The sequence below is a fragment of the Cibotium barometz genome, chromosome 62, assembly GCF_041138505.1.
Source record: "Cibotium barometz isolate CiBa-2024 chromosome 62, ASM4113850v1, whole genome shotgun sequence".
In the NCBI taxonomy this organism is placed as follows: Eukaryota; Viridiplantae; Streptophyta; class Polypodiopsida; order Cyatheales; family Cibotiaceae; genus Cibotium; species Cibotium barometz.
In genome coordinates, this window is record NC_141107.1 from 14,764,645 (window position 1) to 14,908,823 (window position 144,179).

General features: G+C 41.9%; 2 protein-coding genes across 2 annotated transcripts; both read right to left on the reverse strand.

Moving 5' to 3' along the window:
• Nucleotides 1-642: 642 nt before the first annotated feature.
• On the reverse strand, nucleotides 643-73,352 carry LOC147604171 (uncharacterized). Its single transcript, XM_086795457.1, has 3 exons — nucleotides 73,249-73,352; nucleotides 13,642-13,930; nucleotides 643-1,013 (listed from the first exon to the last, which is right to left on the reverse strand). Exons 2-3 carry the CDS (start codon nucleotides 13,849-13,851, stop codon nucleotides 912-914), a joined length of 312 nt encoding a protein of 103 aa, XP_086651583.1. The 5' UTR covers nucleotides 13,852-13,930; nucleotides 73,249-73,352; the 3' UTR covers nucleotides 643-911.
• Nucleotides 73,353-115,829: 42,477 nt separating this feature from the next.
• LOC147604172 (calcium uniporter protein 1, mitochondrial-like) lies at nucleotides 115,830-117,925 on the reverse strand. The gene is made up of 2 exons (XM_086795256.1): nucleotides 117,040-117,925; nucleotides 115,830-116,785 (listed from the first exon to the last, which is right to left on the reverse strand). The coding sequence occupies exons 1-2, from the start codon at nucleotides 117,793-117,795 to the stop codon at nucleotides 116,324-116,326; spliced, it is 1,218 nt and encodes a 405-aa protein (XP_086651382.1). The 5' UTR covers nucleotides 117,796-117,925; the 3' UTR covers nucleotides 115,830-116,323.
• Between the last annotated feature and the right edge of the window lie 26,254 nt (nucleotides 117,926-144,179).

Below are 144,179 nucleotides of genomic sequence, written 5' to 3' on the forward strand. Positions count from 1 at the left end.
ACGTGTGTGAGCATTAGCTTTAGCAAAAGGAAAAATAGAGAGCACATTTTACTTGAAGAGAGAGCACATTTTAAGTGAACTAAGGTTGAATGGGTAGAAATCTAAACTCTATGGTTGAATGGTAAAAGTGCAAAACCTTAGAAGTAATTTTTGGAAAGTAAAATCCACACCCCAGATATGTAAATCCACACCCAAATTTTTTGGAAGGAAACAATGAAAACAAGACTCATATGAAACCCATTCACTAGCAAACTTAGTACAAAACAATAATTTTCTCTCTATGAAAATGTGAAGGGAAAAGACCTATGTGTACTAGCATGCACAATTTGAATACACTTTAGTGATAGGCTAAGGTCATTAAATAGAGTGTGGAAGGTTAGAACCAAATTTGCCAAGCTTAGTACAAATCCACAATTTCCTCTTTCTAGGAAAATGTGAAGGGAAAAGACCTATGTGCATTAATAACATGACCTGTACCCTCTCTATGCTCAAACACTCTCAAGAGTCCTAAAAGTAAATTTGTGTAATTAATGTCCAACACTCATAAGATATAGATATCCAATCTAGAAAATCAGAGAATTTATATAAAGTTAAGAATCTTATGAATAATTTTTCCTCACACATGCAAGAAAGTGCCTTCCCAATCTCATCAGCTTCTAATCATTTAAAAGTTTTTCATATCATTGCAATACCTTGAATTTTTCCATGCCAAATACTCAATATCATTCTAAACTTTATTGAATATACAAGAGTATACCGCAAGGTTTCTAAATTCTGTGAGTTTGGAATCTGAATGTGAAGTACCTTAAAGCAAAACCATGCACTCTTGGATTATGAAAGGCAAGTGTACAGAATTTGAAGAGGCCACTATTTGTAGCCGTATATTGACTTCACATAGAACTGTATTTCTTTCACTCAAAGCCTTTCTTTTGTGTTGTGGCTTGAAGGGAAAGAATGCTTTCTTTTGGAGCAGATGCACTATTGAAGGTACTCCTTTTTGATATCCCAAACATCTGAGCCACAAAGTCCATGAGTTTAAATATTCCTCTGTGATGAGTTCTCTCTCTCTCTCTCTCTCTCTCTCTCTCTCTCTCTCTACACACACACACACACACACGTGCTCACATGCAAGCCCTTGCAGCTTCTTCCTTCAGTTTTTGCAGCTGTATCTCAAACCTGAGGACCACCTGTAGCATTCCCACCTCAAACTTGCCAGGCAGACACTCGTAATCCTCTTTGATGAGTCCTCTCTCTCTCTCCTCTCTCTCTCTCTCTCTCTCTCTCTCAGCATGTGTGCACTATCCATATGTCTACCCACCCAAGAACACTGCACGCCACTGAGTATCTTTATGGGAAGAACACCCCAAAGAATGGCCTGAAAAGTTTCCACTATCTAAACTCCACCCACTAACACGTCGGCTCATATAGATCACAATACTGCTTGTACAAACTCCAATACACTTCGAAGCAAGAAAGCATATCCAGAAACAATGCTCGCTAGAAAAGCTGCACCAATTCTGTATCCACCATAATTGCTCAGCACTTGTTTGTCTAGACCACCATCACCTTGTGGAACATTATACATACTCCAAGTAAAACATCCTCCATACACCAAAGCAAAGACTCGAATTGTTGTCAGTACAGTCTCCAAGAAATCTGGGCCATGTGAAGACACACCAAGTTGCATATCCTCTTGAGATAAAAGACAAATCTGGTGACATGTCCTCCTGTGGTGTCCCAATGGCATCAGCAATTATAGATACTCCACCGAAATTTGCTAAGGTGCACACATGTCACATGTGCATCTCCTTCAAACTCATCCTCTAGTTCTGAAGAAGCCGCCTCCTCAAACTGCTCCTTCAATGTCCTCTAACAAATCCTTCATGACATGCTTCATGAGATCCCACTTGAAACATTGATTGGCTATTCATTTAGCTCGGAAATCTCCTAAGAGAGACATGTCCGCAACAATCCCTCCACTAGAACTGTCATTATCTTCCATGGCCTTAATAGCTCCGCTGTCTTTAGGAATCTCCTTGTTCTTCTGCTCTTGGACTTTCTGCCGGGTCACTCTCCTACGTCTCGAGGGTTGCAACAAGACAAACCGCATCTCAAAGATCACAGGGCTGATGTGCACAAATATTTCAAACCATCCACAAAACGCTCAACCTACTCCAACCATTGAATGGTCCTTGAGAGCATGAGAAAAAGCTTCCAAAAACAGGCAAGGTAGTCGGTTACATGCTCACCCTGCATCTATGCAAAGCGCTCCCAGCATCGCTTTAACTCATAATGGTAATGCAGGGGTACAAACTGCTCCAAGACCGCCTTGCGGCACCTACATAAGGCTCACCAAATCCTGAGTATCGCTACCACATGTAAACCCTATAAACCTCAATTTAAAATCAAGAGGATAGTTTGAAGGAATGCTACCTTTACCGAGAATAGCACCGTTTCTTGAAAGAAACCATAAATCCCATACAAAGTTGCTAAAATCTCCCAAGAAACCAACCATAATATCCACCTTCACCTTTGTATGTGTGTACTAAAAGAAACCCAAGAACTATCTAGAAGATAAAATCCGCAGATAATCAAGTTCTATCCAAGAACCCCATCTTACATGAAATAAATGATAGCCTCTCATCTCGGAATTTGAGATGAGACAAAGGTGCATCAAAATGCGCCCTAAGGAAACCTGCTACTATTACAACATGCAAGAACTCCACAACAAATCCCATCCAACATTTGCTATGATCCTGGGCTAGAGACTAGAGTACATACGTGAGCCAAAGGCATTTGGAAAATCAAGTATAGCTCATACCATCGATGTTGTGTTTATCACACGTCTGCATTTCATGTCTCTATCGGGCAACGTCTTTGGTACTAAAACCTAGTACCAACTCCGTAAGATAAACCTGAATCTAGGTCTATAAAGAGATCTCTACTCTACATAACCCAAATCTGCACATTGTAAAAGTACCATATAATCGCCAGTAAACCTAGTTAACCTCAAGAAAAATGTGGCACAACGGACAATCCTCATCATGGTGACAACAATAAGTTATCCATGGTCACATAGAAACCTCATCAGTGTAATCTTCTCTCAAGACATGCTTCCCTCGGAAAATAACTAAGCTACACTAAATCCCTAGCTTAACGCCGAAAACCCTCTGTCAGAAGATGACTAAATAAAGCATCCCTTAGATCTTGTGCACCACATCCAAGAATTGTGCTCAATACATGATCTAAGGTTACTGTTGGTAACTCAAAATAGGTAAGTTCCATGTGACCTAACATGTTAGCAGATGCGTAAAAAGCACACACTTTTTCTTGAGAGGAAACTTAGGTATGGTGTAGAGATAACATACCTTCAACGAGTATGCATCAAATCAACCTTAGCACAAAAGCATAGAGGATACCTCGCTCTTGCTAATCCATGGAAAGCAAAAACAGAAAAGCTTATTGAGACCTTCCATGCATTGCAATACCTTTTGTGTTTAGGTTGCTCTGATACCAACCACTTGTTGCCACCAACGTGGCAGCCATCTCGTGGGTCTAGTTTGGTAACGACTTTTCCGACCATCTTCCCGTTGAACTTGGGAAGCTTTATAAGCTTCAATAACTGAGTTCGTTCGTCACAAGGCATGGAGGAAGAACTCGGCAAACCGGTAGTCTCTCCGCGTTGATCCACCGAAGGCAAATGGAAACTATCTTGAGAATCCGGTGGGGAGGGACTCCACAAAGGAGACCGTTGGTGACGCGGACGCCATCGCTCATGCCAATTATACCCAAGTGTAGAATGATGATGGCCAAAGTGGGAGAGAAGCTCGTCTAATACATCTTTACCTGCATCCGAAGGAGTGAAAAGCCCTCCTCCACAAAGTTTCACCACCTTGTCCTCGGAATTGTCATGCCCCTACTGAAGAGCACGAGCCTCAGTAGAATTCAAATTCGGAACACCAGGCGCTCGGGGTGCCGATTCTATCCAATCAAACCATGCTTGCTTTGGCACCCTGTAAAGCCTCCCATAGGACCACCTGATACACAAGCTAAACACACAAGGTTAGAACGTATAGAAGGATGCAGGCAAACTCATCTCCCAATTGTAGATTCCATCAGGAATCTCCCCCGAGCCAGGGGCTAGAGTTCCACTCCCCAGAGGCCAAGCCAATCAGCCCTAGCGTCCCATACCACCAGATAATAATGACTTTTTCCAAACCCAGACGCATGCCACTCCTGGTGCCTAGGGAGACTACCCTATCCAAGAAAAAAAAAAAAGTAGTTCTAGGCTTTGATACCAACTGTAGAACACTTGTGCCCATGTGTTGGGGTTTTTTGAGATAGAAAGGAGAGTGTGGTTGAATCACACATAGCGCACACAAGAGTCCTAAACTACTGTTTGTATTATGTACAAGAAAGAAGTAATACAACTAAACCTCTAGTACAATGGATATGGCTGAGTGAAAATGTCAATGCAGCTTGTCACTTGCTGGGATGATTGTGATTTCCTTATGCACCAATGAATTGCTACAAACACAGTATTACTTGAGGTAGGATTTTCATAGATGAGTGTTTTACACTTACGACAGCCTCATGATCTTATTTGGGGCAGGATTGCCATAGACCAATGTTCTACACTTATGGTAGCCCCACGATTATGGGAGGAAGCAAGAGAGAATATCATATAGGGCCAATTGATGTGGTGGGCTAACCTGAAAGTTAGCGTCCTTTAGGTGGGAGTCTGGTTGTGTCAAGACAGGATTGGGAAGGGATTGATCACTTTGACTTAACCTTATGTCTAAAGAGGATCTTGTGTGGAGTGTGTCAGAGGAGCATGGGACGCTAGGATTTGCTACATGCAAGGCTTCTGGATACATCTATATTCCTATTTGGTGGATTTCTGGACTCAGGGGTAGCGGCTATTGATTTGAGAAATCAATTACATGAAGAAAGGAAGAAAGAGACTGTGGATTGCACATGATCGGAGAGTGTAATGTAGTTGCTTGGCATTTTCAACTATGACTAGGTCTAATGTTTTTGGGTAAAGTGGTCAAATATTGGGTGATGCTTCTTTTCTTTGTAGAGACGGTTTTGAGAAATCTTGGCGTGTGCGCACATATTTTGTAGAGATCCACACTCAAAGTAGATTTTTTATTGATATTGAAATCAGTACGTTTCTCGTATAGATTTATTCTCCCGAGAAGTTCCAGTTTGTATGCCACAAGAGATTGCTAGCAACCTTTGGTGATCTTTCGGAAGACTTGCAAGCAAAGGAGTGATGGATTTGTAAGACACATATGGGGTATGTTCTGGTGGTATGGGACACAAGGATGTATCACATGTGCGGGTTTATTGGTTCTGTGGAGGCATATGTTTTTTTGACCGGATAGTTATCCAAAACTCGGGATTGTTGGATGCCTAGTTCCTGGGGTGAGTGCACTAGCCTCTGATATGCCAATGTTGGCAAATTCTGCTTGCATCTTGATTACCTTGACATAGTAGGCTGAGTTGGAACTTGAAGTTTCTTGATACTCGAGCAATCAGAGACTTACAAAGATAGGTCCCTACTCATGATGATTGTTCTCAGTCGATCGGGCAACAAAGAGGATAAATTAGTTATGGTGGAACATTGCACATGTTCAGCACCGAGAAATCATTTGATTGGTTAGGATCTGCCTAAAACCTAGCTTACCTGAACCATGTAAACCCTAACCCAAAATTCCATCAATTGGTATGAGAGCTAGGGTTTTTCTATTTTCTAGGGATTCAACCTGTGGCTCATGAGCACTCCCAAGTTGCTGTTGCCACTGACATATGTCTACAATCTGCAGTTTTGTAACGGTTGCCACCGTCCCATGCTCTTGCGCATCCTCCCTAGCCACCGCTTGTGTATTGCCTCCTTTGTAGGCGTAGTTTCTGGATGGGGGAATCATAGACGCAAGCCTAGCCCATGGTATGACCCATCGCTTGGACCTTTCTCAAATCAACAAAAACCTTTCGTAACCTCTTCTTCGGCCCCACCACCATTGATCCACGTTCCATCGATCCCCAATGCTCACTAACACCAAATCTCTCTAGCCACAAAGACCACCCAGCTCCATCACAGCTATGGATGAAGTCTGTTGCCATGCCTCAAAGAAAGCAGGACACCTCAAGAAAAGAAATGTCGAGTAAATATCGAAGAAAGTAGCAAAGAGACTCAAAGAAAGCAGTTGAGTTGGATAAATCTTCAAGTTGGAGGAGTACACGGCCATGACACTCCTTCCTCACACATTGAGGATATCCCTCGCAAACAAAGCACACTTCCATCTCGCAGCTCATGGGTAAAGGAGCGGCAAAGAGTTTCCGAAATAGAGATTGCTTGCACTTTGGTCAAGTGCAATATTTCTTTTAATGTTCTTCGCATAGAGCAATGAAAAAGAATGGTGCTGGCAATTGCATCTGTTGGTCCATGTGATGATTGGTCAGGGATGGAGTACAAGAAGATGCGCACAAAGATGCTAGATAAGGAGAAGGCCAGGATTGATGTGGCCTTGCAACCCATACGAGATAATTGGAAAAGGTTTGGATGCACTATTTTGTCAGATGGATGGGCTAACATTAGGAGACGCCACATGATTAATATATTGGTGTCATCATGCATGGGCTACGTGTTGTGGATGCAGGAAAGGCTGGGGAGAGTGTAACTAGTGAATTTATCTACCAGCACATATGCCAAGCCATTATTGATGTGGGAGCAGCAAATGTAGTACAGGTTGTGACAGATAATGCCTCAAATTGTAGGAGAATGGGAGAGTTGGTGGAGGCCGAGTTCCCTAGCATTGTGTGGACACCATGTGCTACGCATTGCCTGGACTTATTGATGGAAGATGTGGAAAAGTTATCTTGGGTACAGCTAGTGTTGGCCGATGCAAATCGTGTCACAACCTTCTTCCGTAAGTAGCACTAGGCTTTGTCCTTCTTCCGTAGCAAGAGCCCAAACCTTGACATGGTTCAACTCTCTAAGACACGCTTTGCTTATGCTTATATAGTCTTAGAGAGACTGCTTAAGCTACAAGTTCCTTTGCAAGCATGTGTTGTGGATCCCTTATGGAGAGAAGAAAGATCGTGGAACACAAAGGCAACCAAATACATTCAGCGGAAGATCTTGAATGAAAGTTTTTGGGAAGACATGGGTGGGATCGTCAAGCTCTTGAAGCCTCTCTACTTTCTTTTGTATATGATAGATATGGAGGGGTCCACCATGGGTCTTCTCTACCATAAATTTTGGAAGATGCGCCTAGAGATTCAACAATCAAAAGTTTTGGAGAAGGAGAAGTAAGGACATCTAACTTCTTGTATAAGACGTAGTACGTTTTCTTATTTGAAAGATAGTCTTGTTCATAGTCTCTTATGTTATATGTTTCATGTTTGCCATTTATGTCTAGAATCAATGAGATCTCTAATATCTTAGAGACGCGTTGGGCATGGATATACCGCCCTATTCATGGCATAGCGGCTTTGCTTCATGCTTTATAACGCAAAGATGAAGCCACTGGTAAAGAAGATACAGTAAGCAATCCCAAGCTTCTTATGGTGCAAGATCAGTACTTAGAGCAGGTATACACAGAGGAGGAGCACACTACTATTAACAAAGAAATGGTGTCATACTTGACAAATTTGGGAGCTTCATTTACTCACACCTCATCTATGAAGGAGGAGGAGATGAAGTTTCTAGTTAATTGGAGGCTTACTTATGGTTACAACACTTCGCACCTACAAAGAGTGGCAATGCGTTTTCTCTCTCAGGTGATTGCTTCAGTCTTCGTCACAAGACTTGTGCGCATGTGTAGCCAAGTTTATAGCAAGTTGTCATGTTGCATATGTTCAAACTCACATGTGCATGGTGGTGTAGGATTGTTATGTTGCGCATGTGATCAAAATTGGAGTGCTTACTCCTTGATTCATACGAAGATACATAATAGACTTAGCACAAGTCAAATGAAGCGCTTGGTCTATTGCCGAGTCAATCTTCGTCTTGTGCGAAATCTCAAGAAGTTAGGCCATCCTATGCAGGTACTTACTAACTAACTACAAATCGTCCTCCAAATGGCATTAAAAGTTTTTGTGTGCTGAAATTTGAGTATGCCTTGTTCATACGTGGATCCTCTCCCCTTGGAGTACCTTCCTATCGAAGATGAACGCCAAGCCACATTGAGAGATGAGGAGCAATAGATCTTTTGCATGCTACATAGAGAGCTGGAGAGCATAGATCGGAGGGTCACACGAGTTCATGCTAGAGCTTATGACATTCAGCCTATTGGGATTGCTTCACAGGAGGGCCATGCTTTACAGATTCATATTCAAGGTAGACATGCTACTAAGCATGGGACTCGACGTGGACGAGGGCGGCGAGTGTCTGCTAGAGATGAAGCAGAGACGTCCACACGAGCTGCAGAGCATAGAGAGCATGTGAGTATTTCACCTGAGGATGATCTACATGGCGACCTAGTATCCATTGCGGAGTCTGAGTACGATTCTGATGGGAATGTCCTCACCAATGGAGATGTGCCTTCAGATTCATCCTCGTCGTCTAGCGTGGATGCATATGATTGATTCTTTATTTGATGTTGTAGGTTGATCGGGGCACTTTTTATTCTATTACAAGAGGTTTTTTCCCCTGATATTTTTTATGTATTGTTTTTGTATAGTGCTTTGCGCAGACATCATATTATGACTCATGAGGTATCTTCTCATTTGCAAATTGCAGATTTGCTTATGTTTTGTTGTCAATTTCGAATGAAAGTATTTTGTTTCCAACTACATGACACATGTCTATATGTCTGTTTTTATTATTCAAATGTGGATGCACGTTCAAAATGTATTGTATCTCGGCCAACGTTCTGAACGCGTACCATTTCAAAAGTACCGAACGTTCGGAACTACCTTGCTCTCAATGCTTCTGAGAAGAGAGTTCTTCTATTTGGTACATAGACAGTGGTGCTACGCATCACATATCTAGGAGTGATGTTTTCAGCTCTATGCAATCTGTTTTAAGTCATCGGAGTGTCTCTTGTGTAGATCACTCAACTGTCACATGCACTCTGCACTATAGTGCATGGTGACAAACTGGCTCATCATCATCAGTGCAACATTGTACAAGTTCCATTCAGGATGATATTTGTCGTACGCCATGACCCCATTGTAATCCTCAGTCCAGGATAAGTCAGGCACGAGCTACGTAAGTCATTCTCATCCATAGCAAGTCAGTCAGTCTAAGTCCCTTAACCCACTTAAAGAGATGCATTCATGCATATACAGTCAGTAGAAACCTTAGGGTTTGCATCAGAAAGCATGCTGCACATTGCACATCATTCATGCATAGCATCTAGACCATTGCAGGAACCCAAGATATCATCCAATATTTATCAGGATATTTACTAGGATTTTTCTGGTATTTTTCAGTCGGCCAGCTCTGTAGCCAACCGACTGGCTCCTGTGGTCCATATAAATAGATCTGTAGCATACTCATTCATTCATTCATTCATTCATATTCAGCAAAGGAGCATTCAAGCGCTTGTCATCCTCAGCACTAGGAGCATAAGCGATTGCAATTTCAGCCCTATTCTCTCAGCGTTTTCCTCCTACAGCCCTAGGCACATCAATGCATGAGCATTCAGCCCCTACATTAGCAAAATGCAGCAGTTTCAGCATTCAGCCTTGCGTTTTCTACATCCATACAGTTTTTAGCATTCATCTATTTATCGTTTTGCTCCAGCCAAAACGCACCATTCATATTCATTTACAGCATTCATACTCAGTCTAGTCCCAAACAGCCCCTCTCTCAGCCCTAGCTTTGCATCCCTCCCTCATACCATTGGGAAGAGTGCATAGGCTCGAGATTGGACATCTTTGGTGCTTCTACAGCAGTGTACAGCTCAACCCAACACTTGGTCTTCAGAGGTCTTGCGTTTGGCTTATCGTCAGTCACACCATCAGTCTCTTTAAAGATAATAAAGCAAATATTATCTCAGTAACGGGATAGGGGACCCTTCAGTGGGTAATTCGGGACCCCATACGGTGTACAGTTCTCATCTCTCCCTCTCATATCTCTCTAAAGTTTGAAGTACTAAAGTGGATTGCTAAACTCACGAAACTCAGGATACAGAAGACGGTGTGAGCATTTGTGTGACAGGATCCTCCAATACGAATACTTCCGCTGCATGTTACATCAACATACCTTGTTAAAGGTATACGCAAGATACCTTTGGTATTGGCCAATGGGAAGCACAATTGCATGAATGAGGTGTTGTATGTGCCAAGCATTAGTGTCAATATCTTCTATTGCCAGGCAAGGTATGCATGTGGAGTTTATAGGTGAGAAGTGTGTCTCCTTATCAAGGACCCTAAGAAAGGGTTTCCAGATTGTATCCACGGCCGTGTTCACTTTGCAATGGTTTGTATAGGTTGGATACCTATGAATAACAAACACATCATATATGTTCAGTTGCATCATATGCAAATGCAATGAAGGTAGCTGAATTATGGCATGCCAGGTTTGCACATGTAAATTTCAGAAGTTTGATGCTTTTGCAAAAACATAGTATGGTGGAATACATGCCTCGTATAGAAATCCTAGATGGTCATGTTTGTGAAGGTTGCATTCTTGGTAAAATGCATAGAAAGTCATTCCCAAGAGATGGTTCAATGAGAGCTAATGGTAAATTCATAGTGACGTTTGTGGTCCTATGAGGACACATCTTTGGGGGGACAACTATATTTTGTCACATTCATCGATGACTACACCAGGTTCACATGGGTGTTTCCCATGAAGGAAAAATCTGAGGTATTCATGCATTTTCAGCATTATGTAGCTTTGATTGAGAATGAGACAGGGTGCAAAATTCATACTCTTCAAATAGATAGAGGAGGTGAATACATGTCAAATGTTTTCAAGGACTTCTTGCATAAAAAGGAGGATTAAGGTGTATGGCACCATACACACCTAAACAAAATGGTGTGGCCAAACGCAAGAATAGATCTTTAATGGAAACTACTAGATGCATGGTCAAAGGTCAAGGTTTGCCACATAAATTTTGGCTTGAGGTAATCTTATGTGCAATACATGTGCTTCACAAGTGCCCTACAAAAGCCTTGAATTCAATCACGTTGTATAAAGCTTGGTACAATAAGAAGCCAAGAGTGGACTATTTGCGTGTGTTGCGTTGTTTGGCATATGCACATGTACCTCAAGAGAAGAGATCAAAGCTAGATGATAAAGCTCTGAAGTGTTGTCACATGCGGAAGCTCTGGGAGTCTTCTTTCAATCTGATGCAAAATGCAAGCAAGAGAAAAGGAAAGAAGAGAGAGATATAGCTGAGTTTCACTATATTCATAGTATACAAAAGGATACATTCATGGCAGGCCCTTGGCTGCCCCTCAAAAGGTGGTAAACACACCTAATCTAAGCCTATTCTATGACTCAGCCCATGGAGGACTGAATAAATCAAACAATGAGCCAATTGTGCCTTATATAGACCTTGGAAGTCCCTATGGACTTGCCGGCTTGCTATCGGCCAGGTCATGGACAAATAAACGTCCATTTGTTGCAACCGATAGAAGTAATGTCCTTTCATGCGTTGGCTGACAGCCTCTTGGTCTCTCCACAAGCCTTCTCATACAAGCAGCACAAGCTCCTTAGTCTGGTCCAAAACGGGCTCTTTATCTATTGTCAAAAACTGGTTCTTTATCTGTTGCCCTTCAAGGAGCAACTCTGGGAATGAGCATGCACATGTCTTGCACATGACATCCCCCTTAGCTAAACTTGATGAAGGGATTCCGACTTCTGTTCTTGGATGACTATCATCATCCCTTTTATCTCTTCCTGGAGTTCCAAACTTGTCATCCTTCCCTTCTTGGTAACCTTTTCACTGAAAACCCTGCCCCAAATCTGATGAAGATCTATGCATCGGTTCCATCTTGTCTCCTAGCCCTTCATGCCCTATCCCTAAACACTTTCTGTGGTCTTCTATTCCTGAGTATTGAGTCTGGCACTCTCACTCCACCCCTTAGAGGATCATCCTCCCTTGGAACCGTTACTTGAAAGCCTTTCTTAGTATGCCCCAAGTAGCACCCGATTCATAGGACTGCCATTCCCCTTGGGTCTTGTGGAACACCACCATCCAACCTCCTGGGAACTTCTTCCATGTCTCGTGTTACTCTCCTTGGACTGTGCACCTTCATCTAGGATTGAATCAATATTTAGCCTTGCTGAGCCTGATGCTCTAATACCAACATCACATGCAGAAGCTCTAGGAGTCTTCTTTCAGCCCTAAACACCATCCTGAAATAACTTGATGCAAAATGTAAGCAAGAGAGAAGGAGAGAAGAGAGAGAGAAAGCTGAGTTTCAGTATATTCATAGTATACAAAAAGGATACATTCATGGCAAGCCCTTGGCTGCCTCTCAAAAGGTGGTTAACACACCTAGCATTCCCTGAGGATATGTACACAGAACCAGTACATCATTAAGCTCTCAGATCAGTTTCAAAGGCGTAGCAACAGGCATGATCAGTTCCGGCAGGCTGTTAGATAGCTCATATACTTATGCAACACAAGGCCAGATATTTCTTATGGTGTACCCCTATTGAGTAAGTTTATGCACAGCCCAAGGATAAAGCATTGGCCAGCTGTAAAGCGAGTGTTCTGACACCTCCGAGGCACTCATAGAGAATGCCATAAAACTCCACCAGTTCAGTTCAGCCGGTACAGCAAAATTCAATCATACAAAATTGATAAATGTGGTACAAGAGGTACACACGCCAATACAACAAGTACAAAAACCCTAAAACAACTGGTACAGACGGTACAATCAGTACAAGGGTGAAATCGGCAGCAACAGCAGCAATGAACACATGTCAACACGTACATGAGATATGGTGGCATGTATGGACACATATGGAAGCACGTACATTGTACGATTGTGTTTGAAAGTGTGCGCCAGAGTGTAGAGAGGTGGCGATCCACTTGTTTGAGACCTGGGAGCTAATCCATTAACATGGTGCCCACCATACACAATAAGTGAATGTGAAATCCATAACTCAGGGTGCCCACTTTATAACCTTTCCTTCCACACTCTAAATGAGTGTGGACAGCCTTATAAAAGCTTGTTTTCACGTTGTTGTGGGTGTCTTAACCAGGCTCCAGGTGCCTAATTCTTTGTACTCGATAATCCCCCATTTACAAAGCTTGTACACCAATGAATATTTGGGGGTCCTAGAATCCACCAGAGCCCTCTCACACTAGGAAACATCCAAGATTGTGACATAGACATCAATAGAGAACCTGAGTGCAAACTTGAGCCGTTGCCATTGGGGTGCACCTTCAGCGAATTCTTCCTTGCATTGCAACTTTGTACGTTCATCAACTTCATCTGGATTGAACTTGTGTGCATTTTTATGAAGCGCAACCAACCCTTCTCCACACTCAACTCAACAAGAGCTCTACAAGGCCTGTAGTAGCATCAATTATCCATATACTCTCTTCCACATGAAAAATTAGTTTGAAACACAACTATTAAACCAAACACAGGAAGTCTTTAACATATCTCACATATTACTTAAAAATTTGAAAAGTAAGTGGTGTAAGATAGCCAGACTGGAACCTTCTGAAGAGTATTCTTTAAACAGGACTGATGCTCATCCATAGATGCATGAAGAAACTCATCGATGTGGCTGCGAACATCTTCAAGAAAAGATGCACCGTCTGATTTTTTTTTCCTGCAAGATGTCACTTCAGTAGTGGGAACCCTAATAGCAGCAGGAGCAGCAGGATCTTGCTTTGCGGAGTCCAAAGAGGTAACCTTTGAGTCCATCTTCTACAGAACTCAGGCCAGCAGCAGGTTTCACCTTAAAAACTCTGCAAATGCTCTCTGGCTGCTGATAATTCAAAGTCTGCAACAAAATTTTCCAATCATACTATCTTCTATTTGTGAAGCAATGTGCACAAACAAGTCTGATGAATTAGAAGAAGAAAAGTGTCTTTTTAAATTGAAATTTATAGTCCATTGAAATAAAAGAAGCATGTTACCGAATGTATAATGTAGTAGCAAAAAAAGAATTTGGTAATTATCAACATACCAAATGTTAAAATTTGGGTCTTTGTTTGATAATATTGCGAACGCCAACAACTCTTGGGATGGAAATTCAGAACTGTATTTCCCTCTGGATATTTCTCTCTAGATCTCTAAAAATAAGCCTAAGCCCCTCTAGAACCCGCTCTCTCATCCTACCATGTCACATGCATCAGGCCTCGGATGCATGTGCCATGGCTACTGATGCCATGGAATGGTAACTTAGGAAAGAAAGAGGCGATGGTGAGCCTTGTTGATCAAGGGATAGGGTCACTGAGTGATATAGTGGAATTCAAATACACAGCACATAGACAATAACCCTAAACTACTGAATTGTATTATGAACAAGAAATTTCAAGTGTTACAATTGAAATTCAAGTACAAGAGATGACTGGCTTGGTACGCAACTCATCTGACACATGCACATATACAATACATTCAAAAACTTTCAAGTGAGACAAATTAGGTTTCTTGCCAGTAAACTTCTCCTTTGGCGTTACATCATATATGGCTGCTGTAGGAGTCCTGTTCATGATATAAACTACTGTAGACACAGCCTCAGCCCAATAGCTATACCGCATATTCTTCTCTGCCATCAATGCTCGTACTACCTCAGCAATGTGCCTGTTTTTCCGCTCAGTAACTCCATTTTGTTGCGGAGTGTATCTACATGTAAATTGTCTCTGAATCCCATTCTTTCACAAGAATTCAGAAAACTCATTAGAGAAGTATTCTCCCCCTCCATCTGACCTTAAGCACTTCATATGCTTTCCTGTCTGTTTTTTAGCTATCACTCTGAAATTCTGAAAAATGAGTAAACACTTCACTCTTCTCCTTCATGAAATACACCCACACTTTCCTTGCGTGATCATCAATGAATGTTACATAGTACTTGCAGCCACCCATAGACATAGTCTTCGCAAGACCCCATAGATTTGAATACACAACATCTATTACATTCCTGCTCACATTTCTGTCATGTGGAAATACATGCTTTGTTTGCTTTCCAAATTGACATGCTTCACATACTTTCTGCATACCTTCAACTTTAAACTTAGGCAGCCCTGTCACAATTTCTTTAGTCTGCATAGATCTCATTTTTTGCACATTTACATGCCCAATTCTCTTATGCCAAATGTCTGTAACTGCAACAACTCCTAAACCATTTGCAAACATTGCAGCACTCACTTCAGGCATATTTACATTCAATGTAAACATTATGCCTACTCTATTACCTTTTGCAACCAACCTGCACTTATCTTTAAAGTCTTCTACATAATAGCCATCAGGGTTAAACCGGACCTGCAAACCCTGCTCAATCATCTCGCCAACAGAAACCAGATTCTTTGTAATGTTCGGAACATGAAGTACATCTGTAAGGTACTTCACCTTACCATCCTACATAGACAATGGCACATCTCCAACATGGACAATCGGATGAGTTGTGTCATCTCCTGTTTCAACAAAACCTGGTCTTTCAAGACTCTTCATTTCCTTGAACCACTCACCATGACTTATCATGTGGTTCGAAGCACCTGAATCAACATACCATACACCATCCTTACATGCTGCTACATCATTTCTAGACACAGCATTAACCACATGTTGCATAGCAAACAGCCTCTCATTATCCTTATTATTTCTGCTAGAGGATGCATAGTTGTTTTACTGCACTTTTCCAATTCGCATGTCACTCTGCTTCTTATAGCAATCTGCCTGCATACGTCCAAGCTTACTACAATAAAAACAATCTCGTGTATCATTATGCTGCCTTGCCAATTACCACGACCTCTTTGACTCCCCCTGCCTCTAAACTGGCCTCTTCCACCTGTGTGTTGTTGTTGCGAATCCTCGGACTGTTGTTGCTGCTGACCATAATTCTGATTACCTATTCGGCCACAACCTTGGCCACGTCCACCACGACCGGGAGGGGCGCACAGCACCGTGGGGGAGGAGGGGAGGGGTGCAGGAAGCAGACGGGGAAACTGAGAGGAGGGGAGCTTCAGAGCCGCACGCGTACTAATTCTTGTTCTTATTCTTCATTTTCCTCTTCGATATGTTCTTATTTAACCACCCGTGGGTATACCAAGCAAGGTTGTTAGAGACATCAGAGGCGTTTGGTACGAGGCAGGTATGATATGCGCCTCGAAAGACTTGTATTTTTTAGAGACATTAGAGGCGTGTTAGAGACGTATGTTTATATATATATATATATATATATATATATATATATATATATATATATATATAGTGATAGATAGATATAATATATATAGTGAAAGTTGAGAGAGAGAGAGAGAGAAATGAAATGAAATGTTATATTAACGTCTTCAAAAGGCCATAATGACCTATGAGACCAAAAGTTACATCATGGTGGATCTGATACAATGTCTGGATAAAAAAACCCAGAAAATGAAAAAAATGAAAAATGAAAAATAAAGATGATACTACTGGCACCTAGAAAATGAAACTGGAACTGGAATATAGTGAGGGGAGGGTACGCTATGGAGGTGAGTGGAATATAGTGAGGGGATACAATATCATGTGGGACGGAGGGGTACACTATGGAGGTGCCTCCATCTCATAATATGTGCCGCATCGGACACTGGCGGATCTCCTCAATATCCTCTGTGGTCAACACCCTGACTGGGTGTCCGGCATGCCTCGCAAGAATAATCCGAATCTGCCGCTGCAACCTCCGTCTATGCAGGGATGCCCTCCTCCGTAGTCGTGGGCGTCTGAACCACCCAAGCTCAGTCGCACGATCAATCAGTGTACCCCTGGTGTGGGCGGTATCCATGTCCTGCTGAGAGAGAGAGAGAGACTAGAGTGTGTATGTATGAGCCTTGAGAGAGGGAGAGAGAGGGTGTGTATGAGAGGGAGAGAGAGTGTGTGTGTGTGAAAGAAAGAAAGTTGTATTAAACGTCTGCAAAAGGCCAAAATGACCTATGAGACCAAAATAGTCCATCATCATCATCTAGATACATCATCAAGATTCAAGGGTACAAAGTAAAATGAAATGAACTCAAATGAACCGGTAGTATAGAGAGAGCTCCAAAAGTGGGTATAAAAAACATCATCATCCTAGTGTGTTTGAAGTTTGAACTTTGAACTTTGGGTCTTCAGAAAGGCTTAAGGGAGATAGGAAGAGAGAGAGTGTTTGTGAGAGGGGCTGCCTTGGGCCCTTAAAGCCCCCGTCTAAAGACTCAAACCAGCAAAAAAATAAAATAAAATAAAATATTCTCTAAAAAAGTGTTCTTTTGTTTTAAAGGTTTTAAAAGCCTTTGTCCCCTCCAAACATTTGTCCCCACATGGGATTATGTAAAAAAAAAGACCTTATTAATTCCTAATGTCACCCTTGCCCCAAGTGTGAACATTAAAAATATGTCTTCCACACCAACCACCATGCTCACACATACGCTGCACAATTTTACAAGGTCGTGACATACCCCCCTCTTGAAAAATGGCAAGCGTCCTCGATTGCATCCTGGTGATATAGCAAGACATCCAAAGCGGAACCACACTGATAACGAAGGTTGCCCACTAATACAGTAAGATATCAACCATGTGATCCAACTAGAAGTGAAAAGTACAATATGGCAAGATCAATGTCCCAATCTCTCTGAGCCATGCATATGTAGCAATATTCACTGCAAGCCAATGGTGTAGTAATAGTCCAAGTTGTATACCACTGTGAACCATACATAACCACAACATCGAATGTGACTAGGACACATATCTCATAGAAGTCCCAAAGCAGATGTACTGTCAACTGTTAGTACCTTTGGGTGAGACAGAAGCTGCACCAAGCAACCTCTAGATGACATCTGAGCCTGTCTGTATCAAGGGAGCGGAGGTGCTACCCCCCCTCTTGAGCATTAGGCAATGCTCCAAACCTATGCTCTGCTGAACTTGAATGAGCCGTAGCAAGAGTTGGCTCCAACTCAAAGGCATCAAGATAAAGTTGCAATACCTGAGGTGAATCTGCTAAGTCACCCTTCTCCAAGTATCCGCTCGAGAATAAGAACCTCATCAAGTTTCTCCACTTCCAGCTGAGCCTCATCTGATACATCCTCAGGCGCATCCCCATGGAAAGGTCTAAGTAGACTCACATGAAATGCATTGTGAATCCTCCAGTGATCTAGTAGCTTCAAACGATAGGCCACCTCACCGATCTTTTCCAATACCTGAAAAGGTCCATAATAGCGCATGCTCAACTTAGGGAATAAGCACTCTTTACCCTTCATCTTCTTGAGCCTAGCTTTTTCAAATCGCAAAAGAACCCAATCACCCAATGCAAACTCTAATGCACGCCTGTGACGGTCTACTGCCTTCTTTTGCTTTTGAGTTTTTTGGAGTGCCAACTTAACTCTCCTAAAAGCTTCATCCATGTTCTCCACATACTGGTCAACCTAAAAGATCTTATCCTTTGTGTGCAAAATGGGTGGTACCTTCTTCCCCCCTTCCACAATCTCAAAAGGCACCTTGCCCGTAGAGGTATGGATGGTGTTATTATAAGCGAACTCTACCAAAGAAAGATACTTTTTCCATTGTTGCTTGTGCTCTGACACAAAGCACTTGAGAAGATCTAACACTGGAATTAGCCTCTTCCGACTACTCATCTATCTGTGGATGAAACGATAATGAAAACTTGAGCATTGTACCGATGTTGTCAAACAACCCTCTCCAAAATAAACTCGTCATCCGTGGATCACAGTCACTAATGATAGACGAAGGCATGCCATGATACTTGAAGATGTTCGCCATGAACAACTTCACCATGTGATCAACTTTGATCTTCTTATGCACGGGAATGAAATGAGCCTGCTTACTGAACCTACATATGATAGTCTGTCACCACTTCTCTTTCAGACGTCTAGAATGATGTAATGATTGAATACATGTGGAAGGGCTCCATGGAAGGATTGGTATCCTGGTGTGAGTTCCTGGCATGATTTATGAACTCATGGAAGGATAGTAACCCTGGTGAGTGACTTTGGACTCATGAAAGGGTGGTTACCCTGGTGAATACTTTTTGGTCCTATGTTAACGGCGACTGTGAACAGGCTAGGTGGATGTACAAGATGTAAGTTGGAAGATTTCATCCACTATGTTTATGCACCAGCATATGTATGTGAGTTGCACATGCATGGATGACTTGTTTTTGATGCCTGGACATTGCTTGGTATTTTGCCTGGGAATGTCCACGGGCACCGAGGACGCCTGGACAACCCGTGGATACGCGTGTGCACACCTGTTTGGGACTCATATGGTTTCCTTATGTGTTTTGCAAGTGGTAAGTGTGCACACTTAACCCAATTTATTCATTATTTCATGTTACTAAGGTTTATTGGGTGCAGGGTTCACATTCACTTAAAGTGTGGGGGGACACACTTATAATTTTATAAGTGAGTTCACATCAGGCTGGACTATTTTTAATGAACCAAGGCCAATTATGAGAGATGGGCACCCGAGCACTCCCAAATAGCTCCACGAGTTGCTATTCTGGGTGTGGGAGGGCCAAAGTGGGCAAGCCCTGACTTGTAGAGCACTCATCTGAAAAACGTGGTCTGTTAGGAGCTGTTTGGACAGGAAAAAACAGCAAGTTTACTCATTTGCATGAACTACAGGTGGAGTACATGCCAAGAGCAAGAGTCCTAGGGTTGGCTGGCTGCTATTTCTCTCTCTCTCTCTCTCTCTCTCTCTCTCTCTCTCAGCAGCCAACCATCACCAGTTTCTTCTGGACCCAGGAGGTGGAGGACACCGACATAGTGGATCTTGTGGACCTTCCACGATTGCTCTGGACCTACCTCGCCCGAGAGGAGTTACCTCGGACCGAGCCTCTCCACTCCGGCGTGCCCGACGCCCTCGACCCCCCCGTCGGCCACGATCACCTCATCAGCTCCAGCCAAGACATGCTCCACCGCCATCGAGCTACCTTTCCACGTGACATAGCTGAGGGAGACCTCTCGGCCATACTCGTCAACCCCATGCTTGACATTTTGGAGAGTGGTATACCATCTACTCGGAGCTGATGTTGCTCCCATGTTTTTATGTTCTTAGTATTCCATGACGAGTTTCCATGGACAGTTTTGTATCACCCCAGTGAGATAGCTATATTTATGTTTTCATTCTGTTTTATTTTCCATTCCATGATGAGATATGCCATGGACATTATTGTACCACTTTGGCCTCATAGGCCCATTGGGTCTTTAGTAGACGCTTAATATATCTTTCTTTCTTTCTTTCTCTCTCTCTCTACAGGGCTGACCGACTGCATCTACAGGGCTGTAGGCTGTTAAATTTGTTTCCAGAAGCTGGCGCATGGCTGTTGGGACTGTTTTTGTGCTACTCTGTTGAGAACAGGGCTTTGGACGGAGTGAACAGAGCCTCAACAGGAGCTGGCCAATTGTTATAAGGGCCATTATTGGCTGTTTTTACAGGTTTGCAGGAGGTTTCTCGCGACGAAACTTGAGCAAACATGTCCCTAGACAAGTACCAGGCCTAGGGATGTGATCTAGTGGAACCTGTGGGTGGCCAGTGAGCCAAAACCATGGCTGGTTACTGTTTTGCAGGTTGTATTGCATCCGCCCAATGATTGGTTCGTTTGTTAAGGCTTGTAAAAGCCAGCTGACCAGCCGGACCTTCGGTGTAAACACGGCCCCCCTTTCTCTCTCTTCGCCCCCCTTCTTGCAGTCTTCTCTCTCTTCATTGCCCCTCTCTCTCTCTTAGCCCCCCCTTTGTTAGAGGGTTGGTGACCGCCCTATCAAAGTATAGGAGTGGTTGGTGATCACTCTACCCTGGTTGGTGACCGAGGGTATTTCTACAGGAGCGGTTGGTGACCGAGGGTGTTGCAACAAGAGTGGTTGGTGACCACTCAACCTTGGTTGGTGACCGAGGAGTTGCAGGTAATGTGTTTACCTATGTTTTTCACAATTGGATAAATCTGGTGTCGGCTGGATGAGTGCGTACTCTCCGGGCACCCGCATCTTGTACATATAAAATTTAAATACTTCTATTGGTAATAAAGATACCTCAGGGGGGGGGCTGGCCCAACTTCAGCCCCTAGTGCTGTGTCATGTGCAGGTTGGTTAATGTTTGCAGGATGTATATGCTCATGTAATGTTTCACAATGATGGTAATCATGTATATGCCAGGAATGGTTGATGTATGTATGCTGTTTTGGTAGTGAATTGGTTCCGTATACACGTGCCCGATTGTGACAGTGGTATCAGCGCATTGGTTTCTTTCTTTGCTTGAGAAAGACAATTTTTGGGCATACGGAAAGCTTTTTGTTGAGCATACAGATTGTGAAACATAAGCATGCAAGCAAGGTCTGGTGAGCATTCAAATGCACAACGGTCTGCTAAATCCGCATATTCTGACCACGCCGATGTACTTTCAAAGCTAGAGGCTCTCAAGCGTCAAGTTAGACACTATCGTGAGGAGACAGCTGAATTGCGGTCTCTCAAGAATGACCCTGATGTGCAAAGGGTTTTGAATGAAAAGAAAAAGAACGGTTCAGGTGTGACGATGCAGCCTTTGAGGCCATAGCAGCAGAGATGGGATATGAAGATCCTAAAGAGCTGGCCATATCTTATTTGAAAGGCAAAAAGGATGTATTGGGTGATGCAGGTACAAAAAGGACTCCCCACGTGGAAGCACATGCAGATTCTAGTACATCAGGAGATGTAGATCCTCGTCACCGTTATGCATCTTCACGTCGAGAGCGTTCTTCAAGTGAAGATTCTCACCACTCCAAGAGTGTGTCTCGAGTGTGTGGGAAGAGACCCAGGCATGAGTCTCCTAAGCCTAGACATGAGGCTAGAGACAGATCTCGTTCTAAAAAGAAAAGCCGAGAGTTCAAGTCAGGAGACAAAGATGTGAAGTTTGAGAACTTCTATGGCAAGATGGATACTACGAAGGCGCTTGCTTTTGTGAGACAGTTTGAAATTGCTTTTTGCAATGAAGATTTCTCTGAGAAGTCTAAACTCAAGCATGTGGGTATGCATCTCAAAGAGACAGCTAGTGATTGGTGGATGGCCAAGCTTTTGGATGCAAGTGCTGCCCGCACATGGGATGACTTTAAAATTCAGTTTTATCCTCAAATGTACGCAAAGAGTGGAATTGGTTGAAGCAGGATGAAGGGGAGACAGTGCAGACATATATAGCTAAGTACTGGAAGGTACTGCTGAAAGTTACTCCCTGTATGTCTCTTTCTAATGGGGAGAAAAAACGGAAGTTCGAATCAAGTTTGCACCCCATCATTCAAGAGAGCTTACAGGTGTACCCAAATCAGACTCTTCAGCAGTTGATAAACTCGGCACTCATAGCTGAAAATTTGCATATGAAGTGGGTTAAAAACAAGTCAAATTCAGATTCAGACTACATCATGGGGTCCATGGAGACCACACAGGCAGTGACATCTTTCACCATCCCCCCCTGTCCTATTGGTGCGGATCACAAGTACCTCTTACTGTCACTGGCGAGCTCCACACCAGCACCCACACAGCCCACACCTTCTACTTCACCCATGACTTGGCAGACATATATGAGCATCATGTATATGACGGGCTATTCCAGATGGATCCCCTGTCACCTCTAGACACACTCACCACCCAGCTGTTATCTCTACTACATACGGCCGTCACCCGCAGCTTCCCCCATCATACACACATTGCACACACAGATAGATCTGGGAGCATGCCCCAGAATCGGTGGTATGATGATGAGTGCAGAGAGCTATATAGACACCTCCGTGCCCAGAGAGCACTGGGGACCATTACACAGAGACAGGCGAGCCGACGGATGAGGATCCTCACACGCCGTAAGAGGCGTGCATATGAGGAGGCACAGTACTGGGATATATACCACCTACTCATGAGCAGAGATGCAGCCACTGCATGGCGCAGGATGAGAGAGCCTCGCCCTCGTACCCGATTGAGGATCCACACACATGGCACACATGCAAAGAGCCTCTACCATATCCCTCAGCAGCCGCCCATACCACAGCCACAGGAATCCCGCCCTACCACCTCTACTTTCTTTACCGCCTCGCCCTCGTACCCGATTGAGGATCCACACACATGGCACACATGCAAGAGCCTCTACCATATCCCTCAGCAGCCGCCCATACCACAGCCACAGGAATCCCGCCCTACCACCTCTACTTTCTTTACCGCCTCGATGGTAGAGAGAGCTATCCGCCGGTTACAGCATGGGAGATCCGCTAACCACACAGGTATACAGAGTGAGCACCTTATTTATGCAGCTGACACACTGGGACCCTTTGTTGCTCACCTCTTTCATAGGGCACTAGTGGAGGGCCTACCAGCTGAGTCGACTATGCACACCATCGTGCCTCTCCACAAAGCGGGAGACATGCTAGACCCCAGCAACTACAGGACTATCATGATTGGTCATACATTGGCCAAACTTTATGGCGCAATGCTCGAGGCAAAGTTGAGCTCATATGCAGAGAAGGAGGGACTGCGAGCAGCAAGGCAGGCTGGATTCCGACGAGCTTTCTCCACTATTGACCATATATTCACTCTGAGATGTCTGATTGACCAGGCTAGGGCGCGGGAGAAGAGATTATACTGCTGCTTAGTGGATTTCCGCAAAGCATTTGACACGGTGCCACGAGAGAGACTCTTCCAGTGCCTAGAGTCATTGGGGATCCCATCAGAGATGGTTTGGGGCATCTATGCTTTATATGAGCAGGTCTTCGGGCGCATACGATGCCCCGGGGGGCTATCTGATGTTATTGCTAGCACCATAGGTGTGAAGCAAGGATGCCCACTCTCTCCTACACTATTTGGGCTATACATCAATGAGGTGGCTGACTTCATTGGTCACAGTGGTGGGGACAGGGTAGACATCTCAGGTACCACAGTCCCCATTATGCTATATGCAGATGATATTATTCTGGTCTCTGAGTCGCAGATGGGACTACAGCACCATCTCCATGCACTCGATGACTTCTGCACACAGAGGGGGCTTATAAAGAACCTTGGGAGAACCGAGGCCATGTCCACACCTCAGGGCCGATTCAACGACAGGCCATCTTCACACTAGCAGGAGGACAGGTAGAGGTGGTAGACTCATATGTGTACCTAGGAATTACATTTACGACTCCACCAGGAAGATTTACTATGACACAGGTGTTGGGGTAAAGGCGTTATGCCCACCCTTATAGTGTGTACAAGCCCATAAGTTATAGTACATAGTACACTTAGTACTTTTAATGTACTAAGTGCACTATGTGTACTAGTGCAATATACATCTGTGATAGGGGAGTCACACACTCATGCCTCATGAGTTGACTTATCCCCACAACTCTCTCCCTTGTTCTCTCTGTGTATGTCTCCCACACATGAACTCTTAACCTAACCCTAACTCTCTCTCTCTCTCTCCCTTGTTCTCTCTGTGTATGTCTCCCACACATGAACTCTTAACCTAACCCTAATTCCTGTTTCTCTCTCACACACAACTGGTATCAGAGCCGGTGCCCTTCGAATCTCTGACGCAGGCAAGCAGCAGCTCGACTCTCCCATTAGCCTGTGTGTGAAGAGGCCACAAGCGAGCCACTGAAGTGAGCGAAGAAGCGTTGGGTAGCTGGCTGCTAAGCGTGAGCAACGTGTATAGCTCTACACGGCGAAGGCAGCAAAGTGAGCGCTAGGCGAAGCGTTGGGCGGACAGGCTGGCGGGCGTCAACAGCGCTAATAGTGTAAGGCAGCGTTAAAGGCGCTCAAAATTAGGTGACGTGGAGCGAAGGCAAGCTCGACACGCCCATACATAGGCTATAGGTAGCCAACAGCCCGTCATGTATACTGGCGCTAGGCGAGCGAAGCGCACAGCAGGCAAGGCGTAAGAGGCGCACAGGCGCACAGGCGACTAGAAGGCACAAAGGCTCTTCACGATTGCCTGGTATCTACGTCAAACTGCAGCACAGCAGGCGCTTCTCCATCAACAAAAGCAGCCATCCGTACATCAGCTACAGCTACAGCAGCATCAACAGCAAAAATCGACGCCTCCTTTTCTGCAACAGCATCAACAGAAATTCAGCCAGCAAATTGAAGAAAAATTAGAAAATTACAAGGTATTTGCCTCAATTTTTTTTTGGGATTTGCAATTGAGCAAGTACAATCAACAATTGAGCAGGTACAGGTGTCGAATTGCTCAATTTTGAGCAAAATTGGCAAAATTGGGTGACATTGGTCACAATCAGGATCAATTTGCAGGAAATTGGCCAAATCAGGATCAATTTGCAGGAAATTGGATGTCGAAATTTGGGGCTTTTGATGTAATTGTGCAATTAAGCACTCATACATGCTGTATGATGTGAAAAATCGCACATTTGGGCAAAATTGCAGCAAATTGCAGTGCAAATCAAGGGGCTTTTGTGCCGATTTGGTTGATTTGCATGCAGGCAATCGCATTTGATGCTGTGGATAATGTGTTGATGCCTTACAAGCACTCAATGTGCCTGTAAATCAAGGGGCTTTCATGTATTTGATGTATATGTGGCCAGGGGGAAGCATCGTGAACACTCTGGATGCCTTCATGTGCGTCAATGTACCATGTATGATCAAAAATTGATCTCAAATCAAGGGGCTTTTCAAGATTTTATGCTTGTTGAGCTTGGCAGCAAGACATTTATGCCTTGAATCCTCAAAAATCAGCTTGCAGTCAAGGGGCTTTTGCCCAATTTCTGTTCGGGACTGTTTTATGCAGTGTTCGGGACTGTAAAAGTCTGATTTTCACTCATTTGGACAGCCAGAAGAGCATTTATTGCTACTGTACCTGCTGGTACAGATTTGGCACAGCTTTGTGCATGTTTTGGCATGGCTGTACACTGTTTTGAGTGACCAAAAGGTTCAATTTTAGCTGCTGTACTTGCCGGTACAGGTTTGGTACATCATTGGTGAGCACTTGGTACTGCTGTACAGTACTTTGGAAGGGCAACAAAGCACATTTAAGGTGCTGTCCAAAATCTGCAGCAACCAGATTTTGGTGATTTCATCACATAAAGTGGGAGAAAAGTTGCATTCTTGCTTGCTTCCGCAGTGGGAGATAAAGCTTGGGAGAACAACTGTGAGCACTTTGTGTGCTTTTGGTGCAGTGTTTGCACATTTTGCAGGGAGTCAGGCATTGACAGGTTGCATTTTGCTATGGCAACCACCACAGGTGAGAGCTCTTCATTGCTTCACATCAAGAAGCTTGAAGGCTCGCATAATTATGATATTTGGCAAACCCAGTGCTACAATGTGTTGCTCCAGAAAAAGCAGCACAAGCCTATCAAAGAAAGGGGTGTGATGCCCGCTTCTCTTACTGCTGAAGAGTGGGAAGATATGGATGAGCTGGCAAGATCTACTATCATGTTGTCTGTGTCAGACTCATTACTTTTCAGCATTCGTGAAGAGAAGACAGCTTGGGGAATGTGGCAGAGATTGCAAGACTTGTATGCCCAACAAAGTGCCTCAAGCAAAGTGTATTGGTTGAAGAAACTCATAGGTCTTCAGATGAAGGAAGGGGCGTCTATGACAGCCCATCTAAATGAGTTTAATGGTATTGTCAGCCAGGTCATTAATCAAAAGTTGGCAATGGACGATGAGTTCAAAGCCACTTTTCTGTTATGCACTTTGCCAGAGAGTTGGGACACATTCAGGACAGCCACTAGCAATTCGCATGCTATGCTGTCATATGCAGATGTTGAGGGTGCTCTTCTTCAAGAAGAGATGAACAGGAAAAACAACTCTGTTGGAAAGTCCAATGCAATGAATGCACGTGGGAGATCCCAGCAAAGGGGGAAAAGCCAAGAAAGGGGAAGGAGCAAGTCTCGCTCCAAAAAGGATTTGGAATGACATTATTGTGGCAAGAAGGGACACATTAAAAAGCAATGCTACAAATGGAAAAATGATCAAAAAGAAAAGGGAAAAGGCAAAGACAAAGAGAAAGATGAAGCCAAAGATGTAAAGCCAAAGGGCAAAAGTGGAGTCAAGATTGAAGAAATCAATGTGTCACATGCAGGTGGCAGTGAGGATGAGGTCCTCTTTACGTCTTCACTTGATGCCCATTCACTTCTTACAAGTGGTCATGGTATGCACTCATGGATCATTGATTCAGGTGCCTCCTTTCATGTCACAGGTTGCAGAGACTTGTTTGTCAGGTATACTGCTGGCAATGAAGGAGTGGTTTATTTGGGTGATAACCATGCATGCAAGATACTTGGCAGAGGTGATGTGAGGCTTGTGTTTTCAGATGGCTCACAGCTTCTGCTCCATGATGTCAGGCATGTGCCTGAGATCAAAAAGAACCTGCTTTCTACCGGACAGCTTGATGATGCTGATTATGTTACCACATTTGGTAGTGGAAAGTGGAAAATTAGTAAGGGCTCACTGGTTGTTGCCAGAGGCTCTAAGGTGGACACTCTTTACTTTATGCATGCAGGTGTTTGTCACCATGCTAATGTAAATGCAACCGAGCTGCCGGAAATTTCTATGTGGCATAGCCGGTTGGGACACATGAGTGTCAAAGGAATGGAGCAATTGTCTCGTTTGGGTTACTTGCCTTCTCTAAAGTTTTCAAGTTTTCAATTTTGTGAGCATTGTATATATGGTAGGCAACTACAGTGCCCCCACAAGAAAGCTCTTGGACAGAAAGATGCTCAGTTAGAGCTTGTGCATACAGATGTATGTGAGATGCCTCAGCTTTCTTTGGGAGGGGCAAAATATTGTGTCATTTATAGATGATGCCACACGCAAGGTGTGGGTCTATCCTCTTCGTTTGAAGAGTGATACATTCTCAGTGTTTCAGAAGTTTGTTGCTCATGTTGAGAATCAAACTGGCAAAACATTGAAGGCTTTGCGTTCCGACAATGGTGGAGAGTATATGTCCAAACAGTTTCAGGACTTTTGTGATGCTAAAGGCATCAAGAGGGAGCTCTCTACTCCTTATGATCCTCCACAAAACGGGACAGCAGAGAGGATGAACAAGACCATACAGGAGAAGGTCCGTTCTATGTTGTCACATGCTGCATTACCTCATGGTTTTTGGGCTGAAGCTGTTATGACAGCCGTTCACCTTATAAACAGGTCACCTAACACGAGGCTTGGTGGGAAAGTGCCAGAAGAAGTATGGACAGGGAAGCCTCCGTCATACAAGCACTTGAGAGTGTTTGGTTGCGTTGCGTACGTGCACATACGCAGGGAAATGCGCACCAAACTTGATCCTAAGTCTCACAAATGCATATTCCTAGGATATGGTGACAAAGGTGAAATGGGGTATAGACTTTGGGATCCCGTGAATAGAAAGATCATACGCAGCAATGATGTCATTTTTGATGAAACATGCATGTATAAGGAGCCTGCAAGGCAACAGGAGCCTGGCAGAGTCATCTTTGATGATGATGGACATCATGGACAACAACCAAGGGCTGTAAATCAGGCATTACAGCAGGAAAACCAGCCCTTAAACGGTGCTGAAAATGGTCCAAATGGACAGCCAGAGATGGCAGAAGATATCCCTATGGATATACCACAGTTAACAGGAGCCACCAATGGGTGATATGCAGGCTGGACAGCAACCTGCAAATGATGGTCATTGGGTACGGAGGTCCACTAGACCCTCCAGAGCCCCTGACAGGTTTGTTCCAGGGGTTGACTACTTGATGCTTACTGACTGTGGGGAGCCCTCATGTTATAAGGAGGCTTTACAGAGGGCAGACAAGGCTCTTTGGGAGCGTGCCATGAAGTCAGAGATGGATTCTCTGCACAAAAATGGAACATGGAAATTGGTGCATTTGCCTGGCAAGCAAGAAGGTTTTGCCTTGCAAGTGGGTATACAGGCTCAAAGTTACACATGATGCAAAGCCAAGATACAAAGCCAAGTTAGTGGCTAAGGGCTTCAAGCAGGAATATGGTGTGGACTTTGAGGAGATCTTCTCTCCAGTGGTCAAAATGACCACACTTAGAGCTGTGTTAGCTTTGGTTGCGCATGATGATCTGGACTTGATTCAGATGGATGTGAAGACTGCTTTTCTTCACGGTGATCTCCATGAGGAGATATATATGCAGCAGCCAGAGGGTTATGCAGTAAGTGGAAAGGAGAAGCTTGTATGCAAGCTGAAAAAGAGTCTTTATGGGCTCAAACAGGCACCAAGGGAATGGTATCATAAATTTGATACATTCATGAAATCTCAGAAATTCAGGAGAAGTGACATAGATCACTGCTTGTCCACCAAGAAAGCTTTGGATGGCAGTCTATTGATCCTCATCTTGTATGTTGATGATATGTTGATTGCCGGGAAATCTCGTAAGGAGATGGATACCTTGAAGCAGAGGCTGCATCAAACCTTTGATATGAAGGATTTGGGTGATGCAAATCACATTTTGGGTATGCGGATACTTCGGGACAGAAATCAGCATGTGTTGTATTTGTCTCAGAAGGAATACATTGGCAAAGTCTTGCAGAGGTTCAATATGGACGGGGGGAAGAAAGCTAGTACTCCTTTGCCTCCATATGTGAAACTCAGTGCTATGGACAGCCCACAGTCAGATAGTGGCAGGGCTGATATGGCCAAGATTCCGTATGCTTCAGCTTGTGGCAGTCTCATGTATGCCATGGTTGCTACTAGGCCGGACATTGCATTTGCAGTGGGAGTGGTTTCTAGATACATGGCCAACCCTGGCAAGAAGCATTGGGAAGCAGTGAAAGGTGTCATGAGATACCTGAAGGGCACACAGGATATGTGCATTTGTTTTGGCAAACAGGATGCATTAGTGCATGGTTACACGGATTCGGATTATGCCGGTCATCCAGATAACCGGAAGTCTACTACCGGTTATGTATTTACATTCACAGGAGGTGCTGTGTCATGGATATCCAGGATGCAGAAGTGCACTGCCTTATCTACTACAGAGGCCGAGTATATTGCAGCCACAGAGGCTTGCAAGGAGGCATTATGGCTATCTCGGTTAGTGGTTGATTTGGGCTATACATGGGATATTCCATTGTTGCATTGTGACAGTCAGAGTGCCATCCAGTTGGCAAAGAACCCTGTCTTTCATGCAAAGACGAAGCATGTGGATGTGAAGTATCACTTCATCAGAGAGGTGATAGAGAACAAGCAAATTCAGCTTGTTAAGATTCATACGGATGACAACCCGGCTGATCTGTTGACAAAGAGTTTGCCTCCGGAGCGGTTTGCTCATTGTTTGCAGACACTTGATGGGCATTGGATGAGGCCAGTTTCAGCCTTGATATGGCCTTGTATATTATCATGTACATGCTGATTTTTCTTTTCCTTTACTTAAGGACACTTTGCCTTTAGGTGGGAGGTTGTTGGGGTAAAGGCGTTATGCCCACCCTTATAGTGTGTACAAGCCCATAAGTTATAGTACATAGTACACTTAGTACTTTTAATGTACTAAGTGCACTATGTGTACTAGTGCAATATACATGTGTGATAGGGGAGTCACACACTCATGCCTCATGAGTTGACTTATCCCCACAACTCTCTCTCTCTCTCTCCCTTGTTCTCTCTGTGTATGTCTCCCACACATGAACTCTTAACCTAACCCTAATTCCTGTTTCTCTCTCACACACAACAGGCAGCCAGGGATAGATTCACACGAGGGTATGCAGCTCTGGCCATGCTAGAGAGACAGTGTTACCATGCACACTTCCAGGAGCCCCACACGAAGGGGTGGTTGTTTGACACACTAGTCACCCCTGCTTTGATGTATACTGCAGCAGTATGGGCACCTGGGCTCGCCACCTCCACATGGTCTCAGACGGAGAGGCCTCAGATTCTCATGCTCTCACGGATGATCCGCAGCAAACCCTCCCTCCCACATGACATTGTCCGGACGGAGTTTGCTACACCTCCTATGCTAGTAGAGGCCCTCTTCCAGACAATCTGCTTCATACAGAGGATCAGAGATATGCCATCAGATCGACTCTCACATAGAGCTTTTGAGGCGTCCAGGCAGCTCGCAGAGAGTGGAGATAGGAGATCATGGTATTCACAGATGATATAGTGGCTCACTCAGCATGGTCTTGACATAGATCACCTGACACCTTTCCAGTATGATATACATGCACCACACATCTAGCTCTCTCACAGTGAGAGGAACAGAGTCCTTCGGCAGGATTTATGGCAGCGATACACTCAAGAGACTTGGATTACACCCAGTCAGCCTCTACCGCCGAAGATGCTATACTACAGAGATCAGTTTATGCGTATCTCAGCGGATGGATTCATACAGAGACCTGGATACATGGATGTGTACATGCCTCACAGTGCCCGAGTGGTGATTGGCCAGCTCAAAGTGTCATCACACCAGCTTGAGATTGAGGCAGGTAGGGCAGCACGGATCCCCAGAGCAGAGAGGATATGCAGACTATGCCAGGAGAGGAGGTTGAGAGTGAGAAACATTATGTATGCAAATGCAGAGCATATAGTGTCATTAGAGAGAGATACACCACCATCTTTAGTGGACATCCCTCACTCCGCGACATCATGGAGTCCGCAGACCAGCACAAATTTGGCCAGTTCTTGCTAAGCGCCACAAAGAGACACTGCTACGGACTCATACCACAGGGAGAGGTGGGCGACAACTCCAGCTCACTGATTTCTTCCAGAGATCTATCCCAGTGCCTATTCTGACACAGGAGGGGGTTACACTTCAACGCGCTACGGACCTCCGACCTAGACGGAGACCGAGAGCACCAGGCTACCAGACTCCCAGACTACATCAGCGGGCGATCACAGAGATACGGGCTCGACATCAGCACCATATCCAAGAGCGGCTAGCTCACTTACACTCACACCCGGAGATCATGCTCCGAGGTATTTTTGCCTTGCCATCGCCTATGTATCACATATTACAGCCCCATTATGGTACTGGTTGGAGCTAGACAGATCTGCATTGCATTCTTGTATACCCTGCGCATATAGGTTGCATACTGAGCCTCTAGTAGTAGTGCTCCATCCATCACACCCTCCCACTAGCTCAGTACTTTCATAGTTTATTTCATGTTCATTTTGTCCTTTTTTTTTCTTGACATCCAGAAGACATTGACAGTTGTACATTGATTTGTCTCATAGGTCGAGTTCGGCCTCTAGTAGACCTTAATACAGCTTTCTTTCATCCTCTTTCTCTCTCTCTCTCTCTCTCTCTCTCTCTCTCTCTCTCTCTCTCTAGGGTTGGCCGACTACATCTACAGGGCTGCAGGCTGTTAAATTTGTTTCCAGAAGCTGGCGCATGGCTGTTGGGACTGTTTTTGTGCTACTCTGTTGAGAACAGGGCTTGGACAGAGTGAACAGAGCCTCAACAGGAGCTGGCCGACTGTTATAAGGGCCATTATTGGCTGTTTTTACAGGTTTGCAGGAGGTTTCTCGCGACGAAACTTGAGCAAACATGTCCCTAGACAAGTATCAGGCCTAGGGATGTGATCTGGTGGAACCTGTGGATGGCCAGTGAACCAAAACCATGGCTGGTTACTGTTTTGCAGGTTTGGGACAGCACTTTGTTAGAGGATGACCGCTCTATCAAAGTATAGGAGTGGTTGGTGATCACTCTACCCTGGTTGGTGACCGAGGGTATTTCTACAAGAGCGGTTGGTGATCACTCAACCTTGGTTGGTGACCGAGGGTGTTGCAACAGGAGTGGTTGGTGACCGAGGAGTTGCAGGTAATGTGTTTACCTATGTTTTTCACAGTTGGATAAATCTGGTGTCGGCTAGATGAGTGTGTACTCTCCGGGCACCCGCATCTTGTACATATAAATACTTCTGTTGGTAATAAAGATACCTCAGGGGGGGGAGCTGGCCCAACTTCAGCCCCTAGTGCTGTGTCATGTGCAAGTTGGTTAATGTTTGCAGGATGTATATGCTCATGTAATTTTTCACAATGATTGTAATCATGTATATGCCACGAATGGTTGATGTATGTATACTGTTTTGGTAGTGAATTGGTTCCGTATACACGTGCCCGATTGTGACATAGTCCAAATGCCATCATTCCCCGTTTGCCTAAAAGATCCGTGGATCAAAGTTCGTATGTCCAAATGATGGCATTTGGACATACGAACTTTGATCTTCTGACGGTCAAACTTCACCTTCTGAAGATCAAAGTTCGTATGTCCAAATGCCATCATTCCCCGTCTTCTGACGGTCAAACTTCACCTTTTGACATACGATGCATTGCCTAACAAAAGCATCAACATCTTTTCTCAAGGTTGGCCAATAAAAGAAAGCCTCAACTGCCTTTACCGTGGCCTGAATACCCCTATGACCTGCATACGGTGGAGCATGACTTTCAATCATAACCTTGAGCCGTAATTGCCTGGTAACATACAGTCTACCATGCATCAAGAAGAAGCCATCCCTTAGAGTATAATGATCATGCCGCTCACCCTCAGACATCTGATCATAGATCCTACCAAAATCCTCATCCTAGGCATACTGCTCTTTCATCTCATCAAGCTCACGATGATAAGCAAGTGAAACTGCTGAGAAACTAAGCTTTCTGAGAAGCATATGAGATGGGCCAACTTTTTGTCTGTGTTCCACTTCCAGATCGTACATGTGCAAGACAAAAAGAATGTTGTGGTAGATGCTTTGTCACGCAAGCCACAAGTGCGTGAGGAAATAACACAAGGTCTGATGATCTGTTTGCACAGTGAAATCAGCCCCAAGCAAATAGTGTTTTCATGTAGAAAGAGCATGAATTACAACCAACATCTCTTTCTCATAGACCTGTAAATGCTTATCGGCATTCTATAATATACGACTCTCATAGGCTGGCACCATGGCATACCCAACAAAACATCACACCCATCAAGTGGCATGATATAGAATTCCTCACTATCCACATAATCCTACACATGAAGCCTCAGCTTTCCAATAATAAGTGTTACGACCCTGTGTTTTTCTCTGGACAAGATGCAGGTGTGCACGGGGATATGGTGGACAGTGTGAATGGCATCAGGTTGGAGTGAAAAAGGGAGCCCATGTGTGGACAACCCCATGTGTGAAAGGGAGCAAAGAGACATTAATTAAAAAGGTTTTATAACCTTTGGTGGCCAAAAATTAATGTTTTAAAAGGTTTCAAAACCTTGGGAGGCCCCTAGGGTAATTTTTAGAGATTACTCCACTTTTGGAGACCTATCTCTCTCTTTTCTCCCTCTCTCTAGCTTTTTGGAAAAAGTGTGCAACTTCTCATGCGTGGAGGAGAGGAGAAGTGGACTGCATGTTGGCTGCGCACAGGAGAATTCATGCAGATCTGTACGACTGTACGGACAGCTGCACGGACAGGACAGAAACAGGCGCTGGACAAGGCGGCGCTGGACAAATCTGGCTGCGCAGGTACACGCGTGTACAGGCAGCGTTGGACAGAGCAGCGCATGTTTTTCTCTACGCGCAAGGGGCTGGACTGCAGGTACAAGTCGGCTGCGTGGAGGAGAAGACAGTCGGGCAGGGACTGAACAGAGCGTGGGTCTCTCTCCCTTCCTAGTGAAAAGTTGGCGCAAAGAGACTGTCTGCATGGACTCCACGTGGATAGACTGCAGAGGTGCTGGACTGAACAGGGCATGAGAGGCTCTCTTGGAAAGAGGGGACTGCAGGAGAAACATGGGCGTACATGTGGGGACATCATTGATGGCCGGCCCATGGATTAGCGGTTTGGGGTCTATGGGACACAGACCAGGCCACTGACAGAGATACACATGGCAGTATGGAACTGTAATGGTTCACTATGGGTGCAGCCTGGACGACTGGAGCATGTTATGGTGGGGAGAGACATCATACTTCTGACAGAGACACATCAGAGCCCAGAGAGAGGGCTACCTCGAGTAGAGGGATTCCAGTGGGAGTCAGCATACAGGAGGACCACACGCCAGGGTACCTCGAGAGGGTCGGGGGGAGTAGCAGTCCTATTCAGACCGGAGCTACAGGGGAGACTGAGAGTGGTAGCACAGGATCCAGAGGCCAGATACATGTGGATCAGCTTACAGCTCTCACAGGACAGGGTTATATACATAGCTCTATGTTACTTTTCTCCATCAGGATCCTCCTATGTCATTACAGAGGACATGCCACAGGAGGAGGAGACAGGAGCCTCGCCATACACTTAGTCTGTCAAAGGAGATTGTGCATTATTCTACACTAGGGGAAGTATTTCTTACGGGCGACTTCAATGCCCACACACAGAGCAGACAGTGTGAGGTGTATGACTATGATGACATGGAGATCCTCCACCCTGTGGATCCAGATGAGATAGGGGCTAGTCGGGCATCAGAGGACACTGGACCAGATAGAGGACATTATGGGACCACTTACTAGAGTTGGGAGCCAGGCATCGTCTCGTTATTTATAACGGGATGCTACAGTGGCCGGGATCAGGAGGGCTGACATGCTTTCCACATGGGGGTCATACACGGACCGGAGGCACGGTGGTAGACTACATTATGGGGTCTTTGGAGGCATCACAGCTTGTCACCTCATTCTCCATTCCACCTCGTCCTATTGGGGCAGATCATACATACTTGGCATTTTCACTAGCCGGATCACCAGTATCACCAGCCCCCCACATACCGACGCCACACACTACCATCTACTTCACACATGACATGGCAGACATATACACTGGCAGAGTAGAGGATGGGCTCCTACTCATGGATCCCCTGGCACCTATGGATACCATTACAGCCCAGCTCGCATCACTCCTACACACGGCTGCATTACAGAGCTTCCCACATCGTGTACACTCAGGAGAGCTTGCGAGACCTGGGACTATGCCCCAGAACAGATGGTATGATGACGAGTGCAGAGCCCTATACTCACGGCTCTGCATACAGAGAGCCTTGGGAGCCATCACAGAGCAGGAGTCGAGGAGAGAGATGAGGAGACTTACTCGCCGCAAAAGGCGGGCCTTCGCAGAGATACAGGAGCTAGAGATCTTTCATTTCTTCATGAGTAGAGATAGCCCTGTCTCATGGCGGCACTTTAGAGAGCCCCGGACCCCGACACCTATTGCAGACCCACAGACATGGCACACATATGCAGAGGGACTATACCATGCCCCACAGCAGCCACCTATACCTCAGCCACAGGAGCCTCGACCTACCACAGCTAGCTTCTTTACCCACTCGATGGTACAGGAAGCTATCCGCCGCCTACAGCATGGACGGGCCGCCGACCATATGGGCCTGCAGGGTGAGCATCTCATATATGCAGTAGATTCTTTAGCTCCTTTTCTTGCACACCTGTTTAACAGGGCACTAGCAGAGGGTTTGCCTGCAGAGTGGACGATGCATACCATTGTGCCGATTCACAAAACAGGGGATATGCTCGATCCGAGCAACTACAGGACGGTTATGGTTGGCCACGTGCTGGCCAAACTGTATGGTGCAGTGCTGGAGCAGGAGCTTAGCTTATATGCTGAGCGAGCAGGTTTACGCTCATCAGGGCAGGCAGGCTTCAGGAGAGCTTTCTCTACCACCGACCATGTATTCACTTTGAGATGTATGATTGATCAGGCCAGAGTGAGGAAGAGAAAGCTCTATTGCTGCTTCGTGGATTTCCGCAAGGCATTTGACACAGTACCACGAGAGAGGCTCTTTCAGCGCCTGCAGTCTCTTGGCATACCAGCAGATATGACGTGGGGCATCTATGCATTATATGAGCAGGTTTTTGGGCAAGTCAGATGTCCAGGAGGTATGTCTGAGACTATTGCTAGCACCATTGGTGTGAAGCAGGGATGCCCACTTTCCCCCACGCTATTTGGGTTATACATTGATGAGGTGGCTGACTTCATTACACGGGGAGGCGGAGATGGAGTTGATTTAGCAGGTACCTCAGTACATATTATGCTCTATGCTGATGATATTGTATTAGTGTCTGAGTCTCCAGGTGGTCTACAGCAGCATTTACATGCACTCCATGATTTTTGCACACAGAGGGGTCTTACTGTGAACCTTGGGAAAACCAAGGTTATGGTCTTTCATACATCGAGACAGGGCAGGAGTCAGCTGACATTTACTCTCGCAGGATGCCAGGTGGAGGTGGTGACATCATACGTGTACCTAGGGGTTACCTTCTCTGCAGTAGCCACACGCTTCACCATGGGTTCAGCAGCCAGAGCTAGATTGACACGGGGATATGCAGCATTGGCTATGCTAGAGAGACAATGCCACCAGGCGCATTTTCAGGAGCCCCGGACGAAGGGGTGGCTATTTGACACATTAGTCACACCGGCATTGATGTATGGAGCAGCGGTATGGGCGCCAGGCCTTGCTACCCATTGGTGGACACAGATAGAGAGACCACAGGCCCTCATGATGGCACGCATGATACGCAGCAAACCGTCAGTACCTCATGACATTATCCGAGCAGAGTTTGCTGCGCCTTCTATGATGGTAGAGGCCATATTTCAGACTATATGCCTGCTAGACAGATTCAGAGAGATGCCACAGGACAGATTGTCATACAGAGCTTTTGAGGCATCTAGACAGCTGGCTGAGGCAGGAGACAGAGGATCATGGTATGCACAGGTCACACATTGGTTCTCACAGCATGGCCTAGACATGGATCATCTACCACCATTCCAGTATGATAGGGATGCACCACATATCCGTCTCTCTCATAGTGAGAGGAACAGAGTATTGAGACAGGATCTATGGCAGCTCTATACACGAGAGACATGGATATCGCCTACACAGCCTCTTCCACCGAAGATGCTATACTACAGAGATCACTTCATGAGTATCACTGATGATGGATTTATAGAGAGGCCTAGATACATGGAGGGCTTTTTATCACGGCTCCCGAGTGGCTATTGGTCAACTCAGAGTTTCATCACACCGATTGGAGATTGAGACTGGCAGAGCAGCACGGATCCCCCGAGAGGAGAGGGTATGCAGATTGTGCAGAGAGGAGGTGGAGAGTGAGGAGCATTATGTATGCAGATGCAGAGCATATACAGCCATCAGAGAGAGATATCCCATTCTATTCAGAGAGCCACGTTCCCTACACCAGATCTTTGAGGCAGCAGACCAGCGCATACTGGGGAGATACATTCTAGACATACAGCGCCACAGAGAGACATTATTACAGGCTCAGACAGCTCCAGAGGGGGGGAGACAGACACAGATTACTGCATTTTTTCAGAGATCCATCCCCCTCCCAGCCCCTACACGGCAGGGAATTACTCTCCAGAGAGCAGAGACACTTAGAGCCCGCAGGAGACAGAGGGCACCTGGCTTTCGGACACCACGCCTATACCAGAGAGAGATGACAGAGATCAGAGCTCAGTTTCACAGAGAGGGTGCGGAGCGACTGGCTCGCTTCAGAGCACACCCAGGCATGTTCTTCAGGGAGCTGTGGACACCCCCTTCACTGATGTATACCATTCTATACCCCCAGTATGGTACAGGATGGAGCTAGCTAGGTCGCATATCATGATTGTATACTCCATGCATATAGCTTTGCATTTTTCTCCTAGTAGTAGAGCTCCATCCCCCGCACACCCAGATTCAGCTTTTTTTTTGTTCAGTACTTTTTCATTTTGTTGGGATGACAGAGGATACCCCATACAGGTACTCCGATTTGTCTCATAGGCCGAGTTCGGTCTTTTGGAAGACGTTAATAAAATCTTTCTTTCTTTCTTTCGACACAAAGGTGGACAGGGGCTGGTTTTTCATGAACATAGACATCATGTCGATGGCGTTCATCTGATGGAACTTTCAGCTTCTCTTTGTTTTGGATTCGGGACTGTTTTGGGACAGTTTATGGGCTGTTTTTGTTTGGCTGCAAATTCAGTTATGTGCTTGGGTTTTTGGCTGCAAGTACAAGGTCATTTGGTTATGTTTCTTGGCATGGGAGTGATACAAGCTCGCATGGCTGCGTGCTCATGGAGCAGATTGTTTTCTTCCTGCTAGAAAGGAACAGAGGGACCTACAGTTATGAGCATCTCTATGTTGCCAGATGTTTCATGAGGGAACAGGTAACTTGATGTATGCTGTTGTTGGCACTGTTGTTGAATGGTGCTATGAATGGTTCTGTATGGAAACAGGACAGAAGTTTCAAAGGAAAACAGGCCTAAGGGTTTCATATGGAAACAGGTCGTAGGTTTCTCGCGGAAACATGTTTTTGGGTTTCTCCAGGAGATAGGTCACATGCAGGCAGAAGGTACAGAAATGGACACATGTTTGGTACAGCCTTGCTACTGATTGGACAGGGGACAGGGAATCCATGACAGAGATGGATATACCCTTGTAAGGTAGAGAGGGTTGGTACAGGTGTGTCAACTGTATGGTATGCTGTGCTGTGATACGAGTTCTCTTTTGAGAGACAGTTTGGGAGTCTATGTTGTGATGCAGGAGCACTGGATGTGTCAGGGTGTGATGCTGTTCATAGTGTGAGAGGCTATGGATGGTTGTGGCAACCTTGATCATGGGAGAAAGCTTCTGTATGCAGACTCAATGTGAGAGAGTCTTTCGATGCGAACAATGGCTAGACTTGTTTGTGGATGCCGAGTGGACAAGAAGCCAGATGCAGGTTCTTTGCAGGCTTCAAGGGTTCTATTGTATCGGCTGAGTTCCCAGCCTTTTATTGTAATCAAAGCTCTTATAATCAATTAAAGAAATACCGCAAGGGGCGCCACTGCGCTTTGGGGCCAATCGATGTCCGTGTACTGTTTGCAGGAGCACTCTAGCTCCCCCTGTTTGTTTTCCTTTTCTAGGTCCTCAATGGCGTTGAAGTGTTTTATGTGCGAGTGTTTGTTTCACCGCCCGTCAGGCCGGTTTCAATAAGGGTAACGGGTTCTGCATACCCCAGGACAAGCCATATTAGCCTCATACAAAGACCTCCATCTCCTCAGCACGGATCCCCAATCCGCCAGCCAAATCTGGTGAGATAAAGTTGGCTCTAGCACCTGTGTCAAAGAAAATCAAAGCATTCTGATCTGTAACTTTGCCCCATGCTCTACACAACTCAGTCTCCTCACCACCTGGCTATTCCCCAACAAGATCAGGAACTAACCCTGCAGAAGGCTTTGCTTTCTTAGACTTGGGCTCCCCGTAAGTGTTAAGAGTCCTTATTGGACTTACACTTGGGACAATTGAAAGACATATGTCCCTCTTCGGTACAAAAAAAGCATTTCTTGGCATTCAACAAAGCCTGCTTATCCTCAGGAGTTCTCTTGGGCATTGGTAACATCTTACGCTGCTTCTCTGCAGACACTGTTGCATCCCGAGATGCATGCCCTAACTTCTCAGTTTTCTTGCCAATGCTTTTGCTGCCCTTACATCCAGTTAAAACCCCAGTGAATAAGGCATTTGCCGTCATGGCATTCTCTTTCATCTGTGACATATTTGTTACTTGGGTCTTAATGCAATAGTTTCGCACTTCCTTGGTCAACCCAACCTGCTCAAATAGTGGCACTACACGATAAGAAGTAACTGGGAGTAGAATTTCCCAAAACTTCTTGTTGTAATCCTCAAGTTTTTCACATTTCGATGTATCCAACTTATGCCATGCTGTCATTACATCCACCTCAAATGTAGATGTGAGCAACACGGAAGAGAACACCTGTTTAAACTGTACCCAAGTAGATGGTGCTATGCCCTGCAAAAGAAGAGTAGACCACCACTGCAATGCATTCTCCTTTGAGAAAAGTTGCAGCTTTTCTCACTTTCAACGACTCCGTGTAAATTCCACCAAAAAAGCGTGTAATATTCACCAGAAAAAGAAGCATCAAACTGCTGTAAAAAGGTAAGAGCCTTGAGCCTGTCTTTGGCTCCACTGAACGTGTCAAATTTCACCGCGGCTCCCCTTCCTTATAATCCTTCGCCTTACCCATAGGCGTTAGATTATCGTAAGGAAGTGGATTCACAAGATTGCTACCCCCTGCATTCATGCCCATACTAGGGTCAACATTGCCAGTTCCCACACCTTGCATGCCATGCAATCCTACTGATCCTCCCTGTTTCCAAACATACCACTATGCATACCGGGCTGCATGTCCCCATACATGATTCCTTGCATTCCAGGTTGCATGCCCCCATACATATTTCCTTGCATTCCAGGCTGCATACCACCATACATGTTGCCTTGCATACCAGGCTGAAAACTAGCTCCAAAATTCCCTTGCATCCCCATGCCCCCTTGAGGGTAACCCCTAGTCATAGATTGGAACATAGAACCACCGCCAAAATAGCCTGGATGCATTGTTTGCTGCAGAATAGGTGGCTGCCCGAAAAAGGAACTCTATGGGTTTGCACCATAAGTGTTCTGCATGTTGAAAAACTGTCCAAAAGCAAAATCCTGTGGGAAGGCGCCACTATTGCCTTGAGGTGGATTCATAGAACGCACCTTCTTCTTCTTCTTCTTCTTAGGCTCAGAAGGGGCCCTCATAAATTCAGCAAACTTCTCACTTTGCGTGAGCTGCGTGAGCACATCCACTACCCCTGCTAAGCGGGCTTTGAATTGGGTATCATCTTCCTCTTTACTTGGCATATCTTCTGGCCGCGTTGCATCCTCATAACGTGCATCTTCTACAGCCTGTTCTCCTGCAATTACATCCTCAAATTCAGTCCTCTCAGGAGTAGTCTCCTGCTCTTCCTCATCATCATAGTCATAGTCATCCTCATAGTCTGACATCTTCCTGAAATTTTCAGCAGAGACTTTCCTCGAGACAACCACGAGCTCACCCCCTTGGAAAAGTTGGTGATGGTCTCGGCAACAGAACCTAGAAACCGGCCTCTGGTAGAAACCAAAGTGCGGTAGACTAGTAGTCACCCAAACACAGTTGTAGTCCAGCAAATAAGACAGACAAAAGGGAGCTAGAGTGCTCCTACACAAAAAGAACAATGACACCTGTTGGCCCCAAAGCTAGGCGCCCCTTTCGGTATTTCTTTATTCAAATTCAATGGAAGAGTTTAACTGAATACATCGTGGCCATCCATGGCTTATACATATGCATGTCCAAACTGCCAATCCCCCACATATGCTGCAGCCGCCTTTTTTCCAAAGAAAGAAAAAAAAAATCCAAAAATAACCTGGAGCCTTCCAAAAGGGCCACGATTCTTTAAAAAGAGTGTTCTTTTGTTTTAAAGGTTTTAAAAACCTTTGTCCCCTCCAAACATTTGTCCCCACATGGGATTATGTAAAAAAAAGACCTTATTAATTCCTAATGTCACCCTTGACCCAAGTGTGAACATTAAAAATATGTCTTCCACACCAAACACCATGCTCACACATACGCTGCATAATTTTACAGGGTTGTGACACATGATGAGTCGTCCACCCTGGGTGTCAAGCAGAGAGGACAAGTGAGGGATGGACACATGACTAGTTAGTTGCTCTCTTTGAACAAAGGGGATAAGATCTGGGCGGTGGGCATTGAGCATTGTCCACCTCAGGACATCAATGTGTGCGAACACCGGGCTAATCATAATTTATAAGTGAGTTTTGGTCGCCCAAAACTTAATAAAGTGTGTACAGCCACTTATAAATTAATGCTAGATTCTAGGGTTGGGTTTTGACCAATACTTACTTTCTTTCTTTTTTGTGAAACCACTATTTATATTAAATAGTAAATTGTACAGTCATAGTCACCCGAAGGTGGAGCTATGAGAACAAACTAAAAAAACTGGGAAAATTCTTCAAACTGTTGGAGAGAAAGCTCGCCAAGATCATAGCGATCTTGAAGAGACCGGAGTAGGGCAACACGAAAATAGGGGAAGGGACGAAAAACATCACCAGAAAAGTGCAGATGATTTCTGGTGGAATAGATGGTCCAAAGAGCCTAGAAGCGCACCCATGCGAAGAAATCATCATACCTCATTAAGGCCAGGGACAATCTGCCAAAAATCCAAAAAAGTCGCCCAAAGCGCTGTCGAGGTAATCTATACTGCAGCAGTGCTGTCGAGTGTTGAAGAAAATCGCGGGAATGCAAGCAACTCCACAATAAGTGAGGTACGGTCTCGGGCATAAGGCGGCAACACCGACATAAAGCTGGAGCAATACGCCTTTGAGCCAGTGGAGTGCCAACCGGTAGCGCGCCCGTAATGCATCGCCAAAAAAAGACCCACTGCTTAAGTGGCAACTTTGACTTCCACACCTTTTTTCAAGTCAATTTCCACAAGGACAAAGGCTTATCCAAGTGCCATTGCATGTTCCCATGTTCCACTATCCAAGGCTGAGGAATAAGCAAACGGTAGGCCTTGGAGAAGCAGTGAGGAGATGGAATGGGAATGAGGCATAACCCAACTACTGACGATCAAAATGCCAATCCTGTAATGAATCCTCCTCCTCAAGAGGGGGTACCAACTGAAATGGAGCCAGAAGTTCAATTATGGCACGCTTGATGCATGCCCAAATGCCATTGCCTGGTGGGCCTGGGGAAAGAAAGAACCATACCATGCTCATCAACTACATCCTATACCATACGTATTCCCAAAGTCGATAGATGATAAGCCTTTTTTGGGTGATCCAGCGCTAAAGGCCAAGGAAAGGCTCGACTCCAATGAATGCTCAAAGATTGGAGTGAGTTCCCTGTATGTGGAGGTCTACCTGACCAATAGATGAAACATAAGATCTGCTGCCAAGCTGTAATCAAAGAAGTGGCATAAGGGCAACCTGGTATGCGCCCAGTAAGATGACCAAAAATGACATCCAAGTAATCCAAAACCCAGTGACCATAAGCATCTACTTTCATGTGTGCACACGTGGCTGTCAACATCTTTGTCCAAGGCTGCGTTTGACGGGCAAAGTCAATAAGCAATGTGGCCTTACGTGCCACATGTGATAGTGAATGTCGAGAATGTTCAGGCCTCCATGCATTTTTGGCGAGCACACATAAGCACGTTTGAGCAGATGAAGCCCTTTGTGATCTAATTGTGTTCGCCACAGGCAGGCAATGGCACGAGACATAAATGTATCAATCTGCTCCAGGGTAACAAAGGAAGCTGAAACTGAATGTACGCCATGATGATCGATTGGACAATTCGCAAGCAGGCATGCAAAGGCCAAGTGGATAGCTTCCAGTAATCAATTTTGCACTCCAATTGAGTCAGCATCCATACCATCTCATCTTTCAAAGAAACATCCCAGCCAATCGGGTATCCCAAATGCCTGACCAACTGACCGGGTGGAACAATCTAACCTGGCCAAAGATAGTGGCGGACTAATAACAGCTTCGACTTTCGAAAATTGACATGCAACCCAACTGCCAGCCCATAAAGCAAAAGGGCATCCATAATCCGTTGCAAATCCGTTGGGGTATTTCTAGGGAAGAAGGAGTCATCAACATAGGCCCGTGCCACAAAGTGAGAACCATCCGGCATCGCAATACCATGCGAGCTGCCCTGCTGGGTAAGCTTGTCAATATATAACAGAAAGGAGTGTGTGGCAATGGCATAAAGCAACGCACTAAGTGGGCAGCCCTGACGTACCGATTTACCCAAGGTCCAAGCGGCCGAAAGTTCCCGACCAAAAATGCATTGAGCAATACCCCCTCTGGTATAGCCAATAAATCACATTTCACATTTTGGGTCCAAAGCCCATCCGATCCATCACCCCAGCTATGAAGTCCCAATGGACAGTGTCAAATGCCTTAGCAATATCTACTTGTATGATTAGGACATCCTGGTCAGTGTACTTGGCATACTCAATACCCATGTAGGCATTTGCTATGTTGTCCATAAGTTGCCGCCTGGAAACAAAGCCGTATTGTGCCGCATGCAATCCCAAGTGAAGGTAGCCCTTACTGCGATTAACTATCATTTTGGTGACCAATTTATAAACAACTGGCATAAGAGAGATGGGCCTCCAGTCACCTAAATTCTTACAGAGCTGCTTTTTTGGGAGCAATTTCAGCAAGCCTTCCTTCCAAGAATGAGGCAACATGTCGTCACGCCAACATTGATTAATCATGCATAGCAATGGAAGCTTCAATTCCAACCAAAATGTGTGCAAGAATTCAACCGTCAAACCATCCCACCCGGGAGACTTCCATTTGCCCAAACCTCTAAGATCAGCATGTAGTTCTTCCTCTGTAAAGGACTCTTCCAAGCCTTGTGCCTCATCAAGTGATAGTATCGGTGTAACCTCATCCAAAAGCATAGTGCGAGCAGCCAATGCATCCTATGTAAGTGGCAGACGGGCAAACAAATCCCTAAAATGAGAGTGACAGATTTTTGCAAGCTGTTGCCTAGTAGAGGTCCACGTGCCATCAGACAACATAAGACGTGCTATGCCTTGCTTTTGTCTAGATGAATGGAGACCTTTGAAAAAAGACTCGGAAGAGCATCCCTTATCAAGCATTGATTTTGCCGCGCACGCACTTTCCACTTTGCAATCTTTCGTTTATCATTGTCCTTGATACAAGATTCAGCATCCATGAGTGTGACATTTTCCTCGGCAGTCAGTGGTCTTGTATGACCAAATTCAGTGTAAGACTGCACAATGCTTTTGGCCTCTGCCACCCTCTCTCGTAAAGCACCCATGTACCACTTGCCATAGTCCCTTATCAGCATTTGCATGCAAGAAACAAAACAATGCCATGCAATGTCAATATCCTCATTCAACTGCAGCAAAAGGGGTTGCACAGCCGAGCGTACCAAATCAGCAAATGCATCATGAGTGAGGTAACTATTGTTGATGAGGAGAAATTGTTTATGTGGCAGAGGTGGGTCATGAATCCCCATTCCAAAGTATAGAGCTAACCACAACGGGGCATGACCAGACAAATTTTGACCAATACTTATCACCTGTCACATGCCACATAGCCATGTCAGCAGACAGTTTCACACGCACAGTTCACGGGCGGGTGTCCCCTTACCCTAAACTACAAATTGGTCAAAAGGGTATGAAAACAATAAGCAAATTCAATCTGTAGGCAAGCACATAAAGATACTATGCAATGCAGCATTGGTATGGACAATCCCCATTCATGAGACTACCAAAATCAACATGTTCCAGGCAAGTACACAAGGTACCAGACCCAATGGAACACCAATCCTCTAGGCATTTCTGGGCATGTACTCATGGACACAAGTCCCAACGGAAAGCCAAGTCCATAGTATCACATGAGTGGCATCAATCCTCGGCAAATGTGCTTGCCATGGATGCCAGGCCAATGTATGTACATAATGAGAAAGCACAGGTGGACCAGTTGGGTGGCCAAATAGTGACACCGACAAACACTATTTGCTATTTGTATTCATTTCTTTGTTTATGGCAACATTGTACAAATAAAACAGTCCAATAATATACTCGGCATCTCATACAAAGCATGGTACATTGCCTATAGGACTATCCCGTGGAGAAACTACACATTGGCTGAGATTTTTCCACTATGTATGATGACAATTCAACTCATAGTACTCATGCCAAAGAGTAATCACATGAGTATGGTGATACAAGGAGAGATGTGTCTATGCATGCAAGAAGGCCAGCGTTGCCTAGCCCACCAACCCGGAGAGACATGCCCCTATGTCTTGAGTTTCATATGAGCCCCATGTAGCAAGGGCTGCCCCGTTGGACAAGGGGAAGTGAAAACATGAAGATGTTGGACACCATGTCAAGAAGCTCAAGGAATTCAGAGCTGGCGACAAGTCGGTCAAATTTGAAACATATCACGATGAGTATGATGCATGCAAGGTAATGGCTTTTATTGCACAATTTGATATTGCCTTTAGAGACAGGGCCAACGACAAGTCGATCAAATCATGGTGAGTATGATGCACGCAAGGTAATGGCTTTTATTGCACAATTTGATATTGCCTTTAGCGATGAACGGAAAAGTCCAAGATAAGACATGTGAGTATATTCTTGAAGGGCACGACTGCCCATTAGTGGATCTCTGAAAAGCTTTCCCCAGATCCCATCGCTCCTTGGGATGAGTTTAAGGAGCAGCTTTATGCCAATTCTTGCTTCCTAATACAGTAAAAAAGATTGTTAAGAAGTGGGACAGCATAGATCAAAAGGAGCATGAACCGGTACAAGCATATGTGTCAAAGTTTTGCAAGATTCTCTTGGAGATATCACCTTTTATGCTATTAGTGATCAAGAGAAGAAAAGAAGAGTCTGGCTTACATCCCGTGTCTATTAATCAAGGTTGGAACTTCTTCCAAATCAAACTTTGCAACAACTCATAGCCTCTGCTCTTGCCAGCAAGTAACTAGAACAAAAGATCAAGCAATCCAAAAAAGATGGGCGTGGTAACAAGGCAAAGAGAGGGCTGTCCAAAACCTGCAAAAAGGCGGACAAGGGTCTCAAAAGAGGACAAACATGAGGGAAAAGCTAAGAATACTTCTTCCAAAGACAACCCCAACAAAAGGCACAACTTTGGGCTCAAACCAGAGTAAAGGGATCAATATGTGAAAGAAGAAAAGTGGTTTGCATGTTGGAGCAAAGACCATATGTTTAGAGAATGTTCTCAACAGAAGAAGAATGAAAGCAACAAGCAACCTAAAGTGAATGTGCATGCAGTTCCTAGTGAGCAAGGGAATACTAGCCATGAGGACAATTAAAGGGTAGTATGCAAAGCTTGGGGCCAAATCAAGGATCACGAAGGCTCTCTTTATGTTTGATGATTGTGCCATGGATAACTTCATCTCCGTGCAGACGGCCACCGCTTTGGGCATTGATGTAGGGGACTTGGGATCCCAGATTGAAGCCAAAGCTGCCTTTGTTGGCAAAGAGGTGCAAGTTACACCTATCATAGGCAAGCTCCGTGTGCGTATTCAAGGGTATTTGGATCAACTTTTTAGTTGCACCATTGAATGGATGTGATGTGTTGCTTGGCAAGCCATGGCATCACTATCTTTGTTAAAAACATGGATCTAGAGTTCTCCAAAGCCATGGAGGTGATGATGAAGAAAGTGAGCTAAGGTGGATAGAAGTGAAGGAAACTCATCATGAGTGTATGTGTGTGCTTATGAAGCTTTAGACTCAAGTTCCATTAGGTTACAAGATTGAGACAAGATTGAGACTTGTGCTCATAGAAAGGCTTGAGATGTGTTGTATAATTCATTATGACCCCTTTTACAGGAGGAAGGTACATATTGGCCGTGCTTGCTCATATGGATTATTCTTGCTTGCTCATGTGGCACCATGCTAGGTTGATACTCACTCCCTACTAAGTCTTGTGCTCCATGGCACCATATTTCTCAACACCCCTGTTGGTACCATATTCTTGGGCTACTGCAAGGTGATTGGATGCGAGGTTTACAACTCCAATACTCCATGAGTGCTTAATTTCCTACTCTCAGGTGGTAAGGTTTGGTTTACACCTCTCCCTTAGTGTATTCATATGCTACTTAAGGTGGATGTAGATAAAACAAAATGAGATGAGATGGGTGTCTACTCATATGGTGACCCCTTTTACAACATGTAGACTAAAATATAGCCTTGGGTAGTGAGATTTGTTGATGTAGATTACTTGCTTAGAGGAGTGAGGTGCTTGTGGTCTGCTCTGCTTTGCTTGATGAAAACTTTGTGATTGCCTTCATACTTCTTCGTGCAGCTTCGTCCTTATCGTCCTAGCTCTTTGTCTTGTCCTTTGTCTTTCTCCTTGGTTCTTGGTCTTTGCTCTTTGGCTTGACTCTTGGCTCTTTGACAACTTTGTTGATATGGACTTCATGCTCTTTGACTCTTATGCTTGATGCTTGGTGATTGAGTTTTACTTCCTTAAGTGCCTTTGATGCATTTTGTATGGATGTCATGGTTTGCAATAGGTCATCTCATATACTTGTGCTTTTGGCATACTTTGGATAGTTATTTGTGCATCAATGCTATGCCTTAATCTCATATAAGATTGGCAATAAAAAAACTTTTGATTTTCTTACAATGATTTGATGCAAGCTTCATTTTGAGATTTCTTTTGTGAATAGAAAACTTGGAAGTGCAGGTGCCAAGACCAGAGAATTTGCAGCAAATAATAGAGTTTAATGAGCTTAATTAGGCTTATAATAAGCTTAGCTTTAAAAACTAGTAGGGAGTGAAAAATACAAGCAATACTAAGAGAGTTCATTTTGGAAAGATTTGACTTGTAAATGAATATGCCTTGGAGCAAAATACTACCCTCTCTTTCCAATTTTGAGATCAATATGAACTGATTGTTGCTAATTACTCACTAATCAAAGTGATTAAGAAAGAAAAATAGTGAGTAATGACAATAGAACTTGGAGGATGAAATTGATCTTATGTGAGTGGAGATTGATGGGGGGTTTTTACACAACAATGTTGCCCTTGATGAGAGGGAGTGGCCCAAGTTGAAATCTCAACATAATCTTCTTTGAAATCAGCGCAATCGCTATACACTCCCGACTATTGATCTGCTTGCCCCGACTACTCTGCTGCACCAAATGAGAAACCCTATAGTGAAGTTCTTGCTTAGGGCATAAACTTGCTTCAACTAGGAGGACTTTGCCCAGTTTGTATTGTGCGAGGAGAATGGGCTCCAACAACAATCAGTAAAGTTAGCTCAAATGCAAGTTGTCCTTGCGAAATCAGCGAAAACCTCTGGTGGAAAGTGGCGCTTATGGCTGGGGAAGATCCACCTAGAAGCTTGAGAGCAATGGTGGAGTGAGTAGTGAGTAATGAACTCTACAAGATCAGCCAAAACTAGAGGATGAGAATAAAGTTACGATAATGTGAGCTAATTATGAGAGATTATCATTAATAGGGATAAAAACTCAGAGGGTGATGAAAAGCTGAGCTGAAGCACCTACTATGGAGTGCTAACCAAGCTCTGATACCATGTTAAAAACATGGATCTAGAGTTCTCCATAGCCATGGAGGTGAACTCATCATGAGTGTGTGTGTGTGTACTAATGAAGCTTTGGACTCAAGTTCACTTAGGTTACAAGATTGAGACTTGTACTCATAGAAAGACTTAAGATGTGTTGCATAGTTCATTGCTTGGAAATGACCCCTTTTATATGAGAAAGGTACATATTGGATTTACTTGCTCATGTGGATTATTCTTGTACAAGATTAAGACTTGTACTCATAGAAAGACTTGAGATGTGTTGCATAGTTCATTGCTTGGAAATGACCCCTTTTATATGAGAAAGGTACATATTGGCTTTGCTTGCTCATGTAGATTATTCTTGCTTGCTCATGTGGCAACATGCTAGGTTGACACTCCCTGCCAGGTCTTGTGCTCCATGGCACCATATTTCTCAACAATCTTGATCCCCGCAAGGATTACAAGACAAATACAATTTCTTTTATGCATAAATGCCACATGCGTGTTATTGATGCTAGCAAGGAGAGAAACTCTAATCCCATTGTATCTCACATACACATTAATAAAGCAATGAAAAAGGATCTTTCCGTGTACTTGGATTTTGTTCGTGATAATGCTGAACATAGTAATGTGCATGTGGATACTCTCACTAAAGAGAGGCTGAATTTCTTGCTGAATTTAAAGATTGCTTTGCCAACACTTTGCTTGGGGCGCTACCACCTTAAAGGCCCGAGGATCATCGCATTAACTTGGTTCCAAGAAGTTCTCCACCTAATAGACCCACCTACCGCGTGAGTGCCGCGCAAAAAGAGAAGATAATGAAGCAATAAACGAGCTTTTGGAGAAGGGTTTGATTCAGCCAAGCTCCTCATTTTTCTCCCCCATACTCCTCATACAAAAGAAGGATGGATCTTACCGTTTGTGTGTTGACTACCGGGCATTAAACAAGCTTACTATCAAGATGAAGAAACGTTACTAGATTCCACGTATAGATGATACTCTTGATAAGCTTGATGGGTCGGATTTAGCCGCATTGATTTAAAGAGCAGGTATCACCAGGTGCGTGTAGTATAGCAAGATGTTCACAAGATGGCATTCCGGACAGCTTTTGGACTTTATAAGTATCTAGTCATGCCGTTCGGTCTCATGAATGCCCCAGTTACATTTAATAGAATGATGGATCGCATTTTCGGTGAGCATCAAAAATTTATAGTTGTGTTCTTTAGTGATATCTTGGTGTTCTCCAAGAACGAGAAGGAACATTGAGCTCATTTAGCCATAGTTTTTAGATAGCTTCACAAATATAAGCTCTTTATAAACGACAAACTTCCTTTCGGAAATACACTATTTGGCCACATTGTATCCAAGAATGGTGTAAGAATGGATCTCGCAAAAGTTGATGCTATTCGCAATTGGCTAGAGTTGACATCCATACATAAAGTACGAAGCTTTCTTGGCTAATGCTCGTATTATCGACGCTTCATAAGGCATTTTGCTTGAATTGCCTCGCCATAACACGAGCTTACCAAGAAGAAAGCGGTGTTCAAATGAACCATGGATGAGAGGAATGCATCCTACCAACTTAAGGAAGCACTCATAAGTGGGCCACAGAAACCTTTTAGTGTGGAGTGTGATGCTTGTGGAAATTGCATTGGAGCTGTCCTGAATCAAGAGAGACATGCCATGGCTTATGAGAGCCGTCGTTTGCATGATCCTGAGCTTTCTTTGGGCATCTATGAGAAAGAGGGACACGCCGTGGCTTATGAGAGCTATCGTTTGCATGATGCCGAGCTTTCTTTGGGCATCTATGAGAAAAGAACTTAACCATTTGGAAACGTTATCTTCTTGGAGCTAATTATACGGTGAAGAAAGATCACGAAAGCCTAGGATACTTTCTCACGCAAACCAAGCTTTTTGAGAAGCATATGAGGATGGCAAACTTCCTCTCTATGTTTCATTTTCGGATTGTGCACACTCCAAGAAAGAAGAATGTTGTGGCAAATGCATTGTCCAAGAGACCATATGTGGTCGAAGTTTCCGTTGCCTCACATGGGGACCTATTTGCCATGCGAGATTTCTATCACCCTAGTGACCAGCAAAAGACGTCTCTCTCTTCTACTCAACACGAGACAATTCATCTGACACGGAATTTGTTGTACGACCAGCCACGTCAGCAGACCATAACAGTGTACTCGCCTCTACGGGAAGTCCTCGTAGTCATTCTCCGCTAGCTAGCCTGTTTTGTTGCTGGCCGCTTGTCCTCTAGGTACTGAATACAGTTTTGGTGCTGTCCGGGCAGCCCATGAGACTGTTTTGAGTGTGTGGACAGCGCCTGTGATCAGCTGAAAGTTCCCCTTGCGTTTTGACATCATCAACAATGTCACCGCTGCTTAAAATCGTGCCCGGGAGTGTCCACTGGTGCCAGTTCTTCATTTTCAGCATTCTCGCGTTGTGAAAGGGTAAGCCATGCGCTAGTACGAGCACACCAATGTCGTGTGTGTGGACCTGGAACACCAGGGACGTGTTTGCTTCTCTCTAGTGAGTGACAGGAGAATTGTTGAAAGTCTTCTTCGATGGACTTTTTCTCCGACAAACACTTTTTGGTATTCGTATTCATTTCTTTGTTTATGGCAAATCTAGCTTTTATAGCCCGTGGAACATTGTACAAATAAAATACTCCAATAATATACTTGGTATTGAGGGGGAGGTCAGCCCCAACGTGGCGTACTTGTAAAATTTTCAGTTTTCAGCTTCGTTAAATTTTGGGTTGTTTCCAATTCGTTAAATGTGTAAGTGATTGTTATTTACGAGACGGTGTCCAATACGTGCTCATACCCCGCAAGGTGAATTACACCCAGCATACTAGATTCTAGTCTACTGACACTTGGCATAGCCATAAGTCCCTTACCAACAAGGTGACAATCCACATGTAATTCACCCTGCTGAGTGTAAGAACTGTTAGCACATTCATCCCCAGATTCTGCTCTTTTATGGTGCCCATTTGGTCCCTTTTGCATGGCCCTTGCTTGTGGGCTAGCCACCCTACAGAACAGCAGCCTTTCTTTGCTACGTTTTCCTCTCCAGTGGCCCTTTCCCTTTGTAGAGGGGGCTTGTGGTGTTGCAGGCTTTGGTGGCACTCTTGGTCTGTGGAGGACACTTCTTTAGAGTTTGTGCATTTTTTTTTGAGATTGAGCCCAAGCTTTTGTGATGGCTGCACCGACTTCTCTTCATATGTTTGCTGAGTCTGCCAAGTTGGATGGTTCCAACTACACCCTATGGAAGGTGAAGGTGAAATCGACCTTGCGTGGCATGGATCTCTGGGATTGGCTTGTAACACCAGCCAATGCCACCCCTCCCACCCTTGCTTCCGGTGGTGCGACTCAAGCACAGATTGATATTTGGCAGTCGAATGATTGACGCGTTTTCTCCTTTCTGATGTTGAATTGTCAGGATGCTGTTCTCTCTCATGTGCATACAACAAATGTTGCACATGAAGTTTGGAAGGCTTTTGCAAATCTCTATGAGATTAAGTCTCTGGGTCGGATTTTGGCGTTGGAAAAGCAACTTATGAACTTATCAATTTCTGCGTCTCCATCTTTATCTGCCTTCATCTCGAAGATGAAACATCTCCGGAACGAGCTTGCTGTTTGTGGCACAAGGACATCTCCACAGAGGATATGGCTATTCAGCTGCTCTCCAAACTTCCAGAGAGGTTTGATGCATACTTTCAGTCTCTGGTTTCTTCTCCTCGTCCTGTTCCAGTTACTTGGGAGGAAGTTCTCCCCTCTGTTATGCAGATTGAGTCTCACTTTGAGGAGCGGACTGGCACCTCCGGTGGCCCAGCTGGAGCTTTGGCAACATGAGATAAAGGGAAGACTCAACAAAAGAAAGGAAAAGGGGGTTCTGACAAGAACTCCAAGGATTCCGACAAGGATAAAGACAACAAATCTTCAAAGAATAAGGACATTGAATGTCATTATTGTGGCAAGAAGGGTCACAAGTCACCCCAATGTCACAAGAAGAAGCGTGATAAAGTAGCAAAGAACTCTTCCTCAACGCGGTGTCTCAACCCAAGAAGGATGATGGCATTCTTCTCTTAGCAGGTACTCAGCGTATACTTGCTCTTGTGACTTCTCAATCACGGTCTTGGATTGTTGATAGCGGTGCTACTGCTCATATGACACCCCATCGAGATTGGTTCGAGGACTTCACTCCCAGATCAGGCGAGATCACTCTGGGTGATTCTTCTTCTGTGCCAGTACATGGACATGGCACTATCCCCATCTGTATATTCCAGATTTGGCTTTTAACCTTTTGTCAGTGAGTGCCCTTACAGCTCAGGGTGCGGAGGTGATCTTTTCTCGTTATGAGATTACCATGCGTGATAAAGCGACTAGTAGCATCTTGGCTCAGGGAGTCCAAGATAGTGGTCTCTACAAGTTCACCGCTCTGCTTTCTTCTGGTGCTTCTTCTGCTCTTTGGCATGCTCGGTTTGGCCATTTGAGCTATCAGCTTCTACAGCGCGCTTCGAAGGATGGGTTGGCTGAGGGATTACCGACCATCAAGGCTCCGCCTTCTGCTTGTTCCTCTTGTTTACAGGGGAAGCAACACTGAGCCGCCTTTCCGAAGGAGGCGACACACAGATCTTCGACATCACTTGCTCTCATTCATGCAGACTTATGTGGTCCTATGAGTACCGCGTCTTTGAGTAAGGCATTGTACATGCTCGTGATGGTGGATGATTTTACCAGATATACTTGGGTTTTCTTTCTGAAGACCAAGGATGAGACTTTTCATCACTTCTGTGATTGGAAAGCTGAGGTGGAAAAAGAGACCGGTCACTTGGTCAAGGCTCTCAGGACCGACGGAGGGGGTGAGTTCACATCCCAGGAGTTTCAGCAATATTGCAAGACACATGGCATTCAGAGACAGCTTACTACATCATATACTCCCTCACAAAATGGAGTTGCCGAGAGGAAGAACAGGACCATTATGGAGATGGCCTGTGCTATGCTTGAGCATTCTTCATTACCTCGACGTTTCTGGGCTGAGACGGCTTCCACTGTTGTTTACATTCAAAATAGGTCTCCTACTGCTGCTCTTCCCGACAAAACTCCATATGAGGCTTTCCATGGTGAGAAGCCCTCCGTTGTTCATTTCCGGATATTTGGGTGTACGGCTTCCACTGTTGTTTACATTCAAAATAGGTCTCCTACTGCTGCTCTTCCCGACAAAACTCCATATGAGGCTTTCCATGGTGAGAAGCCCTCCGTTGTTCATTTCCGGATATTTGGGTGTACGGCGTATGTTCATGTGCCTAAGGAGCACCGCTCCAAGTTGGACTCAAAGTCTCAGCGCATGACTTTTCTCGGATACAGCACTATGTCCAAGGCATATTGTCTTTATGATCCTCAGGCCGGTAAAGTTGCCGTGATGTGGTGTTCGACGAGACTCCTACATCTTCAAAGGGGGATGGTGACCTCCTTCTCCTCCTCTTGCTCCTCCTCCTCCTGCTCCCGCTGTTTCTGTTACACCTCCAGCTGAGGATTCTCAGTCAAATGATGATGACCCTGCTCCTCCTCCGGGGAGTTCGAGCAGATATGTACCTGGTTGGTATTATCAGACAGTTCATGACTCTGGGTTACGTGAGCTTCCTTCTGCTCCTCCACCTGGTTCTCTTCGGCATTCTTCCAGAGTTACAGGGAAACAAATTCATGAAGGCAACATGTTTGTTAATTATGCTCTTATGTCTACAATTACTAATGGTCCTTTTGTTCCCACTTCTGTAGACGAGGCTCTTTCACATGAGCCTTGGCGTCATGCTATGCAGGCAAAGCTGGATGCTATCGAACGGAATGGCACTTGGATTTTGGTGCCTTGGCCTCTGCAGCGTAAGGTGATTGGTGTGCGTTGGATTTTCAAATCAAAGTTCCAAGCTGATGACAGCTTGGACAAGCACAAGGCGAGGTTGGTTGCCAAGGGTTATGCTCAGCGCCTTGGTGTCGCCTTCGATGAGACCTTCGCTCCGACGGCCCAGATGACTACCATTCGCACCGTTCTTGCACTTGCAGGACATCATAGATGGCCTGTTTTCCAAATGGATGTCAAGTCGGCTTTCCTGAATGGAGAGCTTACACAGGAAGTTTATATTGATCAACCGCCAGGATTTGTTGTTCCGGGCAAACAGGATCATGTGTACCGGCTGAAGAAGGCTTTATATGGTCTAAAGCAGGCTCCGCGGGCTTGGTACCAACGGATTGATGAGTTCTTTCAGAAGCGCCTGCGCCGTTCTCATGCAGATTCGAGCCTTATATCCTCCTTGCGAGGGGGTTGATTGTTATCATTGTGGTCTATGTTGATGACCTGGTTCTTATTCTGTGCAGATCCGTTCTGTTATGGATGCTTTGGAGACAGAGTTTGAGATGACGGATCTTGGCCTCTTGCATTATTTTCTTGGCTTTGAGATTTGGCAGATCTCGAAGGGCGTTTTCTTCTCTCACCAGAAGTACACTCGGGAGATTCTCGACAGATTTCAGATGACTGGGTACAAACCAGTATTTTCTCCTATGGATATTGGTGAGAAGCTTCTTCACTTGATGCTTTTCTAGGGACTGATCAGGGACAGTATTGGGTTCTCGTCAGTTGTTTGGTATGGTTGACCTACTCCCGATTGGACATACGCTTCGCAGTCAGTTTATTGAGTTCCTTCTCATCCAAACCCCGTCAGCAGCATTGGCGGTGTGCTCTCAGAGTTCTTCGGTACTTGCGTGGCACTCTGGATTTTGGCATCTTTTATGGCCAAGGACGCACTCTTGTTGGATGGTCTGACTCAGACTGGGCTGGAGATCCAGATACACGACGTTCGACCACTGGTTGTGTTTTTTCACTTGGGTCTAGAGCCATTTCTTGGAGCAGTAAAAAGCAGCCTACTGTGGCGCTTTTCTCTACCGAGGCAGAGTACCGTGCAGTTTGTTATGCTGCATGTGAGGCGATATGGTTGCGGAGATTACTGGAGGAGCTCGGCTGTCCTCTTACCAGATCTACTCTTCTTTGGTGTGACAATCAGAGTTGCATCGCCATCGCCAAGAACCCTGTGTTTCATGCTCATACGAAACACATTGAGATTCAGTATCACTATGTTCATGAACGGGTTCTTGCTGGAGATTTGCGTTTGGAGTATTGACCTTCCGCGGAGAATGTTACAGATTTGTTCACCAAGCCGGTTTTTCAGGCTTCCTTGGCTCCTTGGATCTTCGGATTCTCGGAGTTTGTTCAGCATCTGGTGCTGAGAGGGGGTGTTAGTACATTCATCCCCAGATTTTGCTCTTTTATGGTGCCCATTTGGTCCCTTTTGCATGGCCCTTGCTTGTGGGCTGGCCACGGATTTTTCCCAGCCTTTCTGGCATTTACCAGTCGGCCATGTCCATTAGCTCCAGTCGGCCTGTTTATCAGCTCCAGTCGGCCAGCATTCCCTTACTATAAATAGTGGGTGCTGGCCTCTCTTTTCTCATTCAGTCTTGTACATATTTTGCTCCCTCACTTATGAGACTATCTGTGTCTCTTGCTTGGGACTGTTTTGCTTCAGTATATTCAGCATAGTTTGCTCCATATCTCTCTCTCTCTTGCACTCTCTGTTCAGCACATTCTAGTGCCACTCTGCTTCCGCTCTGTGCACTCTTTCAAGAACAAATTGAGCACCGTCTCGTAAATATCAATCACTTAAACACTTTAATGAAATGGACATAGAACAAAACTTAACAAAGCTAAAAACTGAAAATTGCACATGTACACCATGTACACTACATTGGAGACGGAACCAAGCCGACCTCCCCTCAATACCAAGTATATTATTGGAGTATAATGTTCCACGGGCTATCTAAGCCAAATTTGTCATAAACAAAGAAATGAATACAAATACCAAACAGTGCTTGTCACGGAAGAATTCCGTCAAAGAAGATTTTCCACAATTCCCCATCACTCACTAGAGAGAAGCAAACACATCCCTGGTGTTCCGGGTCCACACACGACACTAGTGTGCCGATACTAGCGCCAGGCTTGCCCTCTCACAACGCGAGAATGCTAAAAATGGAGAACTAGCACCGAAGGACACGGTGTGAAACCAAGAAACTACAATGTTATTGATGAAGTTTGAGCGTGTCAAGATCAACTGCACCCACAAGCACAAACAAGCATGTAGGCCACCCGAAATAACACGAGAATCAGAAATATCAGAACCTGAAATTTCAGAAATGTTGCACCTCTCACCTGTCGCGTGGCACATCTCCCAAAGTGCTGTCCATTCAGTTCAGCCTACTAATGTGGCAACCGTCCAGGGCCTCCTAGTCAACTTGCTGATTCGCGTGCATGGAGAGGTGGAGATGAGCGTTTTTATGATGTTGATCAAAGATATATGCTCAATTTGCAAATGGATGAGTGCAGCTCTTAGTATGAGGAAAAACGATGGAGAGGTGAAAGAGCAAGAAGGTGACAAGTTCACAGGAGGAGAAGGATGCCATGCTCATGCAAGTTAGGTGGCTAACTCATTGGGCCACCCCGGTCAGCACGGAGCATGTGGTAAGAGTTATGGTATACAAGTTTATGGTATACAGATCTATGGATTCCTAGACTTCTTTTCTAGGGATTTGGATCCATCCTCGAGTTTATGGATTATGTTTATGGCTCCCTTTTACTAGGAAGGATTGTTCTTTTTGGCTCCCTTTATTTGGGATGTATTCGACTTATGGAACTCATGGTTCACATATCATGTGTAGTGTTCTCTTGTCCTACGTGCTCTCTTGAAGATTGTTTCTACGATGTGTGGGTGAAACAATACAGAGTAGATGGAAGAGAACATGGGCAATTGAGAGGGTAGTCTGAATTGGTGGCCGAAATGCCTACAAACTATTGGTGGCCGAAATGCCTATAAACTATGTGTAGCAGAAATGATTATGGAACACTGGGCTATCTATGCCTGCGAGTGATTGTTTTATCTTATTACTTGAGCCCACCACTCATCCAAGGTGTATGGTCAGCGTACCAGCACGGAGTGCAAGTGGTAAAGTGGCCATGACACCTGGTTGACAGGGGACTTATGTCTACACCAAGGGTCATGTGGACTGACACCTTGTTGGCAGGGGACTATGTCTACGCCAAGCGTCGATAGACTGGAATCTAGTATGCTAGGGACATGATGTCTGCGCTCAAATCCAGTGGACATTCTACATCCGCGCACACGGTCAATCGGTCTTCTATTTCTCGGCTTGGTGTTCGCGTGTGTAAGCATGGAAGCCAATGAAGAGTAGCATGCGTTTTACATGACACTGGGAATTGGGGAACGAGTAACTGCTCCTTGGAGTTGGATTCGCCCTGGAATATGGACACAGAGACATGGTTATGATATCTGGACTTATGGGACTGTTTTGTCTTGCCCATTTATTTGGGACATGATTATGGTATCTTGACTTATGGGACTCTTTTGTCTCGCCCATTTATTTGGAACATGGATTCTTACAGTTATATTGGATTCTTGAGACTGTCTCGTCTCGCCCACTTGATGGGATATGATTATATCTTGATATATGTTTTGACGCTTTAAAGTTGAGGACAACTTTTAAGAAGTTGAAGGAATGTCACCATTTTGGGTATCTCCAAAATTCATGTGTACGGATGGGCTTTGGATGCCCAAAAGATCAAGAATGTACAAGCTTTGGGAATGGGGGATTATCCAATATAGAGAACCAAGTGTTTGTAGCATGGTCCAAGCACTCGAGACGGTTTCTTGGACACAAAAATAGGCTTTGGAGCTCAAGTGTCAAGTGGAAAGTATGTATGGCGAACTCTTGAGGATTTGCGAGAGATCGAGCAATGAAACAGGTTTCTACTTGGTGCTTACATGTATTTCTCATGTGGTGGAACACAAAGAGATTATCTCCTAAATTTTAGGAAAAGTTGTTATTTTTGGCAATCTCCGATGGGATTTCCGTTCGCATCATAACCTCCGGAATTCGACAGAGATTGAGGATTGCCAAAGTGCCATTGTGAAATTAGCTATCATCTAGGATATTGTTTGAGCTAAAGATTGTGGAATTTTTGACCTTTGGATTTGGGACATATGGCAGATAAGACGATAAAAATGAAACAAGTGTTCTCAGACGAGTCAATTCAACTCTACACATGGCATTGTAGCATTTTCTTGCTTATTTGAACATGAGAGAGTTATCTCTGGGGCGAGTTTGAGCTTCAAGCAAGTTTTTGAAGGCTAAAAACTCTGATTTTTCACCATTTCTCTTCATTTCTAAGCTCACCATAGCCATGTCCAGCTTGGGGAAAATGATTTTCACTACTCTACACCATCTTGCACACCCCGGATGACTGAATTTCAGCAAAATAGTCCTAAAGCTTGCTGAAATTTCTGGTTTTATGCAATATACACGCTATTTTACAGGTTTTGGCGCTCATGGATGCAACATACAAGCTGTTATACTGGTTTATGCGCTTATGGATGAGCCACATGGGCTGGTTTATAGGTTTATGAGCTAATGAATGAGCCACATGGGCTGGTTTCCAGGTTAATGTGATTGTGGAAGAGCCATATGGGCTGCCATATAAGTTTATGCGTGTATGGAAGAGCCATGTGGGTTGTTATACATGTTTGTGCACCTATGGAAGGATATGTTGGATAGCCATATTGGATGAAGGACAAGTTTATGGTTATATATAGATAATCCGGCAGCTCCCATGGGGAAAGTAAGGCCCTCAAAGCTTGTACATGTTATATTTCTCCTTGTATAATGAAATACTCCAAGGGGGGGGAGTGAGCCCATTCCAGCCTCTATATGTGCAACTTTTATTTTCAGTTTTGTAGATGGTCTAATGGCTGTGATTAAATGCCAAAATGTTTAATTGTGTTCATGGTCAAGCGATACACACCACTCCTATACTTCCTAGGCGAGTTTTATCCCCATGGGGTTGGGCCTCGGGCACTTGGTAAAAATGTCCACCCATTTTAAATGAATGTGAACCTACAAAGATTATAAACATTACAAAGCATCTTATTAAATCAATGCAAGGGATTCGAATACACTTACCACCTGATCACATGCAAAAAACATGTTAAAACACATAACAATCGCACAGTTCACGGATAGGCGTCCCAGTGTTCCGACATCATCTATAACGTCATGGCTACTTGAAATTGTGTCCGAGAGTGGCCACCAGTGCCAATCCTTCATTTTCAGCATTCTCGCGTTGTGAGGGCAAGCCGGGCAGTGCTAGTGCGGACACACCAGTGTGTGTGGACCCGAAATACTAGGGACACATTTGCGTCCCTCTAGTGAGTAACAAGGAATTATTGAAAATCTTCTTCGACGAAATTCTTCTCCAACAAACACCGTTTGATATTTGTATTCATTTCTTTTTTTATGGCAAATCTAGCTTTTATAGCCCATGGAACATTGTACAAATAAAATACTTCAATAATACACTTGGTATTGAGGGGAGTCGGCCCAAGTTCCAACACTAACGTGATGTACCTGTGCAATTTTTAGGTTTTCAGCTTTGTTAAATTTTGGGTTGTGTCCAATTCGTTAAATGTCTAAGTAATTGTTATTTACGAGATGATGTCCAATACATGCTCACACGCAACGGGGTGAATTACAACCAACATACTAGATTCCAATCTACTGACACTTAATGTAGACATAAGTCCCCTGGCAACAAGGTGTTCGTCCACATGTAATTCATCCCACTGGGTGGTGTGAGCGCCAATTGGCCACCATCTCGTACATATCAATCACTTAAACACTTCAATGAAATGGATATAGCACAAAACTTAACAAAGCTGAAAACTCAAAATTGCACATGTACACCACATTATGGACCATGACCCGGGCCGACTCCCCCTCAATACCAAGTATATTATTAGAGTATTTTATTTGTACAATGTTCCACGAGCTATAAAAGCCAGATTTGCCATAAACAAAGAAATGAATACAAATACCAAACAGTGTTTGTCGAGAAAGAATTCCGTCAAAGAAGATTTTCAACAATTCCCCGTCACTCACTAGAGAAAAGCAAACACATCCCTCGTATTCCGGGTCAACACACGACACTAGTGTGCCCATACTAGTGCTTGGATTTCCCTCTCACAATGCGGGAATGCTGAAAATGGAGAACTGGCACCGCAAGACACTCTCGGGTGCACAACCAAGCAACTACAACGTTGTTGACGAAGTTTGCGAGTCAAAGATCAATTGGCTAGTCACAGGCGCCACCCACAAGCACAAGCATGCATGTAGGCTGCCCGGAATAACACGAAAAACAGAAATATCAGAACCTGAAATTTCAAAAACATTGCAGGGCTCACTAGATATGTGGCACACCTCCCAAAGTGCTGTCCACATAGTCCATTCAGTGTAGCCTACTAATGTGGCAACCTTATAGGGCCTCTAGGTCAACTTGCTGATTCGCACGCATGGAAAGATGGAGATGGACGTTTTCATGATGCTAATCAACGATATGTGCTCGAATTTGCAAATGGATGAGTGCAGCTCTTAGTATGAGGAAAAATGATGGAGAGGTGAAAGAGTAGGAAGGTGACAATTGTTAGCACATTCATCCCCAGTTTCTGCCCATTTCTGGTGTCCTTTTGGTCCCTTTTGCATGGCCCTTGATTGTGGGCTGGCCACCCCTTTTTTCCATATTTTTCTGGGATTTTTCCCAGCCCGTTTGGTATTTTACCAGTCAGCCAGCTTATTCAGCTCTAGTCGGCCAGCTCTCCCCACCTATAAATAGGTGGGGCTGGCCTCTCATTTTTCATTCAGTCTTGTACATATTTTGCTCCCTCACTTATGAGACTACTTGTGTCTCTTGCTTGGGATTGTATTGCTTTAGTATATTCAGCATAGTTGCTCCATATCTCTCTCTCTCTTGCACTCTCTATTCAGCACACTCTAGTGCCCTTTTGCTTCCGCTCTGTGCACTCTTTCATGGTATCATCGCTCCCGGTTCAGCGACTCCTCTGCTGCCCCAGATTTAGCCCTATTTACAGCCCCTATCCTCTGCATTTTTTACAGATTTACAGCCTTCTTCTTGCTGCGTTTTGTGGACAGCTTCTGCTGGTTGGTTCTCCTTCAGTTTGGCTTCATCGCTTGCAGCCAGAAGGTAACTTTTCATCAGCGTTTCATTCCTACTTGGAGTTTGGCTCTAGGCGGCCTGTTTTTTCAGGACAGCAGCCCCTCTTTGGCTGCATTTTCCTCTCCGGTGGACATTCCCTTGTGCAGAGGGGGTGTCACGTGCACACCAGTCAGGTGTACAGTGACATGGCATCATTAGCATCATCAGATTCATCAGATATTTTACCAGCATTTATCAGGCATTATTCAGGTATTTTATGCATTTTAAGGCATTTTTGGGGCAGCCGACTAGTTTTATTGGGAGACATGTACTGGCCGACTGCAACCATCTGGCCGACCAGCCCTCTCACCCACATATATATAGGCGCCTCTCCATTCAGCATTCAGCACCTCAGCATAGCAGCATTCAGTCATCAGCAAGCTCATCAGTGAAGCGCATCCTTCTTTGGATCATCCTGCGTTTCAGCATATCAGCCTCAGCACCATAATCAGCAAACGCAGCCTCCTCTGGATCATCCTGCGTTTCAGCATATCAGCCTCAGCACCATAATCAGCAAACGCAACCTGCTCTGGATCATCATGCGTTTCAGCATATCATCATCAGCAGCATTCGTAGTCAGCAAACGCATCTCCATCAGCATCTTCTTCAGCAAACGCAGCATCATTCAGCCATCAAGTCTGCGTTTCATCATCCCATCAGCATTCAGTATCTGTTCCCAAAGCCTCCCTTCAGCGTTTCCTTCCAGGAGACAAGGGAAAGAGTGGACAGCAGTTCATCCCGCATTGTCAGCATATTCAGCAGTATAGATCCATTTGGATCATCATTGTACCATCATTCATTCATCTAATATAGCTGCATTGCATTGACACATATCTGTTTGTCTCTTAAACATCATTAAGTGCAGTTAAGTCAGACTAAGGTTGTGGTTACTACGGTCTTAACCTCCCACATGTCACAGGGGGATTGTGGTGGTTCGGGCTTTGGTGGCACCCTTGGTACCTATGGAGGACACTTCTTCTTATGAGATTGTGCATATTTTTGAGATTGAGCCCAAGCTTTTGTGATGGCTGCTCCGACTTCTCTTCATATGTTCTCTGAGTCTGCAAAGTTGGATGGTTCCAACTACACCTTATGGAAGGTGAAGGTGAAATCGGCCTTGTGTGGTATGGATCTTTGGGATTGGCTTGTTACACCAGCCAATGCCACCCCTCCCATACTTGCTTCCGGTGGTGTGACTCAGGCACAAATTGATATTTGGCAAGCGAATGATCGTCGCGTTTTCTCCTTTCTGATGTTGAATTGTCAGGATTCGGTTCTCTCATGTGCGTACACCAGATGCTGCACATGACGTTTGGAAGGCTTTTGTAGATCTCTACGAGATTAAGTCTCCAGGTCGGATTTTGGCGTTGGAAAAGCAACTTATGAACTTATCAGTTTCCGCCTTTCCATCTTTATCTGCTTTCATCTCGAAAATGAAAGATCTCCGAGACGAACTTGTTGTTTGTGGCAAGGACATCTCTACAGAGGACATGGCTATTCGGCTTCTCTCCAAGCTTCCAGAGAGCTTTGATGCATATTTTCAGTCTCTTGTTTCTTCTCCTCGTCCTGTTCCAGTTACTTGGGAGGAAGTTCTCCCCTCCGTTATGCAGATTGAGTCTCGCTTTGAGGAGCGGACTGGCACCTCTGGTGGCCCTGATGGTGTTAGAAGTCGTCTCCTGTCTATACATATACACCAGGGCCTCTGTTGTGGGTGTGTCCGCCCTTATTAGGTGTTTTCTCATTTTTCCCCACTCTCCATATTGTTTCCCCATTTTTCCCTATTTTTTATTTGGCTTGGATGCCTACCCTGTGATGGCAGCATGTCCCAGTAGCTGGCTGACTGCATGTGTTCACCCTCTGGAGCAAGCCGACTGATGTGATCTGATCGTGGACCTCTCAGATGCTGGCCGACTTCATTCTACTGGCCGACTGGTGTTGAGTGCAATCGGGTGCCTATCGGCTGCCCCTTCTACTCGCGGACTCTTGGGGCCATATAAAATGGCCCCATAGCCCCCATGCCACATTGTATCACTTCAAGATCTTCTTTGTGTATATAGAGCAGAGTTACACGCCTCTATCTCTCTCTCTCTTGTGCTGTTGTTCTCTGCATTGCGTTTGCTCTTGTGTTCCCAGATTTGGTCATCATTTCCGCTGCGCATTCTGACATGGTATCAGAGCCCTAGGCTCTTGATTGTTCTTGGGATTTGTGTGAGCAAGAGGGGGACTGTTGTGTTGTTGATTGGTGGACTGTACGGGACTGTTTGGGAAGAGGAGAAGCAAGAGGACGGCGGGCTGATTTGCTGGACAGCCACTTGCAAGTGTAAGTTCTTCTTTGTTCCCACCCACCCACCCTTTTTCAGAGTACATCCCCGCAATGGCAGATCTGTTAGAAATGGCCGAGAGGCATGTGAAGATCCCTACACTCCCCACGTTCTCGGTGGACCGTCAGTTGGACGGGAACAACTACGGCATATGGAAGGTTATGATGGAATCTGTTCTGGAGTCTTACGACCTTGCTGATTTCATCGTTGTTGGAGTTCCACAGCCGAAAGTAGAGGAAGGGGAGTTACCGTCGATCCGAAAGGACCGGGAGGCACAGGCACAAATGCGGGATCGTGTCAACGCCAAGGTCCGTTCGTTTATCTTCCTCAACTGCACACCACAGGTAATCAATCATGTAAAGCATATGACACTAGCCAGAGGTATATGGCAGCATTTGGCTTCTCTTTACAACAGGGTATCGCCCATGAAGAGGATTTCCTTGGAAGTACAGATGCGGGTTATGAGCCCTGCAAAATCATTGACGATGCGGGAGCATATTAACAACCTGCAGGCTCTTCAGCAGGAAGTTCTTCAGGCTGGGAAGGAGATATCGTCAGAGGACATGGCCATAACATTGCTGTCGCATTTGCCCTCTTAGTACTCAGCATTTTACTCATCTTTGATTACCAGTGGCAAGCTCAGCACCATGACGTGGGAGGAGCTTGTGCCCATGGTCTTGGACCAGGAGGAACGATTCATGAACCCTCCTCAGGTTGGAGGTTCGGAGGCCTTAACTGGCCAACGGTCGAAAGGCCGTAACACGGGCAAAGGGAAGGCTTCATCGGAGAAGTCTTCTGAGAAGAAGTCTGTCGTTGACCGCGAGAAACTAAAGGCAGAGAGGACTTGTAATGATTGTGGCGAGAAAGGCCACTATTGGAGGCAGTGTCCCAAGCGGAAGACCGAGAAGGGTGAAGATTCCTCAGCAACAATCATGAAGACTCCGGCTTTTGTGCACTTGGAGGTGATGGACACCGATGCTTCATTTTCTTCAGGCAGGGAGGAGGTTGGAGGACTCGCTGCTACGGATACTCGGGAGTGGATTCTAGACAGTGTGCTTCCACGCACATGACTCCTTCCCATTCAGATTTACAGGATCTCTCTGCAGGTATTCTGGTCACATTCTTACTGGGGATACATCCACTATCCCAGTTCACAGTGAGGGCAGGTTGGAGATAGTTCCCGATGGGGGGAAGCATTCCTCCCAGGTGTTGTATGTTCCGTCACTTGGTTTTCATCTATTGTCAGTGCATCAGGTTTGCAAGACTGGCGTACGGGTCGAGTTTGATGAGCATTTTGTTGCTCTCCGGGACAAAGCAACAGGCCAGGTGGTTTGGGAAGGCGGAGTGGAGAATGGAGTTTACAAGCTTTCAGCACTCTCTCTCCCAGGTCCTCAGGTTTGTGATGAGTGGCAGTCTGGTAATGGCCACTTAAGTGTGGATACGCTGCAGGTACAGGCTCTTCGGGACCAGATGGAGGATAGCTTGCCTGTTGATGGCAGCAGTTGGCAGGAACTTTCCAGTACTGATGTTGGTGGTTCTTGTGTTCGTCGGTCAGAGGAAACTGAACAAGTAACTTATGCTCTGATGTCTCGTAGTATTCGGGACAAAGAAACTCCTGTAGATGAGGATGTTATTTCCACGGGGACCTCTCAAAAAGCCAGGCAGGTGGCACTTGATTACTTGCAGAAGGAGGTGGATTCACCAGGCTTTGTGGTTCCGGATTCAGAGGGGGTGGTTGACAGGTTTCAGAAGGCCTTGCGTGGTCTTCAACAGGTTTCCAGGACTTGGCTTTGCACCATAACAGGTGTTGATCCTTGTGAGTAGTGTGATGCCTCTTTGACTCGGAAGTAGAATGGTTCATTGATTTGGTTGATGGACACCAGATTGGACGGGAGCTTCCTGATGAGGCAGTTGAGCTCATGGTTGTTTGCAGATGACTCTTTGGGAGGCAGGATTGCGTATCTTGTGGTTTCTACGGCATGCAAAGGATCATGGACTCTTTTACACAGGAGGGGGATTGATTGATGGAGTCCGACTCCACGGTTGGAGTGACTCAGTTTGGGGAGGAGATCCGGACACGAGGGGATCTACTTCAGGCCCAAGAGCAGTTTTATGGAGCAGTAAGAGGCAGTCATCTTTTGCCTTGTCGTCGACAAAGGCAGAGTACCGGGCTGCTTGTGAGGTGGTGAGGTTGCAGAGGTTGCATTGCAAGATTTGGCCTCCACTGGAGGAACCCATGGTCATCCAGAGGCACTTTGTTCGTGAACAGATCGTTGCTGATGACATCTTGCTAGAGTTCTGTTCAACGGAGGACAGTACGGTGGACCTCTTCACGAAGTCGCTATCTCAGGATTTGCTCAAGCAGCACCCCAGCTCCCTGTGGTTGGTTTCAGGGCCAGGAGCTGAGAGGGGGTGTTAGAAGTCATCTCCTATCTATACATATACACCAGGGCCTCTGTTGTGGGTGTGCCCACCCTTATTCGGTGTTTTCTCATTTTTCCCCACTCTCCATATTGTTTCCCCATTTTTCCCTATTTTTTCCTTGGCTTGGGTGGCTACCCTGTGATAGCAGCATGTCCCAGTAGCTGGCCGACTGCATGTGTTCACCCTCTGGAGCAGGCCGACTGATGTGATCTAGTCGTGGACCTCTTAGATGCTGGCCAACTTCATTTTGCTGGTCGACTAGTGTTGAGTGCAGTCGGGTGCCTGTCGACCGTCGACTGCCCCCTCTACTGGCCGACTGCTTTCTTGGGGCCATATAAAATGGCCCCATAGCCCCCATGCCACATTGTAGCACTTCGGGATCTTCTTTGTGTATATAGAGCAAAGTTACACGCCGCTGTCTCTCTCTCTCTCTCTTGTGCTGTTGTTTTTTGCATTGCGTTTACTCGTGTTCCCAAATTTGGTCATCATTTCCGTTGCGCATTCTGACAGATGGAGCTTTGGCAGCACGAGATGAAGGGAAGAATCAACAAAAGAAAGGGAAAGGGGGTTCTGACAAGAACTCCAAGGATAACGACAAGGATAAAGACAACAGCAAATCTTCTAAAAACAAGGACATTGAATGTCATTATTATGGCAAGAAGGGTCATAAATCGCCCCAATGTCACAAGAAGCAGCGGGATGAAGCAGCAAAGAACTCTTCCTCTACAACGATGTCTCAACCCAAGAAGGATGATGGCATACTTCTATTAGCAGGTACTCGTCGAATACTTGCTCTTGTGACTTCTCAATCACGGTCGTGGATTGTGGATAACGGTGCTATTGCTCACACACTCCATCGAGATTGGTTCGAGGACTTCACTGCCAGGTCAGGCGATATCACTTTGGGTGATTCTTCTTCCATGCCAGTACATGGTCATGGCACCATCCCCATCTTCCGCTCTTCCGAGGACAAAAGGTACTTCTCTGACGTTCTGTATATTCCACATTTGGCTTTCAACCTTTTGTCAGTGAGTGCTCTTGTAGCTCAAGGTGCGGAGGTGATCTTTTCTCGTTATGAGATTACCATTCATAATAAGGCGACTGGTAGCATCTTGGCTCAAGGAGTCCAAGATAGTGGTATGTACAAATTGACCGCTCTGTTTTCTTCTAGTGCTTCTTCTGCTCTTTGGCATGCTCGGTTTGGCCATTTGAGCTATCAGCTTCTACAGCGCGCTTCGAAGGATGGGTGAGTTGAGGGTTTACCGACCATCAAGGCTCCATCTTCTGCTTGTTCCTCGTGTTTACAGGGGAAGCAACACCGAGCTACCTTTTCGAAGGAGGCGACACATAGATCTTCGACATCACTTGCTCTCATTCATGCAGACTTATGTGGTCCTATGAGTACCGCGTCTTTAAGTAGGTGTTGTACATGCTCGTGATGGTGGATGACTTTTCCATATATACTTGGGTTTTCTTTCTGAAGACCAAGGATGAGGCTTTTCAGCACTTCTGTGATTGGAGAGTTGAGGTGGAAAAAGAAACCGGTCACTCGGTCAAGGCTCTCAGGACTGACGAAGAGGGTGAGTTTACATCCCAGAAGTTTCAGCAATATTGCAAGACCCATGGCATTCGGAGATAGCTTACTACAGCATATACTCCATCACAGAATGGAGTTGCAGAGAGGAAGAATAGGACCATTATGGAGATGGCCCGTGCTATGCTTGAGCATTCTTCATTACCTCGACGTTTCTGGGCTGAGGCGGCTTCCACTACTGTCTACATTCAGAACACGTCTCCTGCTACTACTCTTCTCGATAAAACTCCATATGAGGCTTTCCATGGTGAGAAGCCCTCCGTTGTTCATTTCCGGATATTTGGGTGTTCGGCGCATGTTCATGTGCCTAAGGAGCATCGCTCCAAGTTGGACTCAAAGTCTCGGCGCATGACTTTTCTCGGATACAGCACTGTGTCCAAGGCATATCGTCTTTATGATCCTCAAGCTAGCAAAGTTGTGAGCCGTGATGTGGTGTTCGACGAGACTCCTACATCTTCAGAGGGGGGTGGTGAGCTTCTTCTTCCTCCACCTCCGTCTCCGCCTCCTCCTCCTCCTCCTCCTCCCTCTGTTTCTGCTTCGCCTCCAGCTGTGGATTCTCAATCAGATGATGATGACTCTGCTCCTCCTCCAGCGAGTTCGAGCACATCTATGCCTAGATGCTATTATCAGACAGTCCGTGATTCTGGCTTACATGAGCTTCCTTCTGCTCCTCCGCCTGGTTCTCTCTAGCATTCTTCCAGAGTTACAGGGAAACAAATTCATGAGGGCAACATGTTTGTTAATTATGCTCTTATGTCCTCTATCATTAATGATCCTTCTGATCCCACTTCTGTGGACGAGGCTCTTTCACATGAGCCTTGGCATCGTGCTATGCAAGCAGAGCTAGATACTATTGAACGGAATGGCACTTGGATTTTGGTGCCTAGGCCACTACAGCGTAAGGTGATTGGTGTCCGCTGGATCTTCAAATCGAAGTTTCGAGCTGATGGCAGCTTAGACAAGCACAAGACGAGGTTGGTTGCCAAGGGTTATGCTCAGCGCCCTGGAGTCGACTTCAATGAGACCTTCACTCCGACGGCCCGGATGACTACCATGCACACCGTTCTTGCTCTTGCAGGTCATCATAGATGGCCCGTTTTCCAGATGGACGTCAAGTCGGCTTTCCTCAATGGAGAGCTTACACAGGAGGTTTATGTTGATCAGCCGCCGGGATTTGTTGTTCCAGACAAACAGGATCAGGTGTATCGGCTGAAGAAGGCTTTATATGGTTTGAAGCAAGCTCCGCGTGCTTGGTATCAGCGGATTGATGAGTTCTTTCAGAAGCTCGACCTGCACCGTTCTCATGCAGATCCGAACCTCTATATCCTCCTTGAGAGGGGGTTGATTGTTATCATTGTGGTCTATGTTGATGACCTCATCTTTACAGGTTCTTATTCTGTGAGGATCCGTTCTGTCATGGATGCTTTGGAGACAGAGTTTGAGATGACGGATCTTGGCCTTTTGCATTATTTTCTCAGCTTTGAGATTTGGCAGACCTCGAAGGGCATTTCCTTCTCTCAGCAGAAGTACACACGGGAGATTCTCAACAGATTTCAGATGACTGGATGCAGACTAGTATCTTCTCCTATGGATATTAGTGAGAAGCTTTCTCTACTTGATGCTTCTCCAGGGATTGATTAGGGACAGTATCGGGTTCTCGTCGGTTGCTTGGTTTGGTTGACCTACTCCCGATTGGGCAAATGTTTTGCATTCAGTTTATTGAGTTCTTTCTCATCCAAACCCCATCAGCAGCATTGGCGGTGTGCTCTGAGAGTTCTTCGGTACTTGCGTGGCACGCTGGACTTTGGCAGCTTCTATGGCCAAGGATGCACTCTTGTTGGATGGTCTGATTCAGATTGGGCTGGAGATCCAGATACTCGGCGTTCGACCACCGGTTGTGTTTTTACACTCGAGTGTGGAGCCATTTCATGGAGGAGTAAAAAGCAGCCTACTGTGGCGCTTTCCTCTACAGAGGCGGAGTACCGTGCGGTTTGTTATGCTGCATGTGAGGCGATTTGGTTGCGGAAATTATTGGAGGAACTTGGTTGTCCTCTTGCCGGATCTACTCTTCTTTGGTGTGACAATGAGAGTTGCATCGCCATCGCCAAGAACCCTGTGTTTCATGCTCGTACGAAACACATTGAGATACAGTATCACTATGTTCGTGAACGGGTTCTTGCTGGAGATTTGCGTTTGGAGTATTGTCCTTCCGCGGAGAATGCTGCAGATTTGTTCACGAAGCTGATTTCTCAGGCTTCATTGGCTCCTCATCTTCGGCTTCTAGGAGTTTGTTCAGCATAGCATCTAGTGGTGAGAGGGGGTGTTAGCACATTCATCCCCAGTTTCTGCCCATTTTTGGTGTCCCTTTTGGTCCCTTTTGCATGGCCCTTGATTGTGGGTTGGCCACCCCTTTTTTCCATACTTTTCTGGGATTTTTCCCAGCCCGTTTGGTATTTTACCAGTCGGCTAGCTTATTCAGCTCCAGTCGGCCAGCTCTCCCCACCTATAAATATGTGGGGCTAGCCTCTCACTTTTCATTCGGTCTTGTACATATTTTGCTCCCTCACTTATGAGACTACTTGTGTCTCTTGCTTGGGACTGTATTGCTTCAGTATATTCAGCATAGTTGCTCCATATCTCTCTCTCTCTTGCACTCTCTATTCAGCACACTCCAGTGCCCTTTTGCTTCCGCTCTGTGCACTCTTTCAACGATAAGCTTTACAAGGAGGAGAAGATGGCCACGCTCATGCAAGTTAGGTGGCTAACTCATTGGACCACCCACATGTGGGCTGTCCACCCACACTTGCTGGTCATTAACGTGCCCACGGGATTGGACCCCGGGCACTTGGTAAAAATGTCCACCCATTTTAAATGAATGTGAACCTGCAATGGTTATAAACATTACAAAGCATTTTATTAAATTAATGTGAGGGATTTGAGTGCACTTACATGCCAGAAAACATGTCAAAATACATGGCAATCGTGCAGTTCATGGGTAGGCCTCCCAAGCCCGTGAACTGGATATTCATAGCAGGCAAAACACACAAAAACAACTCTGCTCCAGAGAACAGAGATGTTTAAGTATGTACCTGACCAAGCTGCGCCGACATAGAGAGACCTTGCTCAAGGAGGCAGGATCAGCAGTATATATTCAAATCACCATTGCTAATTTCTTTAGCCCAGGTAAAACGGCCTCAATGGACTCCCAATCACGGCAGCACTAGAGAGCACATAGATCATGGATGATGCAGTAAATCTCAGCATGGAATTGCCTTTTCCCCACATGGTACTTCCATTTATTGGACCGATGGAGTCACCAAAGAGAGGTCACAATCTCTCTCAAAACCCAGACAGCTCTATACCCAAAGATCCAGACCCTCTTCTTGTGAGCTCCGAAACAGGGACATACTCCAACAACATAGAGATGCACCAACACAAGAGGTGGCTATACTCTGTTTACATTAACACAATAAATGATTCCAGGACACAATGCAATCATGTGTACTTGTTGACTTGGGATGTTTTTTCATTTCCTTTTTAGTCTATTCATAGAAAATTTGTACAACTGTTTGGTCTCATAGACTCTTTGGGTCCTTCTTGTACGTTGATAAAGATCAATCTCTCGCTCTTTCTCTCCAGAGCAACGTTAGGCCTACTTGAAGAGAGCCCTTCTTTTGTTTGAAATCTAAAAAATAACACCTACATCTATATATAAAATAAATTTAATTGATGATCTGCAGAACACTGTCGCGAGCCCTAGCTACTATAACTCTCCGAGCAAAATTTGAAAGGATTAGAAGACTAACTGTGAGCAAATCAAGCTTCCAACTCATTCATTAAGTAAAGGGCGCAGAAACGTTTACCTGGGGGCTGGCTGTATGGGTTAAACTCTTTGAAAATCGACCCTGGCCGGAAACATTAATTAGGTGGCCTGCATGACTAATTTTTGGATGATCCTATGGTCGGTGCTTTTCCTTATTTTTCGCTTATTTTCTAATATTTTAAGCTTATATCAAAATTTCTTAATTATTACAACTTTTGTCACCTTTTGAGCAGTTGGTGAGCTGACACATTGTTTAAATGCTTTTGTTAGCGATAGGAATTTAATATATTTGGTTTTTAAGCAAAATGTAGGTGGTTGGTGAGCAGCGAGGGGTGAGGGGTGAGTTGGTTAGCTAACACATTGTTTAAATGCTTTTGTTAGAGAGAAGAATTTAATATATTTGGTTTTCAAGCAAAATGTAGGTGGTTTGCAGAGAATAGTTTTCCATATATAGGGGCCATACTAGTGGCAACTAAGCCATGTGGCACATATGGCCCCCTTTGCACCATGGCATCCTCAACAAAATCGGCATCAACCGCAAGGGGTTAGGTCTCCTAGACCTAGAGCACAGCCATTAGGTGCACTTGAGGCCCCTGTCCGCCTACCTTCAACCAAATGTTGGGCCCTCACCCCAGTCAATGGAAATAGGCACAATATTCTGGACAAGCAACCGCCCGGAATAGCACTATGCCGCCACGTGTGGACATAAAAGAACATGCCATCTATGTGTCAAGAAATGCCCAAAAAGGTACACAATGGCCACCCCCTAACACGCTTGCACTCCAGTACCTTCCCCTTGCCAAGAACACCTACGAGCCAAAAGGAGGACGCCTAAAAATGCCAGAAGTTGTCGGATGAAGACAGATTCTCCTCAATGCACGACCTCAAGCTAGAAGCTGTCGAAAGATGTAGCTCAGAGTTCAACTTGCTCAACCTCCCACCTTTCACCTTCTGGAATACCTTGTTGAGATTAGCTTCACTTTCTAGTTTTGCGGTTTCATCACGATGTAGGAGAGCCTTACACTCAACTCTACACCATGTTTCTACAAATGAAATACTTAGCATTTTTGCAAATGAATGTCAGATTTCATGATTCTTTAGGATGTCATGCTTGTAAATTAAAGGTTAATTTGTAAATACATGTGAGATTTCATGTTTATAATTCAATGCTTGTAAATCAAAGTTTGATTTATGGTTTTGTGCTTTTGGTCATGTGATCCTAACATATCCTTAAACTCTATGCCAATTGGTGTTAGCAGGTTTGTAAGAGGTAGGGCTAAGAGCTTATGACTTGATGTGTGAATTAAGAAATGTAAATCGTCTCATGAAGGTGCCATGACTAAAAGCTTCTGATTTGATGTGTGAATTGTCTCGTGAAGATGCCATGATTAATAAGTCTAATTTGATGTGTGAATTGTCTCGTGAAGATGCCATGATTAATAAGTCTCATTATAAGATGCCATGATTAATAAGTCTCATTATAAGATGTCATGATTAATAAGTCTCATTATAAGATGCCATGATTAATAAGTCTCATTATAAGATGTCATGATTAATAAGCCTAGTTTGATGTGTGAATTGAGAAATGTAAATTGTCTTGTGAAGATGCCACGATTGCTAAGTTTGACTGGATTTTTTATTTTGTTAATTAATCTAATTTATAAATTAGAGCTTCTTATCTTTTTTTGTTTATAGTCTTGTGCTCTACTCTTTGTCTAGTGCATTATGCATGTCATCTGAGGGTGTCTAGCTACAGCTAATTATCCAGAGGTCACAAAGGAAACTCAACTCCTTTGCATTATCCAATGCTCTAGAAGAAATTATATGTGAGTAGTGTCTAGATCTAGCTTATAGGTCCTCTTGCCTCCTCCTTTATCCCCTTATGAGCTAGCTATGTATCTTTGTATCTCATGCATAAAGCATGCCTCACACCTCTGATGCTCATTTTCTATCACTTGGTGAAGAGGGCCAAAATTATGAGAATTGGGGCAAGTAATGGCAATGCCCTAAAATTTAAAATATATGTAGATTATGCATAATTTGTTGTACTCCTTAGCTAAAAAACAAATAGCAAACAAGTTTCAAGTTCCTTGAGACATATCTCCATCAAAACAATGTCAGCATTTGATCATTATTATTGTCATCCATATCAATATCATTATTTTCACTACCTATATCATCATTTCCATTATAGAAGTTAGCTTGCATCTTCCCTCTACTTTGTTGCTTTTCATCAAGCTTCCTTCAGCCATTCGAAAGCATTATGTATAAGAATATGGCACAGAGGAAAGAGATAGCAAGACAAAGACTCTAGATCGAGTATGTATGAAGTGCAGAAGGGGGTGGCATTGGATGTCTTAGCTCATGGCAACCATGTCCATATATAGTACTGTAGGCGGTGTTGTAGACACGTATACAACGAGGGTGGTTACATTGCATAGACACGGTCACCGCTCGCGTATTAAGAATACGGCCCATTGACCCCCACCACCCACTAATGATGGACCTGGTATCCAAGGGAGTATTCTAGGGAATATTCCTCATATTGTTGCCAAGGGGGCTGCTAGCCCCCGTGGGACCCCCAACCGGGGCAATGCCCCAAATCCAAGCTAATGCTCGTACCCTTGACCATCTCCTAACCATCATCAATGGTCACAATAATGACCCCATCACAGCGTCTAAGCCGAGGTTCCTACTAAAGACATATGCACCATGGCTACTCCTCATAATGGGGGCCTAACAAATGTGCATTATACATCAAAGTGAGATACATGTTGAGAGGCAGGCATTGAGTGTATAGTAACATTATGGTTTAGTAGGAGCATTAGACGTCTCTCTTATACAGTGGTGTAAAAGAAGATTTGTGAACTTTGTAGGGAAATGGTTCTAAACTGATCTAAAGCTAAGAAAAGTGAAATTTAAAAAATCTCAAGGATTTTTTGGGTCTTGAGGAACATCTGTGGATGTTAAGCATTTCAAAACTCTTAATAGATTGCCCACAAAATTCAAGAAAAATGCTAACTTTTCAGGACACTTTAGTGTCCTCAGGACACTTTAATGTCCAATTACAGAACTAGTGTTAAGTAACCAACATCCAACCACCTTGAGTAGCCCAAAGATTTGGCACACCAAGGGGGGTGTTGAGAAATATGGTGCCAAAGAGCACAAGGAAAATATGGAGTAAGTGTGAGAAGCCACATCACCAAGTGAGAATTATCCCACATACAAGAGAAAGGCCATGTTGTACTCTCCTCATATAAAAGGAGGACATTTCAAGCATTGGAATACAAGCACAACATCTCAAGTCTTTTTATGAGTATATGTTTCCATCATGTAACCAAACTGAACTTGAGTCTAAACTTAATTAGCATACACTCATCACTATGAGTATTGCTCATTTTTATCCACCTTAGATTAGTGTTATCATTAGCGTAGGATTAGTTTATGATTAGTTAAATGTCTTGTCATTAGGTAGATGTTTAGGAGAGCTTGATCCATAATTTCAATAGGGGCACCAGTAGAAGAAGAAGATGCCGTAGCTATATTGTTAAAACGCATGATACTTAAGGAATATGGGCCCTTAGTGGCTACCTTGAAGAACCTCCCGGATCCAACCATTATAGGAGTGGAAGCAGAATTCATAGAAGAAGAGAAGCAGATTCAACAGAAGATAGTTCAAGCTACATCGAGTGAGGAGAAAGCACTCTTCTCAAGAGGACCACGACCAAGGACCAGAGAAGAAGGACCAACAAGGACCAGAGAAGGACCAAGGACAAAGATAACCTATCATCATCATTGTGGCAAGATTGGTCACATATAGCAAAGGATTGTTGGCATAAAAAGAGAGCCGAAGAAGCCAATGTAATGATTGACAAAGAAGGAAGACAGTGATGAGGCCTCACAGGATGGAGGCAATGCAGTCATCTCTTGTAGATGATATGAGGAGCATTGCTCCTAACCCTTGGTTGTAACCCCACTCTCTCGGTGTATAAAGTGTTAAGACAAAGCCAACAGTGTAGCTCATAGAGCAACCTGGATGGACCACTCCAACCATATAAGTATGGAGTGTAAGTTAGATCAATACATGTTAGGTGTTAGACCCTCATCACATTCAGGGGAGGTGTTGAGAAAAGAAATGTGTGAGGGTGCATCATGAATAGAACAAGGGGAGGAGCATCCACATTAGAAAAGGAATAGACTAAGGGTACATTGACAAAGGTTGATTTGTATGGTCATTTGTAAAAGGTGAAGTCAAAGGTCAAAAAGGTAGTACATGGAAAGTGCAAGGGAGCACATGTAGTGTGAGCATTTATGGACACATGGATGGCACAAGGGTGGATGGAGCATGTCGATGAGAGTTATATAAGCATGTATTGGGATCAAGCTAGTGCAATGAGATTATGTGGGTTTGTGATTAATCACCTATCATTAAATTGCTATTATTAGCTTAATCACTCTTTATATTACCTTAATCAATATGCTTAATCATGTCCCTTATATGCTTTGATCCACCTTGAGCTTAATCAACTTTGGTTTCTAAACAACATGGGTAACTTCACATGGATATCACCCCATTGCAGTAGACCTTTTCACCATTTTCAGTAGTACAAATGTAACTTTGCATGCACATAGGAGCTTGGATGAAGGCATTGTAAAAATGTATTCAGAAGAGAAAATAGCCATGAGCTTGGTATAACATGATGGTGGATTACTGCATACCACTCTGATTTAGTAATTCAGGTAAAGAAGAACATATTCTTTAATGATTTGGGGAAAGCATGTATAGGGTTTGTAAAAAAAACATAGAAAGTAGGGTTCTTCTAGAGCAGTACAAAAGTTTAATCTCTATAGGGTTCAAATTAGTGATTAGTAAGCTTAGTTTTGAGCAGGTTTAGTTTGTTTTGGGCTATTGATTTTACAAGATTGAATATACACCATTGATTTGCAGGTGGCTTCTGATTAGTTCTCCTAATGGTAGCTTTCCAGATTGTTCTTCTTTTTTGGTTTCATTAATGTTGTATTGTAAAGGGAGAGGCAAGAGTGTATTTTAGAAAAGGAGGGAATGTTTGATTCTTCTATCTTGAATTGCACTATGATAGTTGGTGTTTTGTTAAAACTTACTTAGTGTGAGGACGAAAGATCTACAATGGATTGGGAAGCAATAAGATATGGATGCTATTTGTTACCTATAGCTTAAAGAGCTACAAATCTATGACATGGTACCCAAGTGAGCATAACCTTTGCTCATCAATGCACGGGAGATTGATAGCATGCTTTAATTTTTATTGTTTTGGAAATATTTAATCTCTTAAGCCGAGTTTATCAACGAAGAATATGTAAATACTTTTTATAATAATGGCAGGATGCTATTTGTAAATGGCATTGTGCAATTTGTTTTTTCCCTTATGTTTATTTAGCAAAGTCTACACAACCTTAAAGTAATGATCTATTTTATAAATGGCAAGATGTTATTTGTAAATGGCATTGTGCAACTTGTTTTTCCCTTATGTTTATTTAGCAAAATCTCCATAACCTTAAAGTAATGCTCTATGCGAGGTTTTTGAACACTTGTTTTGCATGCATCCTTGAACAATTTTCTCTCTCATAGTACAACTCTCCTCTTTCTCTCTATGTCATCTATAGCATCAGCACATGGTTTTCTCTTGATGAGCTTCATCTCTCATATACAAAGAACCTCTCTCTCTCTCTCTCTCTCTCTCTCACACACACACACACACACACACACACACAAGGCAAGATTCTCTCTCTTTGTGCTTAAATCAATCGACTCTCTCTTCTCTTTCCTCTATCTGCGCATATAAAAAGAAAATTATGTTTTTTCTTCATCACACGAAGTGAATAAGGATAATGAGTAGAGTAGGAATGATGACAAAGGTAAAAGGTCCCTTTTGTAGCAACAACATGTGGCGGGCCTAAATCAATTGCTTATTGTACTCATGCATTGAAATGTGGTTGAGGATAGATTTAGAGAGGGTGTATTTTATCCTATTTACTACTAGCAATAAAAAATAATTCTTGGCACATATTAGTTTACATCTTTACAAAAGTAGGTCCATTCGTGCTGCCTCGATGATAAAATTGTGTAAGTGGAGAACGAGATTTTATCTCAAGTGTTGATTTTGAGTATTGATTATGAGCGATGACTTTGAAGAACAACCTTGAGTACAACAATCTGGGTAACAAAACTCTCAAGGAAAAAAGTATATCAGGAATAAAGGAATGCACGCTTTTTTCTTTTTTATTATGCATAAAGCCAATTTTCAACTATGATATTGATGTCAATTATGTTGTCCAAATACAATTATGAAGAAATTGCTTTTGAAAATGAATTATAGTTGCTTGGTTTGACTTTAATTAATCATCTAAGCTTTCCCACATCTCCATAAAAACGACTCTTAGTAGCCTAACATGAAGCTTAGTCTCATATATTAGAAAGTTCACAAAACAGACCAACCCTCCAATTACGTGTTTATAAAGAAACAAGGCACCATCATGGGCAGAATGCCCTTTCATGATGTTCATGTTTATAATTGGGATCCCATGTACATAATGGGAAATATAAAATAAAGATATTAACCAAAAACCTTTTTGCACTTTACTTTATGCAAAATTTTGTATTTTTGGATGACAAGATAATTTGGTTTTTGCATTCTTCCCAAGCTATTTGATTTTTTGAATTTTTCTTGAGCTACTCATCTAGAATAGGTAGGCCACACCATTTGCTCAAGGTTGGTGTTAAGATCAGACATATAAAGAGCTTTGTGCCTCTATCTTAAAGAGGTTTCATAAGCTATGGTTTTAGTTCTATCTAACACATAATCGTCGAGAGATTTAAACCTAATAATTTGCGATTGTTTAGGAGTGGATTTGAATCACTGACCTAAGGAATTTTAGTCCTTTTCTCTAACCTAGTGAGCTACCTATACCATGAGAGGAGTCACTACCAACTATAACTACATCATTACCAACTATTAATATGTCATTTATATAAGATAAACGATTTAAATAATAGGGGTAATCTCATGATTTGTAAATTAAGTAATAATATCTACATAAGCTTTTTTCAAAAAGTCAACAATGTACAAAAATGTCATTTGAATTGTACAAAAATGTTATAAGCTTTTTCAAAATGTCAATAATGTACAACAATGTCATTTGAATTGGATTTTCAAATGTAAGATACAATTATCTCATAATTTATAAGATAAAAAGTATATCTTCAAATAAGTGTTCACTAATATAACATATATTAGTGAACATATATAACATAATTTATAAGATAAAAAGTATATCTTCAAATAAGTGTTCACTAATATAACATATATAATCAAGTAGGGATAATCTATACAGAGTCTTTAAAAACGTGTGGCTCTACTTGCAAGGAAGTGCCAAAGAAGTAGCCAAGTCATTTTGCAGTTTTTAGTGATTGGAGGATCGTATGTGCTACGCATGTGGTTCAAATCCCGTCACCTTTGTATTGCTATGGGTTTGGGGTATATCCCCTTCAATATATTGGAGGGATTTGATAGCTTATTATCTTGTCCCTTAACATCTATTATCCTTGTATCCCCTTTGATATATTGGAGGGATTAGATAGCTTATTATCCAGCCAGTCAACATCTATTATATCTCTAATGGCTTATAAAAGTCGTATTCTAGCAAGACAACTAATTTCACAGAGGTAGAACAAGAATTAAGGGAAAACCTCAACATCGACGTCGTGGAGTTCCCCTTGCCTTCACGTCGCCTGCGCCCCCCTGTTGTGCGCCTCAGCCTACCCCCTCTCCCCTCTGTCGTGCTGCTGCCCCCCCTCCCTGTGTGTTTTCAGAGCCACCCCCTACCTCTGTTCGCCGCCCCCCCTTCTTCGCTCCACTGCTCGCCCCCCCACTTTGCATTTCAGTGCCGCCCCCCTCTCTTGGCTCCTCTTCTCGCCCCCCCTCTGCACAGTTCAGTGCCCCCCCTTCGTTTCAGGCCCCCCCTCTTGTCATCATGCTATTTGCCTAGGCCGTCCCCCGTCTCCCTCCTCTCTCTCCTCTGCCTTGCCTTACCTGCCCCACCCTCTTCCCTCGGCGCACCCACCTCATCCCCCCCCTCCCATTTTCGCTACCTCTCTTTGCTCCCCTAACCTGTCCCACTCCATGTTCAGAGCCGCCCCCCCTTTTTTCCATCCTTCTCTTTGTTCTCCGCCTCTCTCCTTTCTCCCCTCCCATGCTTCCAAGCTTATAGAGTTTTTTCTCTATTCGGCAAGCTTCGGCCTATTCTAGTCTTCGCCTTTAGGAGGACTCCATGGCAGCCGCTCCATCATCCCTTACCGAGGCCACACAAAATTTTGTTTGTGCTCTCTGCTTGATCATTAGCTTGTGGATAATAAGGTGATGATTTTCGATGGACTACTAAGAATCCAGCAAGTAAATGATCAATCATCTCATTAATAAAATGTGAGCCACGATCACTAACTAATTCTAATGGGCAGCCAAATTTCGAGATAATTTGCTTATATAAAAATTTTGTGGTTGTCCGTGCATTAGCTCGCTTCAAGTCTCTGGCTTCCGTCCATTTGGTGAAATAGTCCGTGGCCACGATCACATATCGGTCTTGTGATGGATGTGCGTTAGACTAATAGGTCCAACAAAATTTACCTCTCATTTTTCAAAGGGTTATCGTACGATAATAGGGGTGAGTGGCATCTTGTCCTTTTGTTGTGGGATAGCAAATTGTTGACATTCTTGACACCTTTTGGCAAATTGTATGGCGTCTTCGAACAACATAGGCCACCATAATCTTGCTTGAAGTACCTTGCGAGCCATGATCTCACCAGCAAATGTCCTCCTGCTATCCTTGAATGAGTTTCATCTAATATCGTTGACGAACTCATCTTCTCTCACACATCTTCTTAGGACATTGTCTTTACTTAGCTTATATAGTTCTCTCGCAATTAATTGATAAGGTACAACAAGCTTGATAAGCTGCTGCATTTTATCTTTGTTCAAGGATGTTGCCCTCCTGCGAAAAACCATGAGTTAGATAATCAGATATCTCCTCGCTCCATTCGAGTGGTACCATGTATAGTCTGAACAAACAAGCATCAGGGAGGTCATCTTCAACACCAGTTTTACTGGTTTCCCATTTGGAATTCTTGACATATCATCGGCTAACACATGCTGTGTCCCTTTTCTTATCGTAACTGTAAAGTCAAATTCCAATAGTAATAGCAACCAACGTGTGATTCTTCCCGTAGTGTAAGGCTTATTCACTAAGTATAATAAGGCTTGATGGTCCACGAAAGATACAAATTTGTTGGCCAATAGCTAATGTCGATACTTATTGACAGCGTAAACCATGGCCAATCCCTCTCTCTCTCTGGTGGTGTAATTCACCTCTGCATCATTCAATTGACGACTAGTGAAGTAGACTGGATAGTCCAATTTAAACTCACTAGGCTGGGCTAGTACGCATCCAATAGCAAAGTTTGATGCATCAATATGCACATGAAATATGAGGTCCTAATTGGAGGGTCGTAGAATTGGCGCACTAGCCAATGCCTACTTCAAGCGATCATATGATGTCTGGCATTCCTCAGTCCATTTAAAGACAATGAGTAGCTTATATAATGGCTTGGCGATTTCAGCATAAAAAATTATAAAGCAGCAGTAATACCCAATGTGGCCCATAAATCTTTGCACGCCTTTGTAATTAGTGGACGGTGGCAGCTCCAATATTAACTTGACCTTGCTATCATCCGTAGATATACCATTATTTGAGACAATGTGTCCCAATATCATACCATGTTTGACCCAAAATTAGCACTTTAAAAGGATTTAGGGATATACGATATAATAGACATCGTTCGAACACCTTCCTTAAGTAAGCCAAATGGTCCGTCCATCGAGAGTGTGCACACAGATCATCAAGGAATACCTCCAACCACTTCTGCAAGTAGTCTTTGAAGGCTATGCACATCAATCGTTGGAATGTTGTTGGGGCATTGGTGAGACCGAAGGGCATGACTTTATATGCAAACGTCCCCCACATTGTATTGAACGTTATCTTATGCTAGTCTTCTAGTGCTATTGACACCTGATTGTAGCCTAAAAATCCGTCCAAGAAACTGTAATCTTCTTTACCAAGCCACTCTCTCCAAAACATGTTCCGTATAATAGGGTAATGAATAATGTTCTTTCTAGCTGTGTTGACCTTTTTAAGATCGACACATACCCTAAGTTTTCCATTCTTTTTGGCACTATTATGATTGGTGACAACCAATTCGTGTGTTCTATCTCATAGATGAAATCCATAGCAATCAGTTTATATATTTTCTTCTTTACAATTTTTGCATACTTATAGGATTCATCATGTATGGTTTCTGCCTGGTTGGTCTTGATCCTTCCATGATTGGAATCGTATGCTGCACTACCTCAGGTGGTACTCCCTTCATCTCCTTGTAATTCCAAGCGAAACAGTCCTTAAATTCCTTAAGGAGGACAACGAGCTTATCTTCTTCAGCTAAAGTCAAGTCAAGTCCTTAGCAATATATACGAGTTTGGCTTTCTCCCTTGGTCCTACAATATCAACTTCCTTGACTTCCGCCGGGCCATCGTATGATGTGGACAGCCCATCCTCCTTAACCCTTGTTGCCCCATCAGTTAGACCACTTTTCGTTCATCAATAGTGTAGGTTTTGAAGTGGTCTGGTACTGAGAGCAAGTCTGGTTTATCCTCATTCTCACTTTTTGTCTTAGCCATCACTTTTCTGGCCTCACGCTCGGCTTCTGCCAAAGCTTTGTTCTGTTTTCGATGCCCAGCTTTCATAAGCTTAGGTGTTTCTGGCTCTTGAAGGGTGACTTTCTCCTTGTGTTTTCCCTCAAGTGATATCTTACTCAATTCCTCACCCCAATCCTTGGGAAACTCATCATGTACCTTAGTGGACTCAAGGTATCTTAGCCATTGGGCATCTGTGGGTTTTCTTCGTAATAGGGCATTTTGTCAGGCAATATATCATTTATGTTTTCACCATCTTCTGAGGCGTTGAGCGTTGGTATGACCTTGTGTTATGGTCCCTTCTATGCTAGAGGTCTCCTCTTCTGATTCTTCATCAATGGTTTGCCAATTAATCATACAGACAGAGGTCGTAGGGACAGTTCCAAATTCCACACATTGGGTCCCCCTAGTTTGCATCACATCTATTGTAGCTAGCACATGCATCCAGTTTTCATTAAAGTTCGGAGGAGGAAGTGATGCATACATTTTCGTCTCCTCTTCTTTCTTGGAATTTTCCACCGTGGACTGGCATATTTGTACAGATGTGGTTCACTCCGTTGTGACCGAATCATTGCCCTTCCATGGGGTGTGCTCTCCACATTCTCAGATCTATCTTTAAAATTTGCTAATCTCTATGCACATACACACGATGTAATGCCCAATCATGCACCAATTTGGATTCCCTCATGAAGGGTCTCCCCAATCATGCACCAATTTGGATTCCCTCATGAAGGGTCTCCCCAATATTATGTCATATGAGTCGGGTTGGCGCAGAAAGTCCATTACCACAAATGTATGATGGTAGCGAAACGTAAAGAGTTTGAGTTTCACATTCTCTAAAAGTCCAATGGGTCTTGAAGATGTACCATCTGCCATTTTAATGATTAGATCTACTCTTTTTAGATCGGGTTTTCGCCAATTTTCCTAGCAGTGTTTGGTGATGATGCTAACCCCCACCCCACCATTTAGAATAGCCAATGCCTGGTACCCGTCATGTGATGAATCAGGATTGTAGCATTTGTGTCGTCACTTTTGTAATAACATCCCAATTGATTAACTGGTATCTTGATGACTCGGGTTTTCCTTATGTGTTTTAGGGGTCTTTCTGCGAGAGGTGGCATAACCTCCTCTGTAGTATCGGCTAGCCCTTGTTCGCCTTCTACCCATTCCTTTATGTCTGTCCATAGGGTTGGTGAACTGCGTAGCAGTTCACCAATGGCATTTGCACAGGCGTGGATAGTACAACCGTGAGACTTCCTATGTCTCTGGGTTCTCCTGCTGAGTTGCCGCAATGGCATTTGTGCACAGGCGTGGATAGTACAACCGTGAGACTTTATATGTCTCTGGGTTCTCCTGTTAGAGATTGAGGGTTCTCCAGGTGTGTCTCGTATTCATCCCTAGGGAAGTAATGGATAGACTCACCTTGCGCATTTTCCTCAAACATCCTAGACATTGTGTTTGCTTGAGATTCCTCTTCTGTTTCTTCTGGAATTGGAGTAGGTACATCCAATTTCCTTTCCCTTATTGGCTCGTTTCTTGGATATATTGTATCCCTGATCCGGTTAGCCCTTAGCTTGGCTTCATGAAGATGTTGACATTCTTCTACTAAGGCCCTGGCGTCTTCGAGCTTCCTTATCTCCTCTTTGGTATTTGGGTACTCACTGACTCCTTTAGGGGTTGATGGTCTCTCCCTTTGCTCCTCTAGGTTCGGCTCTTTGTGGGGTTGATCCCTTGATCCCCTTCTTCTCTCGATTGGGTGGATCCGATGTCGATCGTATCTTCTTCAGATCCATCTTGAATTGTGACCTTGGTGTCATCCTTACCCACTTTTTTCACTCTTCTCCTACGGCCAGTTCTGGAAATGGTCGCATCTGCTCGGTTCTTACCCTTGTCTCCCAATTGGGCGTGGGCTCGTGTCAGGACATTAAGTGGTGTGATATTTCTAGGCTGCGCACTAATGGTTTGGATGGTGGCCTGATTAGAAGTGGAAGTCAAGCCACTTGCACGATATGGACAATCCTTGGTCAAATGATCAATACCACATTTAGAACAAGTGAGTACTGGCATGTCATTGGGTAAAGCAGTCAATTATTAAGGTTGGTGCATATGAACCACATTCTTGTTTAGGTACTCATGGATTCGATGCGGCCCTCCATAGCTAAAACATTATAGCGGTCCTCTCCTCATGTTCGAGTTCATGTCCTTACCCTTCCACTGTACCGTGGTTTGAAACACAGGTACTGGCGTGTTATTCTGTAGGACATAGAATTCAGGTGTGACCTCCGTAGCTTCCTCATAGTACTCTCCGCTAAGTTCTACTTCATGTACCATATCAATATCTTCTAATGTCTCTTCAATCAATACTTGGTTGATTTTAGCTGTGTGGTGGTTGTGGTGGCAAAATCAATGGTGGTAAAGGTGACGTGTCCTCTACCCGGTGTTGAAATATACAAGTGAATAGGGTGTGTGTGGGAACAAGCCCTTGGATAGAGGCTGTAAAAGAGGAGATGTAATTGTGAAAGAACCTGTGAAAAGGTTAGGAGAATCTACTGGGAGAGAATAATGGGTAGCATGAGGGAATTTAGGAGTGTGGAGATATTCTGGGAGATAATCTGGGAAAAGAGAAGAGGTGGAGAGAATCAGGCAAGAGGTGGAGATATTCAGGGAGTGAATCATGGAGAAATCAAGGGGATTTGATGCTTGATGTAAACACTATAAATTGAGGCATAGCCCTAATGAGAATTTGCTGGTTTTTGAGTATCCATGCCTACATTAATCTATGTGCTAATTATTCACTAATTACGTCTTAATCACTTGCTAATCACTTTGTTAATTATGCTGATTCTAGTGTTTGATCCACCCTAGCTCATCATTATGCTCAAATTTCAACATGGTATCAGAGCCATGCCTAGAATCAACCAGATTTATGAGCCCATTAGTGAATTAATTAGGATTAGTAAGATAATTAGCAAAAAAATCAGTTTTTAGTGAGTTTTCACTCTTCCCCTTCACCCCCAGCCAGTGGAGGGTCTCTAGCATCTAGCACAGTTAAAATTAGGTCTTGTGCTTCTAGCTTAAGCTAGCTAAGCTCCTTGGCTACCAGCCCATCTACTCCACGCAGCAAACCGTCGGCGGAAGCAGCTGGATTTACGATTTTTGCAGGCGCCGTTTTTTTGTAGCAGTTTGAAGATTACCACTTGCTCAGTTCAAATGTCTTCAATTCCTCTTAGCACAAAGGGTAATCAAGCATGCTCTACAAGCTGGTGAAGTCAGAATTGAGTTTCATCAAGTCTACAGTGAGATCCAAGCTCTTCATCAAATCTGCAGGTGACTTTGGTAAAACAGAGATTAAGCTTTCATTATTTGGTCAAATCTTGTGTTTCTGGGCTTAATCCTCTACTAGACTCATTGCTATTGATGCCTTTGAAAGCATTTGAGCTCATTTAAAGTGGAAGGCATCAGATCTGGGCTCCCCGCATACTCTGTTTTCTGCACACAAACCAGGGCATTAATTTGCTAATCAGTGATTAATCAGTGCTAATCACTGTACTTTGGTGCAATTGAGGGTTCAAATTAACCATTAGGTATCTGATACAGATCCCTAAAGCTTCAGATTGCAAATCGGAGTTGGTTTGATACTCCAACCATCCCGTACAAATTGGTTACTCTCAATTTAATGTAATTTCTGGTGATTTTATGCTGATAAAATTGTTGTAATCATCTATTAAACACCAGATTGAGTTGTAAAAGGGTAGACACTGCCCTTGAATCTTGAATTTGGATCAAGAGGTAAGACCCCCTTCACATCACCATGAATTCAGCACAGGAAATAGCCAAATTTAATGGAGAACAGTTTTATACATGGCAAACAAAAACCATGTATTTGCTGATGAGGAAAAATCTGTGGGGATTAGTTGAAGGGAGAGATGAATGCCGAGAGAGAGGGAAAAATGAGTGGAAGAGTAGGAATGAAAAAGCATTGGGGCTTATTGCACTCAGTTTAAATGATGAGATCATTCATCATATCACAGGGATACAGTGGGCAAAAGATGCATGGGATGAACTCAATAAATTATTTGGTACACAAGCAAAAAATTCCAAGATAAATCTATTAATGCAATTTTACAAATTGGACATGAAGGAAAGTGAACCCTTAATCACACACTTAAACAAATATAAAAGCATTAAGCAACAGCTGGCAGCTATTGGCAAAAAGGTAGAAGATGATGAAGCATTAGCTGTACTTTTGAAAAGTGTGGATAAAGGAGATTATGAAAACATTGTAGCAACACTAAAGAATGTGCCTGAACTGAAGATACACGAGATAGAAGCAGCTCTACTGGAGCAAGAGAGCAGAGGCAAAGAGAAGAAAGAGCTCGACTCAACAGCAGGAGAGGAAAAAGCATTCTTCACCCGAGGAGGATTCTCTCGAGGACGAGGACGAGGAAGAGGCAGAGTAGGAGGGAGGACCTTCACTTGCCACAAATGTGGAAAGCCAGGACACATGGCGAGAGACTGCTACAGCAAACCCAGTGAAGAAGGAACGACATCGGCAAACTTCATGGAGGCTCCAAGAGAAGTGGAGTCGGATCATCTTTTCTGAGAGAGAGAGAGAGAGAGAGAGAGAGAGACCCCACAACCCAATGTAACCTGCCCCAATAAAGTAAAACCACCTCTGAGCCACCGATGATGTAGGCCAAGTGGTAGATGTATGTGTGAGCACTTTAGTCAAGGTCGCGGGCACTTATAGTAGCCTTGGACACATAGAGAGAGAGAGAGTGTCAAGGACTATGGAGTTTAGGGACTTGAGGCACTGGTCGCGGGCTATCAAGTAAGAGGGAAACTTGATACAGGGTCCAGGTGTGTTAGGATTATTCACTTGAGGGGAGGTGTTGAAATATACAAGTGAATAGGGTGTGTGTGGGAACAAGCCCTTGGATAGAGGCTGTAAAAGAGGAGATGTAATTGTGAAAGAACCTGTGAAAAGGTTAGGAGAATCTACTGGGAGAGAATAATGGGTAGCATGAGGGAATTTAGGAGTGTGGAGATATTCTGGGAGATAATCTGGGAAAAGAGAAGAGGTGGAGAGAATCAGACAAGAGGTGGAGATATTCAGGGAGTGAATCATGGAGAAATCAAGGGGATTTGATGCTTGATGTAAACACTATAAATTGAGGCATAGCCCTAATGAGAATTTGCTGGTTTTTGAGTATCCATGCCTACATTAATCTATGTGCTAATTATTCACTAATTACGTCTTAATCACTTGCTAATCACTTTGTTAATTATGCTGATTCTAGTGTTTGATCCACCCTAGCTCATCATTATGCTCAAATTTCAACACCCGGAACATCCCCCTAGGTAAATAGGAAGAGTTGGGTTGTTCTGCAGCAGCTGCAGTGATTTGTCCAGGTGGTGCTGGTAAAGCCAATGGAGATCTAGGTGCCGGCAACTATGTAACTGTTGGGAACCTTGGATATCTGCACATTGAAATGTCATAATTTCCTAATTTTACATAGTGTGCACAATAGAGTAATGTCCTTGCTCTTAATTGTGAACATTGAAGTGTCATGATTTTCTAATTTTACACAGTGTGCACAATAGAGTAATGTCCTTGCTCTTAATTGTGAACATTCGGTGGTAGTGTGATTCAATCTACATATAGAGCACTACACCAATTCCCTACGGGGGTAAAGATGGTTATACCCATGTCCAGATGTTTCTCTTCCCTCTGTTACCTTCAATTTCTCTAATATTGCGTTACTGAGCTCTCGTCCACAATCATGTTTTCGATTTTCTTACTCCGAGTTTCAATCTCTTGTGGTGACTCGAAACACGTGAAGTCGTTGTTGTGCTTGCTGAAGATATTCTGACATCTTCTGGTTTTGCGATAATTCTAGCATATTATCTTTATATTCAATTGCCAGTTTGCAACATGCATCTAGAGTCGTCGATCGAGCTAGTACCAGATAATCATGAATCTTGTGGTCTCTAACTCCTCTTCGAAAGCAAGGCAATAACTCATTGTCAGTTAACCTCTTCTCTAGCTTGTACCTTGAATTTAAATGCTTAAGTTGAGACACATAGTCTCATTGACTCCATTTCCTTTTGTTTGATATTGTACATCTGTGCCACAGGGCTCCATTTGTCAGTAATTATGGCATAGCTGGGTGCATAAACACATTCTTGAGTCGTGTGAAGTTAACCTTATCCTAGGTTTGAGGGTTTGGAACCACTGATGCGCTTTCCCTTTTTAGAGTCAATGAGAAAGCATGAATCATTGTCACATCACCAACTCGTCCGTAGGTTTCACATGTGGATTCAAAAATCTCTACATGCTGAATGGGATCCCCGTCCCCAGAGAATTTTTGGACGAGCTTGGAAATGATGTGTGGCTTCATTTGGGAGGGTCGGGATTCTAAAGCAGTGCTAGTTCCCTGACCTTTCCTCGGCCCATTTTTGCGGCCATATTCAACAGGTCCATCCTTGTGGCTACATTAAGATCAATGGTTGGATCCACCCTTGGTCTGTAAGGAATTACTCCCCCCTGCCTTTACCTAGTCCTCTTCCTATGTTGGCTCTTCTAGGTATCTCCGGTCCATGGGATGGTCTTGCCACTGTACCTTGGAGTGGCTCATCATCATTAGTTGCCTTTGTACGCCTTTTACAGAATTAAAAGTTCCATGTCCTGTAGGAACGTAGGATGATTGATCATTTCCTCAATATCTTTTTTGCTGTACAGACGGTCCTCCACTTCACCTGTCACTCTTGCTAGATTATCCTCTTCTTCTAGGGTTGCAAACCCTTCCTCAGCTCTGGGCTCTTCATTTATGGGTTCTAAGTTTGGAAATTTTCCCTCACTTCTTCCCATAACTAATTCCAACTCCTTACCCTGTGAGACTGGAGTAGGTTTAAACCTCCCATCTCCTTTTGTTCAGCTCTTGCGCTTCGAGTATCGATCTCTTGTTTCCTTAAGCTCAACACCCGTAGCTCTTGTTCCACCTCGATCCTTTTTAGATCTAACTCTACTTTCTCTGAGGTGGGGAAGATTACTTGACCCGCCCTAGCCGCACTTTCCATGTCGCGTCTCATTCAGGGGGTGTCGGTATTCAACAGCCTTGAATTTGACATTTGGATGGGCACTTCTTGCCTTGGACCAAGTCTAGCGCTGGTTGACGGACCCATGCCCACAGATTACGCTTCTTCGTCATCATGACTGGTTTAGAGACCAAAAAATCCCCGGGCGATATCAATGATACCATTGGATCTGGTTGGGGAGGGTGGTTTCTCCTCTTCCCCAAACCTAGAGTACCTTAGCCCTTCTTGCATGGACTCTTCACTACTAGTTTCAACGGTGGTCAGATTCTTTAAGACACTCAAGTGAGTGCTCACTGAGTGACATGAACCAACCCATTTTTTAAAGGAAGATCCTGGGTGATTTGATGCACTATCGTCAAGTGTAAGATCATCTCCAATGAGCTTTCCAGATCTTAAGTGCATGTATGTACCATCTGATAAGCTACTTTGATATCTCAATTAAGTTTTGATCAGATTTTGTCAACCCGTTCTTGAGGCATGAGATTGTAGAGAACAGTTCATGGCATGAAGTGTTAGAAAACAGTTCACGTCGTGAACGATTTTCTGCACTTTCACGTATTTAAAAAATTTGGCTCTTGGGATCAAAATTCCATGTTACCTTGTTATGGGTGTTAATCTTCTCAAGACCTCTGTAGCCTTAACCTGACTTTACCAAGCTCGTGAGTTGGATTTGGTTAAGGTGTGAGATTGCAAGAAAAAGTTCACGCCGTGAAGATGTAAGGACATTCTCCACATCTGGATCTGGACACACTTTTGCTTGTTGGACACGATCCATATCTAAATCTAGATCTGGACACATTTTCCTTAGGTTCACTAGACTTGGATCTGGATCTGGACACACTTTCCTTCTTTAGATCTGGATTTGGATTTGGACACACTTTTCCTTCAGGACATACTTGTCTTGCTAGTTCTGGAATTTTTCTGTAATAAGGCTTCAGCTTGTACCCATTCACTAGTTTCCTTTAGCTTTCTCCATCCACACTTGCTAGCTCAAATGCTCATGTCCCCATTTTCCTAACAATTCTGAATGGGCCTGTCCATCTCATTTTCAATTTTCCTGAGTGGGGTCCCATTCTTGATGAGAATAGCAAGACTCTATCGCCTTCTTCAAAGATTTTAAATTTTGTGTTCGTGTCCACCTATAACTTTGTCCTTTTCCGCACAATCTTGGTTTTCCATGCGCTGTGCAATCTCCTTTTATCCAACTTAAGAACTTGTTCAATTCTATGCACCTCTGATTATTTCAGAGAGAGCCTTTCTACTACAGCTATCCTGAGGCTCTGTGTTAAGAACTCCATGGGCACCACTGCCTCTAGTCCATACACCCTGCTGGTGAAAGGTGTAAGTCCTGTTGCATCCTTATATGCTCTCTAGAATTCCCACAATGCTGAGTGTAGCTCTATGTCGTCCCAATCGGTTCTATTCTCATTCAAGATTTTATTTGTGGATTTTTCTTGTCCATTTGCTTGTGGGGTAGTAGACTGTTGACTTTTTATGTATTATCATATGCTACTCTGTTAGTTTCCTGATCACTTCATTAAGGAAGGGGTCCCTAGGTCACTGACTATCTCAATTGGGCATCCAAATCTTGTCATTAAAGTTTCATAGAGAAACTCTGCAAACTGATGATGCCTTATAGTCTTTCAGGGCCTTGGCCTCTACTCATTTGGTGTAGTAATCTGTGGTGGCCACCAAGATGTATTTGTGTCATGTTCTCTGAGCTGTTGGCTTAAATGGCATGTTAAATTCGAAACCCGAAAGGTCATCCCAGAATATGGAAAGTCAAGGGTCTCTAGAAAATGAAAAGACAAAAAACTCTGAAATATGGAAGGTAAAAAAAATTTGGACCCCAAAGGTCAAAGGGCTCAACATGATTTTTTTTTAAAAATATCATGAATACGAAGATTTTTTTCTCTTTTTTAAAGCTTTAATCAAAGATTAATTAGCTTTAATTAAAAGCTAATAAAGATTTATTAAAAGCTTTAACAAGCTTTTTCAAAAGCTTAATATTTTTATATATAAAGAAAACCGAGGGGGGGGGGCGTTATGTGCCGCCAAACTGCAACCCCCCCCATGTGCGAAATCGCCAAGGAGATGGGAGGGTGGGGAGTCAAGCTCCTCCCCAAATATTCCTCTTCTCCATCTTCTCCTCCTTCCCATTCCTCTCTCTTTCTCTTTCTCCTCTCTCTTTCTCTGTGAGTTTTTATTATTATAATTACTAATAATAAAAATATCCTCATAAGAGGTTGTTCCCACGTAGAAAAGAGAAAAAAGAAGAAAATCTCAATGGAGGAGAGAAAAAGAACCCCACGCACACGGGAGAGAACCCGATGGTGCATCCATGCATCGGAGAAAATTAATTCTTTGATTTCCAACAGGAAATTATATTTTCTAGCCCGCACGCTTACGGAAAAAACTCGTAAAAACGCATTAAAAATGCCTAAAATTACCATATTATGCTCAAAGAATGTCCTAAAATTAGGAAAAATTTCCTAAATTTATTTGAGATGAAGGAGAATCCTTTTTTAGCAAAATATCCACATTATCATGTGTAGTATTTTGGTTAAAAATATCCATAAATGCTTATTTTAACCATAAAAATAAAGAAAAATAACATTTCCACTCATGGAATTTCCTCGCAATGTCGATACGTCCATCCAAGTTGAGAAGCACCGCGTTCCAACTGCCATATTGATGTTCCCAATGTATATACCACAAAAAATAATAAAAAATAATTTTTTTAACTTAATAAATGTTAAAATTTACTTAAAAATGCTAAATTTTTTGGAATAATGAAAGAAATATATGAGGAGAAAAACATCAGAAATTAATTAGAGATCGCTCTGATACCACTGTTAAAACCCTAAAGAAATTAATTAGAGATCGCTCTGATACCACTGTTAAAACCCTAAAGATCTCTCTAACTAATAACCAGGCATGAACCAGGCATATACTCATCCACCCAACCACCCTCGAGCCCAAGGGTGCACACAAATATAATGAAGTATCACATATCTTACCTTAGTGTCCCATACCACCAAGAGATATGACTTCACTCCATCAGCACTTAGCTCTAGCTTGAAATGGCAAGACAATAGACATAATGCTCTACACAAGAGAACATCCCTTGAGAGAGTGCCCCATGCCTCTATTATATAGGAGGACCCTCAAGTGACTCTTGATTCTCCATTTCCATGTGTGATCCTTGGTTGCCTGACCCTAACCTCAACCCAAGGTTAGACCTAACCCTTGCCCCACTAGAGCATGTTCCCATGCTCCCATGTTCACATGCCTAGGGTGGGTTAGCCTCCTAGTATATGCACACATATAATGTGCACACAATAGGCCAGCAAAATCCAAACCCCACTTATGGAATGGCTCTAGGGGTAGCATTGGGGTGTGCGGCATTCTATCTACATCGTTTAGTTGCCCCAGCCTCTGGCACATATCGCATTCCTTTGCGAACTTGTGCACATATTTTAATGCAGTCGGCCACCACAAACCTTCCTAGAACACCTTCCATCCCATGACTTCTTTGGAGAAGTTCCCTCTTCTTATTCCTTGGTGCACTTTTGCAGCACCTATTGCTCATGTTTGGGGATTCATCTTCTCAATATTTGATCAATGCCCATCTTGTAGAGCTATCCAGCTACCACCATGAATGACTTGCTCTGGTGGAAAGTCAGCTTCTTTCTTTGATCTCGGGATATGTACTTCAGAAAGGACAAGCCAGACAGTAATTGCAGCATTTTATCGTACCAGTTGAGTATTTCTCTGTCTATGAGGAAGAGCTACGCATTCGAAAAATCATCTTCCACGCCCTCTGGTTCTTCTCCTGACTCCAGTCCTGACAGGAAGTTTGCTACCACTACATGTTTGTTCTTGGGGACGTGCTTTATGTTGAACTTAAACTCTTGTAACAAAAGCATCCATCTGGCCAATTTTCCTGCCTGGTCTGGTTTGTTTATTAGGTACAAGAGAGCTTTGTGATCTACATGAAATTCAAACATTTTTCCCAATATGTAGTGCCTGAACTTCTTAATGGAGTAGATAATTCCAAGTGACTCCTTTTTTGTAGTGGAGTAGTTCTTCTCTGGTTTGGATAACATTAGTTCTTCTCTGGTTTGGATAACATCCTGCTTGCATAGCCTTCTTGTGCTTCCTGCATCAGAGCACTACCAATGAAAAAATCAAAGGAATCAACAAATACATGAAATACTAGGTCATAATTCAGCTAGTGGAGAATGGGTGGCTGCTGAGTATTCACTTGAGATTCTGGAATGCCTCTTGATAGGATCCGGACCAAACATATTCTGCATCTTTCACCATCAGACTGTACGTGGGCACTGCCACATTCGCTAGAAACCTCGTGAATCTACTATGCCATTTGATTAGCCCTAGGAATCTTGCAAGTTCTTTGGTGTTCTTGGGCGGCTGCAACTTTATAATGATTGCAACTTTGGCCGGACCACAACTAGCCTTACTGTAGACACTATGTGCCCTAAGAGGGATCCACTTGTTACAGCAAATCCACACTTGGCTAGATTCAGGAAGGCTAAGTCTAGCCTTCCTGCATTTTTCTAGGCACATTGTGAGGTGTGTTATGTAGTCTTCTTTCACACCTTATGGCCTCAAGGGAATCTTGGCCATTGACCATGCTAGCAAGCAAGTGGATGCACTCTAGGTTAGGCCGGCTTACGTCTGAGGCGACGGTAGAGCATGTGTTAGTCCAAGGCCGTAGTAGAAAATAAACTTTTGTCTCCTAACCACTAAAAAAAAGGATAATCTTGGCATAAGAAGATTGATCTAGCCATTGATTAGATTGGAAACAAGATTAGATTTCTTTTTAAAGGTAAGAATATAACTTTGTAGGAGTTGAGGGGAATTCTATTCCACTCATCAGGCATGTTCCTAAAGAAATAAAGCAATGTATTTCTTTGTACTTGGTTTATGTCAGAGATCCAAAGGAATCTATACTGGGTTTATGTATTTCTTTGTACTTGGTTTATGTCAGAGATCCAAAGGAATCTGTACTTGGTTTATATATTTCTTTGTACTTGGTTTATGTGTCAGAGATCCAAAGGAATCTGAGAGTGATGAATCACTCCTAACTTTTGATCTCATGAAAGGAAAGATTTCCTAAAGAAATACGAAGATTATTTTGCAGATACCCTACCACGAGAGTTACCTCCGAAGAGACAAGAAGATCATCAGATTGACATCATGCCAGGAAGTTCACCTCCTAACCGACCTCCCTATTGTGTGAGTCAGGCACAATAGGAGGAGATTATGAAGCAAGTAAATGAGTTATTGGAGAAGGGTATGATTAGACCTAGTTTATCACCCTTTTGTTCTCTAGTTTTATTGGTTCATAAAAAGGATGGTTCTTGGCGTATGTGCATTGATTACATGGCTCTTAACAAGGTCATTATGAAGAACGTGTTTCCTATTCCTAGGATTGATGACATCCTAGATAGATTGGATGGAGCCACTATCTTTGGCAAGATTGACCTAAAGAGTGGTTACCATCAAGTCAGGATTGGTCCAAAGGACATTCACAAGACCGCATTTAGGACAACATTTGGACTCTATGAGTATTTGGTGATGCCTTTTGGTCTTACCAATGCCCCAGCTACCTTCAACTGAATGATGGAGAGAATTTTCCAACCACATAGAAAGTTTGCTACTACTTTCTTTGATGATATTATTGTGCATTCTAAGAATGAGGAAGAGCATCAAAAGCACTTGGACATCGTGTTTCAGGAACTACAGAAGGACAAGCTGTATGTGAATGGCAAGAAGAGTGAGTTCTTTTTATAAAAAATTCACTACTTGGGCCACATAGTGTCCAAGGAAGGGGTCAAGATGGATCACAAGGCAAACAACAAAGTTCTCAACAAAGTTCTCAAGATCACATAATCCCCAATCTGTAAACAAAGCTTTTTCAAGATAGGGATACTATTAAGGAAACCCATGGTTTCAACTCCATCAATGGTTTCAATACGTATATTACCTTGTGGTGTAACTTTGCAAACCCTCAATGGCCCTTTCTCAATGTACTTGAGCTTTCTCTTCTCACTACAGACCCCATACAAAAGTACAGGATCTCCTTCCTTGATCTCCTTGTCTTTAATGTTCTAGTCAAACCACCTTTATAGGGATGGGGTTCAAGAAAGAAATAATCATTTGAGTTATAAAAAATGAAAAGTTCATGAGGTGGAGTGGTAGTGGTGATTATCTATGCTTGTTGCTAGGCTTAGAATCTTGCTTTTAGTAGCAACCCTCTCTTGACTTGTGATACACCAATACTCTCCTCCCTTACACACATGTTATGAAGGTATGCATTGATGTGCTATGCTTAACAGTGATTTCTAATGGGTGCAATAAATATATATATATATATATATATATATATATATATAGATATAGATATATATATATCTATATATCTATCTATATATAGATATATATATCTATATATATATATATCTATATATATATATCTATATATAGATATATATATATCTATATCTATATCTATATATAGATATATATATATCTATATATAGATATAGATATAGATATATATATATCTATATATCTATCTATATATAGATATATATATCTATATATATATAGATAGATATATAGATATATATATATCTATATCTATATCTATATATATATATATATATAGATATATATAGATATCTATATATATATCTATCTAGATATATACATAATCTAATGTTCATTGTTTGATATCTCTCTCTTTCTCTACCATGTGTTACTTCTACTAGTGTTATTCTATCAGTAGAGTAAGGATATTTATGAGAGATATTATAGGAAATTTGAGATTTTGTTTTAACTCTAAGCATGTTTCTACACTTCAACAAGTGGAGTAATTAGAAACAATTAGGAGTAATCAATGGACAAATTTTAGCTAGGTAAAATTCAAGTCTGTAAAGTTCTATAGATTTTTTAAATTAAGAGAGCTTGTAGACTACTAAGGATGCAAAAATACATTTCCCCTATGAAGTCCATAATGATATAACCTTTGCATTCACTAGAGAACTTAATTTTTATAGAAGGGGAAGCATGCTATATTACATTTAGAAATCAAGCATGCTTTATGTTAGTCAAGAGAGGAAGAGGTAATTCTAGCATTATATTAATCATTATTAGAAACACAAAAAACAAAGGAAGCAAGATAAAATACATCAATTAAAAAAACAAAAGTTTAATTCCATATCTGCAATAGAAATTAGCCTATCTACATCAATTTGGAAGCACCTCTCAAAGAGTAGGAAGATTAAAACAAAGAACAAGTTTTGGTGCATGGGACCAGTGTGTCGGAGCTCGAAGCAAGCAAAATATCTGGTGACATAAGTTGACTTTGGAGCTATGGACTAGATGTGTTCCAAGTCTATTGCTTGGTGAAGGAGAGATTATGGACTGGATGACTTCCAAGTTCATTGTTCAAGGTCTTTGAGACGTGATGTGTTTACCACTTACCATTGGGGATGATAAGCACGGTGTTTTTCCACAAACTCATAATTCTATACCTAGAGCCAAGCAAATTTCTTTGCTATTCAAGGTGGCATTTTGTCTTTCAGGAGACAGGTTGGCAGGTGCATTTTCTGAGGTGTATCAAGTAATCCGAATGCTAGAGTTTCCATGGTCATGTATTCATCAGCTTTTCTTCTTCTGACATTTGCACAACATGAGTCATAGAGGGGGTTTTAGAATTTGTGCATCTCTTTGTGTGGAAACTGGCCTTTTATTGGCACCTATATGTTATTTGTAACTCATTTATAGTCTTAGGCTGATTTATGGGTCGTGGTTATTTTGTCATGTGATTAGGCAATCCTGCCCATTATCTATATAAATCCTCCTTTCCCTCACTTCTTTCCCTCACTTGTAATTATCCATTCTTAAGCACATTGCTGACTCCCATCTTGACATGGTATTGCCATCATAAAGCCTCTTGCTACATAATCTAATGTTCATCGTGTGATGTCTCTCTCTTTCTCTACCTCTCTCCCTCTCTCCCATGTGTTGCTTCTGCTAGTTTTATTCTATGAGCAGTAAGGATATTTATGAGAGATATTATAGGAAATTTGATATTCTATTTTAACTCTAAGCATGTTTCTACACTTCAACAAGTGTAGTAATTAGAAACAATTAGGAGAAATCAATGAAAATATTTCAGCTGCCTTTGTCTCATCTATTGTTCCCATGATTTTCATTTGTGTGTATTTTCTCTCATGGAGATGTTGAGTGAAATCAAATAATGTCACATTTTTTTAAATTTTAAACTAGTATGAGAGTGTATACTTGAATTAATGTTTTTTAAATAGTTGGTTTGTGTTGTTTAAGAATTTCAATCAAGAGGTTAGAGGTTAACTTCTTACCAGCTCTTGGCTTCCCAATTATCTTAAACATTGAAGGAGAGCGAGGTAAACTTCTCAAATCTTCCACTCACTTATTTCCCTCCACTAATCTTTAGTGTGAGGAGGTCAAATTCAAGTCTATAAAATTCTATAGAGTTTTTAAATTAAGAGAGCTTGTTTACAACCATAAAACGAGAGCGATATCCAAATACATGGTTGAGAGTTTTTGGTCATGTCACACAAGAAAACATTGAGAGAGAGGGAAAGAGAGACTACTAAGGATGCAAACATACATTGACCCTATGAAGTCCATAATGATATAACCTTTGCATTCACTAGAGAACTTATTTTTTAGAGCAAGGAGAAGCATGCTATATTACATTTAGAAATCAAGCATGCTTTATGTTAGTCAAGAGAGGAAGAGGTAATTTCAACATTATATTAATAATTATTAAAAACACAAAAATTAGAGGAAGCAAGATAAAATACATCAATTTAAAAAAAGACAAAAAGTTTACCTCCATATCTGCAATAGAAATTAGCCTATCTACATCAATTTGGAAGCACCTCTCAAAGAGTAGGAAGATTGCAAAAAAGAACAAGTTTTGGTGCATGGGACCAGTGTGTCAGAGTTCTAAGAAGCAAGCAAAATATCTAGTGACATAAGTTGACTTTGGAGCTATGGACTAGATGTGTTCCAAGTCTATTACTTGGTGAAGGAGAGATTATGGACTGGATGACTTCTAGGTTCATTGTTCGAGGTCTTTGAGATGTGATGTGTTTATGAGAGATATTATAGGAAATTTGAGATTTTGTTTTAACTCTAAGCATGTTTCCACACTTCAACATGTGGAGTAATTAGAAACAATTAGGAGCAATCAATGGAAAGATTTTAGCTGCCTTTGTCTCATCTATGTTAACCCATTCCTAGGGTTAACAAGATCTACTACCATTATCTTACATTAAGGAGTCACAATAGATACACTAAAGGGTCATACATTTAAGATATGAAGCAATAGTGTCCAAAGCTACAACTTGGGCACCCGTAATGGTGCAACGGAGTATTTATGGCGATGGCCATGTATATAAGTGAATATCTCTCATAATACAACATACTCTCCCATTGTGCAATTGAGTCTTGCTCTTGCTAATCCTCTTGCTAATCTCTCTCCCTAATGCATGCTAGTGAGTGTGTGTGAGTGAAGTGAGGTGAGAGGAGGGATGAGTACTCGTAGTGCAACGCAGCGGCGTGACAACGCTCGCGGGAGGCACAGTGGAATTGCTTCTCAAGGAGTTGTAGAGCTTGGAGACCTCAAGGGTTACGAGTTCAGCCATTGGAAAGATTCTCACTACAGTTGCAGGTAATCTCTTGTTGGATGTGTTTCAAGGGGGGTTAGGGTTAGCCATAACATTTTTGGCGCCGTTGTTGGGGACCATCCCTTGGCTTTTTCCATAGTTTTTCCTCTAATCTACACATTACCCATTGCCTATTTTCTCGATTAATGGTTTTTCATGAAAAAGAAATGGATTTGATGGTGATTTGGTGTAGAATAGCTCTTTCTTTTGTTTTTGTAAAGAATGTTTTTTGCTTAATCTTTAGCTTAATTTATTTATTTTTTTATTGTTATTGTGGTTTTTCATGTTCTTAGGGATTGTATATAGTTTGTATTAGACTTAGTCTACATCCATTGCATTAAACAATGCAATAGAATGCAATGTTTAGTGAATGTTAGCTCTCTTTAGTGTTAAACATAGAACTAAAATCATTAATTTTAGCTTAATTGTGTGTTTTTGTTGGAATTGTTTACATTAGAGTGTTAGCAAGCATTAGTAGTAGCTTAATCTTTTAAAAATTTTCTCAAAACCATGAAAAAACCCTTGAATTTAACTAATTTCTCTTAATGGACTGGTTTTTATCATTAAGAGTGATATTCTTGATCAAGAGGCAAAAAACTTAGAAAATGTGTTAATTGGGGTCTAAATTGATCATGTGAGTAGTTGAAATTAGTGTTTTAAGAGCATCCAAAACACATAATTACATCAATTTCTTCATCACTTGGAGGAATTTGACTCTCTTTGCTTAATTTTGCCTTGAAAGAAAAGACCAAAATTAAGAGTCTAAATTAATATCCTATTTTAGATTAATTTACACATTAGTTGATGCACAGAGAGACTAGTATTCCATTGCTCTATTAAATGATGTGCTCAATTGTGTGAATTAATCAAGGATTAGTGGTTAATTAGAGTCCTTGATTAGAATAAAAGAGGAAAAGATTAGTGAAAGGATTAATCTTTGATTAATTCTTAATCACTTTTTTATATAACTCATTAAAGCTAATGAGCATTCAATGAGTAGATGCTCATGAGTTGTCAAATTGTCCATTTTGGGGGTCATTTATGAAGGGTGTAAGGGGTGTCATAAAAAGGTTGACTTTTTTAATTCCCACTCACCTTTTTGGAAAAATGCCCATATCTCCTTAATTTTAAATTCAAAAAATATCCTTCCCAAAAAAGAAAATTAGTATTTCTCACTAGACTATTTTTTTTTAAAAATGGTTCACGTCGTGAACCATTTCTACACTGTCATGGCCTAAGGTTTCACGCCCTAAGAGTCCACGCCAAAAAAAGATCCGGTTCATGGTGTGAAACCTTTCGTTCATGCCCAAAAGAAATTTTGCATTTAATTTTTCTGTGAAGTCTAGTTCACGACGTGAACACCCCAAAAAATAAAAAAGTAAAAATAAAAAAAATAAAATTTATTTTTTTCGTGAAGTTTGGTTCACGGCGTGAAACCCTAAGGTTTCATGGCATGAAAAACTTTGTTCACATCCAATAAATAAATAAATAAATAATAAATATATCAAAATTGATAAAATTCATGAAATCCGCTTCACGTCGTGAACCCTGCTAGTTCACGACGTGAAAGGGGGTCCGTGAACTGCACCCTGCTAGTTTCACGATTCTCTCCCTCTCTCCTATTTGTTGCTTCTGCTAGTGTTATTCTATTAGTAGTAAGGATATTTATGAGAGATATTATATAAAATTTGAGATTCTATTTTAACTCTAAGCATGTTTCTACACTTCAACATGTGGAGTAATTTAAAACTATTAGGAGCAATCAATGGAAAGATTTTATCTACCTTGTCTCATCTATTGATCCCATGATTTTCATTTTATGTGTATTTTCAATCATGTAGATGTTGAGTGAAATCAAATAATGTCACAATTTTTTAAATTTTAAACTAGCATGAGAGCATATACTTAAATTGATGTTTCTTAAATAGTTGGTTTGTGTTGTTTAAGAATTTCAATTAGAAGGTTAGAGGTTCCTTTCTTACTAGCTCTTAGCTTCCCAATTAGTTAAAACATTGAAGGAGAGCGAGGTAAACTTTTTAAATCTTCCACTCACTTATTTTCCTCCACTAATATTTAGTGTGAGGAGGTCAAATTCAAGTCTATAAAATTGTATAGATTTTTTAAATTAAGAGAGTATGTTTACAAAAACAAAAAGAGAGGGATCTCCAAATACATGGTTGAGAGTTTTTAGTCATTTCACATTAGTCATTTCACACAAGAAAACATTGAGAGAGAGGGATGCAAACATACATTGCCCCTATGAAGTCCATAATGATATTATCACGGGACCCTTTAATCTTCATGAGAAGAAATTATTAAAAACTCATATATCAAAAATTAAAATAAAGACTTTGAATTAAATTAAAAACCAAATCACATAGCATAACATAAGACAAGAGAGAAAGAATAACATCACCATCAAGACAAGATTGGGTGAAATCTCCCTCCCGACGTGTGTGGCTCCCCTCCCACATGCGGTATTTAAATCATATTAATAAATTTAGCCCTTGGAGCCATAAATAACATAGCTTTTTCCAAAATTTAACCTTAGTTTAATACTTTTAAAGCATCTTATAAAAAATGAACCTTGCTCGATTAAAATTGCTAGTGGGCCTTGTTACATAAAATGACTATGTACACACTTACACCTATACATTAATCTCATGCCCACTTGAATATTCCATTAAACTGAATCTTGCACAAATTAAATTAAATATATTTTTGTAAGATTATTAATTCATCAAAAATATAAATAAATATATACATGTAAACAGTCCTCCCGTTTGGGGAAGCAATTGTCCTCAATTGCATAAAAGAAAATGCCAACAACGAAAACAAATTTCGTGCGACACCAAAATTAGTGATGCTCGCACCATCATTAAATCACAAATAATAAAAAATAATATGATATAGACAAGATCCCTTATGTTATTACTAGGTAATCAATATTAAATGTGGAGTCACCCACGATACCAATTCACTAGCATGGCACACTAGTGTCCGAGCATCCCCGTACAACTAAAGGATGGACATTATGTAACATCCCTCCTTCTTGGATAAGTAAGTGACCTCAAATGCTTGTTTGCTGATGCGAGCAAAGGAGATCAATTGTCATATACTATATAAATTCAAGTATGTTCCACCATAAGACAGCACTTTCGATCAAGTGATTACAAACACATTTAATTTTATAATTTTCTGAGAACATTTTGCCATCTAGTTGGCTAATCCAAGCAATGGGAACTTGTGCATCCTTCTTGCCACATCATAATTTTGGAAAGTGAACGCCTTTCGACTGATTCGTGAGTCTTTCTTAGAATTTTGGGCACGTAATGTAGCTTTAACAGTGCGTCTAACTTGATCACTTTCCTCATCATCTGAGTTGGAAGAATCAAAAGTATCGTGTTTGCGTTTGATACGCTTGACTTGACGCTCTAATTTGCATCGGAGTTCTCGTTCATTAGCAATTTGTTCTTGAAGCGCTAAGATTTGTTCTTGAACCATGGATGGAATGGGTAAAGCAATCATTGCAACTAAATTAAGATGTAGAGTTTAGCTATAAATCAGTCCTCACGAAATGATGGGTTCACTTCCTCTCTAAAAGATTTGAGATTTCTGAATTTCTTGTTGAATTGTTGCCTTTTGTGGGGAGAGATGGGTTTTCTCGAAAAAGTTTTCTTGAAGGGATTATGATAGGAATTTTTAAAACCCTTTTTGCAAAAAATTTGTAAAGAAGCTCTGGGTTTTTGTGGGTTTTTCTCTCTTCAAATTTTTGGTCACAAAAAAATTGCACGGAAAATAGAGAAAGAGAGGTAAATAGAGAAAGAGAGGTAAATGGTCATGGGATATGTAAATATAGTTTATTGAAAGAGGGGATTTATCAAAGCTTAATAAAGCTCTTTTACTAAAGCTTATAACCCTTTAGTCAAGCTTTTTTTTTAAATGTAGCTTTAATAAAAGCTTTTTTTTAAATGTAGCTTTAATAAAAGCTTAATAAGCTTTTGGAGAAGAAATAGTCCTTGCTTTAATAAAGCTTATAAAGCTTAAAATTACTAAATAAAGCTTATTATGCTTTTTATGGGCCAGCTAATCAGTGAAAATAGCCAGGGCCAGCTAATCGGCGCAAATCAGCGAAAGCAGCCAGACTTTGTCTCCGAATTTTGCAGTGCCGCTTGGTCGGAAGGAGAGAGAGAGAGAGAGAGAGAGAGAGAGAGAGTAAAAATAAACTTTGCGTGCGCTGGCGTTAGCCGTCTAAGGAGAATTGGGACGGATGTATATATATATATGTATATATATATATATATATATATATATATATATATGTATATATATATATATATATATATGTATATATATATATATATATATGTATATATATATATATATATATATATATATGTATATATATATATGTATATATATATATATAAAAGAGAAATTTGTGCCCAAGGAGGAGAAAAAATAAAAATCCCAAAGGCAATTTTGAAAAACAATTTCAATTAACACTTCTCACCCCTCCATTATAGGATTTGAACAGAGACATAGCTTTGCAATCCTCAAATCAAGGTTCTCCTCTCCTCAATTTGCTGATTCCATCTATGCGGGCAGATTATGAAGAGGATTAGTGTTAAATAAGGTGGTTTTGTGGTTTCGAGAAAACCACTAATGGTTTTCCACGTAGTTTTACCCTTTCTCTTTCTGTGCAATAGATTGATGGAGATTGGTTACCAAATCGTTAAAAACAAGCTTTCTTTCAATAATACATAAACATAAATTCATAAAAACATAAATTCATAAACCTCTTCTTTTTCAATTTAAATTCAAAAAATTTACCAAAATCGCCGCTGTTTTAGTCTCCTTTCACCTCTTTGTCCACAAGTTTTTGACCCCCTTAAAGAAGATTAAATTTTCGCCCTTTAATCTTCTTGAAGAAATAATTAAAAACTCATAAATTATATAAAAATTTAAAACAAAGACTTACAAAGACTTTGAATTAAATTAAAAACTCATAAATTATATAAAAATTTAAAACAAAGACTTACAAAGACTTTGAATTAAATTAAAAATCAAATCACATAGCATAACATAAGACAAGAGAGAAAGAATAACATCACTATCAAGACAAGATTAGGTGCAATCTCCCCCCCTGTCGATGTGTGTGGCTCCACTCCCACACGTTGTATTTAAATCATATTAATAAATTTAGTCCTTGGAGCCATAAATAGCATAACTTTCTTCAAAATTGGGCTTTTACATTGAACCTTAGTTCAATGCTTTTAAAGCATCTCATAAAAAATAAACCTTGCCTAATTAAAATTGCTAGTGGGCCTTGTTACATAAAATGACTATGTGCACATTTACACCTATACATTAATCTCGTGCCCACTTGCATATTCCATTATATTGAATCCTGCACAAATTAAATTAAACTATTAATTCATCAAAAACATGAATAAACATTTACCTGTATAACAGATATAACCTTTGCATTCACTGGAGAACTTATTTTTTAGAGCAAGGGGAAGCATGCTATATTACATTTAGAAATCGAGCATGCTTTATGTTAGTCAAGAGAGGAAGAGGTAATTCTAGCATTACATTAATCATTATTAGAAACACAAAAAAAAGAGGAAGCAAGCTAAAATACATCAATTAAAAAAGTTACTTCTATATCTACAATAGAAATCAGCCTATCTACATCAATTTGGAAATGCCTCGCAGAGTAGGAAGATTGCAACAAAGAACAAGTTTTTTATTTTGTGTAAGAATATTGTGGTAAGGTGTCTTTTTTAGTTATCATTGCAAGGTTTTCAAAGTTCCTTAGCTTCTTTCATTATACAATGTGAATGGTTTAAATAAAAACATGGTACAAGATGCACCTCTATTAAGCCAAAAATATATATGTAAATTTATAATTACGTTAATCAAGAAAATGTAATTATTAGTAGGTAGCATGTGATTGGGACATAAAGTGCACAAGGACAAGTGTTAGATGGTGATGGTGATGTTTTAAAATATACTAATCATAAGGAGGTGGAGTTAATTAAGGAAAATCATAGGAGGTACATATATAAGGTTATAGAAGCCATGCATCTACACTTTTATATTTAGAGCAATTAGAAACAATCAATATGAATTTTATTTGTCTTTATTTGTAAGGTTATAAAAGCATGCATCCACACTTCTATATTTTGAGAAATTAGAAACAATTAATCTGAATTTTATTTGTCATGTTGTTCCCATGCTTTGGTCATTTGTGTGTGTTCTTTATCAATGGTGTGATGTTGAGTGAAATCAAATACTCAATGTCACATTTCCCAAAATTTAAACATTTAGAGGGATTTTCATTTTCGAACAACCCCCATATCTTTCAAATGAGATAGTGAAGGCAAGGAAACCCTAGGCCCCAAGTAGCAAGCTATGAGGAAAAAATGTAGAAAAAAAAGTGTAGCTATAAAAAAGGAAGTGTAGCTAAAAAAAGGAAGAAGAGAATAATACGACCATCCACATTCCCTTTTTATTTCAAATTCATGAGAAGTAACCACCCTTTGTGTAATTGACCCTAATTTTGCACAAATTCTCATAACTTATCTATAACTTAGCATTAAGAGATTTGGTTATTCTCATAACTTATCGACAACTTAGCAATTTTACCATAAATTCTCATAACTTATCTATAACTTAGCATTAAGAGATTTGGTTATTCTCATAACTTATCGACAACTTAGCAATTTTACCATAACTTCATGTGATTAAACTTAAATATTCCCATGTTTGAATATTTTTCATGTTCAAACCTCTTCCAATTCTCCTCAATATCTGTTAGGATATTTTCATGCATGATTAATCCATAAATAAATAATTCCTATAAGATAGTGATAAATTGTGGGCAAGGAATTATTTGAAAATATAATCCCTTGATTGTACCATCACACCAAGCATCAAGATTTTATAACCCTCTTTTTATCTATGTGCATAGCCCTTAATTACATCAAATAAATGAGGGGTTTTTGTCTGCACAATTAACATATAAAGTAATTTGTCTACCAATTTTTCATAATTTTTAGTTACTTGTTTTCTTAGATTTTTGATGGGATTTAAGTATTGAAACTTCTTGAGAGAACACCATGATTGGTCCAATTATTTTATTAGAGGGTGATTTCACTTGGGTTCTTGGGCCTTTTCTTATTAAACCCAAAAGGGATCTTTAATGTCTTAATTAGCTCAATAGGAAGAAAATAAAAAGTATCAACCTATTGTTGAAAGAACCAAATGGGCCTCTCAATCCTTATTTAATTCCTCTAAATGAGCCTCTCAATCCTTATTTAATTCACCAATTGTAGCCATGATATCTAATCATGTATTCAAAGAAAATATAATGGAGTATTAATATATAATTCAACCTTAATCATGTAGCACTTGGTGTAGCACACGTGTACACTAATCCAATTTCTACTCTCAATCTATTATAATGGCTACATTGTAGCCATGCTATCTAAGAATGTATTCAAAGAAAAATCTAACGAAGGATCAATATACAATCCAATCCTGATCATGTTACACACGTGTATTCTAATCCAATTTATGCTCTTATTTTGTGAATTAGAAAAGGCATTATCAAAATTGATAATAATAAATGCACAAAAAAAGAGATTGAAGTGGAGAGTAGAGAATTCAATTTTATGTTTTCTAACACACTGGACCAATTGCTATGTTTGTAATATAAACTTGTGTGCAATTCTTAATTCCCTCTTGTCAAGCGCTAATTTTTTCTCTTTTCATTAGTGGTTTTACTGTAGTGTCCCTTTCTCTAATTAAAAGACAAAATTTAACATTTTTCACTTGCATTCTTAGATTAGAAAGGCTCCTTTTTCATTTCTCTTGTCATTGTTGTTGTAAGAACCTTTCATAATGATATATTGGAATAATTGGCATTGGTAGAGCCCAAAAACCAAGGATTAAGAGAGTAGATCAAATATTTGTTGAGGAATATCTTGTTAATTTCCATAAGAATGGAAATTTGATTCCTACTAGAACTATTCTTGCATCTTGACGTTTTTTATATCGGTACTTTAGTTTATGTTTAAAAGAGCTAAGACGAAAAGGGAAATTATTAGAGATTGGAACATAGGGATTTGAAAATCTAATAAAGACTAGAGTAATAGGGGATTGAAGAAGGCATGCATAGAAGGACAAGGGGAAAAAAAAAGTTAGTGTTTTTTTATTATCATTTTGCTTTTTTCTTCTATATCTTGTATGTGAAGATATTAATGATTTTTACTATTATATGTGAAAGGGTGCAAGGGTAAGGGTGAACTACCAAATCTTGTAAGTATAAAATTTGCTTACAAATTTTTATTTTTATTGTAAATCAAACATCTCTCTACCGGTAGTAAAGGGATAATCCTAGGTGGCTCAGGCACAGGATCTCGAGGAGATTAATTTTTATTATTATTATGAGTTGCATGCACTTTTCTCTCAGATCGGAGTATCCCGGAGTAGCGAAGCTTGTAGAGGCTCGCAGCGCAACACAAATTGGCAGTCGACGATAGTCTCGCAGGCGACCGTAAGGGGGTTACTATTCTCTCTCCACCACAAATCGGCAGTCGACAATAGTCTCGCAGGTGACCGTAAGGGGGGTTACTATTCTCTCTCCACCACTGCTCATTTTATTAGCATTTTTTTAATAATTTTCGAGTTCTCGCATTTTTCTTTGTGCAAGAATTAAGGATGTCTGCTAGTAGGCATAGTGTGTCCCCACCGCGTTCTACTTCTCTAGGGTTTTCAGGTCTCTTGTTCTCGGTCGCGGGTTTGACCCCGACCGAATTGTTAGGCCGTATATGCCCGACCGGTCCAGAGTGCACTCGTCGATCACACGTGATCCGCCAGTGCCCTCCTCGTATGTTGACCCCGCCTTAGGACAACCCAGCGAGCCCGCAGCGGCCGCATTAGTAGATGACTCCTTTCTGGCCGATGATCCAGATGACATGAACACCAACGTCACTGAGGGGATCAAGGAGGACCTCTTAGAATATGACGACGACGATTATGACCTATTGGACCCTGCCGCGACGTCCTCACAGAGACGGAGCTCTCTAGTGGACTTTTTAAATATCTTAATGCCAAACTAAACAATATGGGTAAAGTCCAGGCTGACTTAGTCACGATGCTACAGAGCATCTCCACTCGGTTAGATGCACTGACAGCCGCCTCGGCTAGTACTCCGACTCCTCGTGTGATAGACGAGAACTCCTACGGCACGGGTGAGCGTAGCCTCGCCAGTGGTTGTAGGAGTACAGGCCGATGCGCGTGCGGGGCCGTCCCTAGAGACAACTTCGTCGTTATTAAAAGACTTAAAGCCGCCTAGTTTTGGTGGCGAGGAGAAGGAGAGAAACAAGGACTCGGTCAATATGTTTCTAGCGAAATGGTCAGATTTGCATGCACTGCGATAGCAGCCTATACAGCCCGTAGTAGAGGCTAGCCTCTCATTAACTGGGAAAGCGTACAAGTGGTGGATGAGTTTGACAACTCGTCCTGCCACTTGGATGGGTTTGAAACGATGTTTCGAAAAGAGTTTTTGCCTGTTAATGAGGCGGAGAGAAGCTGGGAGTTATGGGACAAGTGCTCGATGGAGAACAAATCTCTAACTCAGTACTCAAGCTAAAGGGGATCGATGCATTCCAGACATTGCGAGGCTTTAAAAGAGGCCTCAAAGATGATTACCTTGAGTATGTAGAGCCCTTAAAGCCTAAAGACTTAGCAGAGGCAATTAAGTATGCGCAGATATTCGATGACATCAAGCGCCGTAGTGCACGTGGTGGTTCGAGTAGGGTCGAGGGTAGTGAAAAGAGGAGGTCAGGCTTTAAAAGAAAAGGTTCCGCAGTGATAAACAAGGGGATAGGACGGACCAGGAAGGACAGGGTGGTCATTGGTCTAAAAAACCGCGACCATCCAAGAAGAAAAGAGACATCGAAATCCAAAAGAAAGAGCAGTATATTAAAGCGCGAAAGCAAAATCGCTGCTTTAATTGAAATGATGTAGGGCACACGAAGGCTGAGTGTCCAAAGCCTAAAGCCAGCACGAGTGGCAACGAGCCCAAAAAAGATGGTAAATCCTCGAGGCAGTTGCATACAGTGCAGAGACTCCCTCTCAGTTCCGCAGAGTTCAGAGAGGTGACATTGTGTCATTGTGATGAGCATCACGCATGTTCAGTGACACCAGCGATGTGGCAGCCTACTGTAGGTCCGTATGACATGGTGCGCATGTATGGCAGTAGAGTCACAGTTTTTATTGATGATGGAGCTAGCCACAACTTCTTGAACTACTCGTTAGTCAAGAAATTGGGGTTGACTAAGACCCGAAGTGATCATGAGTATATTGTTGGCCTAGCCAACAGATATGACAAAACGGTATGGAATACCGTAGTATTGGGGGTCCCATTATCTATGCAGGACTACAAGGCTCCGCTTGACTTTCAGGTCATACACTTAGCCAGAGCAGACGTATATCTAGGCAGGGAGTGGCTGTATGGCTTGGGCCCTAGTCTAGCTCGAAATTACCTACATAATACGCTATGTTTTGAGTATGGAGGTAGAGTCATTACCCTGCAGGGCGACCGTACTGTCCCCGCCACACCACTTATTTCCTCCATGGAGCTGTGCACAGCGGTCCGCAGAGACTAGATAGCAGAGGTATATGCTTGTTACCCTCTTTTAAATTCTGTTTCCGTAGATGAAACTGTAAATGATGTTTGCGTAGACAAACAAGGAAAACAAAATAGCCTTAGACGAGACCCACTATTTGAAAACCCTGTTTGGCATGCATGCGATTCAAACAAGAAAAAATCCAAGGTGAAAGAGACATTAAAGAAAAAGTACGTAGATACTTTAATGAATTTATTAGAGGAATTTCAGGATGTTTTTCCTGATGATTTGCCAGATGGCTTACCACCATCTAGAGAAGTAGACCATGGCATCGAAGTTATGCCAGGATCAAAACCTATAAGCAAACCTGCTTATAGATTAAGCCACTCCGAGGCACAGGAGGTGGAAAAACAATTAACGGAATATTTGAACAAAGGCTTTATTCGGCCTAGTTCAAGTCTGTGGGCATCGCCTATTCTTCTGGTAAAGAAGAAAGACAGATCTATGCGGATGTGCATAGACTAAATCAGATAACGATTAAGAACAAGTATCCGATGCCACGCATGGATGAGTTGTTTGATCAACTCTATGGATCGAGATACTTCACAAAAATAGACCTGAGATCAGGATATCATCAGGTTAGAATTAAATAAGAAGATGTTGCGAAGATAGCATTTAGGACCCGTTTCGGGCATTTTGAGTTTTTGGTTATGCCATTTGGGCTAACCAATGCTCCAACGACATTTATGACGCTGATGGACAGCATTTTACGTCCATATTTGGGAAAATTCGTAGTAGTTTTCCTAGATGATATTCTTGTGTACAGTAAGACACAGAAAGAACACACAGAGCATTTGCGTCTAGTGTTCGAGTTGTTGCGAAAGCACAAACTATTTGCAAAGAAAAGCAAATGTGAATTTTTTGAAACAGAAATTCACTACCTTGGTCATATTATATCCGCCGATGGTACGCGGATGGAGCCAAAAAAATTAGAGGCTATTCTTAAATGGCTAGTGCCGAAGAATCTCGAGGAACTGCAGATTTTTCTTGGCATGTCGGGGTTCTACCGACAGTATGTGAAGGACTACGCGAAGATCGCAGTCCCATTGACTGACCAGTTACGGTCAAAAACTAAAAACATTAGTTGGGGGGAAGCCCAACAGAAGAGCTTTGATAAGCTCAAGGTGACCGTAAACAGCAGCTGCACCTGTTTTGACTATTGTCGATCCAAATGAGCCGTTTGTTTTGGAAATAGACGCTAGTAATGAGGCCATTAGGGCCGTACTTATGCAAAGGGGACGCCCAATTGCATTTGAGAGTAAAAAGTTAGATCATGCGCATCGTAACTACTCAACTTACGAGCGAGAGTTACTAGCCATAGTTCATGCACTGAAAAACTAGAGACACTATTTATATGGTGCTACTTTTGAGGTCCGGACGGACCATGAAAGTTTGAAATGGCTTTCAAGTTAAAATGAACTAAAGGGTAGAAAAGCTCGATGGGCGGAGATTCTTCACAGACGCGACCACCTCCCTCGATGGGCGGAGATTCTTCACAGACGCGACCACCTCCCTTGATGGCACGTATTGCTAGTCCGGAGAGAGACTGGTCGAAGGTGCAACGGGAAGGGAAGCGAGAGTTAGTCCGGAGAGACTAGCCATGTCTTCTGGGTATAGTTTGGAGCCGGAGAGCTCTGATGTAGCCCCTTTATCACCTTTGACTGCCACGGCTTCAAAGGGGAGTGATAAACTTCATCGGGGGGAGAAATATGCTAATTACTCCATTGACGACGGGTACTTACTCTACAAGGGTAGAGTATGTGTACCAACTATTGGTGACTTTCGGCCCCAAATTCTTAAAGAAAGTCATGATCGTCCAAGTGCGGGTCATCCTGGGATTCAGAAGATCTATGCACTAGTAAAAAGACAGTTTTATTGGCCTAGTTTGTTTAAGAACATCCAGACTTATGTGCTGAAATGCAGTAAGTGCCAGGTCAATAAACATGAATGTTTTAAGGTTGGAGGACTACTCCATCCGCTGGAGATTCCTCAAGGGAAATGGGAAAGCATTTCCATGGATTTCATTACCGGTTTACCCAAGACGAGTCGAGGGAATGACTCGGTGTGGGTGGTAGTGGATAGGTTAACTAAAATGGCAAAGTTTATCGCCACAAAGAAAACTGTTAAAACGCCAGAGTTGGCAAAACTCTTTATTGAACATCTCTATAAGCTATATGGCCTGCCCGCAGATATAGTGTCGGATAGAGATAGAAAGTTCAACAGTCATTTTTGGAGGGAAGTCTTCAAAAAGTTAGATACTACTCTGAGTATGAGTACGGCAGATCATCCGGAGTCTGATGGTCAAACTGAAAGAGTTAATCAAATTCTAGAGGATATGTTGCGTTCTTATGTTAGTAAGAAGCAATCTAATTGGGAAGAGTACTTGCCCTTATTGGAGTTTGCCTATAACAGCTCCAAACACTCAGTGACTGGATTTATACCATTCATGTTAATGTATGGATTCCAGCCGAGATCTCCGATGGGACTGTAGGCCTAGAAAAGGAGAAGATTCAATCTGTCAAGGATTTCCTTGAAGATATGAATGATATGCTCAGAGACGCACGTGAGAGCATTCGTAGCGCTCAGGATCGCGCTAAAACTTATGCGGATAAAGGACGTAGAAAGGTGACCTTTGTAGAAGGTGACTTTGTATTCCTCAAGGTTCCTACGCAGTCAGAAACCATGAAAAAGGGAAAGTGTGATAAACTTTCTCTGAGATATTGTGGTCCTTTTAAAATCCTTAAGAAGATTGGGGACGTAGCATGGAGATGTAGCATATAAACTTGAGTTACCGAAGAGTTCTCAAGTCCATCCTGTCTTCCATGTCAGTAAACTGAAGAAATCAGTTCACGGGTTAGAGAACGCAGTTTCTCCAAAGATTTTGGTGGACTTGATAGAGCCACCAAAGATACCACATGAACCTGAAAAGATTCTAGAGTATCGTGATAGACAAACCTGACATAAAGTGTACCAAGAAGTACTTGTTAAATGGACAGACAGGGATGAGGAGGTAGCTACCTGGGAACGCCGTAGTGCAATTTCCAAGAGGTTTCCCCAGTTTATTCCCAGTTTATTTTCGAGGACGAAAACTCTTCTTAAGGGGGGGGTAATGTCACGTAGGCTGTAACGCCTGTGTGACCGATGGCGGGCAGACCGGATGGCCAAGGACGTGGCCATCCGGGGTTCAGTGGGAGAGGACGCCCATGCGGAGTCATGGGCGGCCAGGCTAGTGTGGACGGCAGACCACACACTATATAGCCTGGGGGATGAGGGGCAATCCTCATTCTTCCTCTATGGCTGGGTGGTGAGCCAGAGGCCGTCCCCTCCTGTGGTAACGCCCGTAGTGGTGTTACGGTGATCTAACATTCCCAAAGCCTTAGCATTTGTGTAGCTCGCAACAACCAAAGGAGAGCTATTTCTCAACCCATAGAGACTAGGTTAACAAGAAGAAGGTTTTGTAAGAAGGGGAGAAATGCAATTTTGAGTAAATGTTTGAAAATTGAATGATTGTAGGCAAAGGTTAGCACATGACAATTTGTAAAGAACATTTAGTTTGTTTTAGATTGGATTTTCGTGAGCTTGAAGAGAGTGATCGTGCAAAGGAGTTTATTATGATAATAGAATAAGAATTGTGGATCTTCTTAAAAAAATATGCTAGCTCGATCTTCTAGATTATCTTTAAAAGACATTAAAACATAATATAGTTAAAGGGTATAGATTGTGTTAGCTTTTATTAACTATTTTTTGAAACGAAAATTAGACCTTTAGTTGTCTTTAAGACTCAAATGTTTTAAAGTGATGATGCTTCCATTCTAATAAGATTCATAACTCTAAAGGGTTTCTTGTGGTCATTAACATAAGAAATTATGCTAATGGACACCTAGTTTGCAATAATTGTGTGCCTCAATGTTGAAGTTGTGATTTAGCACAAATTTCTATTGTTTAAAAATAATTACATCTTAAGATTCCAAAGAACACAAAAGTGATTAGGCGCCGTCAAAGTTTTATTTTGTTTTGTATCTCTAAGATAGCTTCACCTTTTCTATGTGCAACAAAGCGATGTTACCATTTTCGCCCTCTACAAAGATTTGAGATTTTGGGCACCAACAATTCCAAATTTTTATCCCTCGAACGCTTATAGTAATTTAAATGGATACTACATTCCTTGCAATTAATTTGGTGGTCTCAAACTTTGCTTCTTGACCTTCATTCATACTTTGTTATTTTTTTCCATTACCATTCTTGCATAAGTTTTTTATTTTTTGGCAAATGCGGTTCAACATACTCCACATGTGTGTTTTGAATATGATTGTTGTTTTCAATGTAAATGTATAATGAATACATAAGTCAAGGGATTGTTTCAAAATCTAGATATCTTTCTTACACTTTGATACTATTTAAATATATATATCATAGATACAAGAAATTTGTCTGAAGCTTCCATCTTGTGAGATAAAAGCCATCTTTACATCATGTGAGATCTAAATCTATACATGACTTATGAACGTGGGTGTGTACTATGATACAAAGCTACCAAGTTGTTTGTGTAGCTCAAGGTGTAAGAAATGTTTTGAAATCAAAACATGGAGTAAACTCCCTAGTGGGCTCTGCAGATTCCCTATATAACAATTATAATATAAGACTCTTCATGGAAACCCCAAGGCAATAAAGGATGGTTGCTAAGTTTTCAACCACATGAGGTACTACTTCAACTTTTGGAGTTATTAGCTTTCCAAAGAAAGTGAATACCTCCATTGGTTCTTGACATCAAAATGCTAAATTACCTACTATGTATGTAAGGGAGCTGCTGTTTGTTGCCATACAAAAGTAGATTTGGAAGGATGACATTGTTTTTGTAGCTCAAGAAGCCTACCTATGTCAAATTTTCTTTTCTTCATAAGCTTTTGTTGTTTGGAGGAGAGAAGAATATTACCAAGATCTTGGTAAGTGGGATCCTTAGAGGTGATCATAAAGAAGGCATATCCAACAAGCAAGCTAATAGTAGTGACAAAGTAGGCAATGGGCTCCATGACATCCCAAGAGAGGTCCCAAAATGTAAGACGGAATATGAGAGCAGTTTGTAATGTGAGGTAGCCAAAACCTGACCAAAGGACTCTACGAGAGTGCTTGTGGGCAAGGCTGTCAATATATTCCTTCTCTTTTTTAAGACGAGAGACTTCTTGGAGTATGCATTGTTGCTCTCTTGTTGAAAGAGGTTTAGGTAATGCATTGATGACACATTGGGCAACCTGCAAGAAATGAAGTTTGAAGTGCTTAGTATACATGAATATATATGGTTTGTCGCATAAATAAGTCTCTAAAACGAAAGTTGTCTTTTTCTAATGTGCACATTATATCTTAGTAGTAGCAAAACTATAGATTTGCACCATCTTAAAGAACTTTACCATTGAGCAACAAGCTAATTGCTATTAGCAAAAAAAATAAAGATTCAAAAAGTGATAATGTTATTAGCAACAAATAATTGAAGGTGATTTTTTTTAACCTGCTTGGGTTTGAGGTAGACCACGTCTTGAAAAATGAGAATGACACCGGCATCATCGAGTGATCTGGCAAAATGGGCTGCGTCTTTTAGTGATGATGCCACCCCCATGCTCTTGCAAACCTTGAGGAGGTCAGTGTAAGGCATGATGTCATGCCTCTCCATCTCGAGCCTTTGCTTCACGGCCTCGACTTGCACAACTCGGAGCAGTCGATGGGCCTGGTGCAATGCCACGTCGTCATTCTTCGTCTCATCTTCGACCGCGACCTCGTCGTCATCGTGATGCAATCCTAGATGGGGGGAAATGGGTGGTGGGCATATGGAGGCATTGAGTGGATACACGAGTCTTGGGGTTCCCCACGTGTGACGTTGGGGGGAAAATGATGGACGTGTGAGCGTGGGCCATGTGTCGTCATCTTGTGATGACAAGGAGGCAAGAGGCGAGAGTGGCAAAATGGGGGGATCGGAGGAGCGATTGGATAAGGGTGTGGAGCTATAATGGGGCCATGTGTGAGGTTGGGAGGTGTGCCACGCGTTCGGCGATGCCAGCTTGGGGGCGTGTTGGGGCTGGCGACCGTGGCGGCAAGGGCGCTTGCAGCAAGTGCTGGCTGCGAGATGGCGCAAGCTACAGAGGAGGAATGAAGGTCTCTTCATTGCCATCTCTCTCTCTCTCTCTCTCACACACACACACACACACACACACACACACACACTCTCTCTCTCTCTCTCTCTCTCTCTCACACACACACACACACACATACACGAGACAGCCCTCTTATAGAAGAGCTAGATGGCTATGGCGACTCTCTCTCTCTCTCCCCCTCCCTCTCCCTCTCTCCCTCTGTGTCTGTCTGCCTGTCTCTCAGAGACCTTCCATTTATCCATTCATCAGAGCTTTCCCCTCCTCCTTTCAAGCTCTTTGTTCGCCACTTCCCTTGCTCTCGCCGTTCCCTGTCTCCCTTTCACTACAGGCCCCTCCCCCCTCCAAAACCAACTTCACAAAAAGGAGCACAGCAATATCTGATGTAACGGACTCCGTATTTATAACTAGAAAATCGGGCCCCACTTCCAACGAAGCCTATTGGTCGTCCCAAGATGTTGGGTCTCCCCACCATTTACACGCACACCCCCCTTCCTCCAATAATTGTAAAGAAGGAACCTTATATTCTCAAATACTTGCAAGAAAATTATTTTCATCATCTCCCATAATCCTTCTCCAAGCATATCTGTTCTCTCACAAGTACAAGCACCCTCTAGCTCATAGCACTCATTCCTCCCATTGGGCTCCCCTGTTCTAATCTGCCATACTGGCATCTAAATTTAGTACCCACTCTCACATTTAAAAAAAAGGCAGGTAAAAGAAATTGGTCTCATAATCCCTTTACAAATACATAATATTTTTTCGATCCATCATGCTTAATAATGTACCTCATAATAATCTCCAAAGCAAAGTCCAATTATAGCTTCTAGGCAATGTATGCCCAATTATAGGCACTAGGAAGAAAGGAGATTGTCCATGATGCCCTTGTAAAGCGCATACTTTTATTTGTGGAAGGATCACTTGCAAAACCAATAATTTTTCAATATCTTCCTTTTCTTCTATTTAATCTTATTACCCCTTTTAAAAAATTCATTTCAACATGGAGGTCCATTTATAATATACCTTTTTAATTTTACTTAAGGAAGATCCCATTTGATCATATACTCCTATTCCTTCCAAAATAAAAGTTCATTTAATTAAAGCTTTTGTTATTTTTTTATATGAATGAATTTAAGAGGATACTCTTGGTCCTACTATCCATATATAAGCTTTTTTTAAAACCTTTTCCTTCATGGAATGAATATTCACTAATGGTAGCCCACCTAGAAAAATTCCATTGCGTGTCATCAATCACCCTTTAACCCACTTACCCTCCTCTATCACTTTCAATCGTGCCACACCCCCACCTTTTCCTCTCTTTAGTGAGACAATGGTTTAGTCTCCTTCACCACCCACCTTGACATGATTTTGCAATCGTTGCAAAGTTTCATGACATGGGTTTTCAATCTACAATTGCGTTGAAAACATTCCATACTCACTTTTGTCACTTTTAATATGTATTTTTTTAAGACATGGGTTTTTCCAATAACATGAGTTTTCCATTTACAACTGCATTAAAAATATTTTTTGTCACTTTCAATTTGTATTTTTTTAAAGAGTTTTTCCAATGGAATTTTGATCATTCTACTAATGCTATAAACCACATAGTACCTCTCCCTTTCATACCCTCCTACATCATTTTTCACATTTCATTACCCCTAAACAATGTCTCAATATAAGGAGGTTGTCGCTTACACCTTTGTAAGGGTGGGTATTGAAAAGACTAATATGTCAATTTTACATATTGCATGCGAAAAAGTATTTTATACAATGTGGACCTCAATAATTTGACCATTGGCATGCCTCCATGTAGTTGAATGTTCCATCATTATATGGAATATTCACATTTTCTTCACTTTGGAGCTTCATTCATTCAGAATATCATGTAGATTTTTTTTTTGCAAGGCTCACAATGTAGATTCTTAAGCTCAATAGTGGATCCCTTCATCTTTAAATATATGATCCCAAGACAGTATCTATTATTTGTTTATGGTGGTAGCTCACGGTTCACTTAATCCATAAGTTAATATATGGTAGCTCATGTTCACTTCATCCATAAGTCAATATATGGTAGTTTATCATTTCATCCATACATTAATATACCTTGGATGGCATATTTACAATTCCAAGATATAATCTTCAATTTCCATCTTGCTTAATATAAATGTTTAAGATATATATATATATATATATATATATATATATATATATATATATATATATATATATATATATGTACTTTATGCATTTTTCTAGCTAGTATTTAAGATGACATGCATGTGAATAAAGGAAGTTTTTACTTCAAACATGAGAAAACTTTGATTAATAGGCTAGTGTGAAGCATTTTTCTACAGCTTCAAGGAACCAAGCACTAAGCACCATAAGAAGTGTTTTTCATTAAAATCTTAATAGTACATAACACATTGAACATATCATTCATGTGTGAATGTCTCTTCCATCAACATTATGCCTAATATCACTTATTAATAGGGTGCAATAACAACCCAATGTACAATATAGTTTCACATGTGATTTAGAAGTCCTTTTCACTTGAAATCATAATCGCATGCCCTCAAAATTTTCTTGGGATAAGTGTGAATTTCTTTCTACATCAATACAGCATGCCTTGTATGTAATTCACAATTATTTATACAACTTTCAAAACTAAGGCTTAGTCTTGTTACCTTAACAACGTGCTAATGAGTTGGAATGATTAATCTCACCAAATTTCATCAAAGAATAAATATCCAAAGAATGCATTCATGAGGTGTAAGACTAGGGATTCCTATGAAGAATTGGCTAGAGGACACCCGCAACATTGTTTTATGTTCTTTATGCTACTTGAGAATTCTCATAGGTAAGCATGACTGGGATTAGTGAACTTTGAAGAAGAGGAAATTATCCATAGGCCAAATTATGGAACCTCCAAATCTATCACACTCATGAATGAACCTCATTAGTGTGAGTGGCCTCCGAGGAAGGGAGATATATGCAACAGTTTCCAACATTTGGTATCATATCATAACCTTTTAATGGCATTCTAGTGATGTGAGTTTAAAATGGTTCATATTTTATAGTGTAACTTAAATTTACCAATGATTACATAAGTATTTTATGTTACTCTTAGCAATGTGAGCACAATAACATGCAAGACTTAGAACACAAATGAGTTAGGCAGCAGCAGTGGCTCTAATTTTTTATTTCATCTATGTACTTGGTGTGTTGAATCATGGTGATGTTGGGAATAATCCTCTTAGCAAGTTGCATCAATAACATTTATTTGAAGAAACCACTTATGAGGTCCAAGAGTAGGTATTTCTATGATTTTGCTAGTCAAAAGAACACCCACATCCTTGAGGTTTTGGGATTTAGATGGGTAGGCCAAGAACCTCTTGCTCATGGGAAAATATCATAGAGATTGGCTGAATTACCTTTTAAAAAAATTAACAATGATTTTTTGGGTGTTCTTAGGAAGAAAGAATCCCTAGCTTGGTAGCCCTATCTTGGTCCTTTTTTCATTGTGCATTTTTTACTTGAAAACACACAAGAATTTATGGTCTTCTTAGGTTTCATAAAAAACCATGGGTTTTACCTTAAGCAAATAATTCATTTACAATGATTTTTTGGGTGTTCTTAGGAAGAAAGAATCCCTAGCTTGATAGCCCTATCTTGGTCCTTTTTTCATTGTGCATTTTTTACTAAAAAACCATGGGTTTTACCTTAAGCAAATAATTCATTTACATAATGGATCGGTGGATTATCGATTTGATGGAATGATTTCTTTTAAAAAAATGATTTTTACACTAATTATCTAATAATAAGTTGACATCATGATTTTTAAATATAAAAGAGACATGCCAAAAAACAACCTCTTTAAGCATGCTTACTTGAGATTATAAAAGAGATTAAATATAAATCCTTAAAAAAATTAATGTCAAGTTCTACTATCACCTATTAATGTCAAGTTCTACTATCACCTATAATTAATGTCAAGTTCTACTATCACCTATAATGATTTTTTAGGTTAGCAATAGTGAGAAAAGGGACACCAAAGAGATTTGTCTATGTATCCAAATATATGTGAAGCTTTTTTTATATACACTATATGGATGACGTAAACTTGTCATCATTTTGTATTAGGACCAAGCAGGTCCACAAGGATATTAATATAATTAATTGGTTATAGCTTTCACTATATTATATATACTATATGGGTGACTTGACATCATTTTTTATTAGAACCAAGGGTGTCCACAAGGATAATATAATTAATTGGTTGTAACTTTCGCTTTCTTGGTTATAAATCATTGACAACTATAAGGACTATGTACAAAGACATAAGTAGAGAGCTATTAACATATAATGTAAACTTCTTGAAGGTGATGTTGAGCAACATTCTTTCTTTCAATGGTTACTTCTTCAAAGCTTGACTATGGCAATCCATTACGTAAGTATTCTTGTGGAACCAATTTATTTATGCCCTTTAGTGTAAAATTATCATTTGAAAGATATTTTATTTTGATAGCATGAATAACACAACATGCTTCCCACTTTTATATATACTGTGAGCACAAGCCTATGCTGGGGTTAGGGTTGGTAGTACGTAGCCCTAAGGGGGATGGAACCTCTCCATTGTACAGAGTGTATAGGCAGCAAGAGAGAGAGAGTGAGAGAGAGAGAGAGAGAGAGAGAGAGAGAGAGAGATGATTGCACGATTCAATCATTAGGCGAATTTTGGACTCAACTTTGGGCCTTTTTTCTCTAGAGAGAGAAAGGCTTTAGACCAATAGGAAGAGAACTTTTGATTTAATTAGACGTTTTTCATATATTCTTTATATGAATATATTGTTATTAAAGAAATACAAAATGCATTTGACCACACTTTATGATGTCGTTTCTTTAATATATGTAAAAAATAGAGTGTTGTCAGCTCATTTAATAAACCTCAGCTCATTTAATGAATGGTTTTCAATCTAAAAATTTTCCTTATTCAGCTCATTTAATAAAAGTGCTTTTTCCCTCTAAAAATTTGAAATGTTCTCTTCGAAGTTCCTACGTCATTTAATGAATGGATTTCCCTCTAAAAATTTCGCACGTTTTGGAGGTTATCTCTTCTGCCATCTCATCTTCTTCCATCTTCTTACATCTGCTTTTATTTTCTATTTGCTTCCATGGAAACCAGACGTCCTAGGCGTCCCTGCTCCTCTACTAGAGCTATTATAGTATACAACAGTTTTGATATGGATAATCAAAGGTGGATTCCTACCACAATCTCTATTGGTAGTTGGATTATGTTGCATACTAGGAAGCGAAAAAAACAAAGAATGAGCTCATCGACACTTACAAAGGCAGAGTTCAAGACTTCAAACGACACAGGTAGGAGTATTAAGAAAGTCCTTATACAACATGCCTACATGCACTTAGAGCTACGTCTACAACGTTTGCCTAATGGAATCCCACTGCATAGACCAAACTGTAAGTAAATATTTTTACATTATGTTTATGTAATGTGTCTGTATAGATATATATCCTTCAAACTTGGTTGACTGGCAGCCTATAGATAGTATTGTGGGAATCTTTGATGTTTTTCATGCATCTATTGGTGAGCAGCTATACAAAGAAACATCCAGCAGGTCTTTGGTAGAGAGAGGAGTTTTCTTTTATAATGACTTTTACACGGCACCTCATAGTGTTACAGGTTATGGATCGTTGAAAGCATTACCACTGCCTTCATTCGATAGTCCAGAATGGCCCATACCAATAACAGAAACAAGTGAGTGCTTTAGATTAAAGATATACCAAGACGTGCAAAGGTGTATAAGACCAAATGTAGCAAATCGTGTGAAAATCGTTGTCTTTATGCCATTGCATGTTTTTGTCGACTTCTTTTAGGAGGTCAAAAAAACATTGTCAATGTTTATCTTGTAAATCAGAGAAATGTTTGGATTTCTTAGGTCAAAATTGGGATGTGAAAGAATTAAATGGGGTTACCTGCAAAATCCATAGGAAATCTATTGTCTATAAATATATGATTGGCTCCCAGAATTTTATTTTGGCCTTTCATTATATGAGATGGCATTATGTCAATGGAAAACTTGTAGCAATTGATCAGGACTTGGAGGATGACATTGAAAATCCATTGATGTTATTAGAGGTATGGTTTGAACATGAGCTCTTGACGGTACTCAATATAAGGTCAAAAATCTCATTGCGTCAAGTGAGAACAGACTTGGCAAATGAGGATGACCTACAAGTGCCTGATGATTATATGTTCAAGTCCATAAGGTATGTTATTCAATCTAACCTCAAAAAAGTATTCATTCCAAAACTACACCATAATCATTATTACTTATATACATTACTTTGATTTTTGGAAATAGGTACCAAGGAGAAAAGAAAGGACCATTCAATGTAAAGACATTACAAGGAAGCAAGTTTTCGTGGTGCAAACGACCATCACATAGAGATAAATGGAGATAACTGTATTTTTGACAACATATAGTTACATCAATCATGACAACATTTTGTATTTCTTAGAGCAATAGAAACTAAGACAAATATTCTACATTTTCTTATTGGATGTTTAGAACATTGATAGCATGTTCTCATTTTTTCCTATGAAGCGTGCTATTGTGTGTGGGATGATTCTTGTTGTTGGGGCGGTGAGGCTTGTCATTGAGGGGGTGCTTGCTCTTTGGGACGCTCTTGGGTTGGTTGCTCTTCTGGACGCTCTTGGGGTGGTTGCTCTTCAGACGCTCTTGGGGTGGTTGCTCTTCTGGAACTGAAGCTTGCTGTCGTTGTTGTGAGGTTGAAGCTTCCAAATTTACGTCTTCAGATTCATCAGATTCTGGAAGCTCAACAACAATCCTGTCGATTTGTGTTCGGGGATACTGCCATGGTGGGCGGTGGTCCTGGTCGCGGCCATGGTGGAGGGGGCACAAACGCAACAGGGATATTAGTAGGCGGCATGCTATGAATGTTGACAATAATATGCTCAATGGCCTCTTCCCTTGAACAGCCCTAAATCCACATCGGAGTATTTTGATAATCGTGGATTCTACAAAAAGCCAAAAAAAAATAGACATGTGCCATCAAAGAATGAGAAGGAAAGTAACATATCATTAAAAAAAGGAGCATGCCTACATTTTCTACGGGTAACGAGAGAACTAAATGTAGATGCAACTTTGCATTGTAGCACACCCTCCAACCGCAACTATGGCCATCCCATTGCTGTGCGGGACTCTGCATCTCATAGTCCTTGTGTGTTCTAGTAGTGTGTCTTGGATTATGGCCTCGAGAGCAGTTATTAGCTTTCTAACCGATCTGCACGAAACAATACTGTTGTCAATACTGAAAGTTCTCTAACTACTTCTTCTTTTCTCTCTCTCTCTCTCTCTCTCTCTCTCTCTCTCTCTCTCTCTCTCTCTCTCTCTCTCTCTCTCTCTCTCTCCAACTCGTTATTTAAGATATATAAATACTGAATGTATGGACTTACTGTCTCACGGTGCCATGGAATTCTTCACCTGAATTGGCCAAGTAACAAGTCTTGGATTCCATATCGTAAAGGATCAAATTCCAGTGTGAACTACAACATGCAATTAGGAGTATCAGAAGTAACATCAAAAATATATAGTAAATATAGGTCACAATACTAAGACTATAAATGAGATTGCATGTCACTTACTCTTCATTGTATGCCATGAGGATTATTTGAGCTACATCGAAATTTATCAAACTAAACCACGGACATACATCAACCAATGAAGTATGTTGTGCAGTAAGAACTGAGGAAAGAAGGGAATCTATAATATGTACACGATTTTGAACATTGAATGGGAGATTTGATATAACTAAGCTGCACAAGATTACATTATATTAGTTACTTTGGATAAGCAACCCACTTTACAATCACGATGATGAAAAGGACGTCGCAAACCTTAGAACTGTTTTGATAATTCTATCGTTGACCTCCCTTAAAACATTGGATAAAACATCAATCTCCTCCGCATCGAAAGGGAAAAATTGTGCGGTGCCTCGCATCGAAAGTCTAACGTGAAACGAGGGGACAAAATAACTCAAAGCTCTCACATTCGACTTATGCATTTCTTGAATAGCCGATTTCTTTAATTGCAATTCTTGGAGCTTCTGCATCCTGGCTTGGTCGCCAATCCTTTGTGCGTTGAGCCTTGCATTGAGCCTTGTGTCACGTGAAATGACTAGCCTCTGTCGCTTCTGTGATCTTAACTTTCTTCGTCAAAGGCGGGTTTCCAAAATTCCCTTCATTCTCTTGTCACTAAGTAGGGCGGGGGCTCCAGCGTACGGTCATATCTGAACGTGAGAAAACGAAGCGAGTTCATGTCTTTCGGCATCACAGTGATTCTGTGTGCATGCGCGGCAAGGACATAGCTATCCTAAAAAAACTCGACAAGCCAGTCTTCCGTAGCCTCTTGCAAACATCCTAGGACAGAGGCCTGCCAACGCATATTAATGCTAAAATTCTCACATATAAACTACTGGACTACATGTTGGAATGGCAACTTCAGAACCACGCAATGCATATGTTTCTCCACCTTCCTTAGTTCAAGAAGGACGGATCTATGTTGGTCGTATCTGCATCTCCTCATTGAGCGCAGTGAAGACATTTTCTTTCCCGAACTAGCTTCTCTACCTAATTGAGGATCATCTGTAGATGAGAGCCTTGCAGTCTTCTTCGTACGCGCCATCTGAAAATAGTCATAATGTTACATGATAAGCTTCTCAATAAATACATAGGACAATAATACAAAAACTACTGAAAAAGTTAACTTGGATAACGAATTAGCTTCAAATCACTACAACGCGATATGGGTACTTCAGACAAAATCTACATCAACTCCTCGCATTGTATTGATTTCTCAAAGAGACCCTTTCATTTGACAAAATAACACAAGAACAATACACCTAACAACACCTATGATGATAAAATAGGTCCAAATCACTACATCACGATAGAGGCATATCAAACCTAATCATCATACCCTCAACGTGCTGTAGTGATTTCTTACACAGAGCGTTTCATTTCACAAAGTAGGTCATGGAAATAAGTAATAGATAACATACACGACACAGAACAATGTATAGGACAAGAAAGTATGTCCAAAACACTATAATGCGATATGGCTACATCAGAAAAAATCGTAATTCATTCTTCGCAGCATGGTGACTTGTCAGAAATTACCTTTCGTTTGACCCAATATCTAATGAACGTAGGTAAAACATGATATATATGATTGAATATAACATTTAAGACCAGGAATGATTGCTTGATAACTTACCAAAGAATTACACAGGGAAAATGTTGAAGTGATGAGCTTGCTTGATAAATCACAGAGATGGTGTAGATGAGGCACGACGGAGGAATACACACAGCTGAAGGAGGCAAAATGAAACGGTGGCAAAAGACAAAGACACTTGACATTTGCTGAGGACGAGTACCACATTTATCGAGGATAAGCACGACACACGTGTGAAAGAGCATGTCCACACGTGCCAAGGAGGACGTGGGGCCGTACTCATAATGATTACGATCAATCAAATTTTGACACATCATCATATGTGCGCAGAGCACGTGGTGTGCCATCATGCATGTCTGCCACGTGTATAGACCGTTAGTTTTCATGGGGATAAAGGTGACCAACATTCATTATTCGTTGCTTCTTGCTCTCGTGCAATTTTTCTTGCAGTCATCACCTTCACCCTGCTTCTTGCTCTCCTACAGTCAACTTCGTTGGTTGCTTCTTGCTCTCCTAGGGAATTTTGCGGTATGTTTTCGAATATTTTTGTGTTTCAATTTGACTGAAGTTGTATAATTGTTTTATAAATATTCCATCAAAGATTGCTGCTTTTAGATTTTTAAGAATTTAATTTATTTATCCCAAATATTTCATCAAATCACTACAACGCGAAGAGGGATCTTGGTGAGAACTAACGTACCCATATCGCATTGTAGTGATTTTGCCCACAATGTAATTTGCTTGCATAAATTTCTTGAAAGCACTACAACGCGAGAAGAGGTCTTGGTGTGCGAACTCTCTCAAAGCATATCGCATTATAGTGATTTGTCCTATATCGTTCTTTTTTTACTTTTTCAAAGATTTCATCGTTTAGATTTTTAAGAAATTAATTTTTTTCTTACAAATAATTGATCAAATTACTACAGCGCGAAGAGGGAAGTTGATGAGAACTCTCCCACCCATATCGCGAAGAGGGGAGTCGATGAGAACTCTCCCACCCATATCGCGTTTAAGTGATTTGACCTACTGTCGTTCTTGTAGTGATTTTTCTTACAATCGTCATCGCAATATTGCATCAAATCACTATAATGTGAAGAGAGGGCTCCTTGGGAATTCTCCCACACATATCGTGTTGTTGCAGTGATTTTGGCACATTTTTCCTTGCAATTTTATTTTCTCACTAATATTTCATCAAATTACTACAACGCGACTAGAGATGTCGGTGAGATTTCTCCAACGCTTATCGCGTTATACTGATCTTGGCTAATCCTTTATTATCTTACACAGAACTTTCGTCATCCCTCCTGACATATTTCCTGGCTTGTAGATGGAATCTTTCGGGATTGAGGTTGAGTCTGATGCTGGCCTTCAAGAAACCCCAGATGAAAAGTTGTTTGACTTCTTGTATAAAGTTTGACAGCATCATCGCTATCCTGAAATCTCACGCATGTTTAATTTCAATTTCTCCATCGAAGACATGATCGTTTCTACTCGTTCGTATCTTGAGGAGAAAGGGCAGCATTTTTAGCAGACCACTTCCGTCCAGTACGTGCACGTGAATGATATCGTGCCTTCAACAACCCTGAGATAAAAGTTAAACAGGGGTGTTTTAAAGGTGCCAGATGATAAGAAGAAGACACACAGTAAGTGCCCCATTCACAATCACAAGTGTCGTCTCGTTGCTTTACCACTATGGATTTATCTGCTACCTGCATGTGCTGCTTGTGGATGAAGAAGTTGCAAATGAAAAAATTGAGGAGAAGCCAAAGGAACCTCCAAGAGCAGAAGATGAAGTTAAGAGAATGCGGGGAGGAGATAAACTTGGCTGCCTGCAGTGAGGGACTTAAGTGAGCAGTTGGATATTGATGCGCTCAGAAGAGAAGACACCTTAGTGGTTACAGGGCAGCCCTCTATGATAGAGGAATCAGGGGACATTCCAACCCCACTACTCCCCACATTTCCTATTAGTAACAAAGAATATTTGTTAATTACAGATATTCAAGCTGTCTTTGACATAAGGGAAGACTACTGTCTGGCCACCATCATTGCACAGAATCTTGAGGAAGATGAAGATTTTGGGATCCAGATTTGGATAAGTATCTCTTATTGGATTCAAATGTCAAGGATAGTGAGTTCCATTCTGCTGTGCCGACACATTATCCATGATGTACAAGAATGCAAAAAGCTATGAATCCAACCTTCCCACTGAAGGGGAATTTCAGGCTATTCAGCAAAGACTTAATATTTCACACATGGGAAGGGAAGGGGCGTCCTCATCGACGGTCCAAGACACTAACTCAACAATCAATATATGGACAAATGATTTACTTGTTAATGATGAAAATCAAAAGGTGTGTTTACTTGTTAATTATTTTTTATCGTGCTGAGTAGCTTATTCTATTTGTTGTGCTGGCTCATCGACAATATTGTTTTGCAGTTGGTTGTGTTTGAGGATGAGTTTCTCGGTCGCGGAGCAGGCAAACGCGTGGGAGGACTTGGAATGGACTCAGCACTGGGAGAGTACATAAACCGATTGAAGTTTCCACAATTCATTATATTCCACAAGAAATTCTCAAAAGATAATGCAGAATTTCCTTTGTTTGCAATCAAGACATTATCCAGATACCTTGGGGCATATCCTATCACGTGGAATGCAGACAAAGGACTTCATGCTTTTGGAGAAGCAATTAGCATTGCGAATCTTTGGGCAAGGCCCTGGAGTCTATGCACTAAGGAGTAAATATTACTTAGCCTATACTGCTTATGGATTGGCGTGTGGGATTAAGGATCCCAATACGCTAAGTGATTATGGCAAAAGGGAGCTTCTAAGAATCACAAAACCGAGGGTTCCTCTAGTTTGCCAGTTTTACAGGATGTTGCAGAGCCATCTTCAAAAAGGACATGGCTTCATGCACCCGAGGATGTTAGTGAGCAGGTTAAGGAGTAGTAGTATATTCCTCTCTTGTAATAATATTCTCTCTTGTGTAATGTCATGACAGTTTTGCATATGATCATTTCTGAATTTGAAATGTTAATCATGGATCTATGGGTATCCAAACTTCCCATTTCTTTGTTTTGTTACGCGCCATTCTGCATGCTTAATACTTGCATGAGATCTCCTCCATATATCTTGTTTTCTTTCTTTATTCACACAAGTTTTACTGCTTGATTAATTTGGGATGCTTTGAACTGCTGCTTCTTTTTGGCTTTGTGTACAAGCTTCCTATATGTCCCCACTGATGTAATTCCTGTAAACTGTTAGCTTTTTTTGCTCCTCCACCATGTCTTGTATGATTGAAATACCCGGAGCGTGCTTGATAATGTGTTTTCTTGGGTTGACCATATTGATAAACTACCATACTTCTTTGCAAACCAAGGGGTATGATGGTATATAATATGCTTCAAGAGAATAAAAGAATACATTAATTAGTATATTTTTTAATATACTAAAAACTAGTTCAATGCATAATCAATCTAATACCATATATAGTGGGTGATGTGTTGATCCGTCCATGCATCAATCATTGATCTCTTGAACTCATCTAGTCCTCCTTCGTCCACACTTTCTTGTCACAGAACTTAAACATAGTGTCTAGAGATTTCCACACCTTGGCTTTCTGTGTTCTTGCTTGACCATTGTCTGCATGGTCTACTACTGCATTGTGAACGCACTTCCATCTGTTGTATTTTACGATCTGCACTGATCGTCTTCTTCTATGACCTTCTGGTTTGGTTCAAATAGAAACCTTCATGCTTTAACACCCCCAATGGAAGGTTTCTTAGGTACATTCTTCCCATCCTTAGACCTTTTTTCATCTTGTTCAATTTTTGCATGTCCACCATGCAAACCAATGTCTGATAGAACTTTCTCTAGTGCTTTGATGGATATAACCTTTACTGTATTGGGATGTAGAGTCCATGCAAAACATATGTATAAAAACAAGAGTTTTTCAATGATCTACAAAGAGCATGCATTATACAAATGTGGACACTTGACAATGGAATATCGAGAATTGGCTTGAAGTTTAGGTCTTTCAAGTGCCTATCCGGTGCCTTCTTCCAATACCTCTTATCAAACACCTTTGTACTACACATGCAATATAAGCAGGGACTTTTTGAATTGGCACCCTTTGACACATTGTGCATATATTTCAGAGTTTTAAGATCACTCGCCATATGCCACTCCACCTTATATTGTCCCATGCCTTCCACATCCAAGATTTTACCATTTCTCTTCTCGCTGATGATCTCGGGTATCGATGTCTTATGATCTCCTCCATACTCCTTCTACCTAAGGCTACATTCTCAGCCCTCTTTTGGTGGTTTCTACGGAGTCTATTGGTTCATATATCGGCTGTGTTTTCGCACTATCTTTGTGCATATTTTGGAGATAATTCCTTGGTGGATAGCTCATCTATTGGCTGCGTTTTTAGAGGTATGACACTTCTTCCCTTGTGTTTTCCCACCCTCCTCTCCCTATGGGATCTCGGAAGTCCTCTACTGCAAAAGACAAAGGCAAACTTGAAGATACTATGGATCCTACATCTCCTACGATGGTTGGACCGCGGCAACTACTACAACGGAAGTTGGTGCAATTCCTTCTTCGGTAGGTGCTTCTACTTTCTCTTTTTCGTCATATCCATTACCTTCTACGGATCCTTTCTCTCTTTCTTCTTTGTCCTTTATGCCTTCCTATCCACATACTTCTATGCCCTCTATGGTATATCCCCCTACATTATCTAAGCCTTTTATGGTAACTTCATCTACTATGATTCCTCCTTCTACTACTTCCACTACTACTCCTCTCCCCACTCAATCATATCAGCCCTTTAACCCATTCACTCAATCTTTGAGCCTTCCAAGTCTTTCTGATTCACAAAAGCTTACCCCAAACAACTACCACACTTGGTCCTTGTTTATGCAACTTCTTTTGGAAAGCGCCGAGGTGTGGTCTATAATCACTTCTCCTCATATGGTGCCTTCTCAATATCAAACCTGTATGGATGCACGGGCCAAAGCTTTACTTGTGCATGGCATGTCTACATCGGTTGTGTCTCAATTTCTTTCTACAAGGAGTACGGCTCAACAATTATGGCACGCTATACAAATGCAATATGGAAGACTTTCAACGGTTAAGATGGCTAAGTTGGAAGAAGATTTGGATAAGCTTTCTATCTCCGAATCCGACAACATAGTGGAAAAGCTTGGAGAATTCAATCGAATCAAGCGGCAACTTGAAGAGTTTGGTACATTGGTAAGCAATCCGGTCCACAAGCTACTTGGTAAATTGCCTTCTTCTTTTGAATCATTCAAAGATAACATCTTTCTTCGAGTTCCTTTCCCTTCCATTGAAGAGACTAGGGTCTTCTTCATGATAAGTGCCTTACTCGGCTTTTGTAAGCCAAGGCAAGGGCAAAGGCAAAGGCAAAGGCAAAGGCAAGGGAAATGATCAACGCAAAGGCTCTAATTCCAATGCTAAAGATTCTTCAACCAAAGGCGACAAGGACAAATCCAAGGATTCTTCCAAGGAGTGCACTTTCTGTGGTCGTAGTGGCCATACGGAGGATCGTTGTTTTGCTAAGAAGGCGGCATCCAAGAGGGTAAAAACTGACCTTGAATCCAAATCTAAGGGTTCTTCTACATCATGTTTTCACGACAAAGACAAAGACAAGAAGAAAGACGGTAACACCAAGGTTGCATATGTTGCTATGTCTTCTACTTCTTCATGTGACACATCACTTGTGGTAATCAAAGATCTTGATACCCATACTACGGATGAGTGGATTGTCGACAGTGGTGCTACCTTGAATAGTTCTTCCTTATTGGAAAACCATAAGTCTATCTCTTCATCAGTACACATTGGTGATGCTTCGTCTCTCCCTGTGATTGGTATTGGTGATGTTTCTTTTGGAGATGCTATCTTACATGATGTTTTGCATGTGCCTAAGATGTTTGCCAACTTATTTTCTATCCCTAAGGCTACTTCCAAAGGTCTTGGGGTTTACTTTGATGATGAAGTGATTGAAATCATTGATAGACAGTCACTTTCTTGTGTGGCACATGGTTATCAAAATGCTGGGCTTTATCATATAAGCTCTTTTATAGCACAGTTGCCACCACATGAGTCTCATCTTCATCAATTATTTGCTTCTCCTAAAGCACTTGTTTCTAATGAAGATAGTGATCTATGGCATTTCTGCTTTGGCCATGTTCCTCTTGCTACTTTGCAACATCTTGTCTCACATGACATGGTTACAGGTCTACCAAAGCTTCAGAAACCTCGCCATCACATTTGTTCTTCTTGTGCTCAAGGAAAGCAACATCGAGCTTCTTTTCCAAAGGAGGCTACTCATAGGGCCACATGCATACTTGAGCTTATTCATGCTGATCTTGCAGGACCTATGGAAGTACACTCGCTTGGTGGATCCAAGTATTATATGCTTCTTGTGGATGACTTATCCCGCAAATCATGGGTTTATTTCTTACCTAAGAAGTCTGATGCTCTCTTTCTCATTTCAAGGTTTGGCTTGCCCAAATGGAGAATCAAGCAAGTCAAAAGGTATCTTTTCTCAGGACTGACAATGGAGGTGAGTTTACAGCATTTGAAGATTTTCTAGCTTCAAAAGGCATACAACGACAAACCACCATACCCTACACTCCTCAACAGAATGGTGTGGTTGAAAGAAAGAATAGAACGGTGAAGGAAATGGCCCGCTCCCTCTTACATCATGCGAAGCTACCTTCCTCTTTTTGGGGTGAGGCTATAGCTACTTCAGTTTATCTTCTCAATCGCTCTCTTACAAAAGCAGTGGGACGGCATGACTCCAGAGGAGGCTTTCACAGGCCACAAGCCTACTGTTTCTCATTTTCATGTCTTTGGTTGTGTTGCGCATGTGCATGTGCCTTCTTCTAAGAGGAGGACTCTTGATGCTAAGTCCAAACCTATGATATTCACAGGATATGCTTCTCACTCCAAAGGGTTTCGTTTTTGGGATCCTTCTCGTGAAGATATTGTTCTTTCACATGATGCCATCTTTGATGAGCATGTTTTTGGTCTTGATGAGTTACCACCTTCTACATATCTCTCAAATCCATTTCCATTTCCATCTCTTGAGCTTGAGCCTCTCTCATTCCCTACAGTCTCATCCTCATCTACACCATCAGTTCCTACAAGATTCAGGTATATCACTTTCAGATGCTCAACAATCTACTACACGTGTCTTACGTACACGCCCTTCAATAAATATTGCCTTGATGTCTCATATTGGTGATGTGTTTGAGCCTGAAACGGTTAAGGAAGCTCTTTTCTTATCACATTGGTGTGAAGCAATGCAAGCAGAGATTTCTTTTATTGAATCTAATAACACATGGCAGTTAGTTTTCCATGACCTTCACATAAAAAGGTCATTGGTGTTAAGTGGATTTTCAAAGTCAAGTTTCATTCTGATAGTACTCTTGATAAGTACAAGGCACGACTTGTTGCTAAAGGTTATGCTCAAAAAGAAGGTGAAGACTTTGATGAAACTTTTGCTCCTACTGCCAGATATTCTACTATTTGTGTTGTTTTTGCTCTTGCTGCATGCTATGCCTGGCCTATATAAATGGATGTTAAATCTGCCTTCTTGAATGGAGATTTAGAGGAGGAAGTTTATGTGGCACAACCTGAAGGTTTTATTGCATAGGGTCATGAACATGATGTGTATTTATTACAGAAAGCTCTTTATGGTCTTAAGCAAGCTCCTCGAAGCTTGGTATCAGAAGATTGACAGTTTTCTCCTTCCTCTACATTTTGAGAGGACTCATGCAGATCCTAATCTTTATGTGTTTATTGTGGATGATGATATATGCATTCTTGTGCTTTATGTGGATGATTTGACACTCACTGGCTCTAATTTGGACCTACTCAAATGGGTTCAAACTCAACTCACAACATCATTTACCATGACTGATCTTAGACTACTCAACTATTTTCTTGGTTTAGAAGTGTGGCAATTTGCTTCTGGCATCTTTCTTTGTCAAAAGAAGTATACTTTAAGGTTGCTTGAGAAATATGGCATGCATGATTATGCATCACTCACTTGTCCCATGGATCCTAATTCAAAATTATCCAAAGATGATGATTTCCCTGAGGTTGATTCTACAGAGTATCGCCAACTTATTGGTTCTCTACTTTATTTGGTTAACACTCGGCCATATCTCTCCTATGCTATGAGTATTCTCAGCCAATTCTCTTCACATCCTCGTCGATCTCATTGGCAGGCAGCTTTGAGGGTTCTTCGATATCTTGATGGAACTCTTGAGTATGGCATTCCTTATGCAGGTGGAGATACACTTATTGGTTACTCAGATTCTAATTGGGCAGGGTGTATTGATACTAGGCGTTCCATGTCAGGAGCTATTGTTTTATGCTTGGTAAAGGACTTGTTTCTTGGAAATGTCAAAAGCAGCGAATTACTTCTTCTTCATCGACAAAAGTAGAGTACAAGTCATATCTTGATGCCACTTCTGAAGCACTTTGGCTTCAGTAAATTTTGAATCACCTTGGATGTTCATCTACTCCGACACTCATCTACTCAGATTCACAGAGTGCTATTGCTTTAGCCAAAAATCCAGTTATTCGAGGATGATCCAAACACATTGATGTTCATTTTCATTTTGTTCGTGATTGGATTTCTGAAGGTCGCATTCAGCTTGAGTATTGTCCTCCCAAAGATAATGTTGCTGATTTGTTTACTAAGCCTCTTCCTCGACCTACCTTGGATTATCTTCTTCAGCGCGTTGGCGTTGGTCCTCCCATCTGGACCTGAAGAGGAGGTGTTGGATAGGTGTCATCTCCAGATGGTGTCACACTAGTGGCACACTCTTTAGCCTCTAGGCATTTTTGGGATTTATAGCATTCATTTCCATTTATAGCATTCATTTCCATTTTTGGGATTTATAGCATTCATTTCCATTTTTTCCTATTTACACATTTTTGGGTGGAGGAGCTTTTCTAGAGATCCGTTCATCTTGTGCCTATATATATGAGGCATTGTAGTTCATGTCTAATCAAGTTGGCTAGTGGTTCATTGATGAGTTCTTGAGTACATTGTCGCTTCTCTCATCTCTTCTTTTTCACAGATCATGCTTGACGACCATTTGGAAACTTGGACAAGAATGTAGCAAAAGATTGCAATCTTGAAAGGTTCTTAAAGTCTATGGATTTCATGCACATTGCCTAACCTTGCACATGACCTTGAGTTGTGGTTGATTGTGTGGAACCATTGGAGCAAGTACCATGAGTATAATGAAATTTTGTAATGGCATGATGCATAAATGTCCTTGTTAAAAGTGGCTCTACCTTCTCCAAAAAATCTATATTTGGTCTTCTCAATTTCATAGAATCTAGATCGTAGGGAGAGTACCTTGGCACATCAAGAGGAAAGGCCAAGGGGAGAGTTTGCTTGAATCTATCTATTCTCATGAGTGCCTTGGAAAAATGGATAGATGGAGGATTAGGTAATGGAGGTAAAGACTTGGCAAGCATAAATCACTTTATCGACAAAAGCAAAAGGGCATGATGCATACTTGGTACTTGGGAGCAATGGATATTGTGTCATTTTGATAATGGATATGATGGCATGAATCTTGCACCTTTGTATATGCTTACAACATGCCAAATTTAGTGATTGAAGTTGAGAATTGAGATATGCATCAAAAATGGAGGCAAGTATGGTAAAATTGTGGTAGTTTTCCTATGCATTATAGTACACAAAAGTCCAATTTAGTCCAAAATGGTGCGGGCTGTTTTGAAGGTGTTTAGAGGGCTTGAAAGTACCATCTAAGAGCCTTATATCAAGCCATCAAACACCCAATTTGTTCAGCGTTTTGATGGGTCAAATTAGCAAAGTTTAACAGGATGAAAACCCTAATTCAGTCAAAAATGGTGCAGGCTGTTATAGAAGTGTTAACATTGAAGATTACAAGGGTAAAGAGATGCAAATGCATGGTCAAACACAAAAGGGCATGGTGCAATAGATGCATGATGCATACTTGGTACTTGGGCGCAATGGATATTGTGTCATTTTGATAATGGATATGTGGCATGAATCTTGCAAACTTGTATATGCTTACAACATGCCAAATTTAGTGTGATTGAAGATGAGAATTGAGATATGCATCAAAAGTAGAGGAAACTATGGTAAAATTGTTGCAGTTTTCCAATACAATATAGTACACAAAAGTCCAATTCAGTCCGGAATGGTGCAGGCTATTTTGAAGGTGTTTAGAGGACTTGAAGGTGTTTAGAGGACTTGAAAGTACGATTTTGAAGGTGTTTAGAGGACTTGAAAGTACGATCTAAGAGCCTCCCATCAAGTCATCAAACACCCGATTCAGTCCAGAATGGTGCGGGCTATTTTGAAGGTGTTTATAGGACTTGAAAGTACGATCCAAGAGCCTCCCATCAAGTCATCAAACACCCGATTTGGTCACTGTTTTGGAAAGTCGAATTAGCAAAGTTTGACATGCTAAAAACCCTAATTCAATCAAAAATGGTGTATGATGTTTTAGAAGTCTTAACATAGCTTGCAAGCATTCTCTTAAAGCTTCCATTCTAGCCATCAAGCATCCGATTCAGATTCCATTTGAGTGGTCAACTTGACATAGCTGACTTTTTGCTAAAGTTAAAATAAAGAATACTTATCCATGGACTGAAGTAAAATGCTTCATAGGGTTGATTGTGCTTCTCAAGAGCTAAATTACAACAAGCTAAAGATCACTTTTTTTGGACAACTTTTTGGGGGTTTAAAGCCATTTTTAATAGTACTTCATAAATGCCAAAACAAAGAATGGTTCTCTTCAGACTGAAGTAAAGCGGACCACATATTAGATAGTAGACATCGCTCTTTCTATAGAACTAAAGAATTCCAAAATCGGACATTGTTTGAGGGTTCAACCACTTGGAATTAGTTTTCAGCCATGCCAAGGGGAAGACTGAGAAAGTTTGTGGAAGTTGTGCAAGATGCCAATGTGGATCAAGCCAATGTGGAACATGACAATGAGAATTGATTTGTTGATGAGGATACCCAAGTGCATTTAGGTGAGGGGAGTCAAATGCATGATGAGAATGGCAATATGGATACCTATGCAGGTATGGCTAGCATGAATCCTTCCATGGGCATGGACTCTATGATGATCATATGTTATGTGGTAGAAAGCATGATGGAAGGAGTGGAGTAAAATGAGGAAATAAATATCATCCCTTAGGAATGAACTCAAGGGTGAGGGCATGCATTAACGAGATGAAGAAAGGCATGAATTCAAAGGGGTAAAGGACAAAGTGGTTCTCACCAAGTTCAAAGGGGAAAGCACTTCCAGTGAAAATTTTAAAAAATGGGTCAGCAAGATGGACATGTAATTTCAGCTTAATCCATGGAATGAAAGGGCCAAGGTCTATTTTGCAACTCTTCACCTTGAGGGATATGCTCACACTTGGTGGAGGCACATTTCTTCTCATGGTTATGAGGTCACTACTTGGACAGCTTTTAAAGATAAAATAAGGGATACATTTACATTAGAATTGCATAACAACAAGGTCATTAGTTCTTGGAATGACTTGGAACAAAGAGGGATGAGTGTAAAGGAGTACTCACAATGGTTTTTAAAGCTTTTTTTGCATGTAGAAGGGGTGAGTGAAAAGTACCAAATGTTCTAGTACATCAAGGGTTTGAAGTCCAGCATTGGTGCGTATGTAAATGCTCAAAGACTATCTCTCAAATAAGCTATGATGTTGGTGGCCAAGATATATGAGGAGAAATACACTCACAAATTAGTAATACAAAGGTCCTCAAAAGTGTGATTCAACTCCTAGCTCTTATGTGAAGGCTCTGAATAGTTCTATAATGGGACCCTCTATTCCAAGATACCCTATGGTTTATGGCAAAGACAAAGTTAAATTTTAGATTTGGGTATGGAAAGCCTTCAAGTGGTGTGACAAAGATCAATGTGATCAAGGAAGATCACATAAATGAGCTTAAGAGCAAAGTCTTGTGTTTCAAATTTTAAAGAAATGGAGAAAGGATTGCTACAAAGCATGCAAGGCAAAGAAGTTATTCTTATGATTCTCACAGAACAAGATGATGAGGTACTTGAGGATAATGCATAAAATTTTGTGGATTGCAAAATGAGCATGATGATGAAAATCATGATTATGAGCCTAGCAGAGAGTTTCCATTTGATTTCGTGGAGCTTATGAGATGAGAGTCATGATGACGGATTACCCACTACTTTGTGTGTTACAAATTCATGAAAGTGTAATGCTACCTTGTGTTCACTCTCTAATGATGGATATGCTAGTTGTAAAGATAAAAATACCTTGAGACTCAAAGCTACAATAAATGGAAGGGTGGTACATGTGCTAGTGAATAGTGGTAACACACATAGTTTTGTGAATCAAAAATCATTGAATAACCTCAAGTTGTATCCTATGGCCTTGTCTTCTTTGCATATGGTTCAAGTGGCAAATGGAAACAAGGAGGATTATACAATGTTTTGTAACAATGAGGTGGATGTCATGCTCTCAAATTAATACACATGCAAAGTTGATACATATAGGGCCAATAGACATTGTGATGGCTTGCAATTTGTTGTCCACACTTGGCTAAATTTGCAGAAAGGTTTCATGAGCTTTAAGGGTGTGTCACATTGAAGGTTCTCCAAGATGGCATTGATCAATGGCATAAAACTTAAGAAGGAGCTCATGAAAATGAATTGTGTTTAAGCATCACAGCTTTGCAAAGATGAAGCTATTGGTGATAAGAAAGTAATGTATGAGGTCATGGCTAAGATTTTAGAAGAGTATAAAGAGATGTTTCAAATGCCCAAAAGATTACCACCAAAAAGAAAGATGTTGATCATGGTATTGAGCTCAAACCAAATGCAAAGGCGGTCAACAAGTGTCCATATAGGCTCTCTAAGGTGGAAAAAGATAAAGTGGCATGCCAAGTCAAGGAACTCTTGGATATGGAATGGGTGGAACCAAGTTACCATTTGCTTCACCTAGGATACGACATTCCATATGTGCATTGACTATCGTGATCTTATCAAGCTTACCATCAAGAATAGATTTCCCATACCCCATGTAGATAATCTTCTTGATGATGAACTCAAGGATGCCAAGTACTTTTGTAAGATTGATTTGAGGCAAGATACCATCAAACTAGAATGAAGGAGGGTGATAAGTTCAAAAAATAGCCTTTAGAACAGAAAGAGGGCTACTTCATTTTATGGTTATGCCATTTGGATTGTGCAATGCGCTCGCTACTTTCCAAGTATTAACTATCGTGATCTTATCAAGCTTACCATCAAGAATAGATTTCCCATACCCCATGTAGATAATCTTCTTGATGATGAACTCAAGGATGCCAAGTACTTTTGTAAGATTGATTTGAGGCAAGATACCATCAAACTAGAATGAAGGAGGGTGATAAGTTCAAAAAATAGCCTTTAGAACAGAAAGAGGGCTACTTCATTTTATGGTTATGCCATTTGGATTGTGCAATGCGCTCGCTACTTTCCAAGTATTGATGAACAAAATACTACAACCCTTTCTCTTCAAGTTTGTGTTGGTTTTTTGTTATGGCTCACCCAAACCCACCTTAAAACACATCCAACAAGAGATTACCTGGTGAACCGCAATTGTTGTGAGGATCTTTCCAATGTCCGAGCTTGTAACCCTTGAGGTCTCCAAGCTCTACGACTCATTGAGAAGCAATTCCACCACGTCTCTTATGAGCATTATCAGACCGCCGCATTGCACTATGTGTACTCATCCCTCCTCTCACCTCACTTCACTCACATACACTCACTAGCATCAATTAGAGAGAGAGAGAGAGAGATTAGCAAGAGGATTAGCAAGAGTAAGACTCTATTGCACAATGAAAGAGTTTTTTGTATTATGATAGATTTTCACTTATATACATGGCCATAAGTGTTCACACTCACTTAAACTATGGTCGGCCAGGCACTTTAGGCTCATAAGATGCCTAATGCTATTATAATAACTACTCTCATAATATATCCATGAAGAACATCACTTGGGACTTCATCCTAACTTACTACCACACGCTCTTGAAGCAAAAATTGCCATAAGTATCCATAGGACCATTATGGACGCCCGTCCAAGTTGTAGATTTGACACCATTGCTTCATAACTTGAATGTATGACCTTTTGGTGTATCTACCTTGGCTCCTTGATGTAAGATAATGGTAGTAGCTCTTGTTAACCCTAGGAATGGGTTAACATTCTTCCCTTCCTGATGCCGATTGTGTCCTCATGATTACATTGAAGACCTTTGTGTGGGGAGAATTGGCAAGCTTTGTTGTTGGCTTTTGATGTTGAGTGACATTCAATAGTCGTCGTTCCTCCAGAAGGAATTAGAAAGGCTAGTTAGTAAATGAAAATGTTAGAGATTAGCGAGAATTTCTAATGGGGTGGTGGTGGTGGGAGGTTTTTTGCGAATGATTGCTTTTTTTATATTTTTATGAGATTTTTTAAATATTTTTTTAACTTTGTTTTTTGGAAATCATAAGAAGAGTTACATGTGATTTGTGGTAGTGGGGAAGCTAAGAGATGTTAATGATAGGGGAGAAGAGAAGGAAGGATCCAAGGGAGGAACGTAGACATAATCATCAGAACGAGATTGTGTTTCTCAATTCCTCATCTGATTCATTGAAGAAATTGGCCTTCGATGATGTCCCTTTTTGTGGCAAGATTCTTGTCAATTGTTGTTGAGTAGGACCTATTCCTGCATGCTTCTTCCCATGTGCTTTTTATGCTTTTATGTATATTTAAGTGCTCTATGAAGCATAAACATGAAGTACATTAAAGGAATCAATTAGACTCTTATTGAGCTACTTGTTGAAGTAGCCGCTTATTGGCAAGGCATTAAAGAAGTACGTCAACTTGCAAGGCTAATGTAGATATCTTCACCAAGGATTAAAGATCAATGTGTTTTAAAGATTCTACCTTTGTTTGGAGAGGTTTGCAATTTGAAGGAAAATTCCAGGCGATAGGTTATACCATTGACCAGGCTTTCGTTCACCATGGCCCTCCCATCCACAGATGTACCTGGAAGGTTGTCGATGGTGAGGCTCTGGTGCAAATGTTCTCCATTCCATGAGTATGAATATATACTCATGGAGTAGCTGCATTTTGAAGTAACAAGTTCTTTGACTCTTTTTTTTTTTGTTACCACCTTGTGAGCAACAGGTTCTTGTGTCTACTCTCCTTTTTGAGAGAATAGGTTCTTTTGCGTAGCTTCTGCACTCATGCTTCTCATCCAAAGGGTGACAAGAGCATTGTGAGTTTATCTTTGATGCGCTCATAAGCGCATTGATTAGTCCTCAAGCTAGTCATAACATCATGATCATATATACTTGGGTGTCATTGGGACAACCTAAAATCATCCCTAAAGACAATGATCTTGCAAGAGGTGCCAATGGAAATAACATTGAAGTTCTAGGTTACTTTAGCTATGATACTCAAACAATCGGGAAAATGTGGAATTTAGATTCCATGTTATCTCAGATTCCCTTGAGTATGATGTCATCCTTGGTGGAACTTGGGTAAGTGATTCATTCTATTCAATTGATGAATCTATGCAAACAATCATCCTTGGTGGAACTTGGGTAAGTTACTTTTGTTGTATTCAATTGATGAATCCATGCAATTGCTATTAACGGGAGGAAGAGACCTTGGAGAAGCTGGAACTTCCAACATATCTTTACTAAGAATATCCCAATAATTATGGTTGGATTAGAACTTTTCACTAGACTCACCACAATTCAAGTACAGCTTTATCCACAACGAGAGAAAAATCTCATGACCCTTGAGTTATGGGATTTGTTAGGTCAACTAATACTCATGGCTCATCCTGAAAGAATTCCATTTACACAAGACTTGAACATGCCATGTTTGGGGTACTTTGAACATACAATTTGAACATACAATGTATATTGAAACTAACCCCCTTACTTGTAAGTTTTTTGTGGTTGAGTATGTGTTGGAAGAAGCAGATTTGATATTGGGGTATATATGGACTATTAATGCCCAAGCACCATTGTGCTTTGCTAGTGATAGGGTCATCATGATGGTCAACGACACAAAGTTGACAATACCATACTGCTAGGAAGAGGATCCAATCCTAATGGATTTCTATGATATTGAAAATAAAAAGTTACAAGCCTCTTCCACGGAATCCCCTCTACACAATGACCTACCATCTGCATCTATGATCGACTCCGTTAAATCATCTACTCCATCAACCCCATCCTCACCAACAAAGTTGACAATACCATACTGCTAGGAAGAGGATCCAACCCTAATGGATTTCTATGATATTGAAAATAAAAAGTTACAAGCCTCTTCAACGGAATCCCCTCTACACAATGACCTACCATCTGCATCTATGACCGACTCCGATAAATCATCTACTCCATCAACCCCATCCTCACCAACAAAGTCCAATACCAAAACCTCGCAGCAGCAACAGCTATTCCAGAAAAGTTCCCCAAGCACAACTATCTATCTCTAAAAAGGAACTCAAGGGAAAAGCCCCGGAGCCAACACCTCTTCATCGACCAACCTCACCAAAGGATACGACTGCATGCTCAAAAGCCTCATCTTTAGCCACTCCATAAAAGACTCAAGCCTCAACAACAATGTCCAAGAGTCAAATCCACAGCCTCAGCACCAACCAATGTGACACAGAGAGCCACAAATATTTCACTTCATCCAAAAAGAAAACTCCACCAAGACAACCAAAATCAAGGTATCTTAATGGTATCAAAATGTGGGTGGAAAAGCAGTTACTCATAGCTTAAGGCTACTACGCAGGCGCCAATCCAATTTGGGTGCCTCGATCATCAAATCCTCTTCCTTAACGCAACATTTAGAGGCCAAGGAATAATAAAGTACTCCACAACACTGTCCACAAAAGCCTATGCGAGTTTCTCAAAGAACTCCGGCAACTCAACATGTGTGGGTACCAAAAAATTACTGTAAGCACAAGGGTACTACAAAGGTAATACCAAAGCTTGGATTCCCAAGCGCATCAAGAAGTCACCCAAGCATGGACAAAGAAAGAAACCTAAGCACCAAAGGCATCAGACACCAATTCATAATGTTTATCACCGATGGGTGCCTATGAACATTCTTCAGGAACAAGGGTATTATGATGGTAATCCATCAT

Coding starts and splice junctions, on each gene's coding strand:
- LOC147604172 (XM_086795256.1), bottom strand. CDS start 117,795: ATGTGTGTGTGTGTGTGTGTGAGAGAGAGAGAGAGAGAGAGAGAGAGT. Junction 116,786..117,039: donor TCTACCTCAAACCCAAGCAG/GTTAAAAAAAAT, acceptor CATTTCTTGCAG/GTTGCCCAATGTGTCATCAA.
- LOC147604171 (XM_086795457.1), bottom strand. CDS start 13,851: ATGGACTCAAAGGTTACCTCTTTGGACTCCGCAAAGCAAGATCCTGCT. Junction 1,014..13,641: donor TAAAGAATACTCTTCAGAAG/GTTCCAGTCTGG, acceptor TTTGTGGCTCAG/ATGTTTGGGATATCAAAAAG.